The sequence below is a fragment of the Cupressus sempervirens genome, chromosome 5 (assembly GCF_028749045.1).
Source record: "Cupressus sempervirens isolate cs-2001-9-10 chromosome 5, ASM2874904v1, whole genome shotgun sequence".
Taxonomy (NCBI): domain Eukaryota; kingdom Viridiplantae; phylum Streptophyta; class Pinopsida; order Cupressales; family Cupressaceae; genus Cupressus; species Cupressus sempervirens.
The window spans coordinates 512,239,114-512,383,292 of NC_143122.1; the positions used below are offsets into that span (position 1 = coordinate 512,239,114).

General features: G+C 36.3%; 1 protein-coding gene across 1 annotated transcript; it reads right to left on the minus strand.

Moving 5' to 3' along the window:
- Window positions 1-26,580: 26,580 nt before the first annotated feature.
- LOC149556953 (inactive protein kinase SELMODRAFT_444075-like) lies at window positions 26,581-105,644 on the minus strand. Its single transcript, XM_089831594.1, has 10 exons — window positions 104,841-105,644; window positions 104,592-104,749; window positions 104,093-104,187; window positions 103,429-103,934; window positions 102,486-103,193; window positions 102,181-102,341; window positions 27,914-27,990; window positions 27,689-27,836; window positions 27,329-27,478; window positions 26,581-27,182 (listed from the first exon to the last, which is right to left on the minus strand). The coding sequence occupies exons 1-10, from the start codon at window positions 104,998-105,000 to the stop codon at window positions 26,910-26,912; spliced, it is 2,436 nt and encodes an 811-aa protein (XP_089687720.1). The 5' UTR covers window positions 105,001-105,644; the 3' UTR covers window positions 26,581-26,909.
- Window positions 105,645-144,179: the final 38,535 nt, after the last annotated feature.

The following is a 144,179-nucleotide window of genomic DNA, read 5'->3' on the forward strand; positions in this document are numbered from 1 at the left end:
TTTTTTCTGATAGGAACCAAATTTTACACCCAGTTGGTGTGTTTGATAGGAAATAAATTATTCCACTCTCAACGAGTTTGAAAATCTCTTTTTACATTAAGGGTTTTAACTTTGGATTGATCGGCCTTTGCTTCTGCCTTATGGGTTTGGAACTGGATTCTAACTCAATAGAATGTTGGGCAAGGCATGGATCAAAACCCTTAAGGTATGTATATCCCTAGGAAAAAACATCATTGAACTCTTGGAAAAGCTAAATGTAAGATTACCTTTCCTCAGCAGGAATTGCCTTACCAAAATTCAAATTCTTCCCCTCTGTAATTTCAATATCTTCATAGTGACATTGTTGAACCACCAAGCTGGTTTTATTCTTCTTAACTTGGTCATCAGTGTTAAAGATAGACTCTAGCATAAGCAACCCCTTGGGATTCTTATTGGAACTAAGTTGTATAACCTGATCACCATACTGTCCCTTCACTTTATGTTGATTGAAATCTGAATGCATGTCCTCTTCAAGCAAAAAGATCAAATTTGTTCATCATTGTCAAAAACTTGCCACTTAACATCATTGTCAAGTATAGAGGGTTTGATCACAACTTTGATATGCTTTTCGATATCCTCTTTGCTAATATCTTCAACTATATCAAATTGTGCTCCTATAGCAACTAATCTATCAACATGTTGATTTAATCTTCTAAGGATAGCAACTATGTTAAAAGCATAAAAATATTGAATTAGATCCCAAACTCTTTTCTTGTAGCTTTAATTTGTTATTTTTGGTCATGTGTAACCCTCTCACTTGGTTGACAACCAACTCACTATCACCAGATACTTTTATGCATTTGACACCTCTCATTCTAGACCATTCCAATTCTTGAATTAGACCCTCATATTTAGGTGTATTTTTTGTGCATACAAAACTAAAATGAAGGCTTGTATAATATTTATCTCCCTGAGGAGAGATCAACATTGCTCCTCCACCTAAACCATTCTTGCTCCTAGAACCATCAAAGTATAACTCCAAAACCTTATCTTGTTGCTCAAGGTGATCAGTTGTGTCTTTGACAAGATTTGGCATCACTAACCCAGCCTCTTGGAATACATAATTCCCTAGACCAACATCTATAATATCTTCAATGGTAATATCATTGGTCTCCTTTTTTGAGATATTTTCTATTGCCCTCTCATCTGGTAAGACATCAGTAATACTATCAACTCTAGTATTTGTGTCTTGGGCAACAAAGTCTTCTTCTTGATCAAGTGCAATATAATTAGCATTGATCACACTGGGTGTGTAAGGTTCAATGTGGTCTTTTGCAAAAAACTCAAACCTAATTGTTACTTTGGTCCCATATCTAGTCCTAAATAGCATATGTGACCAATCTGCAAATAAATAGCCTTCTATCTTGGCTATGAATTCTCTTGACAAGAAAAGTGCAAAATATGGAGGCTCTATCACAAAGATATCTTAGGGAATAGAAAAAGTAGGACATGCATGAAGTGTTAGACTTTTATTCTTTATGAGACCTAATGTATTGACACATGAACCACCTAGTTGGACTATGCCTTTTTCTAGGGGTTCATATCTTAAACCTGGTTGGTTTGGTATCTTGTTGGGCATAACAAAGCTTGTGGCCCCGTTGTCTACCATGCAATTATGCACCAGATTGTTTCCAATAATCAATGAAACATAAAATAGTGGAGGTTTTACATCCTTAACTTGGATCTAATTTTCCTTCTTATTGCTAGCTTGAGAAATAGCTCCCTGATTTTTGAATACATCCCTACTAGGCTCATCGGTAGCTTGATTTGGAATATCTATTGCCAAGGCTTTTTTCAACAAGTTAACTTATCCTAGGATAGCTAGAGAATCCCACATAGACATGGTGATGTTCATCCTTTTCATGTTTTCCACAACATTAAATGGAACCATAGCATCTATCTTTGTTTGGATTTTAGGGATAGCAAGATGTACTTGTGGATGTGACTAATCTTGAGTGACAACTGGAGGATTTCTTTGCTTCTCTTTTTTTCCTTGGAGTGAGGATAGTTTCTCAGATGTCATGTCCTTACTTGTCCCTACATCACTCTCTAGGGATCTTTTCTTTGATCTAGTGTAGACACCACTTGTGGTGCTATCTCTATTCACATCACTATGTTCCTCTTCTTGTCATTTCAAGAATGTAGCATCTACAGGAGAAATTTATAGCTACCTCTCTGCATCAACATCAGATATAGGTTGTGCACTAGAAGCACCTTGAACCATTAAGGCTTGATTCATCATCTCACTGGGGCATGTAGCCTAATTGTATTTTTTATTACAAGGATAGCACCAATCATAGTCTACTACCAATTTATTTTGAGTAGAGGCCATATCTCTAACAGTACTTGGAGGAGGAGGAGCATTCAAAGGATTAGGATTATAAGGCTTGAAAGGTCTCTAATTATAATTTTTCCTATTAGGTGTACATTGGTTTTGAAAATGCTACTTGAAGGGATCATTTGGAATTTGATTCTAGGGTTGGGATGGCTACCTAGCCTGATAACCTCCCTTCTTAACATTTACTAGCTCATTAGCCAAGTTTTTCATGAGGCTTTCCATCTTTCTTTGGCCATCTCTTAGCTCTTGTAGCTCTAATGAAGGGCATGTGGCTACAATTTCTTGGCTTGGAATAGCCAATAATGGGTTAAAATGTGGTATGGCTAGAGGCATATTAAGTTGGATATCTAGATATATAGGCATTGGAGGCCTAGGAGAAATTGTACCAGCTTGAATGAGACTATTCTCACCTCTTATAGCAATGTCATAACCTTCTAGTAATGAGTAACCCCCCATAGATTGTATCATACTAGAGATATCACTATTTAGGCTCCTCAAATAATATAGAAAGGTGTGTTCCTCTGAAGGCCTAACCTAAATTTGTATTCTTGTCCATGTTCTCTTAAATCTATAGTTGAAATTCATCATCTTCTCATGAGGAGCACACTTGATGGTTGTGAGTTGTTCAACCAAAGATAGAAAATTTGATTTTTCTTTAAAATGTTTCATCAAGACATCTCCTAATGCATCCTAGGAATTAATTGAACCCACAACAAGGCTTTGAAACCATTGCACAGATTTTCCTTTGAATGAGGCTACAAGGATCTTCATAGCAACATCTTCCTTAGTGACATGGTGCACATTGCATAATGTTGGAACATCTTTGATATGCTCAAATGTTGTTGTCTAGCCTTCCCTAGTGAAATCTAGTAAACTCTTCAAGGTATCTAGAGGAATATCATGATGTTGAGTAAAAAATATTGCACTCCCTTGATTAAAAGGGACAAAATTATATTGCCTTTCCATTGGTGCTTGGAAAACTCTTCTCCTTGGAACTGCAACAATGACAAGGATTGCTAGTGGAAGTTTAGATCAGGCACTTCTTGTATGAATGAGGGTATCCTGGATTCTTTTAGCTATTCTACCTCTCCTTTTAGGTGGGGACAACTCCTTATATTCAAAATTTGCAAAGCTACTTCTTGTTTGTACTCTTCTCATAAATCATGTGTGATTGTCTTCTTTCCATAGTTAGAGTCACCATATGTGTATATCCTTTCACCTCTAAACAGGTTGATTAACAATTGTACACATTAGGGCTCTGCAATTTTTGAATTTTTTTCCCGCTTGGCTCCCTGTGCTTGGCTTCGACTTCAACTTCAACTTCAGCTTCCGCTTCGGCCCTTGGCCTTTTTGACCTCTGCGTCTGGACCTTCATGGACTCCTGTGCGCTCTACGATTTTTGAATTTTTTTCTTGCCTAGCTCCCTGCACCTGGCTTCGGCTTCAACTTCAGCTTCAGCTTTTGCTTTGACCCTTGGCATTTCTAGCCTCCACGTCTGGACCTTCATGGACTCTTAGCTATGGAGTCATTGTTTGGCTCTAAAACTTTTTGATTTTATCCCGCCTGGTTCCCTGTGCTTGGCTTAGGCTTAGGCTTCAGCCCCTGGCTTTGATCCTGCCTCTGTGCCTGGATTTGACTTCGGCTTGGCTTTTGTTCCTAGATTCAACCTTGGCTCCAATGTGGATCCTACTCTTTCTCCAGCAACTGGCTTCAATTTGAGTTTTTTCTTGTGATCATCTTTATGGAGGTCCCTTCGGCTTCTAGGGTTTGTTTGCCTAGTGCAGGTGGTTCGGCCATTTCCTATGTTGATGTGGCTGCCTTTGAGGCTGGTCTTGGTGGACTTGCTGATAAGCCAGGGCTTCATGATACCGTGCATTTAGGGGCTCCGATTGTAGTATGTAACCCTTTATAGATTGATTTAAAATCTGATATTATTGATGAGATCTCAAGTTGTATGGTTGACTTCTCAGTCAATGCTGCTATCTTTTATTTTAAGGGTTTTTGGCCTTCTTTATCGAACTTGCATGCTTGGATTTCCCATTTTTGGGACCCCATAATTTCAGAGACAACCCATATTTACTCTTTGCCTAGGGGGTTGTTCATTGTTAAATTTGAATCTACTACTAATAGAGATGCTATCCTTTGCCATGTTTTCTATTGGGAAGCAAAGTTTCCCTTGATGGCTAAACCTTGGCATAAAGATTTCAACCCATTGACAGAATCTTTTAATATGTTCCCTGTCTGGGATAGGTTGTTGAATCTCCCCCTTCACCTTTGGGTAGATTCTATTTTGGAGGAGGTGGGGAGCTCCCTTGGTGCATTCTGCTTGATTGATAAGGCTTCATCCAATGTTTTTCGAACAACGTATGCTTGCATACTAGTTCAAATTGATGTCTCCAAGGGACTTCTAGAAATTATTTTAGTGGCTTCTACATTAGGATCATGTAATATCCTTCTTGACTATGAGGGTATCCCCTTCCGCTATAAGAAGTGTTGCAAGACTGGTCACCTGGCTTATGGCTGCTCCACTGGTAAATCTAGACCGAAGATGCCCCCTTCTTGGTGGAAAGGGGCCTCAAAGGGTCACTACATGGTCCACAAGGTCCTCTCTACAGGTGATGTTGACTCTCTTCAAGATATTTTGGTGGAGGATTCTTCTACTATTCCTAGCTCTTCAGCAAAGGATCATCCTTTGGCACCTTTGGTTGTAGCAAATCAATCTTTGGTTTCTGTTGTCCTATCTTCTAGTGATTTGATGGAGGACCCTCCTTTGGCTTCTTTTGTGGATGCATTTGTTCTATCTTTTGGTGTCCTGGGGATAACCACCTCTCTGGCTCCTTCTCAAGTTGATGTACCCTCTCTTGTTTCTATTGTATCTTCCTCTGCTGCAGATTTTTCCCTGGCTTCAGGGGTTTCAGGGTCTGGTTGTGGCATTGTTGCTTCTCAGAGCCTAATGGATGCTGGTTTGGTGGGGATTGGAAGGACCTCATTAAAAGGAAATATGGCCATGCCCTCTACTTCTTCTTTATCAAGGTCGAACCCTCCTATGCCTTCTTCTCTGGTTGCAGATTTTCCTGTTGTGGCCTCTTCCCTGGTCTCAGGGATTTATGGACTTGGCTCTGGTGTTGTTGATTTACGGTGGCAAAAGGCTACTAGTTTGGTGGAGGATGGATGGACCATAGTAAAAGGAAAAAAGATCAAGCCATCCACTACCTCTTTTGATATGGCATTATGTTCTCAAAAGAAGGGATCTAAAGGCAAAGCATGACTGGTCTTTTTGGCCTGTCGTACTTTTTTTGTCCCCTAGCTTTTGGCCTATTGTATTTTGTTGTGTATCATGGATGGAGACTTTTTTCCCTTATCTTCTTTGGGTTTTAGGAGCCTAGTCAAAACCTATGTTGGTGGTTGTTTTGTTGCCACTTTGGTCACCTTTTGTTTGGTGATCTGTTGTTCTGGCCTTTTGTTTGGTCATTGTCCTTTGGCTGGGCTTTAATTGCTTATTTTCAGCCTTTTGTTTTGTTTCAAACTTGGGTTTTAGGATCCCTATAAAACTTGTTTATCTAATCAAAAACAATTGTACACATCAACAATAGCAAGAAAATATGAAAAAAAGATTGGAAACTCTTTTCTCTGTCCCATCGGGTGTGCTAGAATTGTTATCTCTAGAAGTTGCACCTTGATCAAAAACTACAATTCTAGGATTCAGTCACTTCAAGTAACATGGAAACACTCTTGGGTAGTGGGTGTCCCAAGGTTAGGAGTGAATCTTTCGATTACAGGTCAGTTCCTTATGATGTCCACATAATTATTTCTTCAAATTGAAATTAAACTTGAGGGGGAAAGGGATAGAAGGATTCCTTGAAAGTAAATTTTGGAAGGTAAGCTAAGGTGATACACCAAACATTAATATGAGGATATTTCTAGACTAACATGATGAAACAGTTCTGAATCATTGAAATAAGTACAATAGTGATCATTGGAGACTCATACAGAAGTATTTTATAAGAAGGAAAGTACTTTAGGAAAGATGCTAAAGGGAATGATAACATTCATAGTTAACTATGTGAAATAAAGCACAGATTCATGACTTATAACCTATATGAACACATCCAAAACCTTACTTGCAAATAAAACCAAGACATAGACATAGCGATTTAGAAAAATCACCAAAGTTATATCATATCGGTAATTTGAGCAACAAAGACATAATAAGGACTTCTAAACTATTCCTCTATTTAGATTTCAAACGTAATTCCACAAAATTCCTCTAGACTAACTATAGAGTAGAAAATGCAAAAAAAGCTATGAAGGACTCAGAAGAGATCATGACAACATCAATTTTGCATCTAAAACTCTGAGGATTCAACTAGCCTACCCATCCACATCTTGGGAATCCTTATAAAGAGAAGAATTGAAACAAGCCTTAGCTAGGAGGGGCACATGTCAAAAAACTATTGGAAAAATACAGATATTTTTAGAAAATTACATCTTACATTTACATTTTACATCTTTGTATTCGGCTAAAACTAGGAAGATAATCATGAAAAATGCTAGGATGGTACTTGCTACAGGAGTCCTTTAACTAATTTTGTTTTCCTTTATCTTTCATCATGAAATTCCTCAGCTGCATTATCTGATAGACTCATGATATCTTTAACTACTCTTACCACGTCCATTTCTTCTCTCGGGCTGTTTAAAATATCTAATCCTTCCTTTTGATCTCTTGGCTCTACTTTATCCAGGATCAGATCTTTATTTTCTTGCTTCAGCTCTGCAGCTTGAACCTATCATTTCTTGCCACCTTTGGTTAAAGTCTTAACTAACTATCCAATGAGATCACACGTATAGTTGAAGAGTCAACTTCAAACTTTTACCCCTGACCTTTCAACATTGTGATCACAACTCGATCACTCTATCGCCACAATTAAACCCTTAACATCATTCTTGATAGTGGTCATGTGACAAGCAAAAATATTGACCACATCACAACCTCGTGACATATTCTGTGACCGCTAGATTCTGGCTACGACATTGCATTGAGCTTAAAAGTTGACTACTAACTGAAATGGTATGAAATCACAACTTTGTAACTTATATCTTGACTCAACCATTAACCCTTGTGACCAAGAAAAAAAGGAATCGTCACATCAAAACCTTAACCTCAAGTTACAATTAACTCATTGTAATCCCGCGATAAGGGCATATGAACTACTATTAAAAAATGGGCCCATTGGTACACATGTCAACCTCTTGTTGTGTCACCTTGGGTAACCTTTTTCTTCTTTGGTTAGCAACATGATGATGACTACTAATATATCTTTGATCAAATGACTAGGAAGATGAACGATCCTCTCTCAAAGGTCAAAATAAGGCCCACAATGCTATGTGTTACCTCTCTGCCACTTTGCAAGCTTAACTCATGAGTAGTCTTAACCATTCACGAATATGCGAAAAAAGAGGAATAGCACACTCATAACCTCAACCATGATTCTTTATTAAATCTAGGTGACCTTGTGATAAGATAGGAATCACTGCTTTGCAACTTATATCTTGACCTTAGCATTTAAGCTTATGATCATGCGACCGACTATTTCATTGACTACTTTCTTCCTTAGAGCATTGTCGTGGCTTAAAACTTAATCAGACCATTAACTCCTATGATCAAGTGACAAGGCAAATGCATCCTCGTGACATAAACCTATGGTTATCTCTAACCCTCTGTGACTGTGTGGATAAGGCTTTTACTGTGTCATTGCATTAACTCTGAGTTATCATTAACTGTCTGTGACTAGGCAATCTGAGACTTAGCCACTTGACTAGTTATATCACACCATCGCCACATTAAATGTAATTATATTCTTCATCCTTGCAAGGCCATGATGACCACCATGCATCGATCACTCGATCATAACTTAAGATAGGTTAGAGGCAAAATATATAACAAGGCAACATGACCAAAGACTTAGGGATAAAAGTATATGTGTGGTTTTTTACATTCCCTTCCAAATTGTATGGCATTTAATGAATAAAATAAAAGGATTTGAGATATGGCAACCACCTTAGATGGAAAAGATTGGTCAACAGCTCTACCCATTTTCGCATAGTGATAAAAAAAAATGGTAATAGTTACCAGTATAAGGGTAGACTCAGGTGGTGAAGATTCACTAAATGTGGAGCAACTGGTGCAACAAGAAATGCATCAAGAAGACATAGAGTTTGATATTTCATCCTCTAAATTTGGCAATAGGAACCATGAGATTCAAGATACACACATGAATACTCAAAAGTGTGTGGAGCTCCTAGGAAGAATACTAAATAGTAGAGACAGCCAACCAAGTTCAATGACTATGTGGCATTAGTTCATCACTTGGTAGATAGTGAGCCTTCCATCTGTCAAAAGGTTGTAGATCATCAAGTATGAAAAGATGCTATGGTTGATTATTCCTCAATAATTCATAACAATGTGTGGGAGGTAGTGCCTAGACCAATAGATAAAGCAGTAATTGGATCATGCTAGATATATAAAATAAAGCACGGTGTAGATGGTAGCATCAAGAAATACAAGACAAGGTTTGTGCTAAAGGGGTTCTCTCAGAAAGAGGGAGTAGACTATAAGGAAACATTTTCTCCAGTGGCCAAGTATACTTCAATAAGATATTTAATCTCATTTGCAGCATAGATGGGATGGAAAATCCATCAAATGGATGTCAATATAGCATTCCTTAATGGTGAGTTGAAGGAGGAGATATACATAGAGAAACCAAAAGGATTTGTAGCACACAAAAAAGAGACCCATGTGTGTAGATTGAAGCAATCCTCATATGGACTCAAGTAGGCTCCCAAAGTGTGGTATGAGCACATTGATACATACAAGAAATGGGCTTTGTGAAGAGAGAAGTGGATGCTAACCTCTACTACTTGGTGGTTGGGGGTGAGGTTCTCATTCTTGTTATTTATGTGGATACCTATTTCTTATAGGTTCACTATGCCTTAGAGAGGATTACAAGAGGGACCTTGTAGAAGATTTTAGATGAAGGATTTGGGACTTATGCACTACTTTCTAGGTATGGAGGTGTGGCAAATAGATGGAGATATTTTCCTTAGTCAAGGGAAATATTGCATTGAAATCTTGAAGAGATTCAAGATGGAGGATTGCAAATCCATGGCTACACCCATGATCACAAATTAGAGGAAGGTAGATACATCCAGGGAGAAGGATGTATATCCAACCTTATATAGGCAGTTGATTAGTTTTCTTATGTATTTGGTCAACACCAGGCCAAATATAGAATTTTCAGTAAATGCTCTTAGTCAAGTCATGGTTGAACCAAAGAGAATGCATTGGACAATGACTAACATGTGTTGTGTTACTTACATGGTACATTTGGGTATGGGATCAGATATATTTGAGGTGAAGGTATTAGATTGATAGGACATATTGACACAGATTAGGTAGGCAATACAATAGACAAAAGGAGCACTTCAGGGTATTATTTTAGTTTAGGATTAGGAGGTGTATCTTGGTTCAGCAAGAAGCAGAAGTCAATGGCTCTAAGTTTAGCAGAATCAGAGTACATAGTAGCTAGCATGGTGACATGTGAAGTTATATGACTTTGAAATTTGTTAGTAGCCTTATTTGGTTAGAAGGTTGAGACTAATATGACTTACTATGACAATCAAAGTTGCATCAAGTTGTTTGAGAATTCAGTATTTCTTGATAGGTCTAAACATATAGACACCAGATATCACTTCATCAAAAATTGTAACTACAATACATACCTACAGAGGAGCAGGTGGTAGAAATTTTGACTTAAGGCATTACGGAAGGCAAAATTCATTTTCTTCAATGATAAGTTGGGTGTTGTGCAAAACAGCTTCCTTGCTAAGAGCGAGTATTGGTTTTGGTACCTTTAGAAAATTGTTCATCCATTTGTAATTATTAGGCAAATAATAGTTTCACTAACTAATTAGTTAGAGTAGGGAAATTTATTTGTTAAATAATTGACCCTTTTTAGAAGCAACTAGAAGCCCACTTGGTTAGGGTTGTTAAGTTATTTTTTATCTTAGTTGTTGATTTGTAATCAATCTCGGCCATTGGCTTTCCAATAGGAGTAGTATAAAAGGGGGTTAGGGGGAATTTGGAGAACACAAGTTGAAGAAGCATTTGTAGTGTTAGCAAATGAATTTATAGTGATAGAAAATAGTTTTACAGTGTTAGCAAGGGTGCAATGATAGCATTAGGGTAACAGTGGGGAATATCAGTAGGAGAAATTGGGAGCTTGTTGGAGTTTTGTCAGTAAGAGGCAATGAATTTTGTATCTATTGATTTGTTGAAAATTAATATAATTCCTCATCTGTAGAATTGGCTTACCGTTAGGGGTTTTTCCAAGGATGATTTGTCTAAAAATATTGTGTCATTGTGTTGCTTATTTATTTCCATATATTATTGGTGAATTTGCAGTTGTGTTATTTTTTAATATTAGCTATGAATTTTCAGCAATTAAATAATTGTTTAAGATAGAAGATTAATAATCAGAAAATGCAATAGTAATTTTCACAATGAGCTTTGTGATCGAGAATTTATTTAAATGAGGTAGGAGAGTAGCTCTCCACAAGCTTGGATAATTCTCTCCTTGTCCAATTCACATTTTCTACCACAAAGCCCCATGATGGACATTGTGCCACATCATTTTCCAAGTGGTGTAAGAAATATGGATTATGTAGGGTCAAACTTGTTCCACCAAGAGACATGTTGAGAGTTGAAGTTGAAGATTATTGCAAGTCGTAGGACACTCTAATGGTGGAATAACACATTTGGAGATTTCTCATTTGAGGTACAACTCTTCTTTCCTACAATATTGGCATATATAATAAGAATTTGATATGCTAAATTTGTTCCAAGGGGATATCACTATGTGCGTCTCCACTACAAAACCTCCCAAGAAGTTGAGAAATAGTTAGCCCACAGTTTATCACGCAAATTTGAATACATAGCAGTGTAACACAAGTACTAGGTATGTCATGATGATAGGACAATAGGACAAGGTTCTGTAACGGAAGATATTGGGCCTTAATTTTGGGAAGGTAGATGGCCATGAGATGCTGGAAAGGAGAGGACAGGACATAAAGGGGTGTTGTATACTATACATATAGAACTTGAAATGCTAGTTAAAAAATGATGTTTTAGTATAACATATCAATTAAAATACTTAAACATAGCAAAATTGCAACATGAAATATAACCATTTAACATTCAACATAGTATATACCCAATAGAAACATTCAAAAATCAAAAATCAAATAGAAATTTGGGTACTCATCCCAACAACAATGTGGTTGCAAATTGGCAAGGTGGGGCTACTCGGGTACCTCGAGTACCAGTGTGGGGATTCTCAAGTATGGGTACTTCAAATTTTAGGAGAGGGTATGAGTCCCTATATTTCAATAGTACATAGTAATTGATTGGATGCTCTATTTAAGAATAGCTCTATTAAGGATAGTAGCTAGGGGAGTTAAGGAGGATGTAGCTTTTTTATAAGTTCTAGAGAAGTATGTTTTGAATTTGTAGAAAGCTACATTTTTCATTATGGACTAATGGGAAAGTTTGTGTCTAAGTTTTGTGTTGGGGAAAATATATTTGATTTTGATTTTATTTGGAGAAGACTCATTTAGCGTGTATTGGATCAAAGTCTATCAAAGTCGAGATCTTCTCAAGGCCCAATTGTTCTATGAGATACAAAATAGGGAAGCAAGGGTGTTGATTTCTTAGGATCAATTGCAGATGTAATTGCATTACCATTTTTTTGTATATGCTTTTCAAATGAATCAATCTCCTCTTTTATATATATTGCAAATGACACATGGAGAGACATGTCTATCCATTATAATTAATAAAATAATAAATTATATAATACCTCATATATTAAATATATGTAATTAATATACATATATTACATCTCACACTTATATATGTAATATATAAGTATATTTATACTATAGCCTCATAGGTTTAACCGACTAAAGCTACCAAACATCAACAGTCCCTCTTAGCTAGGGAGGATAAACAAGAATATGAACAACATATTACCTCAATGGAAAACTAGTTTCTGGAATGTCAACTCATTTGACTTCCTGATTTATTAAATGTCAACTCATTTGGAAAATGTCAACTCAATTTGAAAGTAAACTCATTTGACTTTGAGTAATAAACTTATTTGATATTTGAATGTCAACTCTTTTGACATTCTTGAATCTCATCTCATTTTCCATTCACTAAGTGCTTAAAAGTTCATAAGGTATGTGGACTCACATTCACATAATGCATACCATATAAACATCCATAATGAAAAGTATAATCTATCATGATCTGCATATACATTGTAAGATATCCATCATTATAGAAAAATAAGTTATTGTAAGATCATTACCTTTCAATAAATTTTGCAAACACAAGTGACATCATTTGGAAGTTGTCACTTCCTCATGATGTACATAGGGGGTACGCCCATTAAATTCATATAGTCACACATGACCTCTTTTGAACTCCGTCTAAAAATAAATCATCTAAGCTCCTCAACCAAACTTTTTTAATCTAATGGCAAGACATATTGTCAATTAGTACCAAAACACTTAGTCATTATGGGAAGTCAGTAGTGACCGAGCTACCAGACAACAATGTCAACTGATATCATGAATGAATCAAGCTAACAGTGTTAACATAGTATGAATGAAGTCATCTGAACCAAGTTGTAGTGTCAACTAAATTGGCAGTTCCCACCAAATTGTAGTGTCAACCAAGTTGATAGTATCTACCAAGCTCCAGTGTAAATTGAGTCAATAGAGTATTCTTGTTTCAAGATGATAACCAAGCAGGAAGAGCAATGTGAACTGATCCAACAATGTTTGTCAAGTGATTAGTATCAACCAAGCATCTAGTATCAACTGAGTGCTAGAGTTAGCCAAGGTGGTAGTGTTGTTTGAGAGTCTTTAGTATCACACAAGTAATCTATCGGACCCAAGTTTCAACACTAAGCCAAATTGATTATTATTTTTGAACTATTTATGTTGTACTTGACCTGTAATGGAATTATTTGGATGGATATAAGTATAAGGTATTTTTTGTTTATCCAAATAACATATAGAAGTAATACTATGAGTTGAAGAACATTTTCTACAAGTGAATATAGAAGAGCATAATATTTAGAAGGCTACAAGAAACATAAGGAAAGACATAGACTCATCCATCATAGTCAGGTGATCAGTTTACTTTAAAGGATATTCATCAGAAATCAGAGTTGCATATTAGAGATCAAATCATTGATTCATCCTAACAGGTGCATCAATCCTAAATCCTTTAACAGGGTGGACCCAACAATCCTTTGTAGAAACTCCTAATAGAATACATACTTAAGTATATTATATAAATCCTTTCGCAAGGTGGACCTAAAAGTCCTTATTACTCTTAATCTAGTAGATCACTAGAAGTGATCAATTGTAAGCCTTAATAGGCCAACTTTATTAATGTAGTAGTGAAGCATTATGGGTGTCATCCCCACCCCATTTTAACCTTCTACTTGGAGGGTTTTTGGGTTACCAATTCTTGTGTCAAAGTGTTATGGTGTTGTTACTTTATGGATTTATGTTTCATGCATGCAAGTAGATTAGATACATAACAAAGTAGATTAAGTGATTGAAGTTTTAAGTGGTTCCTAATACACGCACCCCCCTCCACCCTCTCAGTCACCTAGCTTGCATTACATTTACAACAATAGGTATCAAAGAAAGGTTCTCTTATCAGAAGTTTAGGAGCTTGAGAGAAAAGATCAGAGACAATGAAAGTATACAAGATAGAGAAATCCATTGAAAATGAAAAGTTGGATCTATATGTCATGGCCATGGAACAAATCAAGAAACTAAAGAATCAACTTTCTCAATCCATGAAAAGAAGAAAAGAATTGGAAACACATGTGAATGACAATTTATACATGGAAGAAAGAATTGAAGATATTTGCAGAGAGAGAAGATCAGGTGAAGTAGATGCAGCTATAGAAGATCTACTTAGAAGGAACCTTATTCTACAAGAAGAAGCCAAAAAAATTGAAAAAAGAATTGGAGATTCATTCTATCAGGATATGTGAAGTCATGGAACAAACAAACCAAGATGAAAATGATAAAAATATGGAAAAAGAAGATAGAATATTGCTCAACACCATGTTAGAAGAAAAAGACAATGAAATCCACCAAATCTCACTATATCAAGCAGATATGGTAAATCAGTTAAATAGTGCAAATCAAGAAGTCATCAATCTAAGGATAGAAAATGAAAGACTCATAAATGATCTTAGAGTAGAAAAAGAAACCAATGAAAGAATAATAAGATCACATGATAGCATGGATCAATTAGTTAAGCTATCTAAGAATAGACACAAAGGAAAATCAGGATTCGGATACACCGAACAAGGAGAATCATCTCACAAGGAGCTTAAAACAAAAAAATACCTACATGCAATTATTGTAGAAAGGCATACATCAAACAAATTTTGGAGTAATGGAAAGTCAAATTTTAATGGTAAATTCTACAGTTGTAACAAACATGAGCATAGAGATAGTGAATGCATAGACAAAACTAAGTTTGAAGGAAAATGTTTCACATGCAACAAACAAGGTCACAAATCCTCAAAGTGTGGAACCAAGAACTGGAATCCTATTGAACAACTTGCTAAAGACATATTTGGTTGGGATTACAAAACTTAGTGTAGATGTTATCTATGTGGATATTATGGACACATTGGAGCTAACTACATGAAGACTCACTTCAGAAAGAGGAATCCTACCAAAAGATGCTATGTATGTAAGAAACTTGGTCATCTAGAAAAGAACTACATGAATAGAGCTATAGTTGAAGATAAAAATAAATCAAAGGATGATTAGATCAAGACTCAAATGAAGTAGCAATGGGTGAGGAAATATCCATAGAATTCAAGTGAAAATAATGAGGTTATTGACACTGAAGACAATTAATTGGGTAACTCAATCATCTTTGCATAAGCATGCACGGAGACCACTGGACCTATGAACAAATTCATATTCTACATCAACTCTAGTCATCCAAAAAAGATAGTCCAAATCACCATAACATATGCACTTGGACAGAGGAAAATCCCATACTTGACAGAGCTGTCAGCTCTAACTAAGTCACTCCTTAGGCCTAACCAAGTTCTTAGTCCTAACCGAGTTACTCCTTAGACCAAACTGAGCAGGGATAGACTCAACCAAGTATGATTAGTTAATATTATCTAAGCTTCAAGGTGCATTCAAGGTTTGAATACCAAGCCAATCCTCTTTCACCTACCTAGGTACAGAACATTAATGAGGCCCTAATTTTAAAAATTTGATAAAAGGAATAAATCAAAGACTCATTTTTCACTGCGAATTCAAATTTTTTACAGAGCACAACATTCTTCGAGCTCCCAAAGAAATTTAGAGAAAACTTGTTGAAGGAAAGTCTTAGGAGAAGTCACTATCTTCAAATCCTTCATCAACTAAGTAGTATGGTAGCATCTTTGAGTGCTAAGGTCAAAAGCGGTTCTAAAATGTTGGTAAAGAGTTCAAAATCCATTCCACTGAAATTCAAGTTGTATCCAGTAATTTTTGAGGAGAAGGATCCACAAGGGGCACACTCATAAATTCCCCCCAAGGTACTTCTCATTCATAATATTAGATCGTTTATTACTGTTATATTCAAGAACTAGGTAATTTTCAGTTGGATCAAGCATATGGTGCATTATGCAATAATGATGTGTTAAAACTAGAACACAAGCATGTAGAGGTTAAGGGCTTGACCCACATCATTCACATGCCCAGGAATTTTGAATCAAGTGGATTAGGTTCATACTGAATCGATTCCATGATATGTCATTTTAGCTTGAGAAGACCTATCCCATCATAAAGAAAAAGATTCATAGGATAACTAAGTATCCAATGTTGGAGAAGTCAAAGGCTACCAAAATCCTAGGACGGGAAAAGCTAGCAAAGCTAACCCTAGCTGAATGGGATGGCAAAGGAATGAAATTGAACAACATGACTGACATGGATATCAAGTTTGGCATCCATGTCATACCACACAAAATCTATAGTTTAAGTCATCCAAACTACATTCCATGTCAAGTAGTGGACCTAGCACAAGGTTGTGAAGAAGATCCTATCCTTTGACCTCACTGAGCTCCACTGCATCCAGCTAAGCAAGAACATGGAGTGTATTTGAGCCTCCAAGAACAACTCATGTAAGTTCAATTCACTCTTGGTATGTTTATTCATTTATGTGTAAAAATTATTTTCCATCAAAAGGAAATGTTATCTGGAGGAAGGACACCCCAGTATTGTATAAGATTAATGAGTTCATAGTTGAGATGGGTGAGAATTTTGATAGCATCATGGATGCATACTTTGATAACTTCAAGGAGAGGATGCAAACTAGGCTTAGGATCCCTAAGCAGTTGGTAGATGACTATGAGTAGGATATATGCTTCTTAGTTGACTGTGACAAAGTTCATATTCAGATAGTTAGACCTAGGATTGCGTAGGTAAAACCTTTGGCATATGAGGTAGATATGGATGAAACAAGAGGCATTATTGAGACTCTCATTAATGAGCATGTGGATCCTGAGGCTACATATTTTGGAACGTATGAGGAAGCCAAGACAAGAATCTCACTTGAGATTCAGATTCCACAAATCCTAAAGAGAGAAAAGGAAAGGTTAGATAACCTTGAGAAGAAACTTGCCAAAATAGATTCACCTCTCATGCTCGCTAAAGGAAAGGGTGATGATGTAGAAGAGGAAGATGAAGAGGATGGTGATGAAGAAGAAGAGGTAGAGGAACCTCCTAAGAAGAAGGTTAAAACCCCATCAAAGTCAACATCAAAGAAACCAGCAAGGTTTACTCTTGTGATCACTGCTACCAAGCCTAGGAGGCTAAGAAAGAAACTGAAGGTTGAAGAAGAGGATGATCATTCAGATGAAGACAGTACTCCTATCATCTCTCTCAAGAAGCCACCACCTACCTTTGAACAAAGACTAAAAGAATAAAGGGAAGGAAGTGGGATGGCAGACTTCAGATATTAGAAATATGAAACAAAAAGTAACCATGAGCAAAAGCAGATTGAAGATGCATTGATTGAGAAAATGGAAAAGTGGAAATATGACCCCTCTAAACTTAAAGGGAAAGATCTTGAAGCTCTACTAAAGGTTGTCTCTTTCCATTGGGAAAATGTTGTCAAAATAGAGAAAGACATCAAAGAGAAGACTCTGAGAAAAATAATATCAAACCTCTCTGACAAGGAAATCAAGGAGGCCATGTCCAAATATGAAAACAAATAGACTCCTAGATTTAAAACTTTTCAAATTTTGTCAAAAAGGATAGAAGATGTTGTGCAGACCACAAAAAATATGTGGAAAACCATTTTTGATATCAAAGAAGAGGGACACCTACCAGAGATTCAGAGAATTGAACAGTCTGATCCTAAGAAGATTGTTGCAGAAGTTATGGCATCTCTTCCTACCACTCCACCTAAGGCAAAACCTCAGAAACAATCCATTGAGTTGAACCTAGTTGAACTTAGCAGTGAAGTGAAGATTGTTACATCTTCACCAACCACTATCCCTGTGGTAACTAAGCAACAAGCTCCTACAATTACAACAGAGATACAACAGGAGAAGGACTCGGTTGACAAAGGCAAAGAGATCACACCTTCATCAATTGTTAAGAGAAAAGGCAAAGAGAAGATAGTTGATGACATAGGCTTAGATGAAGAGATTGTGATCCCAAATTGGGACCAATCTAGTCTATCTACTGAGAAAATGGATATTTTGGGAGAATTGTGGAAGAAAAGGGCCAAACAACAGATGCTAAGGGCAGAAAGAGAGATAGAAGTAAAGTTTTGGAGGACATCAAAGAAATATTTATGGATGCTCTATCTATAGAGGTAAATGATAAAGCCCCTATCATCGATCAATTAATTGATATTGTACATAAGTTCAATGAGGATGCATATGGGAAAAAAAAACTCCTTGAGGAAGTTGAAAGGAAGTTTGAGAATTAAGTGATGGAGAATATAGCACAGAAAATAGCCATAGATCAAGTAGAATTGTCTACTTTGATTTTTACTTTAGAAAATGTTGTGAATAATGTTGTATCTCTATTTGTAAAGTTGATTGATACAACAAATTTACCAAGGAAATAAAAGATAAACCGGCTAAGATTGATATGGACTTAAAGGCTAGTGCTAGTCAGTTGGCACTCAACCCAAGTTATAGTTCAAATCATTTTGCAAAAAACAAATTTTTGACAAATCTTCAGGGATAACTACTAAGAGAAAAAAGGCAGAACAAGGGAAACATTAGTAGATATACATAGTATGATGCTCCCCCACATGGACATTGTGCAGAAAAGAATAGATCATGCAAAGACATTAGTTAAGGACACAAACCTCTTAGTGGTAGATCACATGTTGGAGTTATCAGTAGAGCTTCATAAATATCTACACATACTAAAGGTACTTCAAGATAACTAGGATAAGACTATGTCATTGATTTTGAAGGTACATCATGATTTTCTTTATCATTTTGGCATAACCTTATAAATTTATCGCATTTGTAACAAAAACAAGGGGGAAAGTATGTATAGAATAAAGGAAATATGTACAGATTAAGTATATGTAAAAAGAAGTTATACAAAAACAATTTTGAAAAGTCAAAAATAGAGTTTTCAATTCAAACTGAATTGCAGAGTCTTCGGTGCAAACCGAGCTACAGAACAAAGCATATTCAAAGGGGGAGTTTGACTATAAAAAATTCATTTCAGATTTTGTACATGATAAGTGTTTTGTCGCTAATACCAAAGTGGGAGATTGTTAATCTAATGGCAAGACATATTGTCAATTATTGCCAAAACACTTAGTCATTATCAAAAGTCAGCACTGACTGAGCTACCATACATCAATGTTAACTGAGCTCATGAATGAGTCAAGATAATATTGTTAACCTAGTATGAATGAAGTTGTGTCAACGGAGTTGTTGTGTCCAATGAGTTGACAGTTCCCACCGATTTGTAGTGTCAACCGAGTTGACAGTATCTACCAAGCTCCAATGTAAACCAAGTTAGCTAAGTATTTGTGTTTTAAGATGATAACCAAGTAGGAAAAGTAGTGTGAACCGAGCCAACAGTGTTTTTTGAGTGATCAATATGAATTGAGTATGCAGTATCAACCGAGTACCAAAGTTAGCTAAGGTGACAGTGTTGCCCAAGTGTCTTTAGTATCACCGGAGTAATCCATTGGACCCAAGTTTCAGCACTAAACTGACTTGATTATTATTTTGGAACTATTTATGTTGTAGCCAACCTATAATGGGATTATTTGGATGGATATAAGGTTTTTTTTTAATCCAAATAACATATAGAAGTGATACTATGAGTTGAATAACATTGTCTACAAGCGAATATGGAAGAGTGGAATATATTTAGAAGGCTACAAGTAGCACAAGGAAAGGTAGAGACTCATCTATCATAGTCAGATGATCACTTCACTTCAAAGGATCTTCATCAGCAATCAGAGTTTCATATCAAAGTTTAAATCACCAATTCATCTTAACAGGTGCATCATTCCTAAATCCTTTAATAGGGTGGACCTAACAGTCCTTTGCAAAAACTCCTAATAGAGTACATGCTTAATTGTATTTTATAAATCCTTTCACAAGGTGGACCTAACAGTCCTTGTTACTCTTTAACTGAGTAGATCATCGAAAGTGATCAATTGTAAGCCTTAACAAGACAACTTTATTACTACAGTAATGAAGCATTGTGGGTGTCATCTCCACCCTAGTTTTACCTTCTACTTGGAGGGTTTCTAGGTTACCAATTCTTGTGTCAAAGTGTTATAGTGTTGTTACTTTATTGCTTTATGCTCCATGCATGCAAGTAGATTAGATACATAACAAAGTAGATTAAGTGATTGAAGTTTTAAGTTGTTTGCATTCTCTATTTGATCACTCTCTTTCATTGTTGCCTCTAATGAAATGTCAAGCTCCCTCTGAATCTCAAACTCCCTATTCCTACAATAAAATTCTCAGAGGAAAAGGTCAAGGCACGCAACTCTTATAGTACATATAGAAATACAAATAAGAGAAGGAGAATAATGAACAAATAATTGTAATACTTAAGAATTAAATACTTATATGCACACCTCCATCATTGATATCACTGACGTGATAATTGTACATATAATACTAAATTTCTTTCACCTTTTAAGATATTATATTGATCTCATAAAATATCAATCATTTCTTAAATAAACATTATTAAATAAACATTATTTTTATAACTTATTTTTAAAAATTCATGTTGTTCTACACACACGTATACATATATATAGTTATCAACTATACTTTTAATTATAATATCTAAATCATATTAAACATATGAATGAATATTTATGAAATGTTCATTATCAATAAAGGTTTATTGATAACTTAACTATATATTTAAAAATAATAATCTACTTCACCTTTTAAAAATAGAATGGCATAGTTACTTAATATCAAAATAACAAATTAATATCTCATACCTCGATTTTACCTCATCATCCCCATGAGTTTGTTACATTAAAATCTATCTTGTTAACGAAGGGTCCCTTTGTGCGCACACTGCATGTGAGATCGATGATGTGGGCTCCTCACATATTGTTTCCACACTGCATGTTCATTGTCTTCAATCCTTTCGATCACATCTATGGGTTTGGGTCACATCTTATAATAGCTGATGTGTTCCCTTTGACCGATTCTAATTCTACTTCCTCTCTATTTCCTCTGCATTGGCGATGTAACTTGTATGAGCTTGTTTAGTCGCTATTTTATCTCTCTCATTCTATCTATTTAGAATATTGTAAATTGATTCTAGGGTACGCTCCACATGAGCTTCCATTATTGAAGACCTTGAATGCTTCTGGGACAAGCCTCCAAAAAATAGGCTACGTGTATTTATTTTTGTTCACCCTAAAATATCGTTTGTGAATTGGTCTAACACCCTCTTAGTGTGACAGTATGTTTGATATCAATCTTAGTGCTCAAGTTGTACTATGTTTTTCCTATGGTCAACTTGACATGTTTGAATAATAGATTGATTCAAGGATTTATGCATGCCAACTAGGTGGGGACTAACGGTTGAAACATTGTCAATATACATACCCAAATTGACTCAAACATAAAGCAAGACAAGAATATTTGCATCCCTAGTGGTGTCCACCTCACATCCATTGGGCATCGACATTATTTCCAATAAGATAAGATAAGATAATTTTATTAATGTCCAATAAAAGACCACAATGTGGGTCTATGGGACTGGAAGCTTACACCAAGAAGAAAGCAGACAAACGAAGCACCAAACGGTGTCTTAAAAAAAAGAACAAGTACAACAAAAGAAGAAGAAAGCAAGAGACATCACGAAAAAGTTTAAGTATATGTCCTCACAGGGAAAAAGTCCAACAGCAATTGATCTATGCGGCTACCAGAGGCCATGTGATGAAGCTAAGTGCTACGAGATGAGTGTCGTTGGTGAAGAGATCCTCTATGAGGTCTCACAGATCTAGAATGGCCTGTGTTATGAAAACTATATGGTCGCTTCACACCCCGAGCCAGAGCTAAGGGCAAGAAGAAGGTTGTAATAAGCTGTGACTGGGCCTAACTCCTGGGAAATGATAGCTGTAAAGTATGGTCACGAAGTTGTAAGGACTCTCAGAGATAGAGGACAATGCAACATTGATCTGTGTACCTGAAAAAATCTGAGAGGGATCTACAATCTCTATAATAATAATAATAATCTCCCTCTAATCTCATAGATATGGGGCATTTGAAAAGAAAATGGATCTTAGATTCTACCTCTGCTAAGGTACAAAGTCTACACACCCAATCTTATCTAGCAATATGGTGATCGACCTAGATCCAGAGTCTGTGCGAGCCCACCCTAAAGGAGCCAAGGGAGATACGTAGGGCATGTGTCCAATATCTATGTAAGTACTCAAGGTGTACAATAATCCCATCCCAAATATCTAAGAAGTGCTTGGTGTAGAAAGCCATTCTTGGACATAGTCCCCCTAGAGGATCCGCCCAAGTCCATATGATATACTGCCTGTAAATGTCAAGTCTGACATGCCCATTCAACTCTTGCCGAGAGGCGAGTAGATGAGCAAGAGTGTCCAATGAGAACTGGTAGGGAGGGAGATAGTCAATGTCGATCCCAACTGAACTCAGTGGGATAATAGCCTGAGTAGACCAACAACGGGATCTAGTGGTTGGATCAGAGTCTGCAATAGCAACTGAGGAGCAGTAGGCTAAGTAAGGGTGTCTGTGTTGGCCTTTAGCCAAGTCTGCAAAGCCATGAAGACGATGGAGAAACCAGATCAAGTCAAAAATGGTTGCAAGCCTAAATAGGTGAGCTCCAAACTCAGCCAAAATAATATTATGGGAAGTAGATCTATGACATTTGATAATCCAACGGAGGAGCAAATTCTGGGTATGCTCGATCATGGCCCAATCTGAGTCTAAAAGGGAAAGACCCCAAACCACCAAACCATAGAGCATTGTGGGTCTTATTAAGGAATCCAAGAGGGATAGCTTAGACGATGTATCCTGAAAGTGTTGTCTGAAGCACTGTCTCTCGAGCATGGCAAGGGAACTCAACCCTTTACTGATCTAAGGCTAAATGGTTGGTCTCAAGTTGAAATGAGATCCAGAAAACTTAACGGCAAGGTATGTGTAAGATGATGTAATCTCAACTTCTCGACCCTAGAAGTGAAAATGGATATGTAGGTCTTCAAACCGTTGAAGACCATAACACAAGTCTTATCAAGGTTTATGACTAGCTGTCTCATGTCGCAAAAAGATGCAAGTCTATCTATAAAAGCCTCTGAAACCCTCAAGAGAAAAGGAAAAAACCACATCATCAGCAAAGAGAAGGATGGAGATCAATACCTAGTGTAGATGACAACCATCACCCAGAAGCGAGGAGTCACTAAGAAAAGCCTCAAGCTCATCAATGTAGATCCCGAACAAGGTGGGCAAGAGGGGGCAGCCCTACTTCACCCCAATGGTGCTCTAGATAGGGTTGGAAAGGCCCTCTGTGGCCTTGAGTCTACCAATCACTGTCTCATATAACCTCATGATAGCCATCAGTAAGATCTCAAAATCTCAGTCTCTCAAAAAGGGCCGCTCTAGGGATGGAATCAAAAGCCTTACAAAAATCCACAAAACAACAGTAGACTTTCTTTGAGTGGTGTCGAGCCTTCTCGATAATAGCTTGTAGTGTAAAGATATGACCCATGGTCTGGTAGTCTACCCTGAATCTTGCTTGACCCTTAGCCTTGCAATTCCTCTTGTCAAGTTCACTGGATAAGATAGTATTCAATGTTGTAGCATAAAGTTTGGCAAATGTATGCCTAATCATGATGGTCCTATAGTTTTCGGGGTTGGAGGCCAGCCTAGACTTATGGATCGGGTGAATAACATGTATCGACCATGAGTTTGAAAAACCAAAACAAACCACTCTATTAAAGACTATAGAAATAAGGGCCCAAGAGCATGGTATCGAGCTTGAAGAGCTTAGCCTGAAAACCCTCCTCATCAGCTACCCTACTGCATCTCATAAGTCTAATGGCCTCGTAAATGTTGGAGGTGGAGAATAAGTGACAATGGGGAGTGGGTTGGGAAGGGGAGTGAGCTGACCCGAGATGTCATACAACATGGAGACATGGGAGGCAAGGAGGTGAAGGTCGGGGGTGGACTGGAGTTGGCTATGTCGGGGGAATATGATGTGCCAAAACAACTTGGGATACTGAATAAGTGTGTCACGGAGGGATCTACCTTGTGAAGCAATAAATAATCATTTCTTATGGCGAAGAAAATGTTTGTAAGAGAGTCGTAAATTGGTGCAAGCGGGGGAATAAGTATCTAAAGCCAAGCGTAAGGAGCGGTAGAAATTTTACAGGCATCATCAAACCACTAGTTCATGGGACTATTCCGTCGAACAGATCTGGTAGTGTTGGGAATGGAGCAGTGGGGGATAGAGAGGAGAGTCGATTCCCAAATTGCGATAGCTAGTGAATGAAACATGGTGGACCCTTGACTGTGATCCATGAAGCTAGCGGGGCAGAGGAATCTTCTCAAATGAAAAATGAAGAGGTCTTGATCACTATCCTTAAAACAAAAACAGGTATGGGGGCGGACACTAGAGGTGGGTGGTAAAGAGTGGGAAGAAACACAAATCGAAAGGCTAAGGAGGGCATGATCAGCCAAGGGAAGATCGGAGATAGTAAAGTTTTGGATGGAGGGGAGGAAAGAAGCAACAATGAGGATATAATCAACCACGCTCGCACCCCCACCATAAAGCCAACTTGTAAAAAGATTAAAACTCGAAAAGCAAGAGAGGCCATTCAGAATCACCAAATGTTAAAATCGTTTCCCAAACATAATAGACTCCTATCATCAATGCACATCTCTACACCACAAGTCCAAATAATTTTGAGACACACAACTTTCACCAAGAAGTAAGTTGTTAATACTTTGTACCAAGTTTCACAGTGAAGATTGCGGCCACAATTGCAAGTGCTACTGTCACCTAAATGAGACATTTACAATCATTTGAGTCTGTGGATTGCTCTAGCCTCATGTTCGACGTTGCTATCAATTCTTCAAACACATCACAAACTGGCTCTTCCTCACCATACACCGTAGTCAAATATGTGAACACATATATAGCATGCACAAAATAGTTATTTTATCACAAATCCTTGTTCTCTACCACTTCAAGCTTTATAAGCATTTGAAGTGCTTTTCATTCTATTCATCTCTAAGTAGGCTCTAATACCATGTTGATTTCTTAAGATCGATTGCAAATGTAATTGCATTGCCATTTTTTGGTATATGCTTTTCAAATGCATCAATCTCCTCTTATATATATTACAAATGACACATGAAGAGACATGTCTCCTCATGAGACGTGTCTATCCATTATAATTAATAAAATAAAAATATATATAATATTTCATATATATATTACAACTCACACTTATGTATGTAATATATATGTATATTTATACTATAGTCTCATAGGTTTAACCGACTGAAGCTACCAAACATCAACAAAGGGATGTCACAGTTCATGACTACGTTAGTTGGACTTCATGGAGGAGATTGTTAGGATATGAGAGTCAAAGAGCTTTCTATAAATGATTGTGTAGTATATTTATTGTAATTAGAGATTTGAATAATAGATTGATTCCCTAGTTGAAATAATGTAAATAATTGTTGAACCACTTTAAAATTGTATATGTTATTTTTATTATAATTTTTATTTTTCATTTCTTTTCTCTCCTTGTTTTAAATTGACACTACATGCCTTTTAACTCTCCCCATATCTCTATTTTCCTTTTTAACTATAGGCAAGGACAAGGACTTTGATGCATTATATGTCTTATTAAAGCTCATGTGTCACAATTAATTTGAACCAAAACAATTTTGTGTTGCTAGAGAGTTGTGTTGTATGAATTAAAGCCAAATCAAATATACATTAATTTTATGAACAAACCAAGTCAAAATTTAATAAAGCCCATTTGTGTTCGGAACCAATCTACAGCCACGAAACTCAACTAATAATGCACTATAATCTTATTGAATCTCGATACAATTTGCTTTCCAGAAATAATTATTCTTTAAACCTTCAAAATTACTCATTGTCGCTAGTCTCATTCATTTACAATTACAATGTTTTATATAATAATTTATTTATCATATTTAATTTCTTAAAAATTAACATTATTTTACAAATTTCAATCATTTTCAATAGTTATTAATTAAAATCATTTTAATTTTGATATAACGTACACCTTTTTATTGCATTCTTCAAAAGAGAAATTGCAAATACATTAATTTGTATAAATCGACCGCTAATTAATTTGGAAAAACGAAAAGTACAAAATGACCTCCACAGGTTTTTCGCTTACATACAATTCTTTGTTTGGCAAGAAATTTTCGTTAAGACAAAAATACATTTCATTTTAGAACGGTTTCCTCAATTCCAGCACGATTAATAATTCCAGCAACATCTCACTTTCGCATGTAAGCATACTGTGCAACAATGCACCAAATATTTACGTGTAGTTTCCGAACGAAGGTCTCCTCCAATTATTTCTTTGATTTATTCTGTATAAGCATACAATAAACATTTTATTGAATTACAAAACAAATTACTTGGCCGCACACTGCTCCATATTTATATAACACTGGCAATAACTTGAGTGCAACTATAAAGGAACACAACGCCTGTGATGAAAATAAATCTTCTGTACATTTCTGACTCCAATAGTTATCCTCAACAGGAAATCTATATATTAATATACAATCAGCTTTTCTAGCTCTTCTCCGGGTACACTAGCAAGGCTGCCCTTGGGTAGTTAAAAATACTAATGAATGCTCTCATGATCCTGATATTATTTTTTAGTCTTCCAATGAGATCGTGCACAACTTCCCTTTTTCCTGTAAGCTGCTTTTAATGCTTCATATGACAATTTGTTCACATGGGGCTCTCCATGCAAGGACAGTTTACCTCTCAAGTCCACAATAGAGTCGGGGTCGAGAGAAGTATTAATACCGCATTCTTCGCTCGATGTCCTGCTTCTGTTTACAAAAGTCAAAGAACCGTACGCAGGTGTTGCAGCATAACTCGTATTAATCATTGCATTGCCTTCTAGTATTCTAAGTACCTGTTAAATAACAATTTGTAACATTCCGATCAGTACTCATCTCATACACGTGAAATTCAGTATCAATTGCTCTATTCTACCCGCTACTTTGATAAAAATTGAATAAGTCTAAATTTGGCTTTGCCGTCTTGTAACTTTTGACATACTTGAGACATCCTAGGCCTCAAATGAGAATCTTTTCTAATGCACAGAGAAGCAGCATGAAGCATGCAATAGACTTCATTCTGTGAATACTTGTTCCCCAAACGTGGATCCACCAATGCATAGATAGCATGCTCCTCTAGCAAAGGGCGTGCCTGTACATGTCCCATAGTGGTGAGGAATAATTTAGCTGCCTACTTGCTATAAGGCCAAAGAAAATTGCACACCGCAAATAACTTGGAAGAAACTGAGAAAAAAAATTATAAATCTGAATATATTAATGGCAATATTAGGCACTGTTTGAAAACAAAGTTTAATGTTGATTTTGTGGACATTAAGAATATAGAGACTAGGCTTTCACAAACCCATTCTGTGAGGCATTGTTGTCCCTTTGGTCGATTAATATCTACAGCTTTGCGGCCTGTTACTAGCTCCACTAGCACTACACCGAAGGAATAGACATCTGCTTTCTCAGTAATTTGCCCGCTTTGGGCATATTCCGGTGCCAAATACCTTCATTAAAGTCATATCGAATATGAGATCATAAATTCAAAAACATGCTAAAAATAACAAAACTGATAGTGACTGACCCAAACGTGCCAATAACTCTTGTTTCCACAGCAAGATCGCCATCAGGTTGCCAACGTGCAAGACCAAAGTCACCAACCTGTTTCAACCAGATGCCAAAACAATTTAATTAAGCAGGTCTACTTGATTATCTTTAGAAGTGTTAACAGTAAGGAGATTTTGCCATTGGGATTTTGAAACAAACAATATTCTATGTTCTATTGATTGTGGCCTATGCATCCCGTGAACGTGTAAGGAATTTCAAGGAAACTAATAGTTATATACATCAAATGAGTATGTAACAATCTTAAATGGAATGTGGCACTCCTTCAGACCTGAACATGTCAGAAAAACTAATAAATGGAGAGAACACATTAAAAATCTTGAACTTGTGCCAAAACAATATATTAAGATTACACTTACCATACCATTTGACTAGAACATATTTTCTTTTCTGCTTCAAAGTATGGACTACTTCATTATTCGTGTTTGACTTATACATTCATTCCTTAGAATGGATTTTGAATCTCAATGCAACGTACAGATTTTTCTTCCAATATATCATGTTATATATTTTTACATCAGCATGTAGATTCAGGGTAGCACCCATCTCACAGTACAAAAATTCACGTAGAGGTATTCTTGCATTGCTATCTGAACCCATGAAGCTGTATTTCCATTTAGGGATCTTTTCTCAACCAAACCATGCCCCAGTTTTACTAATTGATAACTGTCGTTAAGATTAATTATCTTACCTCGCAAATGCAAAACTCGGTAAAGATTACTTGACTGTCAACTACAAAAACCTATTTATGGAATTCCAAATCCACATAGATTACTTGATTTGTCAACGGGGAGTATGTGTTTTCTGCAATTAGCAACGGTGTAGTTGTATTTACACCAAAGATTGGAATTGATGAGAGAAAGTGATATCTAATGGTCAAGATATAACATTCAACTCAAAGCAGAGTACATCATTTTACAGCTAAAAACTACAACCCTAAAGATATCTGCAATTTGGTGCTACCATGACAGAGCCATACAAACAGCCAAGAACATAGTCCTGCGATTCTAAAGCTTTAAGGAGCATTATTGTATCAATTAAACAGTTCTGGGGAACAAGAACATACAGCAACTAGTTTGGGGAGATAGTTGTACAGGATTCTATAATTCCATAGAGATCAACATTCACAGGTAGAAGCGCAGCATAAGAAAAACCCAGAAACATCTCACACACTTCCTACAATCTAACCTCAACCTGAAGATATGGTGTGGAGATTCAAAAAATATATATAGAGGGCAATAAACCTCCTGTTCAAGTTCATTTGAGATGTCATGAAGTGAGTTGTTAAACAGTCAATCAATTTACCCTATTCTTGGCAACCACTAAGAGTGAATGTCCTTTCACATGCTTCCTATGAAAAGCAATTGAATTAAGACAGATTGAACAAACTAGTGGGCCACACTAATTAAAGATGCAGATCTTATTTTTTAACTGACAATTAATTTAGTCAAGGAGAGCTATAGCGTAGTTCCCTAAAATCTCTTGCCTAGTGAAATTACTATATGCAAAGAATGTAGAAGTGTTCTAATTAGCAGAAGTCGACTACACTGATCAAAGATTCAGATCTTAATTTTTAACTGATAATTAATACAATCAAGGAGGGTTACACCCGAGTTATAGATACACAGTACAATAAAACTCCTCTGCAAGTGCATTTGAGAAGTCATGAAGTGCAATGGACAATCAATTTACCCTATTCTTAGCATGCACTAAGAGTGCATGTCCTTTCACATGCTTCCTATGAAAAGCAATTGATGTATGGTTAATGTAAGAAAGATCGAACAATCAACTAGTGGACCAGACTAATCAAAGATGTGGATCTTAATTTTTTACTGATAATTAATTTAGTCAAGGAAGGCTATAGCTTAGTTACCTAAAATCTCTTGCCTGGTGAAATTACTAAATAAGAAGACCACACTAATCAAAGATACAGAGATCTTATAATTATTTTAGGAGGGCTATGGCATAGTTACCTAAAAATCGCTTGCCTGGTGAAATTTCTAAATGCAAAGAATGCAGAAGTGTCCTGATTTGTATGCAATTTTCTGCTCTGTATTGATGGTTCACCCTACAGCTACCTAAAATCTCTTGCCTGGTGAAATTGCTAAATGCAAATAAAGCATGTGTCGTAATTTGCATGCAACTTTCTGCTCTATATAGACAGTTCATCCATGAGTTCGTTAAGGAGTCATGGAGACGAACTGCACATGCTATCTGTTGTTTTGTTATGATCAGATTACGTATTAATTTTTTATTTTCTGATAACAATATTCCAATATCAATATATAATTGATATGTCTACAGATGCTACTTTATATATATGTATACACCATTGTAAGTACAGAGAACTCGAATATCTGTTATCTTTGGAATATATACAGCAATATGTATTAAAAAATAATATCTTATCCTCTGTGGTGATTACATATAGAGCCATGTGACAAATATATATATATATATTCTCAGCAATATATATGATACGATATTTGTGTGTGGTCTAGTACTATCAATCTGATTGGGTATTCTTTGGTTATCGATCTTTAATGCCATGTGTGCATGTATAAATATTCTGCTATCAATCAGAAATGCATATGTATTCTTTTTTGTGTGTTTTGGAAGACAAATCAGATGTCATCTTTATTGTTGAGTGGAAGAATGGATCGCATCCATTCATGAGAAATGGTTCCATTTACATGAATCTCTTCATGAGGTAATGGATGTATTAGTTAACATTAATTGTAACCTTTGATTGCACTTCATTTAGTTTATGCATTACTTACGTAACCAAATGTTAGTAATCTGTCTTAACAAAACGTAGTGTTTTAGATATTCATTAAATAATTTTCATTGTATCAAGTGATGCAATACATCACTTGAGACAATCAGATGTCTCAGATTTGTCCTCCTGACACTATCTTCACCAATACCTCTTAGCTAGGGAAGAATCCTTAACATACGCAAATTACATTATCTTTTTGACCACAATGACTACATTCATGTGTAAAGGAAAGACATCACCTCTTTGTGATATCAACTATCATGGATTATTCATAGATATCACCTCACATCTCGCGTTATATCCGCCATTATGGCTGTCCATAGATACCACCTCACGTGATATACATGATCATGGCTTATAGATATCTCCACACATGATATCCACCATTATGGCTTATCCATAGATATCACCTCACATAATATCCACCATTACAGCTATCCATAAATATTACTTACCAGATATCAACTATCATTGTGAGATCATCCCCTCACAATGATGATAAGATGCACAAGTGTTTCATCATTGTGAGATTGTCACCTCACAATGATATTAACCATGACTCATCCAGAGGGTAAACAAACAAATACAAGAAAATCACCATTGACTCTCTCACGTGATGTTGTCATGGCGTCAACCACATGACCTCCTCCACCATGAAACCATATTAAAGGGTGGAGATAAAGGCTTATACCTCAAATTTCTCTTCAACGAGAAATTCAATAAGAGTTTACACTTTAAACATCTTAAAACAAAATGCATTAGTATGTATATAAAATAATCAATGATGTTGAAATTCAATCTCAACTAAGGCTTCATTCTCCACTATATCAAGCTTATCTTGAAAGCACACAAACTTTAGTCTAGAGAGAGGCTCAGTGAGAATGTCTATCGTTTTCTCTTCAGTACTAATGTATCCCAATTGAATAGCATTCCTTTCCACGATATCTCTAACATAGTGATACTTGACCTCCACGTGCCCGTCATTAAGCATAGGATTGAAAGAGAGCTTTAAATAACTTTGATTATCACAAAGAATAATGCGCTCTAAGGATTGTCCAATCAATCCTACAAGAAGCTTTTGAAGCAACACTGCTTCGCATGCTCCCACACGTTGCAATGTATTAGGCTTCTGCGAAGCTTTGTGCTATTGAAGATTGTTTCTACTACAACAAGAAATCATAGCAGAACCTTAACTAGAAGAACAACTAGAGGTGCTCTTTTGATCAGTAATACATCCTGCCCAATTGGAATTAGTATATCCATGCAACTTCAAGTTTATGCAAGAAGAATATCTTACGCCATATCCAACTGTGTTGTGCAAGTATCTCAAAATATGTTTTGTTGCAACTGGATGTATTTACTTTGGTTCACACATGAATTGGTTAAGTACACTAGTTGCATAAAAAACATCCGGTCTAAATCAGGTACATTAAGGACCCAATCATTTGCTTGTATAGCATAGAATCTACCAGATCTAAATCAGTTGCAATCTCTCTTAACTTATGCAAATTGGTTTTCATGTATATGGACGTGGATTTACAATCCATCATACCAGAATCTCTTTAATATGTCAATGGTGTACTTTCCTTGACTCCGAATGATCTCATCATACCCAAGGAAATATTGCAATAAACCAAGATCCTTCATCTCAAATTCAGAAGCTAACTCCTTACATTTTATAATAAGATGATATTCTCCAGTGATAAGTAAGTCATCAACATAAAGTACTAAAATTAAAGTTTCTCCATTAAATAATTTACTCCCTTGAAGTACAAGTTTGAATTTGCATCATCCTTGGAGAAACCCAAGCTCATCAAGGAGCGATCAATCCTTTCGTACCAAGTACGTAGAGCCTGCTTAAGGCCATACAATGAATTTTTTAACTTGCAAACATGAGTTGTCTTCCTATGTATGTTACATCCCAATTTTTGACCTAACTTGAAATATGGCCATTGAGGTTCGCATGTAGTCAGTTGACAGTTTAATTTGTTATAACCTAGCGAAATGGTAAGGTAGTTAGTCGTTATGATTTCAAGTGAAGATGACATGTTAGTTGATCGTTAACCACGAATTCATGGAATTAAGAAGATGGTTAACCGTTGTGATTATTTAAATAATTTATTATGATAATATAATTTAACGATGGAGAATTTCCATGTAGGGAGCATGTCAATGGGGTGGAAGCATTGTCAGAAAAGAATTAGGCAGGGGCATCACCATCACAAAGAATTAGGCAGGAGCATCACCATCACTGAGTAGATGGGTAGAGGACCTAGCGACTTGGAATAGAATACATCTGCGGAACCCACATGAATTATTTAATAAATAATTTAAATAAAATAATTGAGTTAAAATATAAAACGTATCTTAAAGGATTTTAATTTAACTTTCATCATATTATTTTAATAAGTATTTATATATGTGCATATTAATATAATATAAAAATGATTTGGTACCATTATCATTTACTAATTTAATAGAGTGATGTTTAGTTGTACATTATAATAATGTTTGAATTATTATAAATTTCAAGTTATAATCTTCCAATTCTTCTTTCCAACTTATTTTTCTTTTATTCTTTTCTCTCTTCATAGCCGATTAAATAATCGGAATCTGAATGGTCATCTTGGGAATTCGAACGGATTTCTTTTAAACCGAAGGTAGCTGATTAGACATGGCCGACCATTATTTAGAATACCATTGATTGTATCGGAGACAACTCTCTTCTTCATATTGCAATTTACCTCTACCTTACATTTTCCTGAAGCTTTGCAAGCCAAGTTAATCTTAGAATAACTTCAGAATTCATATCTAGCCATTTTCGAGCTGAATCTTTTTTTCTTCTTCACCGTCAACAAGAACTTAGCAAAGGAGGTCATGGGAGTTCTTTTATTCAGGCCGTGGGAGGAAGAAACACCCTACTACGGGTCAAAATTTTTGCACCCAAATCCCTACGGTATAGCAAATACAATTACTTTGTTGTTTATCATAGTTGTCAGATAGAAGCCAGATTTAAGCCTCGAATTTGTGGGAGGGTAGGATACAAATGAAACCCAAGTCATGAGTTCTGATAATGATATATTCTTGTTTTATTTTTCCAAGATGAGCCAACTAGAAAAAAATTCTTCCTATTTTCAAAAATGAATACCATAGAAGCAATATAAATCATGAATGGATTTTACTGAGTTTAATGGTTATCTTTAGCTGATACATAATGATAGGGTTGAGAATGAATTAAATATGTTCTTTTTATCAGATCCTTTTCTCTCTGTTTGAGTATCCATCCATAGCCGCCTAGGCATGTTAAATAGAGATTAAATTATAATACAAGCTGTTTGTATTTTGAAATGTATATGAGATCATTCACCCAGTATCTCTGAGTATGTATATATATCATTTGTGATCATTTGGCAGTTGTATTAAACTTGATTGAATACGAAATCCACATCAATGCACATGTTTTTATAAATCTTCCAAACATATTCAAAATATTTGTAACACCGAGGAATTCACCGGCAGAGAAGCCATGAAAAAGGTTAAGAGGTGGAGTTATTCTGCAAGAACGCGGTAGAGGAATCAGTTATGATTAAATTAATTAAACATTCAATTTTGAAATCTTTAAAGAACATAATTATGTAATCACGAAGTGTGAAATGTTGGATGTATGTAATCTTCTTGAATAATTGACAGAGTTGTCTACTCTGAGAATTCCGAATACCTGGGATTCACCCGACTGTGTAGCCAAGGAGATGGGTAATGAGGTGAAAGAAAGGAATCATCAATAATATGAATTAGTATCAAATATGACCGAACAATGTTTATCATTTTTAATATGAATCAATTAATAGCTCGTGCATATTCCTATTATTGTGATCTCCTGTTGCCAAGTCATATGGTGAGTTAATTACCAGGAAGCCCAATGGATGGCAAGATGTCCCCTGTCTATTCCGAGTAGGGAGGGCCTTTTCTCTTAAAGATCGTGTGGGGATAAGTTGTGGTCCAAGGTTGGGTGGTTAAGCCCCTAACAATGTTTCACCTCTCCCCAAGATGTCAATCATGAGTCAGACAAAGATAAGCTATGCAATCAATTGTTTAACAGAAACAGGTAATATCACTTTTATTTATGAGGTAAGATTAAATTGAGTTATTTCATCGTTAATGTTATTTTACACCTAGATATAAGAGATAGATTCATGGATTGCTTTTCATTTATATGAATATCGAATATAAGTATATTTCTAATCTTGAAATACTGTCACAGTTAAGTAATCAGAAGGAAAGGAAACTAAAGCCCTAATTGATTGAGTGATAGTTGGAACCTTAAATGATACAGCAATATCGGAAGCCCTAATTGAATCCAGCGGTATCGGAAGCCTTAATTGAATCCATGGTATTGGAAGCCCTATTTGAATCAGTGGTATTGGAAGCCCTAATTGAATCCACGATAACGGAAGCCCTACGTGATACAACAGTATCAGTATCCCTAAAAAACTCCAATGGTAATCGATGCCATAATGATTTCAATGGTATGTGATGCCCTAATTTTAAATATAGTGGTATTTAATTGTGATCATCATTTGATTTTGAGATAGCGATTTTGAGATGATAGTTGTCATGTGAAATAGTTATAGGATATTTGTGGACTAACCCGGGTGATTGCAGAAGCATCCCTAGTTTGATTTTGATCTTAGTTTTCCGAGGTATGTGGTTTTCAATTTCTGTAGTAATTTCATTTGACGGTATTTCAAGTTTTTAGTTAAGAAATTTTGTCTAATTGATTTTAACGGTAAATCTTATTCACATGAACATGAATGATATAACTGTCTTCCTATGAAACGAAGTAATAATTGTATTCTTTGAATACGATAGATGTTAATTTAGACCCGAGAAACCGGATGTTACAATGTACCATAAACCCTTCAGATTTTTTGATATATACTTCTTCCTCAATTATATCATGTCCTTTCATTTGATCATTTTTCCATCCTTTAGATGCTGCAATAGCAATGAGTGATTCTTACTAAAGTGTATTGGGCAACTAGAGCAAAGGTCTCCTCATAGTCAATTCCCTCCTTCTGAGAGAATCCTCTACTCGCAGACTTAGCCAAAATTGTTTAGTGGCTTCCTCAACCTTGGCAGGTTCTAATTTAATAATTTGACTTATTTAATGCAACATATCTAGAAAACTTGTGTGGTTTCTTACTTTCCCTAAATGTTCCTTTTGGGCCTACAAAATTTTCAGCCTCTTGCAACAATATCTCTAGGCCCATCGGTAGGATCCAATGGCTCATTTGAATTATCATCTTCTTTAGGTTCATGAGTCTCCCTCTGAATCTCAGAAGTATGGCCGTCTTTCATATTTTGAGGAGGCTCTTGATCTTCACTATCCGTCTCAGAAGTGCCCTTGGATTTTCTGAATGCAGCATCCTCTTCAAATGTCACATCCCAACTTAATTCAATAAATTTCTACTCTGGAATATAGAATTTGTAAGCTTTTGATGTTACACTATAGCCTACAAATATTCCCTTGTCATAAGGTTCTAGCTTAGTTCTTTTGTTTTTGGGTATATGTACATAACACCAGACAACCAAAGATCATTAAAGAATAATAATCAGTTAAGCATCAATATAATAAAGCAATACCAAAAAAAGTAGCCGTGACACTCTGAACTCGCTGAATTGAAACAATAGAAAGCTTTATGTAAAAAGGGTGCATTGTAGATTGAGGAGACCATGAGATGAGAATAATTAGAACTAAGGGAAACAAATAAAGGGACGACTAAAACTTAGAAGTAGTTCTGAGATATAGAGATACACAAAATAATCTCTGCAAAAATATGAAAGTCGATCATACCCAGATCATGATAACAAAGATGGTCTAGCAATCAATCACCTTTAGCGCAATACTCTTTCCCCGTCACAAAGACTTGCCCACTAAAGAGACAATACAATCACAATAAATAAATTCTTGCAAATAGCAAGCAATGATATTTACAAGCTTGGTCACAAATGCGATGGTCTCCAACCTTGAATGAGAAACAGAATGGCATAAGCAAAAGAACAATTCACGAAGCTATCAGATCAACCAGAGATAGTGCCAAGTCAGCAACAACCACAATGAACCCAGTTCAAACAGAGAAGAGTTTGCATACCCAAAAAAAATGCGAAAGAACAGAGATCCCGACATGCACTAAGATGGAATGATAATGGAGGAAACAAAGAAAACGATAGTGATAAAGGCTTATAAAGCCACAAATTTCAAACCTTGACGCCACTTTCCCAACGACGCCCGATGCCTTAGTCACTTGAGGAAGAGGGAAGCACAAAACATATCACCGATACAACACTCAAGGTTTTTCTAGAGTGGAGAGAAGAGTTGGATACAATGAATTTTCCTCACTACAGAATTTCTGTAACTTCATAGTCATCTTCAAATACATCAAAAAGACAAAAGGTGACAATAGACTATAGAAGAATGAGGAATAAAAATGCAAACACTAGCCTCATCAATGAATCGGGGCATACAAAGATGTAAAAGGATATGAAACAGTAAACACAAGAAAACCAACAATGACATTAAATCATTAAACCATCTTGACACGATATCAAAACGATAAGCATCGAAGATGATAGACAACAGCATCAAAGCCAAGTAATCATAACGCCAACTAAGCATGATGTCAATCAAAAATGGTGTCGTGTAGATATAAAGCCAAACAGTCACAATGGCATAAAGACATAAGGCCTCTAATGCACAATGCCGAATATGCAATACACAACAAAGATAAGGGAAAGACACACAAATCTTGATAGAATAAGAGGCTCTTCCATATATCAAGTTTGACAAGCAATAGAAGCTAAGAAAAGAGAGATAACAAACGTATAGCAGCAAAAATGAGGAACGCAGAGAGAGGAACCCATGAATATGAAGCCTACAATCCATATCAGTCACCCACATTGTGAAAAAATAAAGACGTATGAAGTAGGAATACGTCCACAACATAAACACTCAATACAAGGCACGAAAAAAGAAAAAAAGAAAACTGATGACAATTGCTCTTCCATAGTAGCTTGATATAAAATAATAAGATCACTGAGATACATCATGAAATGTGAAGAACCTAGAAATCCTATCTAGGTTTAGAATATTTACTACAACCTGATGTCATGTTAAATTTTGCCCAAAAATGAGGATGAACAACAATAAGACCAAAATGGGCACAATAGACATGAGAGATTATACTGGTAAAACCCTTCCACTTGAAGGGGAAAACCCAGCCATGCCATTGATGCTAAGAAATGTTCAGGTACAATTATTTTTGCTTGGTACAATATATATATAAAGAATAGAGATACCCTTCATTACACAACAAAAGGTTCTTCAATTTCCAAATATAAAACTCTTCATATTTCCATATGCATGCCTCTACAAATGACGCATGCCACGTCTCTTTGTTTAATATTATCTCAAAAATTATCACAAATGTCTTCTTCAGCTGAAGATGACCATAATGGTTATAACGATCATATTTCAATTTCATAAACTTAGAGATAAAGATCTCTATCGCAGCTACATCTTCATAAAAGATGACCCAATTTTCTATGCCAAACCTCACAAGTGCTTGATGAATAAAGAAATAAGGCTTGAGTAGGAAGAGTGCAAAGTTTCTAAAGATGTTCATTTCGAACTCCAATGACTTTAGTCATCTTGATGTTTGAGTTTTTTTGCCATGCAAGAACTTGGCCATCTGCAAATGCAATAAGATATCGTTCATCTTCCAAAGCAGAGATGAAGACAAGATTTTGTTTAATTCCTGGAACAAATAGTATATCATTTAATTGCAAGGAAATGCCCGAGTTTAATTTAAGAGAAGAGGTCCCAACTCTGTCCACGAAATAACTAGAATCATCTCCAATGGGCACTTGATCATACGAATTTCTCTGCATTACCTCATTTAAATTTCCTCTAAATTTGGTAATGTGCCAAGATGCACTATTGTCAATTAACCAAGTGTTGTGGTTGGTAGGTACCTGACTTGAGAGGGCTGAATAGAATGTGAAACCATCTGAATCCTTTTTCAGAAGACCCTCATCAACTTCAGCAATGGAAGATAGAGGCATAGACCTATTTGGACATTTCATTGCATAGTGACCATATTTGTAACATCTAAAGCATTGGATTTTTTAAATGTCTTTTCTTCTTTTGAATGTAGAACCATAATTGAACTCCTTATCTTTCTTCCTTTTGAAGTGTCCTTTCTTGCCCTTTTTCTTTGAGTGTGAGTAAAGGACATAAATTTCTTCATTTGTAGAATGTTGTCCAATGCCTCTTGTAATCAATCTTGACTCTTCTTGAATGCAGTCTGGTTTCAAATGATCAAACCTAGGGAGTTTTGATTTTGCACTTATCACTTGTATAATTGATTCCCATGATGATGGAAGGCCGTTAAGAACTTAAGTGTCACCATGGATAATTATTTGTTATCAATAGTATGTCCTATGATGGAGAGTTTATTTCTCAATTCAGTGATCCTCATGGAATACGAGATGATGGATTTTCCTTTTGTCATCTTAATGTGGGGAAGTTCTGTTTTAATGCAAGGGCTCAATTCGTATTATTGATCTCATACATCTCCTCTAATGTTTTTAATATGCTGTATGTTGATATTAACTTAGAGATGATTGGCACAATATGATCTTTCACAGAGTCAACCAGCATTTTGGTTGCTTTGGGAAAGCTTCTCTTCCATTGAGGCTTCTTCACATCTTCCTCATTTTGTTCCAGAACCACTTTCTCCAGAAATTTGTTTAATCTGTTTTCCTCAGGCTCCAACATAAGCATGACTCTGAACTTCCAGGAGACAAAATTTGATGCACCGTCAACTTTGTCTTCAACTTTAAGTCCATTCACCATCTTGATGTTAATGCAATCAGATTTCAAGGCAATTGAGAGGATAACCCTGCTACTTTTAATCCAATCTTTTCTTAAGCCTGCTCTGGTACCAGTCTTTTATGATCAGGTTACTAAGGAGTATTTATTTTAATTTACTGATAACAATATTCCAATATCAATATATAATACTAATTGATGTCTACGGGATGCTACTTTATATATATATATATATATATATAAAAGCGTGTGTGTGTGTTCCGCTATCAATCTGAAATGTATATGAATTATTTTTCATGTGCTTTGGAAGACAAATCAAATGCCATCTTTATAGTTGGGTGGAAGAATGGATCACATCCATTCATGAAAGCTGGTTCCATTTACACGCATCTCTTCGTGAGCTAACTGTTGTATTAGTTAACGTTAAATGTATCCCTTTGATTGCACTTTATTTAGTTTATGCATTACATACATAAACGATTGTTAGTGATCAGTCTTAATGAAGCATAGTTTTTGGATCTTCAATTAAATAATTTGATCATAGTCTCAAGCAATGCAATGCATCACTTGATTTATTATCTTCATGTTCACGTTTAAAGACTGCATTCTCTGTTATGCATCTAAACATTTAGCATATATTATTATTACAAACATATTGCAAATCTGAAACTGGAAACAATATATTACATCTGCAAACTTTATCAATGCTCTTGTTTTGAAAACCCAATGTCATGACTCATATTTTCAGATTTTCTATTAAAATTAAATTATATAAAAAAAATTGATGTACCCAAGTACCCCCCGTACCCTATTTTGAAAAATAGCCGTACTCATACACGTACCCGTACCCTAAGCACCCAAGTACCCCCGTCCCCGTGCAACCTTGGATAATGTTATCAAAAGAACAAAAGAGCCCAAAACATTGTAATAATGCAATTATTTTAGATCAAAGAAAAACAACCCTTCTAAGGACAGTATGAAAAAGAAAAGATTAGTGGTGCCAGAATAGAAGGCCTCGAGGCTACAACCCATTGTTGATCATTCTGAACTTGTATTAATAATCAATAGTACCTAAGCCAAAGTCAAGTTGAAAATTGTTTCTTATGTCTATGTAATCTAGAGAGCAATGTTTTGCCTTTGTTTTTATCGAATGTTCATGCTTCCTTCGACTATATGTATGAGCTTTTCGCAACACAAGTTTGAATGAAACTGCAAATTTTTGTGAGGGAAATATAGTTCATAGGTATATTAATTACCTTAGATCTTGTATATATTATGCATTATATATATAATATTAATATTAATAATTATAAATAATAATGTAATAATAATATTAATAAATAATAGAATGAAATTAATTAACCGAAAAGACACACTTTTTCTCATATCAAAGTATATAAAGGTATATTAAAACACTGAAAAACATATACAAGAGGAAGTTAGATATGGAATTGGTCTGCAAAAAAATTCTGATATAGAAATAAAAGATAAATTAAGTAATGTCCCAACTATGGACATTACATAATCACATACATTCATCTAGCCATTTAACATCAGTGAACAATTAGACAAACAAACTAATAAGGTATGTAAAGAACTTGTGATAATATATATATATATATATAGTGACATTATAATAATAGAACAAATTCCCTGTGTGGAATCAATTCCTAATATTATAAATAATTATTAAATGAAATCTTTTATTATGGATAATTATTAAAAGAAAATAGAACTAATTAATTATTATTATTTCTTTTTTAAAAGAGGACTCTAGGTTGCAATTAAGGAAAGGCTCGAGTAAATTTCATCCAATTGGTTGTTCCCAGAATAGAGTGGGGATTAGTGACCTTGAGCGCCTAGTTTCCCACGACTTACGAAATGATACATTGAGTGTCGCCCTGCCAAACTCAGCAAACAAATCCACTAATAGTTTAACTGCATTATGGTGAGCAGCGATGGAGTTCAAGATTCCCACATGATAATGAGCCTATTGAGGCAGTGTACCAAGAAAGGCTTAAGGGCTTGGATTTGTAAACCTTGAGGGAATGCCCATTGAGGATTGGTATCTAAGCAACCTGATTATATCTGAAGTCTTCTTCTTAAATTCAAAAGGTAATAATAATAAGGATTGCATAGACTCAATAATCGTAGTTGATAGAATCTCTATTTTGGTGAATGAACATGAGAATATTTTCCTTACTCATATAATTCAAATGCATCCTATAAAACTTGAACCAATCATTGTCTAACTAACCTAAGCAAATTAGAAGTATGGTGTTACCAAAGAGGGGCTTGTATAATTCCAAGCTAATGGATCTTAGCCCAATAGAGGGTAGAGATTAGCAATCTGTATGTCTTCAAGATGCGGACTTGGCCATGTAAACTTTGAGGGATTTCACAGATGGTGTCTAGGCAACTTGAATAGCATTTATATCTTTTGTCCTTAAACTAGATAATAATATGATTGGTAGAGATTAGCGATCTGTATGTCTTCGGGTTGCTGACTTGGACGTGTAAACTTTGAGGGAGTTCATAGACGGTGTCTAGGCAGCTTGAATAGCATCTATATTTTTTGTCCTTAAACCAAATAATAATATGATTAGGTATACACATTATGGTTGATTAAATAGATAACAATCATGACCAACCCTAATAGGGGACATTACAACTTCGCATACTTATATGAAGCTATGATCCTTATCGTGCTTTACTCACATGTCTATGATGCTTATCAAGTCAATTATATTATGCCTAGTTTACCCTTACGCTACCATGCTCACTACGTGTATTTCATATTTCCATTACATGTACTTTTAAGTCCTACCACTTCTCTAGAGCTATCCTATTAGATTGGAGAGCATTCTGCATTTCCCATCCTACATTCTTCATTCATTTCCTTACAATGATTCTATAGCTACTTGATTACATAAGGGTTTATAATGCCCTTTCTCACTCCACATTGCACTTTTAATTACTTGGATAGTCCTAGAGTTTTCCTCCTATATCAGGGGCATCATGCCTTCATCATACCATTATGTGCTTAGCCTAATCATGTTCCTCAACAATAATATCATTGAGAATAGCACACCTTCTATCATTGTGATCTCACATGTTTTACCATGTACCTAGAGCCATGTTGTATGGATATACCCTTTATCATGCCATATATGCTAACATGATTCTCATCTCACCTCTTGGGCTACATTACTTTTTTCATTTTACTAAGGAAAAATTTGCATTTCTTGATGATCCTCTCCAATCCATATGTTTTTTCATGCTAGGATTTGATGTGTTACTGTTTGTCATATTATGAATTCATGACTAATTACTTCACCTCAAACTTTGTGCTTACAAGTTTATGACTACATTTTTTTTTGTGTACTCTTCCCCTCCTCCAATTCCTTGCATCCAATCAAATGTAAACAAATGAAGGTGGCATAACATGTTGCCAATACCTACAGGTGCCTACATAAAGACTCGTCACTATTTCCAAATGTATCTTGACTACAATGACGTGGTCATGTTTGAAGTGTCATACCACTCTACTACCACCACGTTGAGATCAAATATTACAATATTACTTCTCGTACAAGCAAAATTTTCCTAAAACTACATTCCTTCTTTGTCATTCATAGACAATTTGAATAACATGCGATTGTGTTTACATACTTGTCAAAAAACATGCTCATTGCACATGGTTTTCTATGTTTTGTAGATTCTTATGAAGCACGTATGCCAAAAAAGAGGAACAAACAAAGAAATCAAATGGGATCCATTATTCTATAACTGAATTACTACTTTGTGTGTACACACACACACACACACTTCACCTTCGTTCAATCCAAATTTACACAATAACCTCAAAGCATCTAGATATAGGCCATAAAAGGCCGCCTTCCTTCGTAAGCATAAAATAGCATCCATATTTCAATAATTTTTATCTTTAAACATAAACTCCATATCCTATATTGTGTTACTTTAATATCAAATACTTCAATAAATATCAATTGTCAATTCAAATTTCATAATAGTGTTGCAGCATTTTTCCACGTAGACCATGAAACTTATAAAGTATTAACATATTTTGCCAAAACAAAGATTAAAAGAATAAACAATTGCAGGACTCTACATCCCTTGGGGAAAACTTCATGACAAGAAACTGTATGCTCAACCAACAAAAGACATCTCACCAACCAATGATAAACTAGTGCAAGTCATAAACAATAAAATGACAGCCTTGTGCACTTGCAAGACTCATTATCATCATCTTTGATGAGAAAATTCTAAGGATTCAGACCCTTGTAGCAATCCAACATCATTCCTCTTTCATGAAATTTGATGACAAAAACAAAAAATTAGAGATTTATTTTCTTTTCAAATGTGCAAATAAGAGGGTTTGGGTAGAATGGACTGAACCAAAGTCCAAAGGTTTTTCTAAGTGAATCAGAATTAGAGCTTTACACGGATACTATGAGCTTTTATGTCTAAATATTTATTTTTTATACATGGTTGTGAGAACTTATAGACTGTGAAATAGATATTTATTTTAAGATTCACATGCACCTCAAAATGTGGGCCAAAGTCAATTTGGTCGACAAGTGAAGGTGAAAGGTTCTCAATGAGCTCTCCAAGGATGAGCACAAAGCTCCAACATTAAAAAAGGGGATGGGGCTAGGACTGTGGCCCAGGTCCTTACTCCTCTGCTCTTAGTAGAAGAGGTTCAACCTATGGCTCATGCTCCCATGTTAATAGGTTTGTAGAAAAACCCTCCACCAAAAACATTGTGGGCAAAATTAAACGATAAAATTTGCACACCCATGCAAATTGGCACACTCTTGTGCAAAGTTGGAACTTGGGCTCATTACTTGATCCTTTATCCATCCACATTCATAAACACATGCATACACAAACATTCAGCCTCATCATATACCTATTGCATTTACTTTTTTCAATTCACTATTACTATGAATTTTTTGCATCTACTATTGCACCGTAACCATGCATTCACTCGCCACAATGAGATTTATGCCTCCCTATCTTGTTTCTTTCTTGTGTTGCCTAGGTTTCTCCTTGCGTCATATAAATTAACCCCCTAAATTCAAATATTCAAGATCATTTTTTGTAATTCCAATGTTTTATTAGTTGTTAGGATCAACTCAATACACATTTGTGTCATTTATTGTCATCTCTTAGCACTGAAAGACACTCATTTGTGCATTTAGACACATGAATATGCAAAATAACTCAAGCATTCCAAGGAGAATAGGAATATTTTTTACTTGGAGCACTAAAACCAAACAAAATGTGCACAAAAAATCATCTAGAATGATCGCATGTTTAAATGCTATCTTCATGACAAATTATAATAATTGGTGTTGTATGGTATCAAGTTGTCCTAGACAATTTGATGGTACACAACATCAACTATTATTTTTCATCATTGGACATAATGTCCCCGTTTTTTATGTAATCGTTTTGTGAGGTCTTGGCCACTTTCTAAGTTTTTTGTATGTTTCTATGGTGTTGGGGAGAACTCCAAACTTATTGGAGAGTTCAATTACGGCTTCTCATGAATTTTGTTGGTGGTGTTGAGCTAAGTTGGTGATTTGGATTGCACTGATGCTTTTTGAAGTGTTTTTGGCCTCCTAGGTTGTTCCCCAAACTTGTTGGAGACCACGCCTATTTTTAGTAAGTTGTTGGGTTGGTGTTAGTCTTCTCATTTTGGCATGCTCAATTTCAGTCTCCAGGTCCTTCGCATTGTTTTCCACACATCTGCAGGAGTATGTATATTATACACTAAAGTTCTTATGTTAATGTTGTATTATATTATTTTAGTGTTCTAATTTTAAAAAGTAACAGTATGCCCCCCTAAAGTGAACACCTCAATAAAGAAGACTATTTATTCAAAAAATTGTGTACTTCAAATAGGTGTTTGGATGCTAAATGTATTTTTTGAAATTTTAAATTGACTTTTTTCCTCCAACTCTATAAAAGGAGGTATTGGACTCTCATTTGGAAAGACATAAGAATACACATAACCTATTGGATTGAACTAGAAAGTTCTTCTATATATTGATTGAGGACAGAAACCCTAATTTGGTTGCAAGTTTCAGATTTAATTGACCACCCTTAGCTAGTTGGAGTAATTCAAGACAAAAGTCACTCTTGCCTGCAGTGTTGCAGATTCAGGATTTCTGCAAAATGAAGATATTCAAATAATTTTGAATGCAGATTTCTGGATTTATGTTTTGGTGATTGTTCCAAAGTTTTTTGTTGTTTTGAAGAAATTTTTTGGAGTCTCCATTGCCGGCTGTACTCGATGCCCTAGCTGGACCATAACATTCTTTTGAGTATTGGGTGGTGAAGCTGAGGCTTTGGCTTTGAAACTTCATGCTGATGAATCTTAATGCTTATCATTTGCAACAAAATTCAGGTTGTACAAACATGCCATGAAGAGGTTATTAACTTTAAGGTAAAATTGCCCCTGTTTTCCAGCACCTTTGTTGCTACTCATCTGAAAAAAAATCCAATTTCCTTGAGTTGAAATTACCGGTTGATTGGAAGTTGAGAAGAAGGTGTTGAGCATTTGTGAAGTGTTTAGAAGCTTGGTGGAACTTTCTATAAAGTGATAGAGGAAGTTCTTGAGTGCTATTCCCTCTGTTTTGACCTAATTTAGTTAACAGTCATTTTGTAAGTGAGAAAATTCTATCATTACATTCTCATCACACTATCTTCCAAGCTTATCTGGAGGCCTCTTGATATTGTTGCTGGAGTTGTATGCATATTCAGTCCCTTCGCATAGCTGAAAGTGATGTCTGTTTGATGGTTTGGCATATATTGAAGATGGCTGATGCTGTCCATAACCCGCAACTATAGCAACAGACCTGCAATAAGGTTTATCTTTCACTACAGACCTGAAGAAACATTTACCACATCTCAGTACTAGCTCATTCAATCTTGAGGAGTGCTCTTGAGAATGAATTCAAATCACAAAGTTGTTTGAGCCTAAAACTTGACTGGAGAGTTGGATGCATTGTAAGTGAGCCAGCAGACCATTTTTTGCAATCTGTTCTGATAATTGCAGCATATTCACATGTCTGCTCAAGGAAACTCATTATCACCTTATTGGGATAAGAATTGTATGGTAGACAAACATATATAGTGCAATAAATCCAATACCATATTATCAGCACTTGAATATCTCTGTTGAATCTAAATCAGACTTCAACGACAGCAGTTTTAATCTCTGATAATAAGTTTATACAATTGTTCCTTGGCAAATTTCAAAAAACTAAGGGGTAGTCATTACATTGTTTCAAAAAGTAAGTTCCCTAATCTCTTATTTAATTTTTAAACATTTTTTAAGCATATCCCTTCTTATTTCTTATTCACCTAAATTAATTGTACATTTGTTGTTGTGTGCATCTATTAGCCTAGGTGATTTTTTGTAAAGATTTTTATTTGTTTTCCAAATGTTTAATTAAATATAAGAATTAAAAGTTACAGAAAATTATATTCTTAAATCATAATAATCAAACATGAATGAACAGTCACATATTACATATTTATGCTAATACATGCACAAATGAACTTATAATGGTGAATTTTGCAGTCCTGTGTGAATTCCCATTTAGTTTTGGCAACATTGTAGGGGAATGACTTTATACAATTACATATTAACAAATGGTGTGCAATTGTGCAAAGCTGAGCTCATTCTGCAATCTACCACCCTTCTCCACTACACTCTCTATCTCATCTATACCTACACGTATATACATCTGCCAAATATTGCACCCAAGTTTGCACTTAAACACATCCATTACCTATTTTGATATTAGCACATTTTTTGTTTTGAGTCAACTGTATGACATGCAAGATTAATCCCACTAAACATAGAATTGACCTCCAAAATCAAATTTTCAAATTAAATTTTGCTAGCTGTAGCTCCTTTCTATCTTACAACTACCCATCTTAAGACAAACTTCACATGATTACTTGCTATGTTTGTTATTTTAAGGCATTGAATGTGCATAAAATATTACAGCATAATCATTAAAATCCTATGCAATACAAGGAACTTCAATCTAGGGATTTTCATATTGGAGCACTAAAAGGAATCTAATTATATATCCAATCATTCTAGGACATTTGTATAACTGAAAGTGTTCTATACAATCATTTCCACAACCGTAAAGCTAATTCGATCAGGGGGTTGACCTAGTAGAACTTGGCTTTGCGATCCATCAATTTCAGCAACGTGTTTGAGAATTTTGCTTGCCCTTAACAATTAGTGCAAAGCATGGATCCAAAAAATCAAAAGGAGTGTACAACATCTCAAACTAAAATTCACCAATCCTTGCATAGATCTGTAATGTCCTCTCTCTGAATAAATAAATAAATTGAAGAATGATGAAATTTTTAAAACATTATTTACGAATTTTTTTTTATTGCTAACATAATATTTTTTAATCAAAAAAAGATATTCATTACATTCAAAAGGCCAACAAATGGCAAGGATGGGAATCAGCCCTGTCGAGAAACATGAATCGTTTTCTGCAAATGTAAATAGCGCTGCCATTGTCATTGATGTATCTCCAAATGCAGATTTTGAAGACATAAATATTCATAGAAGAGAGATGTCTCATGACGAGACATGTCTCTACGGATCAATCATTAATTAGTCAATATTAATATTAATTAATATATATATATATATATAATATTTATCATAAATATATGTGTAGACATAAGAGGGTTTGTCTAATTTATGATTGATGAAAAATCATAGAGGAATTGTCTCTATGTCAATTCAATCTGACTGAAGCTACAACATTAACACTCCCTCTTAGCTAAGGAGAATTATTATAGAACACATTACACTCTCAAGCATATAGAGAGATATCATGTCAATATGATATTCTTAGAATGACATATTTAAGGATATCAACATATATCCACCAACTTAGATGTTATCTTTCAATATCATCTGAAGTATGATTTGACAAAAAATATCAATCATATGATATTCTTCATACTTATATTCTTTTAGTATGTACACTAACATCAAATCCTTGATGCCTACCAAAAGAATATGTTATATCCTAGTAGGATATGAGTTATCTAATTTCCGGCACTCTAGGACAACAAATTAATGTACTCTATCAAATAACAAGAAATCACAATGTCATGGTCTCTATCATGACAAGTATCATGATCTTTGGCACTCTAGGATAACAACTTAATGAAGTATGATCATAATACATTCGTTATCATGACTTCGGACACTCCTGGACAACAACTTAATGTAGCCTGTCATGATAACAAGTCTACCATTTATAAGATCGTCACCTTACAATGGTTACCTTCTGTTTATATATGTCAATAAAAGATCATCACATTTCATTACATATCATATGCGAAATAGTAACTACCATGAACCAAGTCAAAGGGTGGTACAAGGACTTTCACCTTTATTCTCTCTCAAAGAGATGAATGCATTACAAGAAATTTCACTTCGAACTTTTCCCTTATAGAGAAGATATCACAATTCAAATTTCTCCCTCTGAACAATGATCCTAGAAAGTCAGGTCCTGTAGTTACTCCCTTAGAGGCTCTCTTTGAACAAGAATGCCTATCGCACTCCCTCTGAGTCTAATATCACTCTTTCAAATTTCTAGTGATAAGTCATTATTTTCTCATGATGTACACAAAGGTAGGCACACCAAAATCATGCAGTCACACACATGTATTTAAAGCCTCCCTCTTAATAGAAGAATACTCAATCTCAATCATCAAAGATATTCACTTCAAGAGCCTCACTCTATCCAACCTGATCATCAGATGATTAATTATAGCTTCTTTGAAACCATTGTCATAAGATTGAGGTTTGCACAATATGCCTAATGTACCATTCTTATTTTCCTGCAAAGTCATCATCAGATACATAGGAAAAGATAAAGGAAAATAATTCTTTATAGTATGTATAGAAATACAAATAGGAGAGAGACTACAATGAGTAGATAAATGTGATATTCAAGGATTAATTTTTTAAACAATACTTATCTACACATTATTTGATACAAGCTTCTCGAATGAAGGTCCATATATGTCAAATCGGAAGTGCTTTCATATAAGCATTTGTCAAGCAATGGGAATGGGACATTGGTTACTATTCCCCCCACAATAAAATTTCCATTTATATCAACCTCCCGAGCTCTTTGTCCAAGATTGTTTCTAATGAACTATCAAACTTTCTCTTAGAAGAAATGCAATCAATTATCAAGATCTTCCTTTCTTGAAGGAATTTTCTTATGCTTATTGGTCTGTCCTCTGTCAATAGATATAAGCATCCAATAGCATAAAATTCAGACTTCTTTACATGGTCCAGTCATTTCTCTTTTCTTGGGGCAGGATAACCAGTGCAGTATCTAAATTTGTACACCATAACAATCAAGAATGTATTAAAGTTGTCACCAAGAGGAAGATTAGATAAGAAGTTGACCCAATTTATCTAACATTTGCATGAATAGGGCTGCTATTGATGAGTGCATGGACTCAAGTAAGAGCAGATCACTACTGCATCAAATTATAAGTGTTGCTGCTCATATATGCATAAAATTGTAACATCAATTTTTGCAATCATTTCCCACCATATCAATATAATTGGTGCACAATTTTGAATGCAATGTGACTTTCTGTAGTACATGAAATTCCAACTGCCAGCTGCTATGTGATCCTCCTGGAAGTTTACACACATGATAGAATATTGTAGATGGATGCACAATGAAGTTGATCCCATATCCAAGTTATCCATACTTGTAGATTTTATGTGTTCTTCGTCATTAATAGTACCTCTTACTTCATATGTTACCGGATTTATCATTAATGATTTTCCTTTATGATAACCAACTAGTCTTCCTTGCACATAATGTTTACCATTCTGTCTTTACAATATTCCAAAACTTGCTGGAGTTGAGGAAATTAATCCTAAATTTAGTCCTCTTGACAATCACTTCCATCATGAAAAATATGATTTACAACCATGTTCAATAATGCATCTTTCTTGATAGATATAATTAAAACTCTTATCATTAGATATGTAATATTTCTGCCAAAGCCATCTTGTGATAATTCATTCTGATTTATATCTGATCCGTTATCTCCTGGATAGACTTTCTGGTAATATGTGTTCCACTCGCTGCCCTACTAATACCTCTTGTTTATTATCTGCATCAAGCAATTGATGATTCTGAAATTGCTACATTAGTCTACAAGCCTCTTATTGATGTATGAGTGCTGGGTGGATCCCTACATCTCACTGACCATAATATGTTTGAAATGTCTCTTTTATTATGTCCTTGCCTCTGTATATTTATTGGATTTCTCTTTCTAGAAATAAATGCTACATTTGGTACTATCAACCAGTTATCGCTTTATGTTGGGGACTTGGCTACTAATCAAAACTTTCCCACGCATTATAAATATTCCCATTGATTTCAGATTGTATTGGAGTACTGATTTCTGTCACTGATCTGACAGATATCTCTGAAGTGTCTTTGGAAATTTTGAATTCCTATACCCATTCGATGTACCTTCCCCTATATTCCTATAGGGATATTATTTGTCAGAACTGCGTACAGACACATGCATCATTATTTCTGCGTTTGAAGTGCGGTAGTTTCTGAATCAGATTTTTAACTCTGTTTCCTTTGGCTGTTCCTTGCTGCTTTTTATCACTGTCTGTTTATGACTTGGCTTGTTCACTATTTTATTTCTTATTGTCTCTATTGACATTTCTCTTTCTTATACTACTCCCCACCTATGTGTGAAAAATGAAAGAGGTGAATACGCATGACTCCCCGAGTTGTTCATTCTCAATTATCTGTCCTCTTCTCCATCCCCTACGATGAGAATATTATCTCTTGCAATGTAAGCATTACCTTCTACAATATCTACAACAGGTCTCTTCTGCTATACATTATCTTCTACCTACCATTTCTTATTTAGTAGTTGCCGAGCATATTTTCCTTCTCCTCTTAACGCTGCAGCTCCTATTGAAGATATTGATTGTTGATTTAGAATGTATCCATTTCTTCCTCTCCATGGCTGATTGAACTCTTAAATCTGATGATTTGATGTATGATCTCCTCATTTTTATTTTCTTTAAACGCTTCTTTCATATTTAACAATGCTCAGTATATCTACCTTCAAGCTGTTCAGGCTTTATAGAAGGAACCTTGCTCTGTTACCATGTTTAGAAACATGAATCGTTTTCTGCAAATGTAAATAGCACTGCCATTGTCATTGGTATATCTCCAAATGCAGATTTTGAAGACATAAATATTCATAGAAGAGACATGTCTCATGATGAGACATGCCTCAATGGATCAATCATTAATTAGTCAATATTAATATTAATATATAACATATCTATCTATATATAATATATATCATAAATATATGAGTAGACACAAGAGGGTTTGTCTAATCTATAATTAACCGAAAACCATAGAGGAATTGTCTCTAAATCAATTCAATCCAGTTGAAGCTACAACATTAACAAGTCCTCCATCCTAAACAACCTTCCTAACCAGACCACCAACTTTCCCAACAACAATTTGGGGCAAAAAATAACTTACAACACTAAGACCAACGGAACTATCAGATCAGACCCAACAAACACAAACACAAACTTTCTCGAAGAAACTCAATCCCTAAACCAAGCAACGGCCACTTCCCTTGTGGAGTTGGGAATGTCGCTAACCTTCACATTAGGCACCAATCCGCGACCACAAACAGAACTTTGTTCCGCTCGAGCTCATACTCCGATGCTCAGGAGTAATCAGAGTGAAGACATGTGATTAAGGCAGATCATTGATTCGTATGTGCCTTGAGACATTTCACCTTTAAGTGCAGATTTTAAAGTTTGATGATTTGTGTTTATTCTCCTAACAATAAGCTTTAATCTAAGGCTTCCTCCGCCATGCCCATTAATTATTGGGTTGTAAAAAGGTTAAACAGCCCGTCTCATCTTGCTATGCCCACGGGAAATTTTGTTTCCCCTTTCCGCTTCTTATATTGTCTATAGGACTTCGTGTTGTCTGCAAACATATTATGTGATCCGCGGGCTATGTTTTCTTCAGCAACCTCGGGCTCAAACCCCTTCATGGACTCGTTTGTTCAGGCGTGACTTTTCTTTTCCCCATCGCGACTTCCTTTGAACCATCCGTGGACAATGTTCTTCCTTGTTTCTGATACCAAACCTTCCTTGTGTCCTTCATCGGTTCTTGTCTTTGCCAATGCGCAGCTTCTTTGCTTTATAATGTTTGTGGGGCTTATTGCATGCAGACAAGAGAATCCTTCCACGTGTGTTTTGTTCTTCTCCGTGAGCTCCCTATTTGTCTATGGTGCTTCTTTTCCTACCACGGTCACCTATGCCTTCCGCGGATATCTCTTATGCCTCGTCCACGAGCCTACTTATCTTCTCTCTACAAGTTGACAAGTTGTTATTTCACCTCTCTGTGGGACTGTTCTTGTGTGGCCAATTTTTTGTTGTTTACCTACGGGACTTATTCCAAATCATGAGGATCTATCCCTTGATAGTCTTTGAAAAGCTAAATATTGTTTCCACAAGCCCCAAATTTTGAGAGCTTATCAGCGATGTAATTTGCTTCCCTAAGTACACACGAAACTTTGAAGTCTTCAAACCTCTCTAGAAGACTACAAATTTGCTTGATGTATTTGTCCAAATAGCAGGCCTCAAGTTCCCCTTTCACAATACCATGAACAATCACTTATGAATCACCTTCAAGATGAAGTTTGTGCACCCCAATCTTCAGTCTAAGCAAAGTTGCTTTATTGCAGCCATACATTCTGCCTGGTTATTAGTTATGTTTGCTTTCTGTTTTGCTGCCACAACCATGATGCTTCCATCTTCACTTTGCACCACTACCCCCACTCCTGATATTCTAGGATTTCCTTTAAAGCGCCATTGAAGTTTAGTTTTCTCCATCGCTCATCAAGTGGATTCCACACTACTAGTTCCTTCTTTGATTTACGGGGATTAGCCCCCTAGCCCATTAACAGACCTGAATTTGACTGCAAGCCATTCCTTTTGAATCTAAGCATCTAGTCAATTAGAGGGAATACGTTCCAGATTAATTTTGGATGCCGCATTAGAGAATAATTCAGAAATTGACTTTTCCAATCTGGATAGGAACCCGACACTGTATTCATTTTTATTCTTGAAAATTATTTTATTTCGTTTGTTCCATATAGCCCATAACACAATAGATGATGGAATGATGTTCCAAATTGCAGCGAAGGTGGACGCCTTAAATTTTAACAGCCATGAATTTAGCCAATCTTTTAATATGAATGGCATTGGACCTTGCCAGTTCAATTTTTTGAATATCAACTCCCATGTTGTTTTGGCGTATTCACAATGTAGAAATAGATGGTCAGATGTTTCTTCCTCCTCCTCGCATAAAACACACCTAAATCACCCAGTAAAACCAAATTGCTTTAATCTTTCTCCAATTAATGCCCACCCATTGCCTGCTAACCATGTGAAAGCCCCAACCTTGGATAAACACGAGTCATGCCAGCATAGATTTCTCTCCCAGTCGATATTTTTCTGCATGTTTTCTAACAGTGAGTATCCCACTTTTATTGAATATTTTCCGCTTTTTGACCCACACCATTTGATAATATCTGGCCCATTGGTTCCAAGAACAATTCTGTTGTTTAGATATTCCTAAGTCTTGTTCGATCATCAAGGGACAATCCTAATGTGCCTACATCCTTTGATACCACGAGCTACACAATTTGGACAGAATTGCACTCAAAAAAATCTCGTACCTTTGTTCCCCAACACCTAGTAACGGCTTCAATGATGCTATGTGGAGTCTCTTCTTCCAAGGTTGGAAGCCCTTCCCAAGAATCATACCAAAAATCAGCTTTCGCGCCATCCCCTAGTTGCCACGAAATGTGTTCCGTGATCAAACTTCTACAACTCATCAAAAATTTCAAAGGGTTGATCCTCTAAGAGGGTTGTCAATAGTGAGGATCCTCTCATTGTCTTGGTTGTCCAAGTACTTTGCTCTTAATACTTTCACCCATCTTTGCTCTGGATTTGAGAAAAGTTGCCATACGAGTTTTGCACCCACCTAGTTGCCACGAAATGTGTTCCGTGATCAAACTTCTACAACTCATCAAAAATTTCAAAGGGTTGATCCTCTAAGAGGGTTGTCAATAGTGAGGATCCTCTCATTGTCTTGGCTGTCCAAGTACTTTGCTCTTAATACTTTCACCCATCTTTGCTCTGGATTTGAGAAAAGTTGCCATACGAGTTTTGCACCCATGGAAGTATTGAGTAGTTTCCAATCCCTTAATCCCGCCCCTCCTCTTCCTATGGGACGGCAAATTTTGTCCCACGCCATGAGGGGGAATTTATCCTATTCATGCCCTCCATTCCATAGAAATTTTGTCATCCGTTGTTGGATAATATCACAAGCTCTATTAGGAATCCTGAAACAAGACGTAGAAAAGATGGGCATTGCGGAAATGACTAATTTTATCATTAGCAGCCTTCCAGCAAAGGACAACCATCTGCTCTTCCATCCAACCAATTTTGACCAGAAACCATCAATAAGTTCCTAAGTTGCACAGGTACCTCCCCCCCCCCCTCTGCACCCAAGAAAGTTCGAACTAGTTTGAAGTTCAAATCTAGTTCGAACTTGGTTCGACCAGGGTGCATTTTTTGCACTGCGAGTTTGATCGAGTTTGAACTAGGATCGAACCCGGGTGAACCAACTCCAAATTTTCGAACCAAGTTCGAATCTGCAACAAACTGGGCCCCGGAGACAGTCGGAAAAGTGTTTTCTAGGCAATGTTTAATTTTTTTTGGCATCCATAAAACCGAAAAGTTGTTATGAATTGCTTTTGTGGCCTCTCATTGTCATTTTATGTTTCTAAACAGGTTATTTTGTCTTAAGGGAGAGCACATAAGTTTTTGAGCAAGCATATGGTTGTGCAAAGAGAAGTTTGAAGATTGATTTGTTGGTATTCTTCAAGTGTTTGTGCATCATTCATACACATTTGCAAACTTCCAATGGCTGGAAAAGGTAAGATCTTATTCCATTTGCTATTGTTTTTGTTCTAGTTTTTTTATTTTTCCATTTCTCTTTCAATCTTCAAATATTTTTTTCCATATTTACAAAATTTGTCATTTTCTTGCATATAAATTATGAACATGTATCTAATTTCTTGCCATAGGGAAAGGAATGGCATCTACCTCTTCATCAATAGGCAATACCGAACAAAGAATTGAACCCAACTCTGATTCTCCTCTATGGAAGTATGTAGACATTATAAAACTCCTTCCAGGAGGTGGTGCATTCTGTTGGAGATGTTGGGGTTGTGGTGTAGAAAGAAATAGTTCTTATTATCATGTGGTAGGTCATTTATGCAGTTACATTGAAAGAGGAGTCAAGAAATTCCTTGGCAAAAGAGGTGCCCCTATACCAAATGAAACTGTGTTAAAATATACTGAAAAGCATGAGGCAACAAAAGATAGAGAAGGATGCAAGGCAACAGAACTCATTAGCAATAAAAGTAAAAGTAAAAAAGCAAAAGGAATGTAGCACCCCCCCAGATGTTATAGTACAAGACCACCCCTTCTTTAGTACCACAGCAAACACTGACACTAAATTTGTCCCCCTAGTACACACAAGAAAGGGGTCACTAGAAACTGCTTTTCAAAATAAGAGTTAGGAAATTGCTGACATTAAGGTGGGAAGATGCCTGTATGCAAATGGGTTGTCCTTTAATGTTGTCTGCTCCACATTTTGAAAGGACATGTTGAGGGGTGCCAATAAAGCTCCATGAGGGTATTGTGGCCCCGGGTATGAAAAATTGTGCACCACCTTGTTGGATGAAGAGGTCCAATGGATTGAAGATCAATTGAAGCCCGTAAGGGACTTGTGGGTTGAGACAGGGGTGACAATTGTTTCAAATGGCTGGAAGGATTCCAAGAACTATCCCTTGATTGATGTCCTTGCGGTGTCCCCTAAAGGGGAATTGTTTCTAAAAACGGTGGATTGTGACGGCAAAGTAAAAGATGCACCATTTATTGTTGATATCCTAATTGAGGCGATTGAACAAGTGGGTGCAAAAAACGTTGTCCAAGTCATAACAGACAGCGCAAAGAATTGTAGAGCAGCTGGTTTGTTGGTTGAATCACGATATCAACAAATCTTTTGGACATCTTGTGCAGTCCATTCACTCAATCTTATGCTACAAAAGATTGGGAACCAAATTGAGTGGATCAAAACAGTGTATGAAAGGCTGAGGACATCCAAATGTTTGTCACAAACCACCACATTACTCATCTCTTTTCAGAAACCACTCAATATTGGAGCTATTGAAGGTAAATGTGATTAAGCCCAAAATTCTAGTCTCCATTTTTTATCTTAAAGAGTGAGAAAATATGAAATCTGGAGAAAGAAGGTATTCAGAGATTTAAGTTCACAAGCAGGGCTCGATGGACAGAGATGGTTTAATGACAAAATGTTACTGATTTCATATATCCTTGCAGTTATTGTCTACTTAACATACCTAGGCTTAATCATGGAACAATATACATATCCATCAAGAATGAATTGGCAGAATTATTTTAATATGATCTTTTTTAGTGATACAGAAGGAATATTCTGGAGTCATGAGTTTTGCAAGCATGGTAAAATATGGAGTCTGTTCTTTTATCAGATTTACCTGGTAACCATGTTCCAGATTCAGCAGATGGTGTCAGCATACAAATGAGTATAATATGGATGGAATATGTAGGACCCAATTATTATATGGCCAATTATCATTTTCGCAATGATAAACTATCCAAATGATGTGCATCGAACGCATAGAAGAAATCTGTGATTTAAAACCCTTGCACAGTGCTGAGTTTCCATCTCAACAGAACACAATATTAACAAGTGTGACCAAGGAAAATAATCGATGCTGAGAGAAATCCAATTAGAGCCAAGTCAAGATGCCAAAAAAGAGAAAATGCCAACAAGGAATTTTAAGGATGAGAAAAAGGTTCTTTTGAAATTCATCTGGAATCAATGACTGTATGTTCAAGCGCAGACATTGTGAATGAACAAATAATTTAATATGATTAATGAAGCATGCTTCAATAAACACCAAGAATTTAAGAGGCGGGATACAGAGTTTTTTTTATTGATATCCAAATTATTCTAACTAGCGGAAACAATGGTTAAAACATCATGAGCCTTTAAATGCAGAAGATGCCACGAGTCACTGCATGCTTTATAATGAATATGTAGAGATAAAGTCTACTTGGAGAATGTTCAAACTACAGAAGCCAGGTCACCAGGTCAGAATTACAATAATCGTCACCAGATTGTACCCACTACCCATATTCGAATTTATGCTATGAAATATTAAAGGTAATGATGGCAAAGACAACAAAATTTGTGAATAGAACAAGCAACAAAAGGATATACAGTGATGTTGAGAGTATGATAGTGTCACTCCCTATCAGCACCGAATCTTCAGCGGTAATAATAATTTTAAAAAAAACATTTTTGATATGCTCTTCCTAGACCAATGGTATACACCTATTGATGTTAAGGATGCCAAAAATATATGAATCAAATATATTGCTAAGATCATGCATAGCGATGAACTGCATATGGACCAGATGTTTTGAGAAAAGTGAAGTCTCATAGGCAGCAGTTACAATGAAGAATGACATCTGTATAGGACCCTATATCACACACAGCACATTATGTAGGCAAGTCAGCGTTTGAATGAAGTAACCACCGGGGATTATTTCTTGTTAAAATGCTCAATAAGCTTTGGCATAAAAATGACACTCAGAGGAAAATTCACGCTGGGTATCAAATTATGTGTCCGCACAAAAACATCTGCACAGTCCAGGATTAACATTTTCGTCACGTTTCTTGCCGTGTTGTATTAAATTGTGAAGACATCAATCTATAGTTGGTTGGAATTCTGTTTGAGTCTGAAGATAGTGGATAATTATCTGGTTTCAAGCATCCATTGATTATTGTGGAGCACATTATATTTTGGAGGAAGTCACATGATTAATGTCTGAAGATGATTATCGTGGCCAAGTCCTTGCTCTGTCCAAATTAAATTCAGAAGACACCTGAAGGAGTTCAAATCCTTTAGTTTTGTTCATCAACAGCTAACTCTTCTTTTGTCTTTGTTTGCAGGTACTGAAGCATGAAGACTATCTGCAGTACCGTGAACAAATACTCACGATGGATGGATAATTTGGAAGCGTTCCTGAAGCATATGATTTTTTTTTAAATATCACATCATTCGCATATAATTTTGGAAAAAAGAGAGCATCAGAATAATAGAACCGCTGGCCACATCAAATCACGATTATATCAAAGTTTAATATTTTTAGCAGTTGGTTATTAGTTATGAAGAGGTGTGATGGTTAAATATGCCCTTCCATCCTTTATAAAGAGGAGATGTAAAATTCAGACAAGCGACAATTTTTCATATTCATATTTTTAAACAAAATAGTTACATATATATGCACTTTGATATCTTTTATTCTTTCATTGGTTAAGGAATGAAATTTTGAACTAAGCTGGTGGATGTTGGATCATTGAGTATAATTTTTTTGTATGTGATTCTAGAATCGAAATGCATTGGAAGGATCATTTGTAAGGAGTGTCTCTGTGCAATTTATATTTTCGGCACAATCTGTAAGCATATCTATTTTATTTATTTGCATTGGAGTTTTAAATTATTATAAAGTTGTGTCTTTTATAAGTGTTTTTTATTAATTTCTATAAATATTGTAATATTCAGATAAATGGACAGGGTCATTATTGCATTTTAAATTTGATAAACATAGATATTGTGAAATATTTGATTGTTTCTATATTTATGTCTAGTTTGTCTCCGCAGGAGTTAAAGTGCATCCTACACTAGTTTAAAATTGCATTTATATAATTGATCCATCGTGTTGAATTATTAAAATTGTTTATAGTCTAAGTGTATTGAACTTTATGTAGTTGTATGTTTCAACTTATAATATTGACTCTAATTGCCCATTTAATTAAGCACTGGAAAAACTCTTCATTCATAATCCATATGAGGAATTAATATATTCATTTGTTGCATTAATTTATAATTATTTTTTATTTAAAAAATTATCACACTTATACAGTCATTTACTTTTATTATTAATTCATAATTTTCAAGTTTAAAGTTTTCCGTAATTCTTGCCGTTACAAAGACTTTCATCGCATTCACATTCTAATTGATCTGCTATAAGAATCTTGGATTTAAGTGTTTTGTCCAGGATCAGGTACACCCACCTCAGTTTTGTAGAGCCGAAAGCACAAGGGATTTGGATCGCATCGATCAATCCCATCAAGTTGGCCTTAACTGGTTGGATACCCCAGCATCAAGCAGCAAAGGCTCGTAGGATTCCAATCTGCGGTTTTGGGAACCAACAAAATGAACTTGAACTAAAGTTAGTAATTTAATTTTTAATATCTAACAATTTGTAATTTTTCATATTTTACTTGTGCAATGTGTATACTTTTCTAAAATATGTATCTAATAGTTGTTGTTTTTTGCTCTAATTTATGTCAGAGGTTGTTGAGACTCATTTTGCATCACATATAATCGTCTTAAGATGACTTGTGCAAGTGAATGATGCACTTCAAGGTATGGTAATCAGCCACAATTGGGGTGTATGGAAACAAAAGAACACTGAAAGGGCAAACAAAATAAAAGGTAGGCTATTGGCTAAGTCATGGTGGGAACGTGTGAAATATCTCCTTAAGATCACCAAGCCCATTATGAGCATGTTTAGGTACACTAACATGGATAGGCCTTGCCTTGGAGAGATCTATGATGGCATAGACTCAAAGCTTGAGAAAATCAAGCAAGTTATAAATGAGAAGAAGCAAGATCTGCAAGAGACCTCCTTCAAACAAGTGCAAAAAAATTATTTTTGACAGATGGAACAAAATGACCACGCCATTACATTTGCTTGCCCATGCCTTGACCCCCAAATACTATAGCTCACAATATTGTAGTCTACCAGGAAGGTTGCCACCATTTAGAGATATGGAAGTGTTTGATGGGTACCAGGCAGCATTTAGAAGAATATTTCCCGATGATGATATGAGAGATGTAATCATGGATGAGATCATAGAGTTTGCCAATGCTCTTTGTCATCAATTCAAGAAGGATGCAATCAAAGTTATATCACAAGTAAGTTTTATTAAAAAATATTAGCTCACTTTATCTTCAAAAGAATCATGACTAGAAAGTGATTTTAAATTTTTTATAAGATTGAATTAATTCTTTTTAAATTGTTTACCCTAGGTTATCTTCATAGGTTGCTAGTTCTTCTGCATCAAAAAGCAATTAGAGCACCTATTCTTTCATCCACTCGGTGAAGCGCAATAAGTTGCAATCAAAAAAAGTAGAGAACCTGGTATTTGTGCATAACACCTTGTGCCTTCTTTCGCACAAGAGTCAAGAATACAAAGAAAGGGAGACAAAGAAGTGGGATGTAGGTGCAGAGATTGCAGACTTGGATGCTTCCACTGCTCGGCTTACAATTGATGATTTTGATGACTTTGATGTCAATACCGTTGTTGCTTCTGTTGCTGATCCCATTGGCCTTAGCGCAAGTAATACCGGTGAAGATGAAGATGAAGAAGAAGAAGAAGATGAAGATTGAAGAATTTAGAACTAAGAATATTATAGATTTTCATTCCACTAGTTAAACAATGATACTTGAACTTGATTTTTTAAATGTTTTTAATCTTTGATGTTGAAGTTGATTGAACTATGTGACTATATGATGGTATGACCACTATGATTACAAGTTTAACTGTTTATGGGGTTTTAAACGTATTGTTGTTTTAAACTATTTATGCTAATATGCTACATTCATATATATATATATATATATATATATTTTTTAAATTTAATTTATTTATTTAAATGTTTTTGTACTAACAAACCCAAACCCCTTTCCAAAATTTTGACGATCTTGCGAACCAATTCTAAAACATCGAACTCCGAAACCGAATTGGCAACTTAGATAAGTTCCTTCCAATATTCGGCTTCAGTCATTCCCTCAAATAGTGGGGTGCCAAGAAATTTGCCAGATAGCTTCCCAATACGGAGTCCAAAAAGAAAACACATCTGATTTTACCCAATTAACACTTTGTCCAAATGCAAAATTGTAGGCGTATAGCACTTGTTTCATTTAACATGCCTCTTCCATGGTTGCTAAACCAAAGAAGCATTTGTCATCTACAAACTAAGAGTGGGTGGTTGCCTCCAAACCATTTTCTATGTGAATTCCTTTCCATCGTCCACTAGCTCGCTTCCTTTGGATTGATCTTCCTAGGACTTCTACTAATAGGATGAAAAGGAAAGGTGATATAGGATCACCTTGCCTTATATATTCCACAGGAAGTGGAGAAGAAACCTTGCGGACTGCCATTAAGCAAGATGGACGCTCGATAGTCTTTGATCATGCCTCAAATCCATTTTACCCAACCTTTACAAAAGCCGAATGTTCTCATCACTTTTTCCAAGAATCCAATATCAACTCTATCGTAGGCCTTCCTAGTATCAAGTTTCAGCATCATGTATCTTCTTCTATGAGTACGAGATGAATGTATAACTTCATCAGCAATGATGATTCCATCCACAATATTTCTATTTGGCGTAAACCCACTCTATTTTGGCAATATCAGTTTGTTGAGGATTAGCTTCGGCCTGTTTGTTGCAACCTTGGATATGATTTTGTATACCGTGTTACAGAGTGAAATGGATCTAAATTCTTCAAATGATAAGGGTTTCTCTTTTTTTGGGATCAGAGCCACCATAGTATTGTTAAAGTCTTTCAGAAGAAAGCCAAATTTGCGAGACTCCTCAACTACAGAAGTAGTTTAGAAGTTAAAATATTCCAAAACTTTTGGTAAAAGCATGCTTGGAATCCGTCTGGTCCTTGCGCTTTATCTCCTCTTAAATCAAAAACATCTTGGTTCAGTTCCTCCATGGTTATAGGCTTCATTGACATATTGCTATCCTCCTCTGATACCAATACTGGGATAACCTGTAGTAACTCCTCTTGCTCCTAACTTCTATCCACTTCCTACATGCTCGTAAGGCTCGAGAAGAAAGAGATTGCTTCTTTGTTGATTATGGTTGGATCATCAGTTGTTGAGCCATCAGCACTTATGATGGAGAGTATTATGTTTATGGATCTGCATGACTTAACTGAGCAGTGGAAGTATTTTGTGTCCCTATCTCCTTCCTTCAGCCAAGTCTCCCTGGATTTTTGCTTCCAATAGACTTCTTCTTGCTATAGAATTTCTTCATAATGCTCCAGCAAGTCTTTTTCTCTCAAGAAGTCTAGTTCATCCATTGCCTCAGACATTACTTTGCAGTTTAAAGCTTCCAGATTGCCTTCAATTTCATGTTTTTCTTTGAAGATGTCACCGAAATGTTCTTTGTTCCAAATTTTGAGGAGTTGTTTGATGTCTTAATTTTTCAAAGAATTTGAAGGCTTTGTTACCATCTTTCAAGGGAGCTGATTCCACCAATCAATTACCATATCCATGAAGCCCTTTGCTCTAAACAACATCTATTCAAATTTAAAGGTCCTTGTGTGCTAATAATAATACAAGGAAGTGATCTGAGCCAAAGATACCTAAGGTTTTTGCTCCAAAAATTAGTGGCAATGTATTCCAAGCCCCTGTTAGGAAAAACTAATCCAAATTTTCTGCGATGTTTGAGAAACCTCTTCTTCTATTTGTCCATCTAAAAGGATCGCCTTTTCATTCAACCTCACACAAACCATTTTCATTGACAAATTCGTGAAAATCTTTTTGAACTTGACTAACCTAAGACCGTCACCCTTTCTTTTCATCAAGAGAAAGGGTAGCGTTGAAGTCTCCAACTATCACAACAAGCCCTGAGCTATTATTGCCGATGAATGCAACCATCTCTTCCAAACTTTGTCTTTTCTCCACCATTTGAATAGGCTCGTACACATTGATCAGCACCCCAGAGAAATTAATCGTCAGGGCATTGAAAGTTACCACATGCCAAATTCCAGTATCGGATCATTCTAATGGTCCTAGGACCCCATATGATCCCTAGACCCCCCCAAAGCACCAATCACAACAGAAAAATATCCCACCCAATGTTGTCTTGCACAAAAAAAATTGGTTGCATCACTCTTCGAAAGTTTGGTTTCCTAAAAACAAACCACGTCCGCTTTTGCTTGATCCAAACCTTGTTTGATCAAGCAGGGCATTGTAGCCCCTGACATACCATGTTAGGAACTTCATTGTAACTTGTGAGAGACGTTGTCTCTCCCTGATCTTAGCTTTGTCTGACTTAGTTTTGTCTGACCTTTAGAGTTTCCAGCAATTGTACCATGTTTTCCTTCCTCTCTTCCAGCTTCCAATATTTGCTTTTATAGATTAAGCCTTTGTTTGTTTTATTGTTCGCCTCTCCTCAATTCCTATTTCATCTGAAATCCCTAGGGGGATTATCAAAGCTACTTTCATCCTCTGAGTTTCCGCCTCTTCCAATGACGCCCTATTATCCTATGTGTCTCTAACTAGTTATGCTTCTCCATTAGGATGAACGTTTACAACAATTGATGGTCCAGCTTTCCCCGGAACTTCAATTCTGTCAGCCTCGTTGTCATGTCCCATTTTTAAAGGTAATTTGATTTAATTAATTCAATTAATTAAGTTGTCCAAAATAATGAATATTTTATGAGGATGACTAATTAATTATTTTAATTAAATAAATAAGTGGTATTAAGTTAATTATTTATAAAGTTATCAAATAAAAATATTAAAAGGTAACTTTATATTTAATTAATTTAATAAAGTGACTTGAATTATAAAATATTTTATAAAGTCACTCAATAAATAAAATAATGTTCTCGAAGTTTTTGGAGAAAGTGGAGAAAAAAGAATAAAATAGGCATCCTGGGCTTCATTCTCAGCAGGCAGATTTGTTGTTGTTGATATTGATGTTTGATGGTGGTGGAGCCTAGGGTTTCTGCAGTAGTCACAATTGGCCATTGAGAACGAAAACTCTCAATTGGTAGGCAATTTTGAGGGTGTGAAATATCACTTGAATTATTGCAGCTGGGGAGAAAGTTACTTCAGACTTTAATTTGTACTTCATTGGTTAAAACTTTGGGGGCCTTTGGCCAAGTTTTGTATGATATTGATTGGTGTTTGCTTTGGAGACTTTTTTGGAGTTCATAGTCTTCAACGAATTTGCATTGAGGAGGTGATTTGCAGCATCTACAATTTATTTAGAAGTCTGATATACTGCTGCTGGGGCATCATTGGAAACATATTTTTGTTCGTATCTTCACTTAGAGGTATCCAATGGTTCTAGGTATTTTTGTATTAGAAATTTCATTGCAATTAAGGAGATAATAGTTGCTTGTGTCATTTGAGCAATTCAATATAATTTATTATCAGCTAGTTAGTTTGCATACCAACTGTTTGTAAAAATGTCAGTTGGCTGTAGGTGTTAATTTCTCATGCTTAGATCATATATATGCATTGTATATTGCCAAAATTAGTTGCACATTCATGTTAGGTCATTGTTTAGACAATTTGGAGTCTTCTTGCAAGCATTCTTATTGATGCAAATTGAAGAAAAGAGTCATTTTAGAAAACTAAAAAGTTATATCAGTCATATGACCCTTGTATGCAAAGTGTTTGACAAAATTTCTTGAGCCTTCAATCAGAAGTTTTCAATCAGATTTGAGCAGGGTTGTTACAGTGGTATCAGAGCTATTGACCTGCCATCTTGTTGGGTAGATTGGACATTGAATCCTGTTTACTTCAAGTATCCAGAAGCAGTGGGACAAGGATATGAAGAAGCTTAAACAAAATTTGAAAAGGTTGGATGAAAGTCAAAAAAGGATGAATGAATTGATGGTTTCCATGTTTAAGAGGACTACATCACAAAACAAAGAGAAAGAGGAACAAGAGGTCTCTACAAGTGAAGTATCTAGAAACCTCTACAAGGAGTTTGCAGCAGTTGGTGACCAGCATATAGCCGAATCTAGGGAGGACAAAAATCAGACCAACTTGGAGAAAGATGTTGGGCACAAAATACTTCAGGAGGACTTCAAGGATGAAGCTAGAGTTACTCCGCATGGTTTACACAGTTTGAGGAACCAGCTAAAGATGAATGAGAACGACGTAGAGTCTGAATGGCAGGAGCCTTGTCAGTTGAGGGAGTTACTTTGTCAGTGACCCCTGATGATATTTGTCAAGCTCTGGACTCTCAATTAGTTGCAAAGGACGAGGGAGCTGGAGATTGTGATGATGAGATAGTTTCAGCAGTAGGTTCCTCGAAGTTAGATGAGGATGAGTCTGATGCTGGCATTTAGAGTGTGGAGGTGTACTCAGATGTAAGTACACTGAGCGTTGGTGATCTTGAGGGGAGTTCGTTTGATTCAGCTTTCTCTCATAGTGTGGACAGCGTATTCGAGACGGTTAATAGGAGGCCCGTAGTGCAGAGTCACCATATGACCAACCAGTTGAGAGTTGGCAAGAGAGATATCACTACTACTCTTGAGCATTTTGATACTGCACGTCAATTGTTAGTCGTTATTGGTTGGGGTGTTTCTATGATAGATGAGTCCAACGGTGGTTACCTTTCTTTGGCAGAGGTTCATGCCTTGTGTGAAGCTGTTAAGGTTTTGAGACAGAATTACTTACAGTTGGTAGCCAACCGTGATCACCTGGTTGAGTGGGGGAGTACAGCCTATGAGGCACTCTTGGATCGTGAGGAGGAGGTGAGTGAGCTTACCCAGGAGCTCACAGCGACTACTGAGGCTTTGGAGGTCACACAGCAAGATCTACAGGAGTCGCAGTTTCAATTAGAGGAGGTGACCGTGGAGTTGGAGCATTTGCGGTCTACACCAACCCCAGACCCAGTTCATTTGTATATTGAGGTGGTTGGTGGTGAGTACGCTCCGACAGTTCTTACTAAGGAACATGTTGTTGGGGTTGACAGACATGTTCAGGATGTTAGGATTAAACCACGAACAAAAATAATAATTACATGCAAATATAACCAATAACAGAAAAATAATAGATCACACAAAAAAGAACACAAGGCACCAAGATTTAACATGGTTCAACATAGCCCTATAAATTAATAGTGGAGCCCCCAAAGTGTAAACACTTATTGGATGTTCCTCTCAAATACCTGAGAATCCATTTGACTGCATTCCAATGCTCAATTCTTGGATGACTCGTATACCTGCTAACAACTCCCACTGCATGTGCAATATCTGCACTAGTACATACCATAGCATACATCAAGCTTCCTACAGCTCAAGCATAGGGTACCTTGGACATCTTATCCTCCTCTTCTTGTGTCTTGGGACACATCTCCTTAATCAATTTCAAATGACCAGGTAAAGGTGTGCTGACAGCTTTAGCTTTCTCCATAGAGAAATGTTGCAACACCTTCTCAACATAATCAGCCTAATATAGCATCAATGTTCTATTTTTCCTATTTCTGCAAATCTTCATACCAAGGATTTGTTTTGCTGCCCCCAAATCCTTAATGCAAATGCATGTGTTAATTGGCTTTTTAGCCCCTTAATGTGATCCATGTTAGACCCAACTACAAGCATATCATCAACATATAGACATAAAATAATGTAGCTATCATCATCCAACCTCTTAAAGTAGACACAATGATCTGAATGACACCTACTGTAACCATGCTCATGCATAAAACTGTCAAATTTCAGATCCCATTGCCGAGGTGCTTGCTTCAAGCCATATAAATTTTTCTTCAATTTGCACACTAAGTTCTCCTTACCTTTGACCGCAAATCCCTGTGGCTGAGCCATATATATCTCTTCATCCAAATCACCATGAAGAAAAGTTGTTTTAACATCCAGCTGCTCTAAATGCAAATCTTCAATAGCCACTAGACTTAAAACAGTACGGATAGAAGTCATTTTAACAACAAGCGAAAATATCTCATCAAAATCAATGCCTTTTTTCTGTGCAAATCCTTTTACAACTAACCTGGCTTTAAATCTTTTCTTACCTCCATCCTCTTCTTTTAACTTGTAAACCCACTTATTCTGTAAAAAAATTTTTACCTGCAGGCAACTTGCACAAATCTCATATCTTATTCTTCAGCAAAGAGTCCATTTCATCTTTCATTGCAGACTCCCACTGCATCTTAGTATCCACCTACATAGCGTCATCATAACTTTCAGGTTCACCAGCATCAGTAAGTAAAATAGAATACAAAGAGGGAGAAAATCTTTGTGGAAGTCTAATTTGCCTTGTTCATCGTTGTTGTCAGTAAATGTATAATGTAGCCAACGGGTAGAGTAGTATCCGAACGGGCACGTGACGCTTGAGTCACCCCTTCGGAAAGGTATATGCACACATCCAAGATGAACTTTGGAATCATCATTGATCATTGTAGTCATTGTAATCGGATTGTAATCTGCAAGTGCATACATGAATAAAGTATGTGCTCCGAACTAAATTGCATTATACATGTGTTAAGCTTTTTACCCTGTATGGTAAAACATTTGGCGCCGTTGCCAGACGTACCTGGAACAAAGGAATGATATGAAGATTAATGCCAAATTTGCCAAACAAAGATCGACATAAGGTGAAAGATAAGAATGAACTAAGTACAGCAAAAGAAATTTTAATTTTAACATAGCAAGCAGAGCGCAGACAGAGACTTCAGCCGATTGTCGAGGGGCACCGAAGGAGTGAAGAGGCACAGACGGAGGGAGTGCACTCACCGAGTAGGCTAAGGAGTGTCGAGGAATTGATGGAAGAAACTCGACAACGCTTGAATTTGGTGGAGGAAATAAGGGAAGAATTCTTTAACCTGTCTACGTCGAGGGGAGAGTGTCTGAACGGAAGGGAAGCAACTCGCACGGCTCGGAGTGCCAAGGAAGCACGAGCGTGGAGGGATCTCTTTGTTCCTGATACACTGGACGAACGAATACAGGCGAAAAATAGAACATCACTTGAAGACTTTTCACCAAACAACGCGGTTGTTGGAAACAAGACTGTTGTACAGTCCAAAACAGCGCGGGAGTCCAGAATAGCGCGGGAGCACAGAACAGCGCGGGAGTCCAGAACAGCGCGAGAGCACAGAACAACGCAGGAGTCCAGAACAATGCGGGTACAAAAGTACCTCAGAATCAAAGGCAAGAAACAATGGCTGGCCCTAAAGAGAAGTTACCCAAGTTTCACAGTGATGGTTCAGCAAACCCTATCAGACATTGTAAAACGTGTGAAACCATATGGACAGAAAATGGTGTAACAGATGAGGATGATTGGGTAAGACAATTTCTAGCGACCCTACGAGGTGTGGCGATGGATTGGTTTTCTGACACTAGTCCTCAGAAACTTGATACATGGGAGAATGTTAAAAAAGAATTTATAGCAGAATTCAGATTACTCCGAGATGATAATGAAATAGTGGCAGAAATCTACAGCACCAAACAAGGAAAGAATGAGACAGTCCGAACCTATGCCAGGCGATTGAAAGAATTGATCGGGAAGATGGAGAGCCAACCAGCAAATGGGTTGAAAAAACGATGGTTCATGGAGGGGCTACAGCCGGCTCTTAAAAAGAAAATGAAGATAGTGCCACCGTCGTCATACACTGATGCATATACTCGTGCCATGGATTTGGAAAGTGAACAGAAGACGAGTAAGAAGAAGAAGCATAAGTCCTCTGATTTGGATGATTCATCCCCAGAAAGTAGTAGTAGCGATGAGGAATCAAACAAGATGGTGAAAGCTCTACAGAAAGACATGCTGCGGATGATGAAACAATTCAAAAATTTGAAAATGAATCTAGATACAGTAAAGGAGAACTATGGTATACGGACTGCAAGGAGAACAGCCATACGAAGGGTTCATGCTCGAAGAAGCAGTTTTGTGACATCTGCTAGGTGGCGGGGCATTCCTTGAAAGAGTGCCCGTTTAACTTGAAAACAAAAAGACATCAGCAGGTGTTACTAACGCAGGAAGCGTCGAACAATAGCAACAACGCAGGCAATGATGCAACTTCAGGTGGATATTGAAATAATAACAGACGCGGAAGGGGTGGAAACAATAACAATAACAATGGAGGCCGGAGTAGAATACAATATGATGCGAGTGGACGACCAATGATACAGTATAGGGCATGTAATCTTTGGGGTCACTTCGCGAGGGACTGTACTACGAAGGAGACGCCGCAACTATTGTGCAGATGGTGTGGTCCAGGGGACCATGAAGATTCAAAATGTCCAAAGCAAAGCGTAAATTTATTAAATATTGAAACAAATAATGAGAAAGTGTTGGCAATCACACGGGAGCAGGCGAGGAAGGCAAAATATCCGAATGTGAAAGAAGAGAAGGAGAGGTTACAAAAAGCCCGAACAGAGATAAACAAGCAGATGAGAGTGGAGAAGTCACAAGTAAAAGACACTGCGGAAACTCCGAAGAGAAGCTTGGCAAAACAAAACATGGTGAAACAGATAATGCAAACGGAAGTGCCAATTAGATTAAATGATCTTCTTCTCACCATGCCACAGTTGCGTACGGCCATCATAAATATGACACCGTCCCCGAGAGTGACAGAGGAAGCAAAGGAAAGTAAGGAAACAACCATGACAACAACAACAGACCCGATGTTACTAGCACTTACAACAGGTAGACACCCAGCAGTGATGGAGATGGGCATTCTGGGTACGGTGCTAACGGATACAATAGTAGATGGAGGATCGGAAGTAAATGTGATGCCGAAAGATATCTGGAAAAAACTTGGACAACCAACACTATGGCCACTCACCTTTCAGTTACTTATAGCAAATCAACATGGGATAAAACCCTTGGGCACTCTAATGGCACAGCCGGTAACAATTGGGACACAACCATTTTTACTGGATTTTGTGGTTGTTCCACTAAAAAGAAGAGGGTATGATGCCATCTTGGGATGGGGTTGGCTGGTGCAAGCTAAGGTAAAGCACGATTGGAAAAGGAACACTCTGTCGATGGAGAAGGGAGGTAGGAGATTTATAATCGATTTGCATACACTGATGTTAGGAGAAGAAGCCGCGTCGTCGGACTCAGAAGGCGGTGGCGAGAGTGATGACGAAGGGAAAAAGAGGATGGAACCAGATGATGAAGGGGTGCTCAGAATAGGAGGAGGGTCAACTGATGACGACCTAGATTCAGTAAACGAATTGCTACACTGGCAAATTGAAGATTATGAGGACTTTCCGAGCTGCAATATTTTGAGTATCGAGGAAGGAAAAGCAGGCCATGAGTTTCCGAAGGAGTACAATGAACTGAAGGAGGGAGAAGCGCAGGTGGATGAAACACCTGCCCATACGTTCAGTCAAGATAAACCAATAAAATATGAAGAGCTGACAGTGAAAGCAATGAACTTGGGTGATGAGAAAAATTCGAAGAACATTCTTGTAGGAGATGATTGGAACCCAGTGTTAAAGGCAGCAGCATTCAGAATATTTATGGAGTACAAGGATTTTTTGCTTGGACGTATAAGGACTTGAAAGGAGTACCACCAAAACTATGTGTCCATCGGATACCATTAATCGAAGGCGCAGTACCAGTATGGAAGAGACCGTACCGAATGAACAAAAACTATGCAACGCGGGTCACGAAAGAGATTGACAAGATGCTGGAGGCGGGTATCATCTTTAAAGTGCAGACAAGTGAGTGGGTATCACCGATCGTGATATCCTTGAAAAAGGATACGACACAGATAAGAATGTGTGGATTTTCGATGTTTGAATGTCGTGACAATTAAAGACCCGTTTCCGATACCATTTATAGATAGCATTTTGGAGGAAGTAGCAGGGCATGAAATTTATTCATTCATGGATAGATTTTCGAGGTATAATCAGATATCCATCGCGAAGGAGGACAAATTAAAAACGACATTCATTGTCGAGGATGGAGTATATGCATATAACAGGATGCCGTTCGGATTATGTAATGCTCCGGTGACCTTCCAAAGGATTATCCTGTGTATATTTGATAAGATGTCTATTGGAAATTTTAAGGCATTCTTAGATGACTGGTCGATTTTTAGCACAGAAGACAAACACATAATGGTGTTAGGAGTGTATGGAGAGGTGCAGGCAAGCAAGATTAGCATTGAACCCGAAAAAGTGCAGGTTCATGGTGCCGCAGGGGAAGCTGCTTGGGCATATAGTTTGTAAAGAAGGACTGAAGACGGATCCAGACAAGGTCCGCGTGATCTTAGAGATGCCACCCTTGACGGATGTGTCGGAAGTAAAGTCATTTTTGGGGCACATCGGTTATTATCGAAGATTTATTAAAAACTATGCAAAATTTTCTTATCCACTGGACAAACTCACCTGCAAAGGTGAACCTTATAGATGGGAGGCTGAGCAGAAAGAAGCATTTGACGGATTGAAGACAAGGTTGGCTACAGCTCCGATTTTGGCCTATCCGAATTGGGATAAAGAATTTCATGTCCATGTAGATACCTCAAATTATGCAATCGGAGCAACACTGGCGCAGACTAGCGACCACGGGTTGGACCATCCAGTGTACTTTGCAAGCAGATTGTTGTCGAAAGCGGAGAGAAATTACAGTACCATGGAGCAAGAAGTGTTGGGGATGGTATATGCAGTACAGAAGTTTAGACACTACTTGTTGGCTACTCCATTTGTGTTCTACGTAGATCATCAAGCGTTACTCTACTTGGTCAATAAGCCGATTATTCAAGGAAGAATAAGCCGATGGTTGTTATTATTACAGGAGTTCACATTTAAGACCGTGGTACGGCCAGGGAAGAGAAATGTGAGTGCAGATCACCTATCAAGAATAAAATCAGGGGAGCCACTTGAAGGAGTTAATGATGATTTTCCAGATGCGCAACTTTTTCAAGTTACAGTACTACCAGCCTGGTACACATGCATTGGAGAATATCTATCGACGGGGCAATTTCCAAGCGACATGTCACCAAATGAAAGACGAAAATTGGTGCTGAGAAGTCGGACATTTCAGTTAATGAATGGCCTACTGTATAAAATGGGACCAGATCAGATTCTAAGACGCGGTGTCCTCGAGGACGAAATTCGGAAAGTACTGACAGAAGCACACGAAGGCCCAGCAGGAGGACACATGGGGCCGGATACTACTGCGCGGAAGATACTGTTGGCAGGGCTATGGTGACCGACTGTATACAATGATGCTAGGGAGTGGGTCATGGCATGTGATACATGCCAACGGGCAGGAAAACCATTGAAGAGAGATTTTATGCCTTTGAATCCCTCGCATGCACAGGAACTATTTGAGAGGTGGGGACTGGATTTTATTGGACCACTAAAGGTGAGTAAAACAAGGTGTCAATACATCGTGGTAGCAACAAAGTACTTAACTAAATGGGTAGAGGCACGCGTGTTATCAAACAATTCTGCAGTTAGCACAGCAAGATTTTTATATGAACAAGTTATTACAAGGTACGGCATCCCACTCCAGTTGACAAGTGATCGTGGAGGACATTTTGTGAACCACATTATCAGAGTGCTCACTACTGATTTCAAAATTTACCATTCATTGTTGAGCCCGTACTACCCAAGGGCTAACGGACAGGCAGAAGCAACGAACAAAATTCTGGTAGGAGTGATTTATAAATCCTATGCAGTCGAGGGAGAAGACTAGGAAGAGAAGTTACCATCTGCTTTATGGGCGTACCGCACTTCATATAAAGTAACTACAGGACATACCCCATTTCAGCTAATGTACGGACAGGAGGCAGTGGTGCTGACAAAATTCATGGTACCAAGTTTAAGGATAGCGATCGAGAATAAACTAGGCGACATGGAGAGCTTACGAGAGAGACTGCAATTTGAACAAACTCGATGAGCGGCAGCTGCAGGCGCAATGGGCCATCGGAGTTACACAAACAAGGAGGAAGGCGTGGCATGACAAGCACCTAAAATTGAACAACTTTCAACCTGACCAGTTAGTACTGAAGTATAATGGACGAAATGAAATAAGGCCTAGGAAATTCAAAGTTAAATGGGTTGGACCCTATAAGATACGGGAAGTTGAATATAACAGAGCAATTAAATTGTGGACATTGGACGGAAAAGAAATACCAGATGTCGTAAATGGATCAAAGTTGAAAATATACAAGGAAAGGAAGGATCCTCCGCGGGCAAACAATTGAACAAGGAAAAAATGTCTGTAAATAGTGTATATGTATAATATTAAAATCGAATATAGTTTCAAAATGTGAAATAGTAAACTATAGTTGTAAAAGCATGAAGTGATAAAATGAAGTATAAAATAAATGTATAAAAAGGCGAATTTTTGGGGACAGAAGTCTGCAAGATGGCCTTAGCAGAGATTATGGAAAAGCATGAAGAAAAGCAAAATAAGAACAAAATAATGAATCATAAATGACTCTGGAGGAAAAGGCCATACGGTCTACAAAAGGAAAACGGAGCAGTTTACAAGGTTGTACGGCTTCTCTAGATGGTCGTACGGCCCAAAGGACATTTGTTGAGGGGCAAAAAAAAAAACAAACAAGATATAAAATAAGTAAAACAATGGAAAATGGAGCAATAAAATAAGTTTATTAAGAATTTTTTTTTTAAAAAGGAGTTTTAAATGACCATACGGTCTTCCCACGACTGTACGAACCTAGGCAGTGAGGGAAATAAGACCGTACGGCCTTCCATCATGACCATACGGCCTTAAAAATTCATGTGAGAAAGTCGGGCTGGTACATAAAGTCTTCGAACTAGAAAACGTATCAAAGTGCTTCAAGATGTTGCGATGGAGCAGAGAAGGGAGGCTGTAATAGCATGGTGTTTGAGGTGAAAGAAAGGCTTCCCGATTTGTGGATGAATCTTCGGCAACAATCAAAAATCTTCAGAAAAAGTGGAGCTATAAGCACAAGTTATTAAAGTCGCAGGATGAGCTTGCCAATATTCGTGCAGAGCACGACAATCTCTTAGCCATTGTCACAAGTCGCCTACTCACTTCTCCTTCACACCATCTCCAGATTCTTACCAGACGGATGCCATTATCAAGTTGGCACACAAGGTCAGCTTTGGGAAACCCTTTGGAAATGAACTTCTCGTTTTTTTTCAATATAAAAGATGAACACCGTCCTGCATTGAGCACGCAAATTGCAAGAACAGAACCACCGTACAGTGTGACCGTACAGTAAGGGCAGAACTACCATACGGCTGACAGCAATAGGGAAGGTATAAGGCCACACAAGGGGGTGGATATAAAATCCATTTTGCTTGAACAAGAACACCGTACGGCGAGAGAAATTGAAGGAGATAACTCTAGACCGTAGGTAAATAGCATGCAGAACACAATACGGCATTAGAAACGGAGGAAAAATGTCACAGCAATCCATCACTGCATTGAGACAAAGTGAATAGGTAGACACAAAGCTTCCACCTATTGGTAGTTCCAAGTTATTGAAGCCGTAGGATAGACAGAAACTCAAAACCCATACGGCTATGAAGCATCCCAGAGCGGCTGGAGAAAATTCAATAAATATTACAAGGACCGTACACAAGAAAGGATTTGAAGCAAATGAAAATACAGAAGGATGGATATCTTAAGGATTGAAAAACATTAAAGCATTTTCAAGCAAGATAAAAAGAAATTTTTTAGAGCCGTACTGGGTAATTTCAAGGAAGCCGTACCATCACCTGCGAGGCTGAAATTAAGAAGCCGTACAGTACGGAAGCCAAAAAAATTGTGGAAAGTAACTGCCATAACGTTGTGACATTTATTCACAAACGACAAAAGGGTAACAATATGGAGTCAGCTGGAAAGAGGGCTTGGAAGAGAAAACGAAGACATGAACAAGAATGCGAAGACACTACTGTCGAGAATTCGTGTAGCAGGAGGGATGTATACAGGAACCACTAGTGCAGGCGCAAGTAAGAAAGCAAAACAAACCAAGCAACAAGGAGAATTTCCTACAGTACAGAGTATCACATTCGAAGGGTTAAATGGTGCTGAGTGCCAGAAATGGTGGCAGGAGACCCCAGACAACCACCAGGTGAAGGCTAGTATCTGAAGAGCACAGGTTGAATGGGTAGTGCAAATGCCTATATTTTGCATCAGAGACTACGAGGGGTTTTTGCGCATTATGATTGAAACATATGATAGGTTCTCCAGAAGCAGTACATTTGAATATCTTGGTTGCCAGTTAACAGTATCATTCAAACCGGCAGATTTTACACGAGTATTTGGCATACCTGGTCATGCTCAGGGTGGGAGAAAAATAGAAAGCAAGCCAAAGAAGTTAAGCCGTGAAGTGAAGATGAAATTGATACAACTTGTGTGCAAAGACTTGTCGCAGGTAGAACAGGAGGCTCTTTCAGTCACGTCCAAAGGCAGAGGACTAAAGAAATCTAATATCCAGGAGGGGCATTGGCGTTGTTTGATGGACATAGTTAAAAGCTGTCTCACAAGTTCGAGCCGCGCTTCAGATATCTCGTTTCCACAAGTAGCCATGATGAAAGAAATCTTGCACGGCAGAGTTTATGATTGGGCAGCACTATTGGCTGAACGGATGTCAGAGTTTATGATACTGCAGCACAAAACGTTCTATATGCTACATTATGCTATTGGTCTGTTTTTGGATGCAACGACGCAGATGATCCCGAATGATGCATTGGAGGCAAAACCAGGACCACTCGCGCCTGGCGAACCACCTATAATGCAGTGGAAGCACTTGGATACTCTCAGCACCAAAACAGTAGGACAAAAACGACTAAGGCTGGATAGTGGGGACACAGATAGCGGTGGAGAGGAGACATCTTCAGAAGAGATTGGGTCTGAGGGGGAAGAGGAGGATGATGAAGAAGTAGAAGTGATCACAGCTATGCCCTTGAGATTTCCACGCCTGTGCTTTCAGATATGACACACTTGGTTCCGCTGGGTATACATGGTATCCCAGGGTTTGGACAGATCAGACAACCGATAGTGATGACACCAGTCCCAATTACGACACAGCCCACCATAAAGACACGAGCAGTAGCAAAGTCACATTCAACACTGACGGAGACAGTAGCTCCGGAGGCACTGATGGAGCCGGCTCGTGAGACTCTACTAGATACAGGAGAGACTTTGGTTCCGAACATGGAGATGGAGATAGACACGGAGATAGGGGTGTTGGAGGTACCCGCAGGCGAGGAGTTGGGGGCACCAGGTGTCCGACTGGATGTAGTAGAATCTGATGCGGTGGTCGTAGTAGAGACGACACTGATGGCATCACCTGAGTAGGACAGCGAGAGAGAGGACAGAACCCAAAGGGTGAGTGCTTTTCTGAGTACGAAGTTCCACCGAACTCCGGCACCCCGAGTTAAATACTTGCCGACACCCACGCGGGAAACAGTTGCAGAGAAGGAGGTCGCGCAGACTCAGAGTGAAGGAGTACCGCATAGCGTTGTTGAGCGTATGGTGGATGCAACAGAGAAGGCTATGGGAATACAACAGGAACACCCACTAGCGTAGGAGACAATGGTGACGGAGGCAATTTTTCTTGATGATGTCGCAGCTCTAGCATCTCGGGCTCACGAAGTTTTGACTTCGGCAAAGACGCAGGCATTGGAGTCAGCAAGGAAGGAGCTGGAGAGAGTTATATCCTTCATACGGACAGGATGTCCAGCTGCCTTTACGATTTTTTTTGAGGAGAGGGGATGGCCCGATGTGGAAACCACAGAGATGCGACAAGATTGGTCCATGACGAGGGAACCTGAGATGGAGGGCCGGATTGAGATACTGATTCAGGAGATCGCAAAGCTACACAGGGAGATATATTACACCCTTCGGAGGAGTCAGGCAGACCAGCTAGCAATTGGGAGAGCTTGGGAGGAGTCAGCTGCCAGGCTTGCTTTGGAGAGGGCAACCTGGGAGTCGGAGCGAGCGGCCTGGCAATCCGAGAGAGGACAGCCCTATTAGCAGCAAAAGAACAGTTAGCAGCAACAAATGAACAATTGAGGACAGAAAAAGAGAAGATGGCAGCAAAGAAGAAGGAATTGGGAGAGGTCGGAGAGATGATGCAGTCAGCCTTAGAGCTCCAGTTGAAAGCAGAAGCTGAGCTGAAAATCAGGAAAGAACAAGTTTACAAGCTGAGGGCAGAGGTGAACGAGTTGCAGACGTAGATGGCCACTACGTCAGGGACGCATCCCTCTGTCTAGTACTTATGCATTGATGCATTTTGTTAGTAAAATTTTGTTAATGAATTTTGTTGTATTGTCGTACGGCGACGACCTTTCTTTTGGGGGGGATGATGTTGTCGGTAAATGTATAATGTAGCCGATGGGTAGAGTAGTATCCGAACGGGCGCGACACTTGAGTCACCCCTTCGGAAAGGTATATGTACACATCCGAGATGAACTTTGGAATCATCATTGATCATTGTAGTCATTGTAATCGGATTGTAATCTGCAAGTGCATACATGAATAAAGTATCTGTTCCAAACTGAATTGCGTTATACATGTGTTAAGCTTTTTACCTTGTACAGTAAAACAACCGTCTAACATTCATTGATGTGTGGTATTTGTTGTTGCGGTTGTTGCACATCATGAGGAATGGCTGGAACATCAGCTTTTGGAGTATCATCCAGCACTACATAATCATCTTCTTTCTTCTCATGTTGCTGCAACAGATCTTTGTACAACACTTTCTCATTGAATATGACATCCCTGCTTCTTACAATTTTATGATTTTCAAAATCCCAAAGCATATAACCAAATTCATTAATGCCATATCCAACAAATACACATTTCTTTGACTTAGCTTCTAGCTTGGTTCTATTTTTAGAATCTATGTGAGCAAATGCTTCACAACCGAAGGTTTTGAGAAAAGAATAACTCACCTTCTTACCAATCCATGCTTCCTCTGGAATACCACAGCCCAAAGGAATAGAGAGACCTCTATTAATCAAATATACAGCAGTACTGACAACCTCCGCCCACATGTGTAAGAGCAACCCAACATGCAACCTCATGCTCCTTGCACGTTTCATTATAGTCCTGTTCATGCATTCAGCCACTCCATTTTCCTGTGGAGTCCTTGGAACAGTTTTCTGTCTACGAATACCATTAGTGGAGATTTAATCTTCAAATTCATGACTGCAATACTCACCACCATTATCAAATCTGAGACATTTTAATTTTTTACCAGTCTCATTTTCAACCAAACATTTCCATTTCTTAAAAGTTTGAAATACATCAGATTTCTGTCTAAGAAAATAAACCCATACTTTTTTAGTTGCGTCATCAATAAATGTAACATAGTAATGAGAGCCACCAAGAGAAGATACTTGAACCAGTCTCCATACATCAGTATGCACAAGCTCTAATTTCTCCTTTTTATTTTCCTTCCCAATCTTTGCAAAACTCAATCTCTTTTGTTTTCCATACACACAACTTTCAGAGAAATCCATATTAACACATTTAAGACCTGGTAAAACTTTCTTTGAGTGAAGTACTTTCATACCTTTCTCACTCATGTGCCCAAGTCTGTTGTGCCACAGTGTTGTATCAAAATCTATAGCAACTATTTGTTCTCCCTACTCAACTGCAGCAATTGTTCCTGAACATTCATTTTTCTCTGAAACAATTAAAGTAGAAGGAACAGTATGACCTGTACAAAGATATAAGGTGCCTACTTTCACACCTTTTGCTACTACAAGGGAACCTTTTGAAACCTTCCAATTTTTATCATTAAAAGTAACTACACAACCCTCATCACCGAGTTGCCCTGCTGAAATTAAATTCCTACTCAACCTTGAAACATGTTTTACCTCATGTAGCAGCCAATGATTTCCATTCTGCAACTTAATCTTAATTTTGCCCTTTTCCAACAATCTGACAGGGTTCATTATCCCCCAAATAAACAAGCCCAAAATCCCCTTAGACATAATCAATGAAATAACCTCTATGAGGTGTAGCGTGAAATGAAGCACCAGAATCTAAAACCTATGAATCATCAACACTTTCTAAAGACAGAAGCAAAGCATCCTCTTCAGATTTGTTACTTACCATATTTGCCTCCTTGTCTCCATCTGATTTATCTCTTTCATTTTTCTTTCGATTCCAGCAATCTTTCTTTTTGTGCCCTGGTTTCCCACAATACCAATAGTCATTCGGTCCTCTCGATTGAGACCTCCTCCCCTTTGACTTTCCTCTTGATTTCCCACGATTTCCAAAATTACTCTCTCAGTTCTTCTACCCCTGCTTTGTGCATTCAAAGCACTTGCTGATGTAGATCCACCTGAGGTTTTCCTACGAGTTTCCTCACTCAAAATAACACCGATCACATCATCATATTTTAGGGCACTAGATCCAGCAACAGAATTACTCACAGCCATTACCAAGCCATTTCAGCTTTCAGACAAAGAACACAAAATCAAGAGAGCCCTAATTTCTTCTTCAAAATTGATACCCACAAAAGATAACTGACTAGTAATAGTATTAAACTCATTTAAATGATCTGTAACAGATCCACCTTCTGCCATTTTCATATTAAATAAATGCTTCATGAGAAATACCTTGTTTGAAGCGGAGGGCTTTTCATACAATGTCGCTAGGGTTTTCATCAATTCTTTTGTCGTCTTTGCTTTTGTAATATTAAATGCCACTGATGGTGCCAGGCATAATCGAATGCTTCCAAGTGTCTTTCTGTCCAAAAGATCCCATTCATCATTTGACATAGATCCCTGATTCTTGACTTTGCCTTCCAACGGCTTCCATAAATCCTTTTGATATAGATAGTCTTCCATTTGCATCTTCCATAACTAAAAGTTCTGCCCATTAAACCTATCAACCCTCAGCTTACCCTCATTTGCCATTGCTCCCACTCAACCGTGAAAATTTCCTGCAGAGCATAACTGAAAAACAACTAAGCTCTGATACCACTTGTTAGGATTAAACCATGGACAGAAATAATAATTACATGCAAATATAACCAATAACAGAAAAATAATAGATCACACAAAAAAGAACACAAGGCACCAAGATTTAACGTGGTTTATCCAACCCTAGGCTACGTCCACCAAACAGTAAGTCCAATATTTTTATGATCTAGTGATTACAACCTGATTACAATCCGTAATCCCTTACAGCTCAATACTGCCGCAAGAACCAATTTCGCATCACACCTTATGAAACAATCCCTAACCCTAAGCCCTTTTATACAAGTATTTTAACCACTTTAGGGTTATAATTAATAATTACATGTCAGCCCAAAATCTCGAAAAAATAGGGCCCAAAAAAAAAATTTCCCCAAAGAATTTATGATCAGTCACCACTTTCCTGATTTGGGAGTACCTGGTCCTGATGAGTTTGGGATACCAGTGGAGTCGAGTCTCCAGATTGATTCTTTTTACACAGATGACAGTGTGGTACAGTTGGCTGTGCCACTTTTACAAAGGGATCAATTGTGGTGTGCGGGGGAGTATGTTGATGCTTCCTCGTATAATTTTTACTGCATTGAACCGTTCATGAAGTATTTGCTAGAGAGTGCAGGTGTTCGTCTGGACTCGCATAAAGTGTCAGAAGGTGTTCTCATCCAAGGTACTAGTGCTATTCGCAAATTGGTTGGGGAGATTATAGTGATCCTTTCTACTATGCTACCTCACAGGGATTTTGAAGTGGGGTTGAGCGGATTGCACAGGGTCCTATCCAACCTACAGCCACTTGGATTCAAAGATTGGAGCCATCTGCTGATTCCCAGTTCAGTGATGGTGAGCCAATAGCAGAGTTTGGGGGTCCCTACTGGCATTATACGGTGGGGTACGCTCATCATTTTTCTTTTGACCTAGAGATAGAAGATTTGATTTCACGCAGGTGTAGATCGGCTCCAGTTTCTTACCATCCATTATGGAATGGATTGGCACCATCTTTTGCTAATGGAATTGGCAGTTGCAAGTTACATAGCCTGCAGTATCGACACACCCAGGACAGTTTATCAAAGATTGGATTTGGTGGCAGTGACTCGGTACCTATGGTTGTTGTCATATCCACACTGCAGTTGAGTGCGAGTGTCAGTTAGACAGGGACTTGAGTTTTGACAGAGTCAATGTTTCAGTTGGCTTGAGTTCCGCAAAGTGGTTTCTTCTATCGGCATCTACAGTTGGTCTTCAGATGATTTTGTCAATGATGTCAGTTGTTTGGATGTTGAGTGCAATTTCTCGGTTGCTGATTTTTGTACTATTGATGCTAATGATTTCTTCACAAGAGTATGGTGAGGATTGGGACATTACACAAGTTTTCACTTGGGATCCAGGTGGAGGAGAATGGTACTTGTTGCTGAGATTGCTTGGGGACAAGCAATTTCAGCAGGGGCGGACTGTCATGTCCCCTTTTTAGAGGTAATTTGATTTAATTAATTTAATTAATTAAGTTGTCCAAAATAATGAATATTTTATGAAGATGACTAATTAATTATTTTAATTAAATAAATAAGTGGTATTAAGTTAATTATTTATAAAGTTATCAAATAAACAAATATTAAAAGGTAACTTTATATTTAATTAATTTAATAAAGTGATTTGAATTATAAAATATTTTATAAAGTCACTTAATAAATAAAATAATGTTCTAGAAGTTTCTGGAGAAAGTGGAGAAAAAATAATAAATAGGCATCCTGGGATTCATTCTCAGCATGCAGATTTGTTGTTGTTGATGTTGATGTTTGATGGTTGTGGAGCCTAGGGTTTCTACAGTAGTCACAATTGGCCATTGAGAATGAAAACTCTCAATTGGTAGGCAATTTTGAGGGTGTGAAATATCACTTGAATTATTGCAGCTGGGGAGAAAGTTACTTCAGACTTTCATTTGTGCTTCATTGGTTAAAACTTTGGGGCCTTTGGCCAAGTTTTTTATGATATTGATCGGTGTTTGCTTTGGAGACTTTTTTGGAGTTCATAGTCTTCAACGAATTTGCATTGAGGAGGTGATTCGCAGCATCTACGATTTATTTAGAAGTCTGATATACTGCTGCTGGGGCATCATTGGAAACATTATTTTGTTCATATCTTCACTTGAGGTATCCGATGGTTCTGGGTATTGTTGCATTCAATTGCTATCATCGAGACAATCATTTCAAGGACAAATTTGAGGAGCTTAGAGGCTGCATTTATTTTTCTAAAGTATTGCCAGGCAAGAATAGGGGCAGCTGGGTGACAGCATCGATTGGACCTAAGAGAAGTTCATTTTGCTTGAAACTTGATTCTTTCATCAGCTCTTTTCTAAGGCATCATCATTTCTCCAGGTTCCTTTGTTTGTCATTCATGTTAGCATTGCATTTTAGGTGTTATGAGTTTCAGCTGTAGGTGTGCATTGTACCAACATTATCATATTTTGTAATTCATGTAAATGCCAAGAATATTGGCCATATTTCATGAGCATTGTATTTAGAAATTTCATTGCAATTAAGGAGATAACAGTTGCTGGTGCCATTTGAGTAATTCAATATCATTTATTATCAGCTAGTTAGTTTGCATACCAACTGTTTGTAAAAATGTCAGTTGGCTGTAGGTGTTCATTTCTCATGCTTAGATCATATATATGCATTGAATATTGCCAAAATTAGTTGCACATTCATGTTAGGTCATTGTTTAGACAATCTGGAGTCTTCTTGCAAGCATTCTTATTGATGCAAATTGAAGAAAAGAGTCATTTTAGCAAACTGAAAAGTTATATCAGTCATATGACCCTTGTATGCAAAGTGTTTGACAAAATTTCTTGAGCCTTCAATCAAAAATTTTCAATCAGATTTGAGCAAGGTCATTACACTCGTCACTCATGCCCCCAATGATCACCAAGGCCAATTTAAATGTAGGAGTTTCTAGAATCAACAAATCCTTGGCAAACTCCGTCACAATCTCAATTGGATCAACCTCCATGACCTCTAGAATTTCTAGGGTCAACGTGTTATTAGTAGGAATATTCTCTTCTTCTAATGTTTTTATTATGTTCTGGCCCCTAATTTCCTGATCACTATGTTTATCCATCTTCGTCAATTTTGCCTCCATAGCTCTTTCTTCTTTCTCTTTTCCTTTTTGAAGGATCAAGCATTCCTAATCTGAGTGACCCCATTCCTTGCAAGTGCCACATTTTTTCAGTGTTTTCTCCACTTGAATTTCCTGCCTCTATAGCCCTTAAGCATTTTTCTAGTGTTTCTTCCACTTGAATTTCGTGCCTCAATATCACTTTAGGAGATTTGATCACTATTGCTTTTGGGAGAAGCGGATGTGATTTCCATAAGATGCAAAGTCATGTATATATGCTAAAGTCTTTCGTAGCAATCACTTCATTAGATTTAATGAATTTACCCAGTTTGTTTCCAATAGTTTCAAAAATTTCCTTTGTCCAATATTCGTGGGGAAGATTGTAAAGGCGAATCCATATCGGGATTTCTTCCACCGATTCCTTCTTTGGGTTAAAATTCAAGACCCAGTCTTTGATATAAAAACCAATTCCATCCATTAGGAATGGTCTTCGAAGTAGAATTCGTTGAGCAGTGTATGTTATGAGGATTTAAAAACCATTGGGTAGGGTTTTCATTAAAACATTTTCTCCCCATTCCGAATTGACCCATTTCCAGATTTTCTGAAAGGCAAGCCAAGCTCAACACCATTTTAGAAAAAATGACTTTTCCTTCATCTTTGTGTGGTTATTCTTCGATACAAAGATCTACTATCTTTTCTTCATGGATTTTTGAATTAATTGTTGGGCTTTGTAAATCCATTGTATCTTGCTTCTCTTTCCAATTTTTCTTTTCTTTTGCTTTAGGTCCCTTTTTCGAAGTGTTTATGATGTGCATGCCCCCATTTGTTTTTTATCTTGGCCTTTGTACCCGAAGGATTGAAATTTGTTTGAATCCTATTGATTCCAATCCTGTTTATGTATGAGCTATTTCCGCTGAGGGTTGAGTTCATGTCGAAAATCCCTATCAATTTTAGCTCTGTCAAGGTATTCCTTAGTACTTTTGTTCGCCCTTCTTCAATAATCTTGACTATCAAAATGGTTTTTATTGGATCGGAATGAAAACCTTCGCTCTCTCTCCCCTACTCTGAAATTCACCTACCAATACTACTCATGTGTATGCAACTACCTTCTTTGCCCCTGCACTGCTCCTGTTCCTCTGCTCCGCTCCAGCTCTGCTCTAGCGCCTGTGCTCGCGCCATATTATACATGTATGTATAATTTATTACTTTATTGACTATAATAAAAATGACAAATATTAATATAAAGTATAATGTTATATCGATATTATAATATAATCTATTATTAGATATAATATATTATAATAAATAAATAACAATTAAAATGATAATTATAACAAAATATAAATGGTTATAATTTTAGTAAACAATGAAATTAGATTTAAAAGTTATAAGTTAACTCTAAAATGTGTTATACTATATAATTAATATACATATTAATATATATCAAATATAATTGCAAGATATATTATTAATCTCCAAATAAACATGAATATGAAAACATATTAATAAAGAAAATCCTCGTCAAATGACTAAGATAGAATATTCGCAACCATGGAGAAAACCACTGTCTACGCAAGTATATATAGAGGACTCTAGGGACAAGCATGGGGGAATAGACAGCACACCAAATGATGATTACATAGCAAAAAATATGCATTCCAGTAGGACATTCCACAATACTCATGATCAATGCACTGGAAATCAGGAGAGAGGATTGAATAAGAAGAAAAACTAACAAGCATTGAAGTAGGAATTATAGATTATTTATATATTTATACCGATCTAGGATCAAAGGGAAATGGGGAGCCTGGAGGAATGACAATGGAAACTGCCTGCAAAAGAAAAATGGATGATTCACGAAGAGATACCATTCGAACCAAATACTGGAGGACTGTGAAGGAATGACAATTTATGAATCAAAAAAGTAGCAAATATTTTTCGATATGTGCTCAAGACAAGAATGATTAGAAAGCAATGGGATATGCAGCTATAAGATCACAGGGATGACCAAACAAGAAGTAAGCAGCCATTTTTACATTTCATTAATAACAACGATCAAACATAGACATTACAAAGGACTTGACGGTTAAGAGGGATATATAAGGATACGTGTTCGTAAGAACATGGACATTACACTCAAAGACTTTGCCTCTGTTATAATATCTACCATAGGAATATCCAGTTATATCTTGTCAACAAACATCATGTAGGCAGTGTTAGAATATCATTCTGAAGTAGAATGCAGTAGAATATCTGATTCCGAAAGATCATTCTTGTAACAACACAAACATTATTAACAGTTAGTAGTTAACAATAATTATCACATAATCACTGGTCACCTTAATGAGGTCCCCTTAATGAGGGTACAATATCTAGTAACAAACAATTAATGATCAACAACTGGTATGATAGGTCTATCAATTTAAGTCATGAGGTTATACAATTAAGAAATATGTCTTTTAACTAAAAGAGGATGCAACATTCAGTATGTGCAATATATGGAGTATCGACCACATTCACAAATAATCATCATGGAAGAGGAGATTGAATACACCATTAGTATTTATCACAATAAATGGAGCCTTTTAAGACAACAAAGGATGTGCAATATATGGAGTATCGACCACATTCACAAATAATCATCATGGAAGAGGAGATTGAATACACCATTAGTATTTATCACAATAAATGGAGTCTTTTAAGACAACAAAGGACAAGATAGTATAATAATAAATTTTTATATGGATTCATTGATGGAAACCAGAATATAATGGGAATTGATTATTAAGAACAAATCAGATTAGAGAAGAAGATATCCATGGGAAAAGGAGAGAAGGAAATGGAGTATTAATCACATGGGCAGAATGCAAGGTTATATGTAGAATCTAGTGCATTGATATGTATTGCTGGTGGGAAGTCAATAAGTCTGAACATGATAATATTGTATCAAAACGATATTAGGAATAAATGATAGCATTATTGGCAGTTTAAGTGTGGTGTCAAAGATGATGATCCAGCTAGCTTGTTGAGCAACGTTGGACAGGGACATTACAAGATCTACACCTCCCTAAGTAACCCAAACCCACCTCCTTAAGTGCTGCATACTACACATATAGAACATGAAATACTAGCTAGGAAATGATGTTTCAGTATAACATACCAAAGTGAAATACTTGTACATAGCAAAACTGCAACATGAACTAGAACCATTGAACATCCAACATAGAAACATAGCATATACTACATACCCAATAGTAACATTCATATATCAAGACTCAAATAGAAATCCAAATCATCCGCAAATAGGATTTATATTAGTTCTATCAAATATTAATTATAACATTATGATAAAGATGATTACAATGAGTAGCATCATGCATGATTTGAATCATGATCAGTATCAAAATGAGTACAAAATAGTGTCAAAATGACAAAATGTATCTGATGGAAAGCCTCTAGTCATCCCCCAAGCCAAAGTACTCATCGTTGGAACTACTAGACTCCTCACGCTCAAGTTCTGCAAAAGGAACATCAACCAACCCTACATCTCTTTGATGCAATGTCATCCTCATCAATATGAGACAGATCCTCAGGATCTACATCTCATCCTGCTGCTAGGCTCTCTTTGTACACGTGTGTCTTGCAATCTATGATATGCAAGACACTGTACAACAAGGTTTCTCCGTTCTCTTAGAGGTAAGTTTGTTCCTCTTAACAGAGTGGATGTAGCACACAAGCACCCAATTAGAGGTAAGTTTGTTCCTCTTAATGAAGTGGATGAAGCACCCAGACACACAAGTACCCAAGCAATGCAGCGGCCGGTGCGGTTGCGGTGTGGCAATGCTTGGGCGGCGATGGGGGTGCTTGGGTGCACCAAGTACCCATCCCAAGGACGTCGCCACGCCCAGTTTGGGGGGGTTTGGGCTGAGTGTGCATCCCCATGTTACATTGTTAATTAATAATAAAATAAACTATTATATTAAATAACTACAAAGGCAAAGTAATATAATACATTACGTATTTTAATTATTATTCAAATATCAGTGGCCAGAATTTGTGCTATAGCCATTTAACAACACTGAGTCAATGAATCACAGTCATAAACAAGATCAATAATATCAGCCAAGACATAGTTGATACTTGTTATGAGGAAACAAGCCACATAACGGTACTTAGTCAGCAACCATAATGTGTAGCAAGAATTATACGATTTAAAAACAGAAAATTGTGTTATTAAGTAATATTGATCTAAGGATAAGACTGCATGGAGATCCACATCAACAAAGGAGAATTCTTAATCGGCAACTACTGAATATTAATTGATATAATATAATCTTAAACACATTCATTTAGTCATCGATAATTATCATTCCTTGAAGCCAAGCGATTAGATTATTATTTAATAGTGATGCAGTTGTGTATGTTAGCAGCGATTATTATCATTGTCTATATTTGCGATCCAAGTCACAAGGTTCGAATTCGAGTTTGTCGATCATTAAATTCGAATGAAATTCAGCAAGGATATAAATTCGAAAAAAATTGATATACAACTTATCTCATATAAATTTATTTATATTTAAATATAAGTAATATACACACCAACTAGTTAGACATTGCTAATTAATTAAACTAAATAACTCTATTTTATTTAAAATAAACTGATATTATATTTAATATCATAAAATTTGGATGAGGTTCGGAAAGAGTGAAAATTCGCTGAAATTCAAATTTCATGGAGGAAATTTGACATATCATGTGACTTAGGTTGCGATCATCATTAAAATTTTAGAATGATAGCAGGAATATAATTAACGAATTAATGACTAATTCAAAATAAAAACTAAGATTAATATTAAAGAAGGCAGCTTATTATGAGATGTTATGAAAGGAGGTGTCCACTCAGGTAATGATAGTTATTACCAAAAGACATCTCACTTCCTGAAAAGATTAAGATACATATGGAGGGAAGCACGATGGGACAAACAAGGAACAGACTGGATTGGAATATCCATAAGCAATCAAGCCATCATTTGGGAAAGGAACTTACTTCATCTTTACCCAGTGAAGATCAGTGAACAAGGTTTAAGAACGAAAAACAGCAAATAAGTATTGATATACAGATTCGTTCAATCAGATCACTATCAAGGCAACCTTCATCCTATTACTTGCAAATCCTTAATATATTAAGTCAGATAAATACTCCATTTCCCATGGTCAATAATTTACATCCATAGTGACTGTTATTAGATCCATACAATCTTTATGGTATAAAAACTAATACTCAAAACAAATTAATACTAATCGGATAAATAATTTCCAAATTCAATATTTCACCCTTGTTGGGGATACTTCCATCAACAATATTAATTGGATTAAGATAATTTTTACCAGTCCCCTTATTATTGAAACAGGTCTTGGTTACCAACTTCAGATTGAAGATACCTACATAGATATCCTTGTCAAAGCATCTGTATCAACATTAGGGACTCTTGTCATGAATTAAGAGTCATTCTCACATAACATCAAGCTAGCCACTTGGCATTGGTCTGTCTTTTTTTAAATGAATATTGTTGCCATATAATACACTCATGAAATAAAAGAAGCATTAAAAGAAAAGTCCCAAACCCCATAGTACAGGAGAGGGGCATTACAGTTCCACAAATCTCAAGAAAAAAAAAAGTCATTGCAGTTTTTTATGGATTGGCTAGCCAAATATGCATTGTTTTGTCACGACCATTTGTCGCAAGCATTATAGCAACAGCTAATATAGATACTATCTAAAAGTTGCATGGGAATCCACAAGTCACAGCATGTTATTGTGATCCTACATATTAATAAGTAACCTTGGACTGACTTATTTTCATATTCAACACTCAACTTTCTTGTAGCTCATCATATCATCCCCAATCAAATGGACAAACTGAAACAAGGGCTCAAAGAGTCATCTCCAATGTTTTGTTTTGAACAAACAAGAGAGGAGGGTATAACTATTGCCAGCAGAAAACTGGTGATACAGCACTTCTTTCTATACTTCATCCAAAATGCCTCAATTTTGCACAATATATGGGTACCAAACACCATCAATCACCTCTTCACAGCAAGCACACCCCAAACATCCGAACAATTAAAGAGCATGTCCAAAATTAACAAGAGGTACGTACTAGTCTCATGGAGAACATGGCGATGGCACAGAATAGAATGAAGCAACAAGTGGATCAGCACTGCAGTGAAACAAATTTTGAATTAAGAGATCGGCTCTTTGTGCAATTACAACCATATAAATATATGTCACAAGTACAATAAATAAAGAATAACAAGCTTGCACCCAAGTACCATGGTTCTCATTAGGTTTTGGGAAGGGTTGGTAATGTAGCACAGAAATCGCAGACTCTGCAAGTACTTGCCAAAAACTTACAGGACTCATAAGTCTTACAGTTGGTCTACTCAACTCAACATGGGCTCGTGTAGTGAGTTCACCCAAGTTTGGGTGAGTACTTGCAAGAATTTCCACAAGGTCTCAAAGAGCTTCGCCACAGGATTTGCAAGTTTTGGAGGACTCTCACGTTTGCTCGTGTATAATGGAGCTTAAAACAGACAAAAAAAAAAGATCTTTCTTTTGGCTAAGACTTTTTGAAGGCGTGCCCCCAATCCCCACTTCCATCCCACAGGGAATTCCACCACAAATTTGCCTTGTTTGAATATATCAAGTCTGTTTCATGGTATGAATTTGATTGTGCATAGGTAGACAGTATTTTGTACAATAGACATAAAGATGGAACTTTCAAGAAAATCGATATTCTTTGAAAACTATTATTGAAACCCACAGCTTATTACAAGCAGACTTAAATAAGGGAAGTTTTCAGAATTTATTTGCACATATACCTGGACATTATACCAAAGCTATGGTTGCAATATTACCAGATATTCAGAGATGGTTATCACTGGTAAATTTCAGGCCTGGGCTGCTTTTCTCTTAATTCCATCTATGGCTACACTTTCAGAATTGGGCCATGATCTTTTGGTTGAGGATGGGTGTCTGAATATCCTGCTCACTTCTTCTCAATCCTCGACTTATAAGCTCAGACTTTCCTGTTGCTGTAAACTACTAATGTCGCCTCCTTTCCTCTGAGAATAAAAAGGCAGGAATGTAAATTGAAGACTGGAAATCTGTACTGGGATTGACCTCCTCCTACAAACTTGTCATAGCTTAAGGATTTTTTGGATTGTATGGATTCTATAGGAGGTTTGTGAAAGGTTTCTCACAGGTTGCTGCTCCATTGACTGCTTTGACCAAAAAAGGAGCCTCTGCATGGTCTCATAAAGCACAAAAATGTTTGATCAATTCAAAACCTTAATAAACACATGTCCCATTTTGGCAATTCCTAATTTTACTAAACCGTTTGAACTTGAATGTGAGACATCCAATAAAGGAATAGATGCTGTCCTCCTAATGCAAAACAAACATCCTATTGCCCATGAAAGTAGGAAGTCAGAGGAGCCAGATTTAGACAATATATTGTGGGAGATAATTTCACAATTAAGACTGATCATAGTAGTCTCAAATATTTTCTGAATCAGCAAGATTTGAGTGAAAGAAAACAAAAGAGGGTCAGTATATTGCAGTCTTATGATTTTGACATAGTCTATGTCAAAGGAGAAAGGAAAGTTGTGGTTGATGCCTTGTCTAGGAGACCACATTTGTGCTCTTTGTTGGAGATTACAGTAGATTGGAAAAAGAAATAATAGCTGAATATGCAAAAGAATCATGGGCTTCTAGCTTATTGGAGGGTGCCACACATGATGACAGATACACAGTTCAAAATGAAATCATCATCTATAAAGGTAGAGCTTTTTTGGCACCTAATTCTAAGTTCAAACAGGTGATAATTAAATCTTTCTACCATGCTCCTATAGCTGGTCATCCTAGTTTCTTTAAGATACAAGCATATTAGGGAAAGGTTTAGTTAGAAAGGAAAAAAAAAATGAGATTCGCAATTTTTTTCAGAAGTCTTGTTCGCCAACAAAATAAAAATGAGAACATATACTCTGCTGGTTTGTTGCAGCACCTACCTATTCCCAACCAAAAGTGAGAAAGTATTTATATGGATTTCATCACAGGGTTACCTGTTGTTCAAGAAAGAAATTGTATCTATGTTGCAGTTGACAAGTTCACCAAATTTGCTCACTGTCAGCAGCATTTAGAGCAGTACAGGTGGCAGATCTGTTCAAAAAAAATCCGACTTCATGGGTTGCCTCAAAATATAATCAGTGACAGGGACAGAAAGTTTATGAGATTATTTTGGCAGGAGTCGTTCAGATTGAGCAAAACTGAACTCACTCCCAACACGAGTTACCATCCACAAATTGATGGCCAAACGGTAATAGTTAGTAAGTAATTGGAAGGTTATTTGAGAAATTACAGTTCGAGGCAGCAAAATGTGTGGGTGCAGTGATTACATTTGAGTGAGTATTGTTATAACTCCACATAACAAGTCCATTAAAATGTCTCCATTAATAGCTCTTTATGGGTATGATTCAGTGAATTTCATGGACTTGGCTTAAAGCCAAATATTTGTCGCAGCAAAGTCAAAAAATCATTAAATCATCAGAAGAGAACATTCAACAAGCTCAAAATCAGCAAAAACAATATGCAGACCAGCATAGAGTTGAAAGGTATTTTGAAAAGGGTGACTTGGTGGTGTATTTGCGATTGCAGCCCTATAGACAATCCTCCCATAAACAAAGTGGTTCAGAAAAGCTTAAACCCAGATTTCATGGTCCTTACCGAATTGTCAAGAGAGTTGGAGAAGTAGACATGAGTTGGAACTAGCCGCAAGCGGCAAAGCACACAATATTTTTCATGTTTCCCAGTTGATGAAATCTTTGGGTCACAAATGTTACTCCATCCACAATATTACCACCCTTGGATGAGGAAGGAAAGTTCATCTTAATTCTGGAAGCCATCACTGAAACAAAGGAATGTACTCTCGGGAAGAATGTGATGAGAGAATATTTAGTCAATTGGAAGGACCTCCCTGTGGAAGACGCAACTTGGGAGAATGAGAAAATCTTGATGCATCCAGAGATGAAATTGCTTGAGTAATGTCCCCCTCAAACAACAAATACTAATATCTGAATTTAAAATTAAATGTTAATGCTTCACGGTTTGCAATTAATTATTTTAAATATTCCCTTGGGTTTAATGAATTTTCAAAGTTATAAATTAATGAAATATTTCAAAAGATTGTCTTCTTGTAGGAAGTGGATTTACAGTGGAACTAATATTCAAGAAATGACTTTGGGAATTACATATGGGGGAAAGGATTGAATAAGTAATGGGTAACTCTCTGAAAGTGACAAAAGAAAACGAATTCGCATTGAGTAATACTTGTTGAGTGTTAGGAATTGAATCGACTTCCCAAGGATGTAATAGTAAATCAATGGTGTTGTAGTTGTATTTAATAGAGGAGATGAAAGCTCCTTATATAGATGTACAAAGACGGTGTTTTTGAAAGAGAGAATTGTGAACTAAAGACAGAAATAAAAACTACCTAATAAACTAAACACTAAGTAAGATGGCCATTTAAGAAACATTATAACATTGTAATACTCTCCCTTAATGGTCATAGTCTAATTGTTGTCTTCTGGTAACAAATTCTACAAAACATTTTGTTATTGCTAAGACCCTCCCTAGATTGTCAAAATGTTAATGACCAAGAAGCCAAAATCCATCCAGAAAATCATAGAGAAGGGTGACCCTTTTCAAAAAGCTTTGCAAAAAGAGATAAGAGCCTGCCACTAAGATGAATCTATCCTTTAACCCTCCCAAAATCAATAAAACATTTGACCATAAATTTGTGCAACACCAGTACTAGGGTATGTCAAGGCATTGGGACAAGTTTTCGGGACAAGGGGAATGGGCCTCATTTTCAAGATAGCAAGGGGAGGATGGAGCAAGGAGGGGTGTTGTATAGTATACATATAGGACATAAAATGCTAGTTATGAAATGTTGTTTCAGTAGAACATACCAAATTAAAATACTTGATTATAACAAAATTGCAACATGAACAAGAACCATTGAACATTCAACATAGTAACATATTACAACCCAATAGTAACATTCAAAAATCAAAATTCAAATAGAAATTAAAGTACCCATCCCAACTGCAGCATGGTTGTGGAATGGCGGAGCAAGGACGTCTCGAAGACGAGTACTTCAAGATTTAGGAGGGGGCGCAAGTCCAACCTGATGTTCGATAATGAAGTTTCTCTTCCCTAAAGACAAAGAAAAACACTGACAACAACTAGCACAATTTTGAGGAAAAATAGACAAACCATCCATACTTTGCAGATGGACATGATGCACCAAAAGAGACTGCAAAAAGCCATGATTTTTTGGTAGAGAAATCAAAAAAACCAAACACAATTTTTGAGGTGAAAACTTGATCAAAACCAAACAATAGGTTCGGAGACATGGACCAATATGTAAACATCATTTTTGGGAAAAAATATAATAAAATCCAATAGATAATTTTTGAGAGAAAATTTATAAACCCAACAAATAATTTTGAGGGAATCATTATAAACCCAAAAGAAATTTTTTTAAGAGGAAAATTTTATGAAAACCCATCAAATAATTTTTGTGGAAAAAATGATAAACCCACCAGATAATTTTGGACGAAAAATCATTAAAACCCATTAGAAATTTTTCAAAGGAAAAAATTATGAAAACCAATCAATTAATTTTTGAGAAAAACTTATAAACCCAAAAGAGCATTTTTTAAGGGAAAAAATTATGAAGACTAATCAACAAAAAATTAAGGCAAAAAAATTGTTAATTATGAAAACCCATCAGAAAAATCTTCATGTAGCAAAACATAAGCCTTTGCATGGAAAAAAGAGCACATGCAAGCGCATGCAAGTACATGCAACAAACATGCAAAAAGCATGCAACTACATGCAACCCTAAAAAATTTGAGGCTTTTGCCCACGCCAAGAAATCGCACAATCAAAACCCTCAACCAGGCTTGTGATTTTCGCCCAAAAATCTTCGAAGACAAACCACAAAACTTTAATAAAATACCTCCAATGATTTTTATTTCAAAAAATCAAGAAACAAATTTCTGGAAAAAAATCTAGATTAGAAGAGGCTCATTTTTTTCTTAAAAAATTTGCTATATCTTATGAAATCACAACAACTTGCTTTGATGCCATGTTATTATTATTGATGTTGTTGTAGTTGTATTAGAGAAAGGAGATGCAAGGTCCTTACATAGATTTACAAAGATGGTGTTTCTAAAAGAAACATTCGTGAACTAAAGACAAAAATAAAAACTCCCTAATAAACTAAACACTAAGTAAAATTACCCCTAAAGGAACATTATAATATTCTAACAGAGGACACTAGTTAGTTTTTTTTAAGAGTTTGCTATATCCAGAGTTAGTTTTTTTCAAGAGTTTGCTATATCCAGAGTTGGGAGATGCTCTTGAGATAGCCAATGACAAGTGACATTTGGTGTATCAGAGTAACTAGAGAACAAAATCTACAAAAGTTCAAGTCATGCACAACCAAACAATCTTGTAGAGTTGAGCAAAGAATTCAAATCATTTGGGTTTGAAAAAATTAATTTTGTGTGGCATCAATATGTGGTTTTGAATGACAAAGGTTGTGTCGTTAGCATAGTTGCTTCATGAAAGGGAATCCAAATGTGGAAAGAGAGTGTAAAACTAATGTTGAATATATCTTGGAAGAAACTCATGTTGAGTTTTTCTAGTTGTCGAGAGTGATTTTTGATTGTTCTTAGAATCTCCATTGATAAGTTTAACACCCTCTAAGGGTACCATGTACATAGCTAGGTGATAAAATACAAACAGGGAAAAAGGTTGTCGATAGAAATTAAATTTTGGGAGTCATTGCTAGAATCTATGAAGTAACAAAACCAAGTAGGGGTGTGTTAGCAAAAAGTTCATAAGCCATAAGAATAGTGTAAGTGTAAAGATCAGTTACAATTTAGCCATTATTAACTATTTTGAATTCTGGCTTGGGCTCGATCGAATAGTAGTCATTTGTGGAAAAATGTTGGGTTTGTGTAAAGGTAAATGAATATCATAGAAAGGGTTGGGTTAGCACAAGTGAGTGAACTAGAGGCGAAATTGGGTGTCGTGGAGGTCCTCTACATTAAACTAGACGTATTTCTTGTATTATCATCAACTCCAAGTTGTATCAAGTCTAAATGAAATATCTGAAGACAATGTCAATTCAAAATTTGCTCTTGACTACAAAAGGTGCCGCTAAAAGGAAAGTGATTTGGTCTGCTTGATAAGCAATGGATTAAAGAAGAGTCGGGGACGTTGAAATGACCATCATTATTTTTAGATGGCATGACTCTAAACGGAAGCTAGTGTAATGGGCAACCAAAATGCTTATGTAGCTTAATTAAATGTTTGTGATTCTTTGACTAGATTAACAACATGCATTGGTTTAGAGAATTGTTTTAAGGTTGTTTAAGTTGCTATTTTCTAAATTATGGAAGTTAAGACTCTGTAGTTTGTTTACTTGTCTATCGAATGATCATATTAAAAAACCTTTATTTTTTACACTATTATTAAATGTTTTGAGTTCTATTTGAAAAGACCCTCTAAAATCTGTAAGAAGCATCTGACCAAGAAAGTAGTGAAAAGGAGGGTAGTGTATTACAATATTAATTGGGAAATTAATTTATCACTCTCAAAGGGAGCAATAGAGAGTGGTGACTCATGCCTTATGAAAGATGGCAACCCTTTCACCAAAGGAGTATAAAAAGGTCATCCCAATCATTCAAGGATCACTTATGAATGACTCATGACTCCACAAAAACAATCATCATTTATCATGTCAAATAATCAATTAATCAGCAAACCACTCTATCAAATCAGCATACATTCAATTAACCAATATTACAAACCAGCACTTTTTACAGCATCACTCATCAATCATCTAATCGAAAATCTTTTAATCATAACTCATCTAATCAAGAAGCCACTCATTAATATACCAATACCTCAAATCATATAATCAAAAGACTTCATTTTGTCAATCAATCATTCAAGAACACATTGAATGAGCAAATGTTTCAATTTAAGGAAGCAAGCAGTCTTGAGATCAAACATTGCTAGTTCCATCAGAAAATAAGCCAGCCGTGGATAGCATTATGATCAGACTTGACCACAGAAGACTTATTTCAGTTTTGTTTTACGAGGAAATTAATAATCTTAAGAACTGCTCCTGTTGTATATATTTACCTTGTGCATTTTTAATTAACAATTATCTCTTATATATTTACATACATATGATTAAAATGTAAAATGCATATGATTGATAATGAAACTATTTGAAAGCCCCATCCTGTATGGAAGGTAGGAGGTGTAAGAGGGGGAATATAAGATTACTATCTAAGTAGGCCATCCTAATGATATCCACATTGCCCAAGAGGGCAAATATTTGTTCTTGGTCTTAGATAGGACAATCAAAAAAAAACTTTACAACCTCATCTCCAAATCTAGGATGATGGTTATTGACCTTAGGAAGATAAGGCATAGATAAAAAAAGCAACTACAAGCACCCCACTGAGTAGGCCACCTCAGTGGATGTCCATGTTGACAATCATGCTTCTTCCTCCAAACCCTAATGTGTTTGAATGATATTATAGACATTATATGAATAGAAAGTGTAATTACCTAACCCTAATAGTTGGAAGTGAGTGTGTATTCCCCTGGTTATGGTTAAAAGATTCAAATCTAGGACCATATTGTTTAAAGAGATGTTTTACTTGGTAAAGAAGTATCCTAACCGTAACTTACTACAGTGGTGATTCTAGGGCAAATTTGAAAAAGGACATCACACAAATCACAAGTATGATTCCTATTCTAGGCTGCCATGTCCTCACCAAGTCCAACTTTTCAAGCTTTTGGTGTAACATATAAATTGAAGTTACCTATTTCAATAAAATATACACAGTCCTTCATGTTTCATGCTTGACAAAGGTTATTTAACATAGAGTTGCAGCCCAGACTGGGTTACCAGAGCTTAATGATGCAGTACAAGACAGGAGAATCCCAAAAGGAAATGTCCTAGCCCCCAGCAAATAACCACACAACAGAAACACAACACCAATGCAAGATCTAATACCAAATCACAACTCTTTATTCATAAATCAACTGTTTACATGCACTATGCCCGGCTGTAAGGCCTTCCAGATTAGGGCCAAATACAAAAGCAATTACCAAATAGTTCAACAAGATCCCTCAAGATCTAACTCCACACTAATCCTAACTAGTCCAAATCCACACTCTGGTAGAAAACCCCAAGGAAATCTCAACTTGTGCTCGCAATCTCTTGGTTTACCAAGCCTCAGCTGCTAGCCCCTCTGAAAGTTCGCTCCTCCACTTCATCCTCTTCTCCCAACTGGATGACCATTGCCTAAAAGACTCCACAAGACCCCCTACTTATAACCAACTAAGCCACAAGTTGGCCTAGTAAGCTACAAATTAAATTATCCCTTACATTAAATACATGTTGAGCCACAAGTCGGCCTCCAACAGATATTAAATACCAAATGCCTTAAAAAGGTTACAACAAAACTTATATGCACATAGGAGAGACAACCAAGACCCGAAATAGGTCCACACAAACCCGCAGATCAATCCATGTCACAATCACACGCTACATGCATTAAATGCACCAAACCATTCAAGGAAATATGTAAAAACTCCATCCTGCAAGCCACACTATCAAGTGTCAACAAAACCACAAGCGTTATTGAGCTCCCACAAGCAATGTCGAGTTCCACAGGTGCCGAGCAACCAATACATGTCGAGAACAACAAAGAGTGTCGAGCAATAGAAGATGCCGAGCTCCTTGAGCGACCAAGCCCTTCAATGACCAAGTACCTCGGACAACACTACATCCAGTAACAACCGAGCACCACTCCTTCGGTGATACCTCCAACATGCAGGATCGCTAACAACCCTAGGATGCTCTTGCATCACTTAATCAGAAGGGCAAAATGATTTTGGAACTAGAGGAATCCCTTATATACAAACCAAGAGGCTACAAACATGGGTGATTGCAAATTTTTTTATCAAATGGAAGAAGATATCCACTCAAAGAAGTAAAGGGAAAATTGAGATTTTGTGCAATAGCGTCCTCAATTGAACAACTAATGAGGAAAATGCTACCACTCCAAACCTATTGATTGTATTGAAATATTGGCAACCTTATTTAAGCTATATAATCATTAAATGGTCTTATATCGGTAGTGTAGTTAGACTAGGTGGCATACAAAGGTGTGAATATAGTAGATAGATAGTCATTAGTTTACGATCATCATATTGCAAATTGCATCTTTACTACAGACTATTGTAGGATTGCCCACTCAAAGTGGCTTATTATTATCACCTATGAATGTTTTTGCAACCTATTCATCACCTGTGCAAATTATTTCATTCTACAAAATGGCATCCTTCTTGTTTAAAAAAAGTTTTTATAGCATAGTTGAAAGCATATAATCCTAATCTCAAAGGGTTGCTAACAATCTAGAAAGATCAGTACTATAACTGAGCAAAGCGCTTTTTTGAGTTGTTGAAAGGCTTGATCTTGTGTTGTACTGTAGTGTCCCCTTTTGGGGGCATTAGAAATTAATTAATTAACAAAAAAGATTAAGTTGTCGAAGTATAATAAATTTAATGACAACTTAGTTTGATTACTTAAGTCTTAAAATAACTTTAATGGGCTCAGTGAAAAATAATAAAGTCATTTTATTATTATTCCCTCATTTCAAATTAAATTTAAAAAAGAGGGAAAATAAAAGGACAAATGGAAGGAATATGAAGAGGCTGGCAGACGGAAATAAAATAGTGACTGCAGTGGCTGGCTACTAAACAAGAATGAGAAATTCATTCAGGAGGTTGGGTTATTTTTTTTTCCTCTTGGGGTATTTGGGAGCTACCGGCTTTCACTTACAGAAAAATAGAGGATGGAAACCCTTGGGATTTCCTGGGAGTGAACAGAAACCCACTTCATGTTGCAGGTTTCAGATAGAAATCTCACTGAAAATAGCAAATTTCTGAAGTTATTTAGAGAAATATTTGCAGGTTTGGAGTTTATTACTATATTGACAAATGAAATCAGCTTGGTTGCCCAGTAATGGTATTTCTTGGAAGTCTCATGTTGGGTTGTATCTGAATGCTTGTGGTATTCTGTCTGTGCTTAACATATATAGTGAGTTACATTATCCAGCGCACTGATATTAAAATCTTTAGCCTTTGCTAAATGATATTATCACTTTCAAAGCAAGGAAAAAAGGGGAAGTTTATGTCAGTGATTCATAGAGATTATTTATTTGTGAATTGGTCCCTCAATTATTTGTGAATTGGTAACTTAATATATTATTGAACCAGCAGAATTTTGTTTGAGGTTTGTTGGACTTTAGGTACATGAGCCAAAATACATATTAACTTAATAGATTTAATCAATCCTATGTGCTTATCAGGCCTTTTGAATGTGAAGCCAGTCACTAATAATATATTGCCACTGCATTAAATCAAGTTGACACAAACATAAGGTTGCAAACAATTACTGACTTGCAAGAGATTCCATTACTGTTTCCTCTGTGTGAATCTGAAACAGCAAACAAGAACCGTGAACAGTATTGAGGCTCTGTTGCATGTAGATGTAACACATGACTTCCAGTTGGAAAGGTGAATAGTATCAACAGTTCAAACTTCAAACTGTGCACAGACTAGTCAGAATTACAGAGAGGTTGTAGGGGTTGACATGTTAGATTTCTGGGGCAACATTATATTCTGAGTAGTATACCAGTTTGAACCTGAGTTTTCATATTAGAGAGATCTATGGGATTTGTGGGGAATAATTTTCTGAGTTCAAATAATATTTGACTGAGCACCCAGAACACACATGGTTGATCATTGAGCAATAACATAGTTAGAATAACTGATATGAGAACTTTCTGAGCACTGGAAACACAACTTTCAGTACTGAATTAAGCAGAGACAATCGCCTAAGGTGATTAAGCTACAGCATTGATTTCAGTAAATGAAATCAGCAAATAGGGGCATTTGCAAAAGAGTAGAAAAAGACTTTTAAATCAGAGAACACTGAATGCAAGTGCTGAGCATTGTAATCTGCTGATAAAGGTCAGAGTTTTAATTATCAATAATTCCAATATATATTAATGTTAGCTGATTTATATGCATGTTTGTCTGTTAATGATTGCCAAACGTTTATGAACATTTCCTTCTCTCTTTAAATGATCTTCTGTTAGACCAAACTGCAAGTTCAAAGGGCCTGTAGCTCTGAATGCAAACGTACTGTTTGTAGAAATTTCTGCTGCTTAAACTGGGATATTACAGTAGCATAAACAAAATCCTGAACCTCCAGAGTGAAACCAGCTTCTCTACAAACACCAAGATATCAGAAGTATACAACGTGTTTGATAATATGCTCATGAGAGTAACAGTAAAACTTTAAAATACTTAGTGGGAATCTTACAGGCATCACGTAATCCATTCCATTACAATGCAGCGCTGCCTCTGTATTTGAAGGTCACAAATTTATGCTATATAATCTGCTGTATAAGTTTGATTGATGTGATGATTATCCATTAAATTGGACATTGGAACACATTGAAAAGAATAAATCTAACTGTAAGCAAACCCCCTTTTGCGAAAAAAAAATGTAGAGGCAAACAAGGGTAGACCTTTACATGTACTCCAATAATAAGTCCTCTAGATGCCATAAACAGATTTAATTATACTTGAACATTTTTCTAGGGCTTGAAATGAATTCAACGAGCGTCTGTTTTTTTCCCTCCATTCTAATAATTTGAGTTTTCTCAGTTGTAAGACTTGGAAAGAACCACTTCTTGAACAATCAGCTTAGGAAGAACCAGTTTTCTCCTTAGGGTGCCCTAGCCACATCATAAATCATAAGTGCCAAGAATGCCTTAACTAACTGCAAAATGAAACTGGGATATTTTGAGAATATGATGAGCAACAAATGAAAATTAAGTTAACCTTGGTTTGACAACAGTCCATGCTTGTAATTATTGACATTGGGCTTCCTGCATTTAATCATCTTTGCCTCAGAAATTAATTAATCGGTCAAAATAAATGAAAAAATTAACCAGCCTACTGCATTAAACAATTTCCAGTCTTGTCTTATTTCAAGGCGATGATTCTTACCAAAGCATGTCTTGCACCCCTCAACATGTAAATTTAGCACATTCGTTACCTCAACAAGTGACACACACAAAGCTATATGTCCATGGCTAGCTAATCACAAATGTAACCAAAAAAAGCGACCATGATTAATCCTCCTTGGCAGACTAATTAGATCCCAAGGAACAGAGAGTTACCATTGGTTCGAAATCATGTGTCAGAAGAATATTATTAGGACGTAGATCACGATGTACAATACAACCAACACGACACTCTTCATGTAGATACCTCAGCCCTCTAGCTGCTCCTATTGCTATTTTCTGACGTGCAGACCATTCCAAAGTTTCCTGATTTTGACCTACAAAGAACAAATTCATATAGTGAGGAAACTATATATCCACAATTATCCCCATGCCCATTTACTTGAATACTTTCAAACAAAACTGATGGATACAGTTAAAAACCTTCAAAATTCAACAGTTAAAAGTAAACAAATGGTTACCATATAAATGTGTGTCCAGTGAACCATTACAAATATACTCGTAAACAAGAAGCCTTCGCTTATTTTCAATACAATATCCAATCAGTGTCACAACATTTCGATGTTGAGCACAACTCAAAACTTCCACTTCTGAGCAGAATTCTAAATCTCCTTGAGAGCTTGCAGGCTTATGCTGTTTAACGGCTACGATCTGGCCATCTGGAAGAATGCCTCTATGAACAGATCCAAAGCCACCTTCTGCCAAGAAATTCGCCTGTGAAAAACCATCAGTGGAATGCTGAAGTTCTGCATAAGAAAACCACCTTGGAGGCTTGCCAAAAGCAGGGGCCTTGTGCTGACAAATTGAACAGAGAGGTGGAGGACCAAGAGGTGCATTTCTCTCTAATGCCATTGCTTTTCTTACAGTAGATGTTCGATCTAAATCAGCAACACGGTTTTTCTTGCCTATTCTGGTTTCTTTGTCCAACTGGGAAAATCTGTCATGTAGGCTCCTTGTAGTCTCAGATTTGGAATTAAGGTTCTCAATATCAGATTCGGAGGTTCTGGTCTGTAACATATTTTCCACCGTCCATTTTGAGGGAAGCTGACAAGCATTAGAGAACTTGTCTGACATACCCAAATTTGGAACAGGGCCAGGCAATGTTCCAGCCATAGAGCTTAAGGGAAATGTGGATTTTTTAATTTCTCTAGAAAAGGAATCCCTGAAAACTGATTCATAGTCAAGACAAAAAATGCCAAAATCAATTAAGTAGCAAAACCATGGTGAGACTGAAAAATAAAAACTTGTTCTATGCTTATGCACAAGGTATTACATGAGATTGAGTGACACTTCGTAAAGAACCAGCTCTGCGTCTACAATAGAAGGAAGTACGATAGATAGTTTCAAGATACACTTTCAGAATTTTCAAAACATCTACTTTCATTTTCATGGGCTTTATAGTACCTGGATATGGCTTCGCATGCAATTGGTTCTGGTAATACATATCAAAATTTGCAGCGGGAGAACTCGAATCTTCACTGTCAGAATCTGATATAGTAATTTCATCTTCAAAATCTGTTGTTTCAACTTCCTGACAATTTTTATCTCTAACAATTGTTTCTGAAGGCTTTATTATCACATTAAAGGCCATAAACGGGGAAGTCCACTGATCAGAGCTGGAAGTAGACGATGTGGCAACCTCTGTAGCTGTAAATGGCGTTCCCAAATCTGGACTACTAGAGGGAGTCGCATATCCTCCGCGAACAGAAACCAGTACTTTGTCTGTGTTATTTTGTGTGGCTTTGCCTTCAACTTTGATCAAATCCAGGCAAGGTGAAGAACACTCTACAGCATCTACTCTATGAGATCCTGATAAGTTTAAACGAAGAATTTTGGGGCTAGACCGCTTCATTACCACAAGATTGCAGTGTAGTTCTTCCATGCAATACTTCTCTTCTTTCTTTAGCTGCCTGCAGCAAATTTTATCAAAACCGGCATCGCCAAAAAAAAATCAGGGTTGTAAAGCTTCAAAGTGGTAATAGTAGAACACATTTATTATATCAGATTTTCACGCTTAGAACTCTCGAAGGAAATTAGAGAAGGAAATAAAGATAGTAATTTTGTTTACTTGTCCAAAATAACCCAGGTTGCTCGCAATTTTTTTGCTTCAGAAGCTACTGCGCCGGGGGATTCCGCAGAGACTACCTTTGCATTTACAGTGACCTGCAGCATAGGACTCCATAGCTTAAGCTGTTGAATATATCAGAGGTGAAAAAAGAATAAATGGCTATGCAATGAATGCTTTAAAAGCAATTTGATTTTCAGAATGTTAAATTGCATAGAGTTCGCTAAATACAGACGACAATTATCCCTAAATGCCTAGCTTTGATTTTGCTGGAACGGGACAACTGCAAGAGTTTAAACAATCCATATGTTGTTTAGGTCGAAATAAAAATCGATCAGCACCCTGGTGCTTTGTACACCTAACTGTAGGTGGTTCAGTAAGCGTGTCTGCTTGTAAATTGTAGGAAGCCGTTTGTTTACATGAAGTGATGAGCATCTATGGTAGGTATTTCAAAAGAAGAGAAGAAAACACTAGCGTTAAAACAAAATAGGTTACGGTTTACCTTGTCTGTGTCGCAGATATTGTTGAGCTGGAGCACCATTTGAGTACACGAATCGCGGATTGCATCCCTACGTTCCTGGGAAAAGTATCCGTTGTGGCTTCTCTTGTAGCCACCGGCACAGTCCCGGGCAAATATTGGAAAACCTGGTGACCTCCTACCTGAACATATAACAGACAAAAACATGTAGCAGTTGAATAACCTCTCGTCCCGAGCGAGGAAACGAATCTGACATTGAGTGCGAAATGTTACCCGATTTATCCGAAGAGATGAGGGCCAGAATGGTTACGCAGTCTCCCGGTTGCACGACATGCGTAAGAGCCCATTCCAAAGCGCATTTCTTCATCTCCTTAGCGCCGCCATTGACAGCAACCAGAATCTTTTCGCCTCCACGCGCATTAATACAACTCATGATGCCGAATGGACTTTCGCCGTCACCGCCAAATCGCAGTTCGTCTCTCCTCCCCTGACATTACGATCTCACCAAAAGGGATCTTCAATATCAAATCGTCCAGCGTCTTCCTGCAATTGAAAGGCGTGTTCCCGTAAATGTTAATACACAAATGGCGTCCTTGTGATCCAGACAGGGCTGTCTATCTTTTTACTCTTGAGAACTGCAAAACAGTCTTATATACAAGATCCAAAAGCAAACATGGAGCTGTAACACTTGATGTTCATCGGCTCCATTGTATATCTTATGAAAAATTACTATTGCGAATCAGTGAGGCTGAGGTTGAGGCGAGTAAATGAAAATCCCCGATTCCATGGAGAAAGGAGTGGGTCAAAGTGAAGCTATCGCTTTCATGTGCTATAGAGTTCGGGGTTGAGAAGCGGATGTGGAGGCGCTAAGACTGGCTGTGAAGCCTGTAAACTGACGTCTAGGTCAGTCAGTTGTCATGGCCCCATTCCCTCCTTTCTTCTAGTCCAGCTACCACTTTACCCCTCCAAACACCTAACGCTCTAGCCCACACCTCCTTGGATTTAATGGAGTTAACGTATGGAAATTTGGTGACATCACAACTCGGAGACTTGAACTTTTAATGACAAGAACAATACAACAACTTAGTCATAATAACATGTACATATAGGAAAGTTTTATTTATATTATAGAAAGAATATTATTTTATTCACATGAGTCCAAAATGAACTTTCTGCCTATTTTTTTGTTGACTTGGTTCTAACACATTTCGAATTAAAAATTATTAAAACTAGCACTTTTATAGAAAGAGGTGCAAGGGGTAGGCTGATAGTTTTTATTAGAAAAGAAAAAATTAAAAGATGTAAAATTAAAAGAAAGATTTCCAATTATGATAGAATTATTTCTTGTATACAATAGAGACATATACACATGATTAAACATTTTTGTTGGTTTTCATTTTCATATCATTTTGTATGGATGGAAGAAATGCTTCAACGAGTCATATATTACTTACAGCGATGAAGCATATAGAAAATGCTTCTAGTGAAAAATAGGGGAAAAAATAAAAAGAGGAAATTGAGAACTTGAAGCTACAAATGGCAGCTATGAAGTATATGGAAAATGCTCATACTGAGAATAGGAACTTACTTCTCATCAAGAAGATGCAGAACATAGCCCGGCCATGCCTAGATCACCTAAATCTTGTGTGCACCCAAAAAACAGGAAACTCGCTTGGGTGATTGGTAAGGGTAATGCAACAAAAAATCGATAGACAAAGAAAGTAGAGCACTTGGGAAAGATGAGAAGTAAGTGACCTAAAACATACTTAGACACATCTCTCTTTGAAACACTCTCACCTCTACCAATGACTTAAAACTTTCAAAAGGTAAGACTAAAACTTGGCAACACAAACACATGTAACTTGAAAAACTATGAGATAAAGGAACAATTGATTCAAAAAAGAAAAGTATACAATATGAAAGCTTTTTAAACTTCAAAATTAAGGATGTCTCAATTTACAAATTTTGGATAAAATGTACACAACAATAAAATAAACAAAATATAACAATTTTAAGAGAAGTTTTGAAGATACAAATAATAACTATATACCCTTGAGTAAACTATATAATAAAGAATATAATAATGTTAAAAAATCTACATTTAGTATGAGATATTATTTGACTTTATAATTCACAACTATATGTAAGTCAATATCTAATAAGCATGTCCTAAAAAAACTAATTATTGTATCATACATTACTGGAGACTTTAATTTATTCACCTCATCTATAGCTAAAAAAAAGTTTAAATTTTTCTATTTTAAATAAATATGTTTATCTTATAGAAAGAATCCTTATTCATAAGAGGCTTACATATAGGCTACTTAAATTAATATAAAAAATTATTAGTGAATAAAATTAATAACTTAAGACAACTGACATTCTCAAACGTAGTCTCAAAAAGCATTGAAATAATAAAAACATTATATTAAATTATCTAAATTTCATATAGTAGGCTATGTTTTATATGCTAGATTCACAAGGCAAATAAACACTAGTCAGCATCATACATATTTTCTCCAGGATTGTATTCCTCATTCAAATCAACACTCATTCTTTCTGTCGCCATTTTTTCCTTCAACTCTGCAATACTTCACAAGAAATGATGAAATACAAAATGTTGAATGAGTTTCTTCGAGAAGAAATCGGATGCAATTTATAGGCAATACGTGGAATTAAATATAGAAATTATGCGTTGCTTTATTTTGTGTTATTGTTGTTATAGATCGGTTATTTTAATTTATTTTAATTTATGTTTTGTTTTATTGTATTTGCCATAGGCAATATACTATTGCAATCACTAATATTTAACTAGTGATTAATCCTTTCAATGACAACCAATCAGATGTAAGTATTATTTTTTTTAATTTAAAATTTTGATTTTTGTAATGTTTATTTGTGAATTTTTTAATTTCTAATTTTTTTTTAAATTAATTTACTTGAACTTGATTGGCTCATATGGTTGGGGTCTTATAAAAGCGGATTTTAAGCAAGCACTACTCGATATTTTAGCATGCTTCCTTAATAAATAAAAATAACATTGTATGAATTTTTTTGAGTTGTATATATTTTAGCAGATGATAGTATTAACTTTGATAATTCTTAATGCTATCAACTATTTATACATAAACAAAGAAGTGAAAAGGTTAAAAAAATTATTAATAAGGAATGTAATTATGAGTCACTATAGTATAGTTAAAATGTAGCAAATCACAATGAAATGTCCCTTTTCTGATTTTATATGATATTTCCAACCTCTAATCAGATCTTTAAGATCAAACAACTAATATCACAAAGATCCACCAAATTTCTCAAGAAACCCAAATCGGGTATGACCGAAATAGTGTCAAAAGCTTCACAACTTCACAAATTATTAATAAATCTGAAAATGGACATTTTTACAGAAATTTCAGTAGCATAACAGCCTACAAAATGACATTTCCAGATTCGTATAGCCTTTACACAACAGTTCTCAAATGTAGGACAAAAACTATGCTCATCGAGCTCCCAAAATTAACACAAAAATGCTCGGAAACAGCACAAAAACACTAATAATCTATCTCAGAAGTTTAATCACGTCCCAATACATATATTCAGCTCTATTTTAACATCTTAAAGTCTGAAATACAGCAGCAACCCAAACTGATATGAAATACTCTACTGAAAACACCAAACTCATACCAAAAAACAACCCCGAAAACTCACAAATTTGCACTATTCAGCACAAAGGCAAACTCTGTATGAGCATGCACATGGAATGGCTTCAAACTCCCGTCCTTAGCCTTCCTAGAAACCTGCAAACTCCCATTCTTGGGTCTCCCTGGAAACCTGCAAACTCCCGTTCTTGGGTCTCCTTCTCCACAGGTTTGGCAGCCTCTGAAGAATAACAAAGAAATGAGCAAAATCAAGTTTTGGAATCAGCCCAAAATGCCTCCAAACCCCTTAAAAGAGGGCATAACCGTAACTCACATCCAAGAGAGGTTAATGAAACATATTTTAATAATAATTTTCATTTATTAGTCCAACAGTTTCCAAAGATTAACCCCCTTTTCCTGAAACTTCACTTTCTTGGGCCTGGCTGCCTTAGCAAAGATTATTATTTTTTAATTATTTGAAAAGGGGACATGACAAGTCCTCCCCTCCCAAACATTGCTTGTCCTCAAGCAATAGCTGAACAATAAACCAATCAATCCACCTGGATCCCAAATGTAGTCATGAACTATACTACTACCAATTAACAAAAGCTCCTGCAATATCCTCTGCAATATGACCAAGAGGAATCCATAATCAAACTAACAATTATAGCTCAACCAAACTCCAAAATCACCATTACCACAGTCAAAAACCCATGAGACACAAACTCTTAGAACATCAGAACCCAAGTAAAGTGGACAAATCAAACTACCAACACAGTAAATACCATCAACGCATCCCGCTGGCCTATACAGAATGTACAATCCAACTTTGCAACGATGGTGAATGCTCTCCAATGAAACTGTACCAAGTATGGAGAATCCACACACTGTACAACTCCTGCAATCAACACAACTCTGCAAATCACCAGCCACTATCTCATAACCATAACTCCCATGCACTACTGATGGTGAAAAGACATTACAAGATAAAGAGTAAGAAATGGAATCCAAACCAAATTTGCCTGTCATCAACTCCTCAAAACAAGGATCAAATGCTAACTAATGTACATACCCTGCAATATAATGTTGATTAAAAAAACCAACCTCAGTCAACAGCTCACCATGAACAAGTGATACAACCCACTGTGATTGATCACTAGCTAAGTCAGGAGATGTCATAGCCAAAGGAGTAGAATCAATAACAACACCCACTGAAGCATCACTCCCAAACTCCTGCTCTAAGTCACATATTATCAAGCTGTCAACTGCAGAACCTATCACCATGTCATGCCCATCACAACTCTCATCTTGAGGCATCAAACTGTCCCATAACCGATGATAAGCACTAGGAACCAAAGTACATCTCTGTATCATCATCTCATCAACATGGTCATCAAAGGTAAATTGATGAGCGTACCTCACAGTGTAATGCCGATAGAATTCGCCAATCTCAATCAGTGGCTCAGACTGTAATCTAGATGAAACTAACTGCAATTGATCATTAACCATGTTGGAATTGACTACTACCTCCGAAGATATCACCCAGGGAGTAGTATTACTAGTAGGAACCATGCCAACTGCCGACTCACCAGCATCACACATGATCTTTGATACATCTCTAGTCTTCGTGCCATCAGTACTAGAGGCCACCACCATGTCAAGCATACAACAATCTGCTACAACACCCAACTCAACTAAACCTGACTCTAGTGGGAATGAACCTGATATGCCAATGTTAGTATCAAGGATGGATGCATCCCCATCTCCACTGTCTCTGACAATCTCGGCCATGGACATCCTCGGATCACCAAACACCACAGCTTGTGACTGTATAGAACCAGGTAAAGACTGTAGTCACTCCAACTCCATGGTCACCTTAGCCAAACGAAACTGTGACTCCTTGAAAGCCAACTATGTACTCTCAAGAATCTCAGAAGTCACCTCAAGCTGCTCAGTAAGCTCACTCACCTCATCTTCCTTGGCCAACAATGCATCATATGCTGTACTACCCCACTCCATAAGATAATCTCTGTCGGCTACCAACTGCATATAATTCTGTCTCAAAATTCGAATAGCCTCCCATAAAGAGTGGATCTCTGTCAAGGAAAGATAACTGCCTTCCTGCTCGTCACTAGTAGGAGAACCCCATCCATAAACTGCTAACAATTGACGAGCAGCATCGAAATGCTGGCAAGTGATAGCAATGTCTCGGCCACTAACTCTCAACTGATTAGACACATGATGGCACTGGCTTGACTGTCTCCTACAAACCTCCTCTGATGCACTGTCTAAAGGAGTATCCTCAAAGTCACTAGTCTCTAGAGTATTACAATCCATACCTTGTGAATCAAATCTAAAGCTCATATCAACATACGGAGTATCAAAAACATTAGCACTGCTGTCCAACTCCTCTGTACCCAAGGAAACTAAGTCTTCAAAACTGCCCACTACATCCTCCTGGATGTCATCAATGCCAATATGATCCTGGGACTCATCTATACACACTGCCAAATATGAAATATCATCAACACATTCCAGCAAGTATGGTCGACTGGATATATGAACAAAGCCCAACACCGGTGTATAAAAACTAATACCAACATCGGATAAGCTCCTGGCACAAGAAAAGACAACACCGTGCAATCTGCTAATCAAATCAATGGTAGCACCCAAACAATCATTGCTACCAAAAAGTGTTAAAGATTTACAGTCAACTGAACCCCAAATGCCAATATAACAATCTCGAGTCCATATCTGTAAACTAGAATCAGCTGGTAACTCAAGCAAAATCCTCACTTGAGTAATATGACCAATACCAACTAACTCCACATACCTGTCATGATGAGATAATGTAGTGACAATATTGTCTTCACTCACCTTCAGCTGGCGGGATAAATCATGTGAAGTACTACTAGCCTCAACCTCATGTGACGAAGCATCTAACTGTGCCTGGTACTCTCTCTCAGCAAAGTCATGAATGCTCAATGTATGCTCATCTCTACCAGGTATCTCACCATCCTGCACAACAACATCCTCATAATCATCATCTGAACCCACTACACTGTAGTCACTGCCTGTTGTAACTATACCATCCTGAATACCTGTGGCATCACCCTTTGACGACCTGTAAACAATTGTCTCAATTTGAGTATCAAGCTGACCGTTACTATCAATCTGTGTAATATCCTTTCCCACCACCTCCTGTGGCAGAGTAGAATCTGAGACCTCTGCCTGGCTATAAGCTAGTTTCTCAAACTCCTCATGCAAGTTCTTGGTAATTGTGTCATCTGCCCTGTGAGAAAATCTGCCAAATAGAAATCCAGTCAACTTATCCACCTTAGCTGGGTCGGACAACATGTCATTCATTATACGGTGGTGCTCAACCAACTGTTCAAACATGTCATGGCTTATTTTTATAAGTTTATCTCGAATGTCTAAATAACCATCCTTTCTACTGTTTTGACTCTAGATATCAATTGTCCAAGATCGTGTCCTCTAAGACTCTGTACTATACCTGTCCATTCTAGATAAAGTAGAGTGAAACCCCAATAGGATATAACTTCTTCAAACACCAAGAACTAACATGCAAATGATTAGAAGTAGCATGCAACCATAGATTTTGACATGCAACTGATTAGAAGCAACATGCAACCACCAAATTCACCAAGAACTAACATGAAAATGATTAGAAGTAGCATGCAACCATAAATTTTGACATGTAGTTGATTAGAAGCAACATGAAATCGTAAATTATGACATGCAAGATCTGGGTAGTTGTGAAAACTGACATGCAAGATCTGGGTAGTTGTCAAAACTGACATGCAAACTTCTACAACCACCAAATTCACCGAGAACTAACATGCAAATGATTAGAAGTAGCATGCAACCATAAATTTTGACATGTAGCTGATTAGAAGCAACATGCCACCATAAATTATGACATGCAAGATTTGGGTAGTTCTCAAAACTGAAATGCAAGATCTAGGTAGTTGTCAAAACTGACATGCAAACATCTACAAACCCTTAGGCTGGCAAGATCATGGCTCTGATACCACTGAAATGTCCCTTTTTTGATTTTATATGATATTTCCAACCTCTAATCAGATCTTTAAGATCAAAAAACTAATATCACAAAGATCCACCAAATTTCTCAAGAAACCCAAATCGGGTATGACCAAAATAGTGCCAAAAGCTTCACAACTTCACAAATTATTAATAAATCTGAAAATGGACATTTTTACAAAAATTTCAGCAGCATAACAGCCTAAAAAATGACATTTTCATATCCGTATAACCTTTACACAATAGTTCTCAAATGTAGGACAAAAACTATGCTCATCGGGCTCCCAAAATTAACACAAAAATGCCCGAAAACACCACAAAAACACTAATAATCTATCTCAGAAGTTTAATCACATTCCAATACATATATTTAGCTCTATTTTAACATCTTAAAGTCTGAAATACAGCAGCAACCCAAACTGATATGAAATACTCTATTGAAAACACCAAACTCATACCAAAAAACAACCCCGAAAACTCACAAATATGCACTATTCAGCACAAAGGCAAACTCTGTATGAGCATGCACATGGAATGGCTTCAAAATCCCATCCTTAGCCTTCCTAAAAACCTACAAACTCCCGTTCTTGGGTCTCCCTGGAAACCTGCAAACTCCCGTTCTTGGGTCTCCTTCTCCACAGGTTTGGCAGCCTCTGAAGAATAATAAAGAAATGAGCAAAATCAAGTTCTGGAATCAGCCCAAAATGCCTCCAAACCCCTTAAAAGAGGGCATAACCGTAACTCACGTCCAAGAGAGGTTAATGAAATATATTTTAATAATAATTTTCATTTATTAGTCCAACGATTTCCAAAGATTAACCCCCTTTTCCCGAAACTTCACTTTCTTGGGCCTGCCTGCCTTAACAAAGACTATTATTTTTTAATTATTTGAAAAGGGGACATGACAAGTCCTCCCCTCCCAAACATTGCTTGTCCTCAAGCAATAGCTGAGCAATAAACCAATCAATCCACTTGGATCCCAAATGTAGTTATGAACTATACTACTACCAATTAACACAAGCTCCTGCAATATCCTCTGCAATATGACCAAGAGGAATCCATAATCAAACTAACAATTATAGCTCAACCAAACTCCAAAATCACCACTACCACAGTCAAAAACCCATGAGACACAAACTCTTAGAACATCAGAACCCAAGTAAAGTGGACAAATCAAACTACCAACACAGTAAATACTATCAACGCATCCCGCTGGCCTATATAGAATGTACAATCCAACTTTGCAACAATGGTGAATGCTCTCGAATGAAACTGTACCAAGTATGGAGACTCCACACACTGTACAACTCCTGCAGTCAACACAACTCTGCAAATCACCAGCCACTATCTCATAACCATAACTCTCATGCACTGTTGATGGTGAAAAGACATTACAAGATAAAGAGTAAGAAATGGAATCCAAACCAAATTTGCCTATCATCAACTCCTCAAAACAAGGATCAAATGCTAACTGATGTACATACCCTGCAATATAATGTTGATTAAAAAAACCAACCTCAGTCAACAGCTCACCATGAACAAGTGATACAACCCACTGTGATTGATCACTAGCTAAGTCAGGAGATGTCATAGCCAAAGGAGTAGAATCAATAACAACACCCACTGAAGCATCACTCCCAAACTCCTGCTCTAAGTCACATATTATCAAGCTGTCAACTGCAGAACCTATCACCATGTCATGCCCATCACAACTCTCATCTTGAGGCATCAAACTGTCCCATATTTGATGATAAGCACTAGGAACCAAAGTAGATCTTTGTATCATCATCTCATCAACATGGTCATCAAAGGTAAATTGATGAGCATACCTCACAGTGTAATGCTGATAGAATTCGCCAATCTCAATAAGTGGCTTAGACTGTAATCTAGAAGAAACTAACTGCAATTGATCATTAACCATGTTGGAATTGACTACTACCTCCGAAGATATCACCCAGGGAGTAGTATTACTAGTAGGAACCATGCCAACTGCCGACTCACCAACATCACACATGATCTTTGATACATCTCTAGTCTTCGTGTCATCAGTACTAGAGGCCACCACCATGTCAAGCATACAACAATCTGCTACAACACCCAACTCAACTGAACCTGACTCTAGTGAGAATGAACCTGATATGCCAATGTTAGTATCAAGGATGGATGCATCCCCATCTCCACTGTCTCTGACAATCTCGGCCATGGACATCCTCGAATCACCAAACACCACAGCTTGTGACTGTATAGAATCAGGTAAAGACCGTAGTCGCTCCAACTCCATGGTCACCTTAGCCAAACGAAACTGTGACTCCTTGAAAGCCAACTATGTACTCTCAAGAATCTCAGAAGTCACCTCAAGCTGCTCAGTAAGCTCACTCACCTCATCTTCCTTGGCCAACAATGCATCATATGCTGTACTACCCCACTCCATAAGATAATCTCTGTCGGCTACCAACTGCATATAATTCTGTCTCAAAATCCGAATAGCCTCCCATAAAGAGTGGATCTCTGTCAAGGAAAGATAATTGCCTTCCTGCTCATCACTAGTAGGAGAACCCCATCCATAAACTGCTAACAATTGACGAGCAGCATCAAAATGCTGGCAAGTGATAGCAATGTCTCGGCCACTAACTCTCAACTGATTAGACACATGATGGCACTAGCTTGACTGTCTCCTACAAACCTCCTCTGATGCACTATCTAAAGGAGTATCCTCAAAGTCACTAGTCTCTAGAGTATTACAATCCATACCTTGTGAATCAAATCTAAAGTTCATATCAACATACGAAGTATCAAAAACATTAGCACTGTTGTCCAACTCCTCTGTACCCAAGGAAACTAAGTCTTCAAAACTGCCCACTACATCCTCCTGGATGTCATCAATGCCAATATGATCCTGGGACTCATCTGTACACACTGCCAAATATGAAATATCATCAACACATTCCAGCAAGTATGGTCGACTGGATATATGAACAAAGCCCAACACCGGTGTATAAAAACTAATACCAACATCGGATAAGCTCCTGGCACAAGAAAAGACAACACCGTGCAATCTGCTAATCAAATCCATGGTAGCACCCAAACAATCATTGCTACCAAAAAGTGTTAAAGATTTATAGTCAACTGAACCCCAAATGCCAATATAACAATCTCGAGTCCATATCTATAAACTAGAATCAGTTGGTAACTCAAGCAAAATCCTCACTTGAGTAATATGACCAATACCAACTAACTCCACATACCTGTCATGATGAGATAATGTAGTGACAATACTGTCTTCACTCACCTTCAGCTGGCGGGATAAATCATGTGAAGTACTACTAGCCTCAACCTCATGTGACGAAGCATCTAACTGTGCCTGGTACTCTCTCTCAGCAAAGTCATGAATGCTCAATGTCTGCTCATCTCTACCAAGTATCTCACCATCCTGCAAAACAACATCCTCATAATCATCATCTGAACCCACTACACTGTAGTCACTGCCTGTTGTAACTATACCATCCTGAATACCTGTGGCATCACCCTTTGACGACCTGTAAACAATTGTCTCAATTTGAGTATCAAGCTGACCGTTACTATCAATCTGTGTAATATCCTTTCCCACCACCTCCTGTGGCAGAGTAGAATCTGAGACCTCTGCCTGGCTATAAGCTAGTTTCTCAAACTCCACATGCAAGTTCTTGGTAATTGTGTCATCTACCCTATGAGAAAATCTGCCAAATAGAAATCCAGTCAACTTATCCACCTTAGCTGGGTCGGACAACATGTCATTCATTATACGGTGGTGCTCAACCAACTGTTCAGACATGTCATGGCTTATTTTTATAAGTTTATCTCGAATGTCTAAATAACCATCCTTTCTATTGTTTTGACTCTGGATATCAATTGTCCAAGATCGTGTCCTTTGAGACTCTGTACTATACCTGTCCATTCTGGATAAAGTAGAGTGTAACCCCAATAGGATATAACTTCTTCAAACACCAAGAACTAACATGCAAACGATTAGAAGTAGCATGCAACCATAGATTTTGACATGCAACTGATTAGAAGCAACATGCAACCACCAAATTCACCAAGAACTAACATGCAAATGATTAGAAGTAGCATGCAACCATAAATTTTGACATGCAGCTGATTAGAAGCAACATGAAATCATAAATTATGACATGCAAGATCTGGGTAGCTGTCAAAACTGACATGCAAGATCTGGGTAGTTGTCAAAACTGACATGCAAACTTCTACAACCACAAAATTCACCAAGAACTAACATGCAAATGATTAGAAGTAGCATGCAACCATAAATTTTGACATGTAGCTGATTAGAAGCAACATGCGACCATAAATTATGACATGCAAGATTTGGGTAGTTCTCAAAACTGAAATGCAAGATCTGGGTAGTTGTCAAAACTGACATGCAAACATCTACAAACCCTCAGGCTGGCAAGATCATGGCTTTGATACCACTGAAATGTCCCTTTTCTGATTTTATATGATATTTCCAACCTCTAATCAGATCTTTAAGATCAAAAAACTAATATCACAAAGATCCACCAAATTTCTCAAGAAACCCAAATCGGGTATGACCGAAATAGTGCCAAAAGCTTCACAACTTCACAAATTATTAATAAATCTGAAAATGGACATTTTTACAAAAATTTCAGCAGCATAACAGCCTACAAAATGACATTTCCAGATCCGTATAGCCTTTACATAACAGTTCTCAAATGTAGGACAAAAACTATGCTCATCGGGCTCCCAAAATTAACACAAAAATTCCTAGAAACACCACAAAAACACTAATAATCTATCTCAGAAGTTTAATCACATTCCAATACATATATTCAGCTCTGTTTTAACATCTTAAAGTCTGAAATACAGCAGCAACCCAAACTGATATGAAATACTCTACTGAAAACACCAAACTCATACCAAAAAACAACCCCGAAAACTCACAAATCTGCACTATTCAGCACAAAGGCAAACTCTGTATGAGCATGCACATGGAATGGCTTCAAACTCCCGTCCTTAGCCTTCCTAAAAACCTGCAAACTCCCGTTCTTGGGTCTCCTTGGAAACCTACAAACTCCCGTTCTTGGGTCTCCTCCACAAGTTTGGCAGCCTCTGAAGAATAACAAAGAAATGAGCAAAATCAAGTTCTGGAATTAGCCCAAAATGCCTCCAAACCCCTTAAAAGAGGGCATAACCGTAACTCACGTCCAAGAGAGGTTAATGAAATATATTTTAATAATAATTTTCATTTATTAGTCCAACGGTTTCCAAAGATTAACCCCCTTTCCCGAAACTTCACTTTCTTGGGCTTGCCTACCTTAGCAAAGATTATTATTTTTTAATTATTTGAAAAGGGGACATGACACACAACAACGTTTTAAATTTGATAATAATTAATGTTATGAACTATTGTAGACATAAACAATTGAAAAGGTAAAAAGAATTAGTTATTAGTTAATAATTATCAAGTCACTTTAGTATGCTTAAATGATTATATTTTTAAAAGAGTGATATTTTATATAAAAAATTATTTCCACGCAGATTAATTATAAATATTTTAATATTAAAGTATATTAATTTTAAATATTTAACATTTGAAATAGAAAGATAATTTCTTAATCTTTCTAAATTATAAATTAAAATGAATAATATTTCCTTTACAAATATTTTGTCATCCACATAAGTTAATTATATATTTTTTATATTAAAAATTTAATTTTAAATACTTAAATATTTAAAATTGAATGATTTCTTTCAAAATTAAAAATTAGATTTATTGTTTTGTAAAAGTTTCATCCAAAAATGTTAAAATTAATCAAATATTAGTATATTAATAAATTTATTTAATATATTATATTTTTTAACTCTATTAATTAAACTATAGTTTACGGCAAATACAAGCCATTATGTGGCACTTGTTTTTCATGCATTGATTATTTTGTGCATGTAGCTTTATTTATTTAAAATTAGAAAATGTTTGGCTTTAAATATATAAACCATGTTGCTTTTTTCTTGGTAAGCATTGATTTCTATAAAAAGATTATTTTTATCTATTTTTAGTTTTAACCATGCAGTTATAAATTTGGGAAAAAAGACTAAACATCTCAAAAAGCAAACCGTCTCAATTTTAAAACTATCAATTGACTTCTTGTTGCACGATTTTTTATTTAAAAAAATTATTTGCGTGATATTGTAACATATTTTATTATGTCTTAAATGTATTAATTTCTTGAATGCTTGATACACAATATTTTATAAATAATAAAATTCTTACATTATATTGTAAGATATTGTATAATGTCTTTAAAATATTAAATATCATTTTAAATATATTTTATAATGTCATAAAAGTATTAAATAAATGATGTGTAATAAGCTATTCATATCTTGGGAAATAAAAAATTGATTATATGATGCTTTCCTAGAAGTGAATTAATCTACATGCAAAAGAATTAAATGTTATAACAATAATATCGGCCCTCTCCTCCTCCATCATCGGTGATCAACCATACCATATAATTAATACTATCTTACATATACACATACACAGAACAAATAAAAAATAAATGTAAATGCTTATACAGATGGAGCGATCTAATTTTTTAATTAATACAATGCCACTTTACATGCTCCATAGTTGTTAAATTGGGAGTTTGAGTGGAGCCCATATCTAGATGTCGTAGGCACTTTCGAAGGGTTATGCAGTAAAATCAAGGACTATAGAGAAATCAAGCATAACAGATCCAAGGCACATGAACTATGACAACTATTTGGGTAATTCTTGAGTAGTTGGGCCAAGAGAGGGCTAGCCAAAAACTTAGCTGGTGGTGGTGGAGAAGGTGGGACCTTTGAAGGGTTCAAGAAGACGTTGGAGATGGAGTTTAATTTCATGGCAGAAGCGAAGGCACGAAGGGAGAGTCTAGACTCTATCCTATCCTTCTGAGCTCTCTCTGATCCAACAACTGAATCTAAAACATACAATATATCTAATAGCTAAAAAGGGAATCATTCATTTAGAGGAGAGAGACCCCCATAACTAATGGGTTGGTGTGAGAACGTTGATTTCCCTTGACAGATCTCTATCAACATAAGCGTATTTAAAGCATATTGAAAGGAGGAGATCCAAATTCAAGTTTTAATATTAATGATGGTAGATTGAGCTAAAACACGATCTTTTTCAAATCATTCATCCAACAGACCCAATGCCATAATTGAATGTCGTTATAGGCGTGCTCGGCAAGCGATTTCTAATGTAAATGTTGAAGCTTTCCAATCTGAATACTATAAATCATTCATAATAAATGTTGTAAAAAGTAGCTGCTATAATGGGGTTAAAAGAAAATCTTTTACAAATCATTAAATCTGCATTGAAAGATTTAGCTTTAAAACTTTTTACTACACCCGACTACCGCTACAGTGCAATTGTCATGGATGATTATCTAGATCTTTTAATTTAGCTAAACACATCGAATATGAACTCATAATAAAATTCATCCTTTTATTTATTGATTATACAAAGCCACTATATTCCAGATTGCAACGCATTATAAAATCCATGCCAATCCTGCTTATGTCATAATAATGATGTAAAAGCAATAATTGAAAATAATTTTTCCCATAGAATGTTTTAAATTAATAATAAGGAAGATTATATGACTTTGTGGAACTTACCCATGCATTTGAATAATAAATGTTGTAAAATGTAGCTATTATCAATAATGTCAAGAAGCACCATAACTATTTTGGAAAGACAAAAAGCAAAAAATGAGTCAAGTTAGGAAAGCTTTTATCTTTTGTGGAAAATTATATTTTCCAATGCTTATCCCAAGCCAGAGCGAATGATATTTATGCTGATTACATAAATGATATAAAGGATAGTTGCAGACGTCTTGTCAATTTAGATGAAATTTAGATGAAATCAAATTGTATCTCACTTGATGAGATTAAACAGATTGCATAGCAAATTTTAGCAGATTTTATGATGAGATTAAACCATTTTCTGGCACCTGATACCATTTGTCGGCAATCATTTTCTCGGTGTGAGACAATTTTTGATTGCAAGCAATCCCAATGGGAAAGCCTATCAGCTAAATATAAAGTGGTTATTATCCCTATTTCACGATAAAAAAGTTAATTTATATTGACAATAGAAATAAAATAAGAAAATATAATATTGATCGTAAAGACAAAACAAGAAAATATAATACAACTAGCATTTGCATTAAAAGGAGGTGCAATGGGTACGTTGATATTTGTAATATGTTGAGAAACATGGAAACTAAAATATTAATGAATGTACATATTATTTGGGATGTGACATATACAACATGTTTATACAATGTCAAAATTAATTGATTAAAACATGCTTGTTGTGGATAATCAATATGCGTGTGTCATTCTTGATGTTGTGCTCATGAAGATAGATTTTTGTTGGTACCTACATGGAAAGGTAAGGGGGCTTTTAATTTATTTGGTACATTTATTTGAATATGTTTTAATAAAAAATATTATTAAAGTTGGACTTGTCGCCATCATAGACTCATATGTAGCAGAGGATAAACTTAATGGTTTTGAGATGGTAGTCATCTCGGCTAGTAAAGATCCATTTGTTATCCCAATATGCGAGCAGATTAGGAAGAAGGTAGCCTCTGAAATTAGAATTTTGAGTGAAATTGACAAGAAAAATCAAGATATGGAAGACAAGGAGGTAGAAAAGTCGGACTCCCAGGGAAGTTGCATGGAGGGAAAGGAGGAGAATTTTGTGTTTAATGCAAGGAAAAAATATTGAAAACTTAGGAGGAAGTCAGAGGATAAAATTGATGTAGGAATCCCAGGAGATAAGTTGAAGGATGGTGAACGAGGGAGTAGTAGAAAGTGACAAAGACCCTCTAAAGCTTCCACCATGAGCAAGCAATCTAAGACTTTAAAAGATGACTTGTCAAAATGTTAGGCATATGGAATCCTTGGATAGGAAATATGTAATCAAAAGGCTGCTCAAAGCACATAAAGACAATTTTTTTGATGCTTCAGGAAATCAAGACTATTGGCTTCTAGCTTGAATTTACATTGAAATGTATATGGGGAGATGCAAAGCCCTACTTTACCAATCATGAGAGAGGTGGAGGAGGAACTGCCATACTAGTCAGCCCAAAGTGGAAGAACCTTGTTATTGATTGGGGCTCCTCACCCTGCAATAGAGTTGTTTGGATAATATTAGATCATCTACGTGAGAAGTTTGGAATTCGCTCAATATATGCACCAAATGACCATCCAAATAGGATTTCTATATGGAAATGGATAACCCTAATGCATAATATACCCTGGATTGTTGTTGGTGACTTTAACATGATAGAAGACCAACAAGACAAGACAGGGGGATGCAGGTTTGAGTAGAAAGGAGAGGAGAAGTTTTTTCTAGAACAAAATGATGAGCAAGCATCTATTATTTGATCCAATGGCTTGTAAGAGAAATGAACATAAAGGCATCTGGTATACATGGACTAACTTTCAGAAAGGAAAAAAATAGAATATGTTCCAGATTAGACAGGTTCCATGTCAATAGAAATACTTTCAACTTTCAAAATGCAAAGGAAGATTCTAGTGTGATGGTCTTCCCCTTTACACTATGTGATCATCATCCCATTATCACCCATATTATCTAGATACCAAAGGCTAATACTCCTAGAAGTAAAGGGTTTTCCCTAAATACAACTCTTCTTAAAGATGAGGACCTCAATGCTGCCACAGTTATGGTAAGATGGTTTAACCATTGTGTAGTTAAGCACCCAAATGGTACCGTTAGGTGGAACACAATGATTGAAAGTTGGAAACAAGTCTTTAAGACTGTGGGGAAAAAGAGGGCCAAGGATGTGAGAAGCAAAGAGATAGAGTTGCATGATATTCTAGTTGAAATAGAAGGAAACCTGCAATCTAATACACAAGATTTTTCTCTCTAGCAGAAGCTAGAGATGCGTTAAGAAGAATTCAACATATTAAGATTCAGGGAGCTAAAACTAGAGCAAGAATTAATTGGATTAAGCATGGAGGCAAAGGTTCTAAATATTTTTTCTAGATTCTTAAGAACAAAGAGGCTAGAGACAAAATTGGAACTATCAGAGAGGGCAACAATTTGATTACTGAACCTAGAGGGATTGTAGAAGCATTTGCTAAATTTTATCATAATCTATTCACATTAGAAGAGCATATGTTGGGCATGGAAAATGAAAGAATCATAATTATAAAACTAATTCCAAAAAAGGTATAAGATGAAGATAAAGATGGACTCAGTGCCCCTATTTATAAAGAGGAGATTATTCAAGCCATATCCTAGATGAATAATGATAAAGCCCCATGGCCAAATGGAATACTAATGGAATTCTACAAACTACACATAGATTGGATCTAGCATGACCTATTGATGTTATATGAAGAAGGTGTGGAGTGTGGATCACTTGAGGTTGGTATCAACTCAGGGCTTATTAAGCTCATACCCAAAGATGGTGATAAAACCTTAATCAAGAACTAGAGACTTATCACTCTCATCAATGTTTCTTATAAAATCCTTGCAAAAATACTTTCCCTTAGGCTCAAAGAAGTGTTATCTTATATCATTAACTCCACACAGACTGGATTTGTCAAAGGCAAATACATTTTGGAAAACTCATAACCTGCTTTGAAACCATGGAATGGGCCAAAGACTATGGACAATATGCAGGTATGTTTTCGATAGACTATGAAAAGGCATATGATAGAATTTTGTGGAAATTCATAGAGTTAATAACAGGATGCCTAGGATTCCCCAAGACATTTATAAAAATGGTGTTCACCCTAATGGCATAAGCCAACAATACTGTGGAAGTTAATGGCATTAGATCAAAACCTTTTAGACTCACAAGATCTATAAGACTGGGTTGCCCACTTACCCCTTTGCTATTTGTAATTGTAGCTGATAGTTTGCACTACATCCTCCGGGACAATACTCTTTCATCCAGGGTCAGAAGAATTAAGTTACCTAACATGGAGGAAATCAGCAATGTGCAATTTGCAGATGACACTTCTCTCTTCATTAAACTTGTTGGCTTGGTTTTTCATGTGTTAAAATTTTTGAAATATTTTAGTGAAAAATCCAGTTTACCTTTAGAAATTAGGGTTATGTGCTTTTGAATCATTGTTTGTCCTAGAAATTTCCCTAATTTTGTGTTGTTGTTCCATTGATAGTTTTGCCCTAAAATCTCCAAGCTAGGTTTACATGGTTTACATAAAAAGATGTTGGAATTTCCAAAAATCCTTTTAAATTTTTATTTTTATAACTTTTCCTACATGCCTTTCAAATTTGTCTGTGTTACCTTACATTACCTTAATTCCAATTTCAAAATCGTAACCCAAGCTTTCATTATAATTCTTTAACATTATGACGGTTGTGTTTTATGCGTGAATACTAAGGTGAGCTTGTTTTTAACTACAACGACATGGTGACAAAGTGACATCTATCTGGGGAACAAAGTGAATGACAAGGTTTCAAGAATAGAATCATCATCATAGATCAAATGAAAGATCAACAAATGTTGTTATGTTACTAATGAAAGTTGCTCGTTCTTTATTCTTAGCAACATAGTGACATGAAGACACGTGGAAGGTGGTGGGACCAGCCCTTGTAGGAAGTTGTCACAAGTTTTAGTCATGAATGGGTTTCCAGCTGTCAGAATTTCATTTGCCACAAAGATAAACCTTATGCAGAAAAGGTGTTTTGTTAGAACCATCAGATCCTTTCAAGATCGACGAATGTTGCTTTGTCGCTAAAGAAAGTTACATGTTGAATATTCATAGTGAGATAGCAACAATACGACACGTGTCCAAAGAGCCCATCATAGTTATAATATGGTTGCTTTGTTTTTACCGTCAAATTGAAGGTTAATCAATGGATATCGCTATGTCATTATCTAGAGTTGTAAGGTTTTTATTCTTGGTGGCATAGCAACAATGTGACATGTAGCATGGTCACCCATTTCAAAATATTTTAAAAGTATCATCCTTGATCATTAGGTGCACAAAAGATTAAAGGTTGTTGTTATGTCGCTAACAAAAAATTCTCCACCTTTATCCATGGCAACACAACAACAGATTGACACACGTCCTCAGATATATACGAGTAATATGAAAGTTGCCAGTGAGGTGGAAAAAGGTATATGTGTCAAGATTCAATTGGTTGACTGTCAGGTCAGAAGGTTGAAGCTGAGTCAAATTGCATTTTATTTTATTGCCACTATGTTTCTCCTCTACACCCATTTATGGGAATTAAAAGCTTCTTGTGCAAACTGATACAAAAAATGTAATGAAGAAGATCGAGAATTTTATTTTGCAAACTGATACATTATACCATATCTAGTGTCAATAATTTTTAGAGTGTATGGATTCCAATGAACTCCACATGTGCTTCCCTACCAAGTACCTCTTAAGGTAGAGCTAGCTAAGATGTTATGGCAGATAGGTGGTTTGGAGGAGACAAAATTAACTAGTAGGTCAAGGGTCTCCATTTTTCCATCCTGCACCATGGCTCATCAATTTATTACAAAGGGTGGCTGGTTATTTTTGTACAAAGTTTTAAACCCATACAAATGGCAGTCTCCCATTCTAGATTTAATGATAGTGTGGGAATTTTTTAAATGTTTAGATAGAGAGCCAAGGCTAGTGCTTGCAAGCATCAATTCTATTTCCTTGTGGATGTAATAAGGAATGAATTTTCCCTCCAAGAACAAGAAATCAAAAAACAAAAGTGGAGAGTCCAATCTAGGGTTTTGGAATTTATAAATTATTTTGAGAAGGACTATTATCCATTAGAAGATGTAAAGACATTAGTAGATAAGATGAAGAAATTAATGATGACCTTCTCAGAGACCATAGATGCAATGAACGAGAAGAAGGCCCTTCTTATCAGTACTTATCCTAATAAAGCAAGGGAGGTGATGTAGAGGTTAGGTTTTACTCCTGCAGTAGGATCAGGACATTTGGTTATCCAAAAGAAGCCTGGTTATAATATAATTAAAACCAGAGAGCATATAGCTAAAAAAGGGAAGCAAGTGGTTGGTTCAACCAATGTTGTTTTGACAAGGGGATTCTAATTGGAAGAAAAGCCTAAAGAGCCAAGGCCTGAGAGGTAGAAGATAGAAGAGAAGCAAGTGTCACAAGAAAAAGATTACACTCCTCAATCTCCTCTAGATATAGGAGAAGAACATCTCACTGGAGAGCAAATTGAACAAATTGGGTCTCAAGGGGGAATATTCATTACTGCTACAAAGTTGAAATAAGGGATGACTGTAGCTAATTTCAAAGGAAGAGAGTTAGATCCTGTGGTAGAATAGGCTAGCCATGAATTTCTATTAGATGATAACTTTGTATAATCAATGGATTTCTACCAATTTGCTTGGAGGACAAATATGCAGAATTTTGAAGAAAGATGTAACAAAAGAAAGGTTGAACAACTAGAGAAGGAAGATGCAGTTGTAGAGGATGAAATAAAAGATGAAATGATGCAAGAATTCAAAATTTTGACTCTTGAAGAAGGAAGACGAATGATCAAATATCTAGAGTTCTACTTTTGCCAAATTGGGATATTGCAGATGCAATGGTTTTTAACACTGTCACCAATAAATTGAATGCTGGGGAGAAAATAGAAAAAGGACTTAGAGGTGCCAAGTTTAGTGAAGATCATGCTGCTCTAGTAATCTGGTCTCTAAAAAGAGGATTTAAAGCCAACTTTTCTCAATCTGATGATCCTAAATTAATGGGCAACTTGACTGTCAAAAGAGTAGAAGATACTCTACGTGATGAAGCAATAGAATTTAATCTTGAAACAACAACTCTTACTTTAGCTACTGCCAATAAGGAGAAAAGACATGTGCAAGAATTGCAAGAGAAATATTGAGTAGGTCCTAGAGGTGTATAATAGGGAAGTTTGGAAGAGGATTGAACTTGAGAATAAAATGGTAGGACACAGAGGACAAACAAGTAAACCCAAAATTACTTATCCTCGTCCCCTAGTGCCACCTTTCAACACAACACCAATTGTAGAAATACTAGCTACCCCACAAGAACCCCAATTGTACACAACTGAAGAGCTTGAGGAAGAAAATAATAAATTATGGGTCATGCATATAGAATAGGATGTTCAGTATGAAGACAAAATAAGAAATATAATTATATATCTAGTAGACAGGATAGGCTAGCCTACATTTTATGAACAATTATCAAAACTAATGAATATATGGAATGAGCTGAAAAATAATGAGGCCACTTTGAAGCCAATTGTGAAAAAATGGAACAATAGGGATAGTGATGTCACTATTTTATGTTGTTCAGTCATTAGTCTTTCTTGTGAACAAGTAGAAAAAATACTTGACATGACTAATGGCCTCTTTGATTTTGATAATAAGAGAATTGTGCTACAGAGGAGAATTATAAATTATTTTTAAAAATATCTTGATAAGAGTTTTGGGCTTTTCCCTCGTGCACTTAAGGTTGTAGATAAATTGAAAGACAAAGAAGAGTGGGCTAAAGAATTGAATGATTTGATATGCATTAGACTCAATAAGGTCATAAATGAAAAGGATCACATATGGTTTGCCAAGACAACTGAGGAAGTTGTGCAGGTTCAAATATTCTTTGATTCTTTCAAAAAGGATTTTGATGAAATTGAGAAATTAGGAGAGGATATCCTGAAGAGACAACAAGAGATTTTGAACTTTAATTGGCAATATGATTCACTTTTCAACAAGTGGATGTCAGATCTTGCTCAAGAAAATCAATTCATATCTAAAGAAACTAATGAAGGTGGTGTTGATCCAGATGAATTACAGATAATTGATGCACCAGCTCAAATAGAAGAGAGGAAAAATGAGCAATTAACTCCAACAATAAATGTGGAGGTTCAAACTGGTGATTTGTAGTGCCTGCCCCTAAGTCGCTTTTCAGTCATCCTTGCCAAACTCTTTTAGGCCAATTTTATGTTTGATGACTAGTATTATTATTTTAGAGGTTATCAGAGGTTGTTTTACACTCAGTTTATTATATGATGAGATTACTTGGTACTTTATATTTCATGCATGTATGATGATTATCCAATGTTTTCAGTTATCGATGATGATTAGTTAGATGGTTTATTATCACATGTGCTTTCTTATGGATACTTACCCCATACTGCATGTGTATGGTGCACGTGTTTGTTTTCTTTATGTATGGTGTTTCTGATGTGGTTAAGGAAGGGAGTCGTAGTCACCTGCTAGTCGGGATCTACACGATGCACCACTTCCTGCCATTGTCTGTTTAGCTTAGAATATTGTGTTTGTACATGCGTGGATTTTATGCGGGTTGCAGGTACCGGGTATCGACTTTCCTAAATTGCCAGGATGAGCGTACCCTATCGCATTATCTCAATGGTAAGAGAGGGGAGATAAACTCTTAAGTCCAAATCCTAAACCCTTTAGCCAATTGTCCTAATTGATAATTAGGACAAGTATCTGAGTTAAGTACCCTCCAAATGCATCAAATGATGTTATTTCATGATTATAACCCGTTTTGTTTGATTTAGTATGTATTTTTCTATGATGGGTTTTTGTATGTTACTTTATGAGTCCTTGATGTATTTTCTATTAATTAATGTTACTTTATGAGTCCTTGATGTATTTTCTATTAATTAAGTCTGATTAAAAAGATTAATTAATGATTTAATTTAATGGAGAATTAATATGATGTCTTTAATATTTAATTAATTGAGAAATTAATTAAATAAAAAGAATTAAATTTGGAGATTAAAGTTTAAGGATAATTTAGAACATGATAATATTAATTTAATTTAATAATAATATATATTTAGAGTTCATTTTTAAATAAATGCTAAATATTATTGTTATTTAAATTAATTAAATATTTTATCAATTAAGTTTCTAAAATAAATTAAAAGATGAAAGATATTAAATTATTAAAGGTTTCTAGATCGCATGATCTAAGCATGAGTTTAAATATGAGAAATAAATTAAAAGATAAAATAATAGAAGACAATAATGTTATTTTAATTTCATAAAGTGCACATGAGATTAAAGTAATAAATTAATTTAAAATAGAAGTCAAGTGGAATAGTAAATAAAGTTATTTAATAATTCAACTTAATGAGCATTAAAAAGATAAAGCAAAGATAAAGAAAGTTAATTTTGGAGTTAACTCAGTTGAGCAAAGAGTCCCCTTGGGTGAACACTCAATTAGTTCCCTGATTTGAGGAGAAAACTCCTTATCACAACTTTGGGGGTTCATTTTTGGGGGACACGAATTTGGACCGGGGAATTTGGAGACAGGATTTTTGGAGAAGAACTCTTGTAAGCAAATTTGAGAAGGAGAATTCTAGGAAGGACTTTCAGAAGAAAATTATTGAAGAGAAGCGAGTCCTCTTACAGTTTTGGGGATTGCGTATTAGCATCAGGTTGAGGTAGGGTCTGGTAATTTGACCCCTAATCATATGTTCTGTCTACTTCGTGATTGTAAGAACTTGTCTTCTCGAATGTGTGAATTCTTTGTTCTGGATCTTTTGCTATTCGATTCCATCTATGAATCTAGATTGAAAAACTAATTAGGAATCCTCGTTTGTTAGACTAAAGAAATCGAGATTTAATTGGAGAAGGGTTGAATTTTAGATTAAAATGAAAATTTTACATTGAAAATTTGAATGGTTCAATTTATCTTTTCTATCAGATTAAAATGGTAATTATTTATTATATATATATATATATATATATATAATGTGCTTATGAGAAGGAAGAGGATTGTTTAAAACAATTATTATAAAATTAAAAATCGATTTGAATGGTTATTAAAAAAGAAAATTAAATAAAATATGGGTGGGGGTGGGGAATATCCCACGCATCCCCAACCCTGTATGCTTGCCATTATCGCAGCGTACTCTGCTGCTAGCGCAACAGGTACGACTGCTGTCGCAGTGTACTCTGCTGCGGCAACAGCAGAGAGCTGCGACGGCCACAGTTAGTGGCAAGCCGGCGGGCCTTTAAACACGCCTTTTGTTATTATTTGTGATTTATTTATTTATTTATTTTAAACGATTTAAAAATTGTTTTAATTAATATAATTATTATCTAATTTAAACTATACTAAATTTTAAATTATATTATTATTTATTAATAATTTTATAAATAAATAAATAAATAATAAATGTAATATGGTTCTTTTATGTATTATTAATTTATTTTATTAAAGTTTGATTTAATTAAGATTAATTAAATCAGGAATTTGTTTAAAACAAGCTTAATATTATAATATTGATTTTAATGAAAGCGTAGATTACTATAATTAAGGATCAACAAGTATTATTAATAATTTAATTATTACCCTTAGATTGTTTTAGGACATTAACTTGAATTCAATTAGGGATAATTATGCGTTCCATTTGGATATAGGAACGAGATAATTTGTAAAGGTGAACTATGGGTTCTATCTGTTTAAAACATACGTTCAACTGGAAATGGAAACCTTACTTTAACTCAACAATATATTATTGTTCAGACCCAACTGTGTGATGACTCTGTTTTTTCTATGAGATTATTTTGTTGTCTATGTTTTGAGGTTTTGGGGTTTGTTCTAGTATTGACCAGTTTAGGTTGTTACCAGAGGCTTGGGGTTGGGAATGTGATGTTATGATGATTTGGTCTCGATCTTTCTTAACCCGACCATGGTAATGTGATGGAGTGCTCTATGATATGGATGTTTTTACTGGTTGTTATTGCTTTCTAGTTTCCTTGTGTGAGACTGAGGTGTACGTATTTGAGTTACTTGACTTAACCATTTTGGAGTCTTCGATCAGTTTTGTGTTCTATTATTGGGATTCTTTCTGGTTGCTCGTTGGAGAACCATGGGATATTGTGATTTATCATTGATGCCTTTAGATGCTGATAAAGATTTGTTGTGATCATTACGATTATTATTTGAGGCTATTCAGTTGCTCATGGAGAACTGATGTGATGATTATGGATTATATTTATGATGTTTTCAGTCGCTTGTATAGGACTGAGGTGATTTTATTATGATTCTTGATTGTTGATGATTACATGTTATTGCTTCTGCTACTATGTGTTTGATGTGTATGTTATACATTCTTACTTTTTAAAAAAAAAAAATGTTTAGCAAACTTAGTAAAACTTTAGGTTAATTCTTTTGGATCTCTTGGCGGGGCGTTACATGATTCAACAAGAGAGCAACCAATTGTAACTATTGATTTAGCAGTTCAATCTTATGATCTAGAGGGAGAGCAATGAGTCATAATCAAATTTCAGATATTAGAACCTGACTCATCACATGCAAATCAAGTGGTCTCGCAGTTAGAGAAACAACTGATGCATCCAGATCAATCATCACATGAAGCCTCTCAACAACAAGAAGATGTTACAAAAATGGCTCCACCACAAGAAGAATCATGATAGAGACCATTTGTTGCAAGAAAGCAAGGGAGCACAAATTTTTGTCTTGTTGTGACAATGACCTTTTGTCCTTTTTGTCTTTGTTTTGTCTTAAGAAAAGTTGTCTTTCTTCTTTAGGCCTGAAGCTTGTTGCATCTCATACTATATAAATGAGATCCCAAAGCTAGATAAATGGTCTACATTCTATATAATTTGAGTCTTAGGATATTTTTATGGTTGATCTAGTAGTCTCTGTGTAAATTTTATGACGTGTTCATCTTTGCATATCTGAGAAAAATTAGAACATGGAAGGATTAGGTGTTTAATCTTGAGTTATTTTGAATTTGATGCCATTAATGTATTATTTTCAAGAAAATATTTACAAAGAAGATTCTACAAACATTTGTGTCTCTGAATGTTGTCTCATGTTATATATATCTGAAAACTTGAGAATGAATGAATAATGTTCTTTCATTTTAATGTAGCTTGGATGGGTTGTATGTTTGTTCACTGATTGCTCTTAACTCAAGGAATTAAATAAATGTTTTCATTGAATTAATAGGTTTTCTAGGTGTATGGGAGGATGTTCATGAGAAGATAATTTAGAGTTAACTATTGATAGTTTCAATTGTAAGGCAATTGAATAGATCAAGTTTTACTAGTGTGATTTTCTCTGTACCAATGGATAAGGCACTGATCACCAATTTGGATGCAAACTATTGAGTTCATGGGGTTAAATAGAGCACAAATATAAATTAAATCAATCTTTACTTTATTGGATGAAGAGTTAAATTGTTGGTCAGCACTTATTTGCAATAATCCCTTGTATGTCATTATTAGCTGTTATTGTCAAGGATTATTTGTAAAGTATAGAAGAATTGTGACCATTTTCTACTATAAAGGATAGAAGTGAGATAGAAAGATGATGTTAATATGAATATGCTGAATTCAAGAACCATAAACTAGTTATATGTACATATATCCCTAAGGTGTACCCGCCTTGGTTTTGCAGAACCTAAAGATGAGAGAATCCCTATGATTCTGTTGAAGTTGGATCCAGATATTTTTTAGTTGAATATAGGTGGTTGCTAACCCTTAGACCAAGTTTTATTTTAAAAATCCTAGTATCAAGTACTTTGTTACTTGGTAGTTTTGAAACATTAACAAAATGGTGACTCTACTAGGGAATTGTCCAACACATGTTGTTGTGTAAAATGTACTATAGTCTCTAGTGTTGTTATTATATGTCTGTTCTTAGTTTCCATAAAATATTGCCTATGTTTGTATTGGACTTTTATAGTGACAAACCTTGAGAATTTACAAATTTCCCAATACCACAGGAACATATTGACGAATACCATCCTTGCAAAGTGTTATTTGCCAAGCAAGAGTTGCAGTTCCAAAAGTCTTTCTAATTGACCCCTTTGTGTGTCAAATCTATTTTATCTATTCCCATGACAATTTTCTCAATTTCCAAATCCATTTCATATTATATTTTCCCTAAAATAGGGTGGTAACTCGGTCAAGGTTTTGAAGCTAGTGCTTATTTATAAGTGATTTTACAAATGGTTGACAAGAGAAAAAATATACAAGCCTATACAAGAGCCTATCCAGAAGTGTCATTATATACTGACCTATCCCAAGCAGGTAGGAAAAATCAAAACAAAAAGAAAGTAGATCCAAATCCTACTTGGAAACCTAGAGGTAGTGTGTCAATGCACTCTCGATACCAGCCTATGGTAGAGAGGGAATCTTCTTCATTAAATTTTGAATCAGAAACCACAAGACTCTTGGGAGGGATGTTCACCCCGTTGCAAAAAGAAAGAGTATGTCATGATAAGAATGTATGTTCAATAGGGGATGTTCTTTGTAGACTAGATGTGATAAAATAAATGAATCACAAATTGAGATATAGGAATGCTATGGACATTATTTTCAATCCTAGGCAAGTTCCCTATATAGAAGCAAACCTCATAGATCTTGATGATCCAGTTGGTTCAGAAGCAACTTCTGTAGACCCAAAATAAGTGTATTCAGAGATTGAGGTCCTTAAGAAATGGGTTATAGAAGAGGATTCCAAATGCATTTGTTTGGAGAAGGAAAAGGAGCAAGCCACCATGAATGCTCTCATTGAGAGAGATAACTTACTTAGAAGCATGACTACTTTGAAAGAGAAGAACAAGAAACTAGAAGAAAAAACTTTTGTTCTGCATGTTGATGTTTTTGGAGATATAGATAATTTAAGGTCCAAGGTTTGGGAACAAGAAAAACTCCTAAATTAGAGACAAGAATCTGTCATATCTCAGGTCCAACCCTACAAGCCTGTTCAGTCAAACCTCATAGATCTGGCTAGAAAACTCGCTGATAAAGGAAAACAAAAGGTTGTAGGGATTTAAATAAATGAACCTCAAGCTATCCTAAACAAGTTTGAAAATCCTCCTATATCTAAATTAGATTTGGATTTAGGAAAGGCTAGAAAAGTGAGGGAGGATTTAGCAAAGGAGCTTGAGAAAGTTGAGAATGAAGCACAAGCAACAAAGACTAGAAGGAAAATCTAGTTCATTAAGTCAAATTTTGCCTTAGCTTTATGGCCTAATATGTCCACTCAAGCCACAAATTCTATTCCCACTTGTGGATCAATAGTCCTAAGCCAAAATGTGTCTCAGTTAGCTCCTGCATCATCCTGCACCACTAGTATTCAGATTCCCGTTGTTCAATTACAACAGCCTCAAAACATTTCCCAAAACCAAGCAAATGCAACAAGTACATCAAATGTTGTTGGTTTTTAAAAAAAACTTATATACATGGAGAAATATAGACAAATGTCATTTCTAGGTATCCCTGGGTTCCTACATCCTATATCCTTTGACCTTAGAGATAAGGTTGTGAAGTTCTTAGGAAACAATGTTATCACTGGTGAAGAACACTTAAGGATATTTGTAGACATGCTCAATGATTTTGAAGTAGAGCATGAAGATGTGGTCATGAAGTTGATTGTGCATTCATTGATTGAAGATGCAAGGGACTGGTTTAGGAGATTGACAGATGACAACATTAGTTCATGGAATGACTTGGAAAATTTATTTAAAGAACAATATGGAGATAATACTAGTGTTGGTTTCATGTTGAATGATTTGAACAACATAAAAAGGAGCCCTAATGAGTCCACTTTTGACTTCAATATGAGATTTCAAAAGGGAATGTATAAGCTCTTCCAAGTGATGATACTCAATGAAGATGTATGTCTTACTACATATTTTAATGCATTTGATAGTAAGACGACTTATTGTTTAAGAGACAAGGATCCTAAAACCTTAAGAGACACTTACAAGATGGCAGTTAATATTGAAAATAATAGAAAGGCCTCTGGTAAGTTAGGAAGAAGAGATGACCCCAAATTGTTCAACCCAATGAACCATAAAAAAGAAAGTGATAAACTTGCTACAGGTAAGAAGCTCGAGGAGGACACAATGAGTCAAGTGTTAACTCTTCTAAAAAAGATGAATCTGCCAGCTTTCAATGCAAACAAGCCTAATGCTGGTGAGAAAACTCCAGTGAACAATAATCATTTCAATAGGCAACCTAGAATGTAAAATTATTCATACACTAGTCAGTGGAAAGATGGCTAGCCTATCCCCAACCCTACCCAAAATACCAAGGATAAAGGTACCCTTGACCCCCTACAAAGAAATTTTGTCAATATGATATATGATATACCATGGTGCATCATATGTCAATCACCTCATTCTTCTAATTATTGTGTAGTAGCCCAATCATTTGCTGCAAACTAGCATGTGCAAAATGAGAACAGAGAAGAAGAAAAAGATCATGATAATGTAAGTTGCAACATGGTGAACTTATGTGATGATTATGAGGATTCTGATTTAGAAGAACCTAAAAGTGATGTTGTCGATCAGAGAAATGTTTACCAATTACATCATCAACAAGTATTCTCAAACAATGAAGATTGTGATGAAGATAAGGCATGTACTGCATCTTCAGATGTTGGTCATATAAATTTGAGAAAGCCTTTGAAAGAAGAAATTGATAGAATTACAACAGAGATGGTATCTCAAGTGCAAAATAACTATAATCTGACGAATAGGAATGTCAACAATGATAATAGTAAGCCATCTAGTATCTTTATTAAAGATATCGCTCTTAAGATGGCCGATGATAGTGAGAAGGACATCATAGTGATAGTTAAAGCCAAGGATAATAAGAGCAAGAAATGGGAGCCCAAGAAGAAGGTGCATTTTCAAATAGTTGAAATAGTTAAGGTAATTGTTTAAGAAAGGAAGTCAGAATCTGATGTCACCAAGCAAGTGGTAGTGCTTATTTTTCAAATAGTCTTAGCTCCAGGTATTTTTGTGAAACCTACTATCTGTGATCCAATTGATATAATATCTATGCTATCCCAAATAACTATAAAAGTTCATTTGTTTGAAGTGTTTAGAATAGAGGAGCATAAGAGTAAGGCTTTATCATGGTTGGGTGGGATAGGCAATAGCAATATTGTTGAACAAACACCCATACAACAAACCCCTATTTTAGTAGAAGATATTGGAATCATGTCTCAATTTCCTCAAATATTTATAGATAACTCATATGTAGCCTATTTTCAGGATATTGATCCTTTTTTCCTCAATCTAGTTATAAAAGGTAGAACTCTTAAAAAATGCATGATAGATTCAGGAGCATCCAATACCATAATGCCTTTCAAAGTCATGGAAGCCTTGGTTTTAGAGGTAGACAACAAACAAGGTAGGTGTAGGGCCATGGATGCAAGGGAAGTGCCTATTATAGGTACCATTAATGCATTGCCTTTCAAGTTAGTTGCTTATCCTAAGGTTGAAATGATCATGTCAATCCTTGTAGTTGATATTCCTCCTCACCATGGAATGCTACTCTCTAGAAAATAGAGTGTTGCAATAAGAGGTAGCCTACAATGTGATCTATCATATGCCACCTTTCATATAGGTGACAAGGCTATTAAGGTTGACAGAGAGCCAAGGGTTAATTATGTTTTTGGGGATAATGTTGACAAGGGTGCTACTTGTTTCTTAGACACATGTTAATGCATTTAGGGTTGAATTGATTATTCAAGAAGTTTAGTAGTACATTTGGTGGTCATTTTCAACTTAAATTTTTGATGGCAAGCTCATTTGGCTTATCAAATACAATTTTTAAAAAAAATGATTTCGATAACGTCAATTTTTTTATGCTAGTTAAGTTGGGAGTCAAAATTTTGACTCTGTCAGGGATAAACTAAAAAAAGAAAGAAAGTGAAACTTCATTTGTTTACACAGCAAAGTGCGGGTGCATGAGAGGGAGGCTTAAGGAAGAGTTTTACAGTGGCGTTTAAAGGTATGTGTTTTCATAACATCATAATTTGTTAACCAGAGACACCTTGGTTAAGGGAAAACCCCAAATGGTAATGATACCCACAAAAAGATGCATTGACAAAAATACCTCATAAAGAGTTTTGACCCTGCTAGAGGTCTATTACATACGTTTAATACATATATTCTTGTTAGATGACTTGACCTTGTTAGAGGCCTCAACCCTGTTATGAGCTGTATTACAAAAGGAGCTCACTACTCATACAACAATAACAATATATTCAATAGACGTGGATATTGTGTTGGAATTCTTTATAATAACTTAGAGTGTGGGTGTTGAGATAATGGGTGTTGCACACATTGCATAATATTGTTATTATTTTATTTTATTATGTAATGTTGTGCCTAGATGGACGTGCAACATGTAAAGATTCCCATGGAATATTTTTGATGAGTTGTATTGTAACATTGTGATAATATTTTATGTAATTATTTAATATTGGGGGAAAGAATTAAATGCCCAATATTAAATGTGGGGTCAGTGGGTTAGGTAGCACATGGTTTTTTAGCACATGGTTTATGTAATACCACTTAGTGGTTTTGTGGGACTTGCTACTATATAAGCAGCCACAAGGGTAGTTGTTGTTGAGAGAGAGGGAGAGTGACAAGGAGAAGACAAAAGGCAAGAGTCGAGCGGGACAAGGCTTGACAGGTTAGCCAAGGGAGCATTTGTGAAGTTGGAAGCATGGCATGGGATGTGTGGATTCATGCTTGTTCACATAGTTTGCTCGGTTGTGGCTATGGCCATGAAGGCTTCCATGGTTGTATGGCAATGGTTATTTTTTGCTGAATAATACATGGTGATGGATGCTTTTGGAGGCTGGGTTTTTCCCTCAATGAGGGTTTCCCAGGGTATATCTTGTGTCACAATTTTGTGGGTATGTTTTCTATTCTCTTACATGTGGATTTTAATTCCGTGTTTATTTTCAGATCTATTATGGGTTATGTGGAAATGGTTATATTCTTTGTTGCCAAGTTTCCTTACAAGTGGTATCAGAGCTATGGTTTTATTATTGTAATCCTAGATTGAATCCATGGGAATGCATGAGAGGATAAAAGAAAGGGCAAGATATATGAATAATTTATTGCAGATCTGAGGGTTTTTTGGATTTGCTGTTATGATGGGATGTTAAAAGATTTGGGCATGGGAAATTGTTGGACAAATTTTTTTTTTTCGGATGTTTCATTTAAATGAGAGTTTTGGGGGGTAGCTTGCAGAAATGACCTCCTGGGCAAAAACAGACCTCACCATTGGATCCGGGTCGACATTTCCATAAAATTTGATATATAATATGCCCTAGTTTGGCCATGTTCAGAGGGAATGAAAGAGTTTTTTGGTTTCAGCCCATGATGGCCGTCAAATTTAATCCCGTCGGAATTTTCGTCACTGAAAAAAAATTAAAAATGAAAAATCGTACTGAAAATGGTAAAAAGACTGTCTTAGTAAAATGGCCATAACTTTCTCTCAGAATATCGAATTTCAGAGTTCTTATAGGCGTTGGAAAGCTAATTCAGAGCACTACAAGATGGTGTAGGTTTGGTTCTATGATTTTGATATTTTGTCAGGTATTCAGAGCCCTAAAGTCAGATGTTGTTTATTTTTGAGCACGAATTAGGGCATAACTTGGGCATACGGAGTCGGATTTTGGACTTCGAGTAGTCAATGGAAAGCTCTTGGAGAGCTCTACACATTGGTTCAGATTTGCTATAGGTTTGGTATGATTTATTTGGTGATATATTGATCTGAACAGTTTATAGGTATATTTTGACTATGGTAACATTGTGAGTTTATGGCATTGGAGATTTAAGATTTGATGTCATTGTATACTCAAGTTTGGTCTCATGATGATATGGTTATCAGTGTTTGGTTTGGATATGCATGATGACTTGTTGGGTCTACAAGTTGTGCAGTGTTGTAAGCGGTCTATACTTACAGGTTGCATTTATAGCTTGGTTATGGGTTGTCTTTGCCCATTGATCTTTCATTATTGATGCATATTCAGATTGGTGGCTTGGATTTGGGTTGTCTATGCCCTAAGTCACATGATTTACTATTTATCTTCATGTAGAAGGGATGAGATGTTGTTACCAGGTACAGTCATGGTGGAAGATTGTGGTTGACTATTTTATGCTGACAGGTTGGACACTTTGAGAGCCAGATGCTCAGTTCATGGATGTGATCATGGTGCCATGGATTTTGGCATGACATGATTGGATATACAGGTACATCCTTGATGTTCTTTAGCTTGGATTTCTGATTTGGTTATGGTGGTATATCATCTTGGTTGAGGATCATGGTTATCTAGTTTCTTTTGAGGAGCTCATGATGTGCACTTTGAGTTCTTTGATAGTTTGATGCCTTGGTTGATTCTCATGGTTAGAGGATGGATTTTTTCATCATAATGTCATGGATAGCTTCGATACATGGTTTAGTGGGAGCTTGTGACAGTGATGGGGTGACAGTGCAAGATTAGTTCCTGGTTTGGTTTATATCTTCTTGGTTTGGAGAAGATGGATTTTATGATGCCATAGGTGACTTGGTACCACGGTTGAGTGGGAGTTGTTGGCATTGATATATTTATTGAGTGTTTGCAGATGTTGGAGGTTTGTCTTAGATCTTGTTGCTGCAGAAGCGTCTTTGACATTTGCATGGTGCACTTGTTATCTTCATGGTGTTTGAAGATGGTTAGATCTTGAGGACTCATGGAGTTCTTGGTTATCTTCATGGTATGTGGAGATGGTTCTTCCTGGTATGTGGAGATGTTTTTCTTCATGGTGTGTGGAGATGGTTGCATCTTGAGGACTCACAAGGTTCTTGGCAAAGGTGTGGTTTATATTTTTTATTTGGCATGTTATCCTTGGTATGAGGATGGTTTCATTATTATGTCATGGTATACTCTTGATACGCGTTTAGAGTTGTGACATGTTATGGTGTGTTCATATGGAGCATGTTATCTCTTTAGTTGAGATGGTAAGATCATGTTGTCATGTTTATGTTCCTGAGGCCATGGTTGGAACTTTGACATTGATCTTGGTTTAGTTTCTTGGTATTGAGTACACTAATCATAAGCTGGATACTTCATGATATTGCTATGTTGCATTTGGAGTTGGCATGGATTGATTGGTTACAGGTGCTCATGGATACTTAGAGACGGTTGTGACGCTGATTTTCTCTTGGATTAGAGAAGTATTTGTTGGGACGGTTGATGGTTTCAGCAGGAAGTCCGAGGGGCAGTCACCTGATATGGACTTGAGAGGAGATTGTTCTTAGATGAGTCTTGGTTGGAGACTTGGGTATCTTGATGAGCATTCTCATTCCCCACTCTTGGTCTACTCGGTGGTTTGCTACTTGAGAGGTATAGCCCATTGTTTCTCTCAGTTGCATTATATTTATGCTTGTCTTTCATGGATATGGATCTTGAGCTATGGTACATGAGTTAGTTCTGGAGGGTTCATTTGAGAGATGGTTTAGCATTGGTTATCTCCATGTGCATATGTTTTTATGCTGGTTGAGTTTGGGAGATGGTTTTATATTGGGCATTTTCCTTGGATTAGGAATGGTTATTCCTTGGTTTAGGAATGGTTTTATGAGTTTGATCTTCTTGTGAGAGGCTTACATCCATGATTAGTTATATGGTATGGTTTGGGTGTTGTTGAGGCTTCTTGTTGGGGTGTTATGGTGGAGATCATACTTGCACAGTTTACATCTAGAGGTGTGTGTAGAAGGACATGATACAGGTTATGATTTGCATGGTTTCTCTAGTCTTGGTTATCTTCTTGGATGTTCAGTTTTTCCTACATTGGATTTGAGATTGGTTAGAGATTGTGATCACTGGTTTGTGCTCATGTATGTCATGTGAGAGATGATATGGTTATTCCTTTATCTCTTTTCTCTGTTGGTTGTGGTGAACTTGGGAGAGCATTGGAGACTTGTTATGAGAATTTTTCTTGCAGGATATCAGTTTATGTATTGTGGATGTCCTTGATACTACATGGATTCACTTCTTTGAGATGTGTTGAGTGGATTGGTTATAGATTTGACATTATCTTTTGCAGTGGGAGCTTCTTGGTATATATGTGGCAGGTATTGCTCTTGAAGCTTGTGATTGCAGGTTGTAGATTGGATATGTCAGTGATATGAGATTCACTTGTTATACCTTTGAGGTATGGATAGTTGGATGGGTTTGGCACTTTGCTGTGGGTGCTATTTCAGCTATGGATATTTTGACAACTACGGATACATGTGATTACCTTTGGATCAGGTTATTGTGCTTGGAATTTTAGTTGGTACAGGATTTTATGATCTTCTAATGCGACAGGTTGGGTGGCTTTCTCTTTGGATGACTTCTATGTATGTCCAGTGGGAGTGGCATAATAGGAGGTGAGATCATTCATGTTTGAGATGCTGGATACTTTGATTTTGTTGCGGGTACCAGGATGGAGCACTTGGTGTATTTTGATCCATGATGGTGGATGTGCTGGGAGGGATTGTTCCCTTGTTCATTTATGTGGCTACGGATTGACCCTATGCAATGTATACAACAAGTGGGAGATTGTTGAGATAATGGGTGTTGCACACATTGCATAATATTGTTATTATTTTATTTTATTATGTAATGTTGTGCCTAGATGGACGTGCAACATGTAAAGATTCCCATGGAATATTCTTGATGAGTTGTATTGTAACATTGTGATAATATTTTATGTAATTATTTAATATTGGGGGAAAGAATTAAATGCCCAATATTAAATGTGGGGTCAGTGGGTTAGGTAGCACATGGTTTTTTAGCACATGGTTTATGTAATACCACTTAGTGGTTTTGTGGGACTTGCTACTATATAAGCAGCCACAAGGGTAGTTGTTGTTGAGAGAGAGGGAGAGTGACAAGGAGAAGACAAAAGGCAAGAGTCGAGTGGGACAAGGCTTGACAGGTTAGCCAAGGGAGCATTTGTGAAGTTGGAAGCATGGCATGGGATGTGTGGATTCATGCTTGTTCACATAGTTTGCTCGGTTGTGGCTATGGCCATGAAGGCTTCCATGGTTGTATGGCAATGGTTTTTTTTGCTGAATAATACATGGTGATGGATGCTTTTGGAGGCTGGGTTTTTCCCTCAATGAGGGTTTCCCAGGGTATATCTTGTGTCACAATTTTGTGGGTATGTTTTCTATTCTCTTGCATGTGGATTTTAATTATGTGTTTATTTTCAGATCTATTATGGGTTATGTGGAAACGGTTATATTCTTTGTTGCCAAGTTTCCTTACAGTGGGGGGGCGGCGGAGTGAATCAGTTATCCAAGGTCCAAATGTACAAATAATTTTTTTTCAGTGCTTAACATATTCATATCCATAAAACCATAACATGCATGAATCAATTAGATCCTATAATATCTTAACTTAGTAGGTTATTTATCTTGGGTCAAAATAACTTTGTAGAAATGCAAACATGAAATGCTACAAATTCATTCACAAAATTTGACACAAGGATTTTACATGGAAACCCAATTTGGGAAAATCACTAGTATCATGCTACCCAATTTCACTCTTTTGAAGTGATGCCCTATGAAAGGCCAACCCTGTTAAAGGTTACAATACACACTATTAAATGTGACATGATTAAAGGATTTCAATCACCCTATTAGGAGTGAGCCTTGTTATAGGACTTTAGAACATTCCATTAGAATGTCACCTAGTTAAAGGATTTACAAATGATTGTTAGGTCAACCTTAATCCAAAGGATTTATCCACACTAGTACAATTTTTAGAAAGTAACAATAGGACTTGATTTGATAAAATCTTACAACTCACTTGTAGATTGTAGATCACTAGTTCAGTCCTCCATCCCACTTGGCATTCATACTCTTCAACTTTGACAACTTGTTCACCCTTCAAGCATTCAACCTCTTAAGCCTTCTTGCTTTGTATGCCAACTACAGTCTCTTCTATTCGGCCACTAGATGAAGCAACACCCTAAACGTATTGTCTTCCTTAGGCTCTTGCACATGACAACCCTTGCTTTTGGCATGTTATCTCTATAAATAGAGAATTTAGATCTTTTGCTGCTTAACCACAATTGTCCATTTTAGGGTTAGGTAAGATTCAATGAATCTACCCACTTTTCTATTTTAGTCGCTTCTAGAAACTTCCTATACAATCTTCCTTGAATTCACCTCAAAATGGTTTATCTTGAATTTTGTGCCACTAGCTCATCATAGTTATCTTCCACACACTTCACATAATTCAAGAAATCAAATTAGTCAGTTTAGATTCATCAAATCTTTGATTTAACACTTTTTTCTATCACTCGACATCTACAGTGTCTATCACTCAACCAACACTACTTCACTTGACACTCAACACATACTAAAGTTTATTGATGCTTGACATCAACTAAACTTTACTCAGCATATACTAAAGTTTACTAATGCTTAAAATCAACTAAAATTTACTAGACATATACTAATTTTCACTCAGCTTCCACTATTTCTCTTCTTTGCTCAGCATGTATTGATTTTCACTCGACTTCTACTATTTTTTGCTCGGCTTGCATTGTTTTCTTAGCTAGGCTTAGCAAACACATTTCTTTACTTGATCTTTTTCTAATCTTTACTTGAGTAATTTTTTATTATAGATGTTAAGTAGATAAACAATTCACTATAGTATCAATGTCTTACTTGGTCTTAGTGTTCCTTTTATACACCAAATAACTCAACCTTTCTCTAGGTGCTCTTGTTATCTTCTCTTTTCAAATCATCTTCATCAACCAACCAATTGATAGCATTTAGACCAAAAAGCAACTATCTCACCAATAAGTAGCAGATTTGACATCATTGACAAAATAATGATTGTTCCATGATAGGTTCTATACTTCAAACAATCTATTTTCAACAATCTCCCTCTTTGGAATTGATGGCAAACCAATACCAAAAAGAAATTTAATATCTTTAAAATTTCTCCCTCTATTAGTATATGTCCTTCCTCTATATAGGGTAATGTAAACTTTGTCAATATCCTTCAATGTATCTTCTCCCCTTAACTTATATATCTCTTAACCTTATATCTCCCTCTTTAGGAATATCTCCCTCTTTAGATATATCCCTCTTTGACAACAATGCCAAAGACTTGTCATCTTTACATGCAGATATAATCAATTCAAGTTCTCCCTTTGTCACCTTGCATGTGACTATAAATCTTTTGATTCAGTTCCTTCATTACTTTAGGCAGCTCCTAAAGTAAGATCCACTGCATCAAGTTGTCAGATACAACATTCAGCTCAATTGATGCAACACACTACTCTTGTTTCTTGAGTAGCTTTGGATAGGGGTATCACCCCTAGTTTACCTCTAAGATATTCATGGGTATCCTTAGGTAAATATTTTGTGAATATATCATCTATTTGTTCTTTTGTATTCACGCATTCCATTATTGCTTCTTTGTCTTGAACCAACTCTCTCAAGTAATGATACTTGATTGCAATGTGCTTTGTCTTTGTGTGCATCATAACGTTCTTTGATATGTTATAACACTTGTATTATCACAATTAAGTACCACAGGTTCAATAATTTCTGCCTTCATTCCTTTGAGTAGTTGTTTGATCCATACCACATTGGTATAATTTACTACTATAGACGCTCAAAAATGGTTTGTGTCCATGGTTTCATTACTTTTGCACACTAACTCATCCCATTTTCTCATTTAACTAATTCTGATCTTTTATCCAACTTGATTATCATCTGATTATATTTCAACAATATCCTCCATCATTCATATCCATTTTCACATCAATAGTAGATTATTTCATAATCTCATCCACTCAACCCAAAACCATTTCAACATCATCATAATCCTTTCGAATCAACTCAGAATCATCCCAAATCAACCCAAAATCATCCCTAATCAACCCAAAACTATCCCAAATCAACCATAATCAATATGAAACATGTCAGATATCTTAAATCAATCATCATCTATCAAACCTTAGGGATTTTCACATCTCTCAGTGCCTTGGAAACCTATCAAACCTTATCAAACCCATCAAATCTAACCATTA

Bases quoted from the DNA above. Each gene is read 5' to 3' on its own strand.
- LOC149556953 (XM_089831594.1), bottom strand. From the start codon at position 105,000: ATGAGTTGTATTAATGCGCGTGGAGGCGAAAAGATTCTGGTTGCTGTC. The intron at 103,935-104,092 runs GTAAACAAAATT...AATTTGCTGCAG, and splicing joins ACCTGGGTTATTTTGGACAA to GCAGCTAAAGAAAGAAGAGA. The intron at 27,837-27,913 runs GTCAGTCACTAT...ACTTTAATGAAG, and splicing joins AGAGTTATTGGCACGTTTGG to GTATTTGGCACCGGAATATG.